Source organism: Pseudophryne corroboree, chromosome 10 (genome assembly GCF_028390025.1).
Source record: "Pseudophryne corroboree isolate aPseCor3 chromosome 10, aPseCor3.hap2, whole genome shotgun sequence".
In the NCBI taxonomy this organism is placed as follows: Eukaryota; Metazoa; Chordata; class Amphibia; order Anura; family Myobatrachidae; genus Pseudophryne; species Pseudophryne corroboree.
In genome coordinates, this window is record NC_086453.1 from 36,674,933 (window position 1) to 36,819,111 (window position 144,179).

General features: G+C 46.8%; 1 protein-coding gene across 1 annotated transcript; it reads left to right on the plus strand.

Moving 5' to 3' along the window:
• Positions 1-6,426: 6,426 nt before the first annotated feature.
• Positions 6,427-115,223, plus strand: LOC134965907 (phospholipase A2 inhibitor and Ly6/PLAUR domain-containing protein-like). Its single transcript, XM_063942303.1, has 5 exons — positions 6,427-7,130; positions 67,263-67,394; positions 73,848-73,994; positions 76,995-77,138; positions 112,811-115,223. Exons 1-5 carry the CDS (start codon positions 7,088-7,090, stop codon positions 112,996-112,998), a joined length of 654 nt encoding a protein of 217 aa, XP_063798373.1. The 5' UTR covers positions 6,427-7,087; the 3' UTR covers positions 112,999-115,223.
• Positions 115,224-144,179: the final 28,956 nt, after the last annotated feature.

A 144,179-nucleotide genomic window follows, 5' to 3' on the forward strand; every position in this document is an offset into this window, starting at 1 on the left:
CCTCACAGCTCCGTTGGAGGGAAGCTCCCTGGCTCTCCCCTGCAGTCACTACACTACAGAAAGGGTTAAAAAAGAGAGGGGGGGCACTAATTACGCGCAGTATTAAAGATACAGCAGCTATAAGGGGAAAAACACTTATATAAGGTTATCACTGTATATATATAGCGCTCTGGTGTGTGCTGGCAAACTCTCCCTCTGTCTCCCCAAAGGGCTAGTGGGGTCCTGTCCTCTATCAGAGCATTCCCTGTGTGTGTGCTGTATGTCGGTACGTTTGTGTCGACATGTATGAGGAGAAAAATGATGTGGAGACGGAGCAGATAGCCTGTAATAGTGATGTCACCCCCTAGGGGGTCGACACCTGAGTGGATGAACTGTTGGAAGGAATTACGTGACAGTGTCAGCTCTGTATAAAAGACAGTGGTTGACATGAGACAGCCGGCTACTCAGCTTGTGCCTGTCCAGACGTCTCATAGGCCGTCAGGGGCTCTAAAGCGCCCGTTACCTCAGATGGCAGATATAGACGCCGACACGGATACTGACTCCAGTGTCGACGGTGAAGAGACAAATGTGACTTCCAGTAGGGCCACACGTTACATGATGGAGGCAATGAAAAATGTTTTACACATTTCTGATAATACGAGTACCACCAAAAAGGGGTATTATGTTCGGTGAGGAAAAACTACCTGTAGTTTTCCTGAATCTGAGAAATTAAATGAGGTGTGTGATGATGCGTGGGTTTCCCCCGATAACAACTGATAATTTCTAAAATGTTATTGGCATTATATCCTTTCCCGCCAGAGGTTAGGGTGCGTTGGGAAACACCCCCTAGGGTGGATAAAGCGCTCACACGCTTGTAAGGGCTCTACCCTCTCCTGAGATGGCCGCCCTTAAGGATCCTGCTGATAGAAAGCAGGAGGGTATCCTAAAATGTATTTACACACATACTGGTGTTATACTGCGACCAGCAATCGCCTCAGCCTGGATGTGCAGTGCTGGGTTGGCGTGGTCGGATTCCCTGACTGAAAATATTGATACCCTAGATAGGGAGAGTATATTTTTGCCTATAGAGCATTTAAAAGATGCATTTCTATATATGCGTGATGCACAGCGGAATATTTGCCGACTGGCATCAAGTCTAAGTGCGTTGTCCATTTCTACCAGTAGAGGGTTATGGACACGACAGTGGTCAGGTGATGCGGATCTCAAACGGCATTTGGAAGTATTGCCTTATTAAGGGGAGGAGTTATTTGGGGTCGGTCTTTCAGACCTGGTGGCCACGGCAACAGCTGGGAAATCCACGTTTGTACCCCAGGTCGCCTCTCAACATGAGAAGACGCCGTATTATCAGGCGCAGTCTTTTCGTGGACAAGCGGGCAAAAGGTTCCTCATTTCTGCCCCGTGACAGAGGGAGAGGAAAAAGGCTGCAGAAATCAGCCAGTTCCCAGGAACAGAAACCCTCTCCCGCCTCTGCCAAGCCCTCAGTATGACGCTAGGGCTTTACAAGCAGAATCAGGCACGGTGGGGGGCCCGTCTCAATGAATTTCAGCGCGCAGTGGGCTCACTCGCAAGTAGACCCCTGGATCCTTCAGGTGATATCTCAGGGGTACAAATTGGAATTCGAGACGTCTCCCCCTCGCCGTTTCCTAAAGTCGGCTTTACCGATGTCTCCTTCTGACAGGGAGACAGTTTTGGAAGCCATTCACAAGCTGTATTCCCAGCAGGTGATAATCAAGGTACCCCTCCTGCAACAGGGAACGGGGTATTATTCCACACTGTTGTGGTACCGAAGCCGGACGGCTCGGTGAGACCGATTCTAAATCTAAAATCTTTGAACACTTACATACAGAGTTTCAAATTTAAGATTGAGTCACTCAGAGCAGTGATTGCGAACCTGGAAGAAGGGGACTACATGATGTCTCGGGACATCAAGGATGCTTACCTTCATGTCCAAATTTACCCTTCTCACCAAGGGTACCTCAGGTTTATGGTACAGAACTGTCACTATCAGTTCAGACGCTGCCGTATGGATGGTCCACGGCACCCCGGGTCTTTACCAAGGTAATGGCCGAAATGATGATATTCCTTCGAAGGAAGGGAATTTTAGTTATCCCTTACTGGGACGATTCCCTGATAAGGGTAAGATCCAGGGAACAGTTGGAGGTCGGTGTAGCACTATCTCAGGTAGTGTTGCGGCAGCACGATTGGATTCTCAATATTCCAAAATCGCAGCTGGTTCCGATGACTCGTCTTCTGTTCCTAGGGATGATCCTGGACACAGTCCAGAAAAAGGTGTTTCTCCCGGAGGAGAAAGCCAGGGAGTTATCCGAGCTAGTCAGGAACCTCCTAAAACCGAGCCAAGTCTCAGTGCATCAATGCACAAGGGTTCTGGGTAAAATGGTGGCTTCCTACGAAGCAATCCCATTCGGCAGATTCCACGCAAGAACTTTCCAGTGGGACCTGCTGGACAAATGGTCCGGGTCGCATCTTCAGATGCATCAGCGGATAACCCTGTCACCAAGAACAAGGGTGTCCCTCCTGTGTTGGTTGCAGAGTGCTCATCTTCTAGAGGGCCGCAGATTCGGCATTCAGGACTGGGTCCTGGTGACCACGGATGCCAGCCTGCGAGGCTGGGGAGCAGTCACACAGGGAAGGAATTTCCAGGGCTTATGGTCAAGCCTGGAGACATCACTTCACATAAATATCCTGAAGCTAAGGGCCATTTGCAATGCTCTAAGCTTAGCAAGACCTCTGCTTCAAGGTCAGCCGGTGTTGATCCAGACGGACAACATCACGGCAGTCACCCACGTAAACAGACAGGGTGGCACAAGAAGCAGGAGGGCAATGGCAGAAGCTGCAAGGATTCTTCGCTGGGCGGAAAATCATGTGATAGCACTGTCAGCAATTCCGGGAGTGGACAACTGGGAAGCAGACTTCCTCAGCAGACACGACCTCCACCCGGGAGAGTGGGGACTTCACCCAGAAGTCTTCCACATGATTATAAACCGTTGGGAAAAACTCGACAGGTATTGCGCCAGGTCAAGGGACCCTCAGGCAATAGCTGTAGACGCTCTGGTAACACCGTGGGTGTACCAGTCAGTGTATGTGTTCCCTCATCTGCCTCTCATACCCAAGGTACTGAGATTGATAAGATGGAGAGGAGTAAGCACTATATTCGTGGCTCCGGATTGGCCAAGAAGGACTTGGTAACCGGAACTTCAAGAGATGCTCACGGAGGATCCGTGGCCTCTACCTCTAAGAAGGGACCTGCTCCAGCAAGGACCCTGTCTGTTCCAAGACTTACCGCTGCTGCGTTTGACGGCATGGCGGTTGAACGCCGGATCCTGAAGGAAAAAAGGCATTCCGGATGAAGTCATCCCTATCCAGATCAAAGCCAGGAAGGATGTAACCGCAAAACATTATCACCGCATTTGGCGAAAATATGTTGCGTGGTGCGAGGCCAGTAAGGCCCGACGGAGGAAATTCAACTGGGTCGATTCCTACATTTCCTGCAAACAGGAGTGTCTATGGGCCGGAAATTGGGGTCCATTAAGGTTCAAATTTCGGCCCTGTCAATTTTCTTCCAAAAAGAACTAGCTTCAGTCCCTGAAGTTCAGACGTTGTAAAAGGGGTACTGCATATACAGCCTCCTTTTGTGCCTCCAGTGGCACCTTGGGATCTCAATGTAGTTTTTGGGTTCCAAAAGTCACATTGGTTTGAACCACTTAAATCTGTGGAGTTAAAATATCTCACATGGAAAGTGGTCATGCTGTTGGCCCTTGCCTGGGCCAGGCGCGTGTCAGAATTGGCGGCTTTATCCTGTAAAAGCCCTTATCTGATTTTCCATTCGGACAGGGCGGAATTGAGGACTCGTCCTCAGTTTCTCCCTAAGGTGGTTTCAGCGTTTCACCTGAACCAACCTATTGTGGTGCCTGCGGCTACTAGGGACTTGGAGGACTCCAAGTTGCTAGACGTTGTCAGGGCCCTGAAAATATATGTTTCCAGGACGGCTGGAGTCAGAAAATCTGACTCGCTGTTTATCCTGTATGCACCCAACAAGCTGGGTGCTCCTGTTTCTAAGCAGACTATTGCTCGTTGGATTTGTAGTACAATTCAGCTTGCACATTCTGTGGCAGGCCTGCCACAGCCAAAAATCTGTAAATGCCCACTCCACAAGGAAGATGGGCTCATCTTGGGCGGCTGCCCGAGGGGTCTCGGCTTTACAACTTTGCCGAGCAGCTACTTGGTCAGGAGCAAATACGTTTGTAAAATTCTACAAAATTGATACCCTGGCTGAGGAGGACCTGGAGTTCTCTCATTTGGTGCTGCAGAGTCATCCGCACTCTCCCGCCCGTTTGGGAGCTTTGGTATAATCCCCATGGTCCTGACGGAGTCCCCAGCATCCACTTAGGACGTTAGAGAAAATAAGAATTTACTTACCGATAATTCTATTTCTCGTAGTCCGTAGTGGATGCTGGGCGCCCATCCCAAGTGCGGATTGTCTGCAATACTGGTACATAATTATTGTTACCAAAAAATCGGGTTATTGCTGTAGTGAGCCATCTTTTCTAGAGGCTCCTCTGTTATCATGCTGTTAACTGGGTTTAGATCACGAGTTGTACGGTGTGATTGGTGTGGCTGGTATGAGTCTTACCCGGGATTCAAAATCCTTCCTTATTGTGTACGCTCGTCCGGGCACAGTATCCTAACTGAGGCTTGGAGGAGGGTCATAGGGGGAGGAGCCAGTGCACACCAGGTAGTTCTAAAGCTTTACTTTTGTGCCCAGTCTCCTGCGGAGCCGCTATTCCCCATGGTCCTTACGGAGTCCCCAGCATCCACTACGGACTACGAGAAATAGAATTATCGGTAAGTAAATTCTTATTTTTTAAGTGTACCAGCCCTCTTCTTAAATCAATACTTCTCCAACCCTCCACCACTTATCTTTCCCTGTTAATCTTGAAATGTTATTACCTTTCCCTTAGTGTGCAAGCTCTCACACTCCATCACAGGAACAAGAGAACAGGTGCACCATACAACCATTAGAATGATAAAAATTTAATAATTATACATCATATCTGAGGTTTTTGGCATAAAATTGGCCAATATTATGAGCCACCAATCATCAAGCTAACCTCAGGACAGGTCCATAAAATTATAGGGGTTTGCCTCATGGGAGTAGGGCACCCACAAACCACCCCAGCCAAACAACCCCAGGGCACCACACAAATAAAGGATAGCAAAGTGTTAGGTAAGTCAACGTAGCTGCTCAGTGTTAGGGAGGACAGCAGTGAAATATCAGAGTGCTAAAAAAGTGAAGGCAGCTGATCAGTGTCAGAAGTATTGTGTGGTGCCCTAGAGTGGTTTGGCTGGGGTGGTTTGGGGGTGCTTTGTGTCGCAGAGGTAAACCCCTATAATTTTAGGGACCTGCCCAATGAGGTTACCTTGACAATTGGTGGGCAGGCTCATAATATTGGCCAATTTTTGTCCAAAAACCTGAGATATGATGTAGAATTATTAAATTTATGTCTTGTTTCTATGTTGTAGTGCTAAGTCTCAGCTTAGTATTAAGTCTCAGCTAGGTAGCACACCCTATTATAAGTAGCAAGGGTGTGCAGTCCAGGCCCCATCTCCCTAATACTATCACACTCCATGTCACCAGTGATCTGCTGCATTGTCTTCTTCTCCTCTTCAGCTGCTGTCTGCTCTCTCATATGTTGGGTACAGAATAACTGATTCCCACCAATGGCTCCTGCTATCTTCAGTGAGGTGCCCAATCCATCCAGTTATCTGCTCTACCCAGTATACTGTAGTGTGATATTAATATTTGGTACTTAATACTACGGTATTCCTTTATTTATTGATTTTAAGATCTAATACTATGTTAATGTGAAATGTTTTGTATGTTTACCTTTGTAAGGCACTGTGTAGATTTTGTGGTGTTTTGTAGATAAACAATATAATGACAATAAGAAAAAGAAAAAGAAGTAGAAGAAGAAGAAGAAGAAATCTACATGTAAAATAAAACATGTAAGGAATTAAGACGCATTCTAAACTATAGCAAAGGTTGTTTTCTATAAGTATAGATAAAAAATATAATAATGATAATAAGAAGAAGAAAAAGAAGAAAAAGCAGAAGAAGAAGCAGCAGAAGAAATCTACATGTAAAATAAAACATGTAAGTAACTAAGAAGCATTCGAAACTACAGGATAGCAATTTTTTTTCTCTAAGTATAAAAAGAGCATTTGAGAATGTGATAGCTAACCTGTAAACTTTAAATTGAATTTGTTTCATGGTCCACTTATTTTCTATAGGGTTTTAGAAACCACAGGTAAGACCTCCTGTGTGCTTACTGCTTAGTCATTGCAAAAGGTTAAACTAAGCAACATAATATAGTAGCTTGCCCAGACGTGCATTTCTGGCACATGAAAACTTCCTCTGTGAGACAGGGGTGTGTGTGTGTGCTTCCTAAAGCAGAGACCAGAATTGCACAGTTATTATCTCCTACGCAGACAGACAATCTTCTGAAAAGTTTGGAGTCTCCTTCCATTCTTCTTTCATCTTTGTACACTTGTTCTGAAGGACTACTGTGGTGTCATTTATTTTGGGGGCTGGAAAATGTGATGCAAATCTACTTACTGGCTCTTGCACATTGAATCTTGGCTGAGAAGGGGTGTGAGCTTGGATTTCTGACTGTGACTCACTTTTCAGGTTTCAAAACTGAAGTGTAACCTACAGTGGGATTCGGAGTGCTTGCTACACCTGCCAACTGAATGTATGCATGATACAAAAATTGCTCTTTAAAGTCAAATCTTTCTTACCTTAAGCCTACTGGGAAAGGTTACAATTACAAGAGATTTTTCCAGCAGAACAAGGACGAGTATCAGTGTCACCAGTGAGATTGAGCAAGGAAAAAGGAAAATTGTGGTTGAAGAGACTGGTTTGTTGTGGGAATATCAAAGAGAAGCGGATGATGTATAGGTTGGCACGTGGAAACTTTGTATAAGGATCTGTGAAGGCTTCCTAGGACTCACTCAGACCCTGCTGCAGTCTGTGCTCTTACAGGACCAACTTTGGAGAGAAGACAAAAGTATGATGTTCCTTCTCACGCTGTGTTCTGCTCTGCTTACAGCAGGTAATGAGATATAAGTTGTCTGAATTAGTCATCTTCTATCACTTGGCATGTAACGCATTATAGTGTGTCTACTATATTGTCCCCAACACAGGTACAGTAGGCAGTTTTCAGTTTACAATTTTGCAATGATATGGGGGAAAAACAGAACAAAACAAATATCAAAAAACATAAATGTAAAGTAAAACAGTTCAAAGTTAATATTTAAGTTGTCAATATTACTTATTGATAATATTTATCACTTTGGTTGTATATCAGTAGCAATTGATAGTCAATTCATAAATGGAGTAAAGATGAGTCTTATCTGATAGAGGAACTGTTAAGTGTTAATTGAAGTGGTTAAAGTTCTTTGTATGGTCTTTGTCTGTGACATTTACATGGTAACTATAAATACAGCAGCTTATTGGCAGGATTTTGATTTGAGGGGATGCCAAAACGTAGGCTCTGACTATTACTATATGTGTGTGTGTGTCTATATATATATATATATATATATATATATATATGCAATTTATATATTTATATATATATATATATATATATATATATATATATATATATATATATATTTTATTTTTTTACAAGATAGATAGATAGATAGATAGATAGACAGATATGAATAGATAGATAGATAGATGAATTATTTATACAAATATAGAGCTGTGTCCACAGTCACGCACAGATACACACCTATATCTTACAGCCATCTTGTCACATTATACACTAGAACACAACACTGCATTTACAGTCCTATGGGGGGTCATTCCGAGTTGATCGCTCGCTAGCTAGTTTTAGCAGCCATGCAATTGCTATGCCGCCGCCCACTGGGGAGTGTATTTTAGCTTAGCAGAAGTGCGAATGCCTGTGCAGCCGAGCTCTGCAAAAAAACAGTTTGTGCAGTTTCTGAGTAGCTCTGAACCTACTCAGCGCTTGCGATCACTTCAGCCTATTCGTGTCCGGATTTGACGTCATACACCCGCCCAGCGAACGTGCAGCCACGCCTGCATTTTTTCAGACACACCTGCGTTTTTGCAAACACTCCCTGAAAACGGTCAGTTGACACCCAGAAACGCCCCCTTCCTTTCAATCTTCTTGCGGCCGTCAATGCGACTGAAAACTTCGCTAGAACCTGTGCAAAACAACAAATGCCTTTGTACCCGTACGGCACGCGTGCACATTGCGGTGCATACGCATGCGCAGAAATGCTGAATTTTAGACTGAACGCTGCGCTGTGAACAACGGCAGGTAGCGATCAACTCGGAATGACCCCCTATATGAGGGATTTATGTTAATGCTTTAGAATCTTCACGGACCGCAGACTTGGGGTTCTGTATTTCCTGCGGTATATATGACAGTTGCACTCCTGTCTGCTAATACTGAATGTGTATTTGATCAATGTAAAAGCCAGCCTTTCTTGTACAAATTATACACCGGCCTTTAGTTTGCTACATTAACGGACAGTGACTGACATAATGAGAGGAGTAGAGACAGTGGAAGGAGATTAGATAGGGATTACTCCTTGTTCTGACTAGAGATGAGCAGGTTCGGTTCCTCGGAATCCGAACCCCCCGAACTTCAGCCTTTTTACACGGGTCCGAGGCAGACTCGGATTTTCCCGCCTTGCTCGGTTAACCCGAGCGCGCCCGAACGTCATCATCCCGCTGTCGGATTCTCGCGAGGCTCGTATTCTATCGCGAGACTCGGATTCTATATAAGGAGCCGCGCGTCGCCGCCATTTTCACACGTGCATTGAGATTGATAGGGAGAGGACGTGGCTGGCGTCCTCTCCGTTAGAATAGATAGAGACACTTGAGTTGATTTACTACTAACTTAGTAATTTTGGGGAGCATTAGGAGTACTCAGAGTGCAGAGTTTTGCTGATAGTTACTAGTGACCACCACCAGTTTTATTTATTATTTAATATAATCCGTTCTCTGCCTGAAAAAAAACGATACACAGTCACATACCATATCTGTGCTCAGCCTCAGTGTGCTGCATGATAATATCATCTATGTATATCTGACTGTGCTGAGTGCTCACTGCTCACACAGCTGAATTGTGGGGGAGACTGGGGTGCAGTTATAGCAGGAGTACAGTGCACACTTTTGCTGCCAGTGTGACTGACCAGTGACCACCAGTATATTGTCTGCCTGAAAAAGTTAAACACTCCTGTGGTGTTTTTTTTTTTTATTCTATAAACGCATTTTGCTGACAGTGTCCAGCAGGTCCATCATTCATTATATTATATAAATATTTACCTGCAGTAGTGTTATATTTTTTTTGTTCATCTCTATCATCTTTATCATCTCTATATTAGCAGACGCAGTACGGTAGTCCACGGCTGTGGCTACCTCTGTGTCGTCAGTGCTCGTCCATAATTGTATACCTACCTGTGGTGGGGTTTTTTTTTCTATCTTCTTCATACTAGTAGTTTAGGAGTCTGCTGACAGTGTCCAGCAGGTCCGTCATTATATTATATATACCTGCAGTAGTGATATATATATTTTTTTTATATCATTATCATCTCTATACTAGCAGACGCAGTACGGTAGTCCACGGCTGTAGCTACCTCTGTGTCGTCAGTGCTCGTCCATAATTGTATACCTACCTGTGGTGGGGTTTTTTTTTATATCTTCTTCATACTAGTAGTTTAGGAGTCTGCTGACAGTGTCCAGCAGGTCCGTCATTATATTATATATACCTGCAGTAGTGATATATATATATTTTTTATATCATTATCATCTCTATACTAGCAGACGCAGTACGGTAGTCCACGGCTGTAGCTACCTCTGTGTCGTCAGTGCTCGTCCATAATTGTATACCTACCTGTGGTGGGTTTTTTTTTCTATCTTCTTCATACTAGTAGTTTAGGAGTCTGCTGACAGTGTCCAGCAGGTCCTTCATTATATTATATATACCTGCAGTAGTGATATATATATATTTTTTATATCATTATCATCTCTATACTAGCAGACACAGTACGGTAGTCCACGGCTGTAGCCACCTCTGTGTCGTCAGTGCTCGTCCATAATTGTATACCTACCTGTGGTGGGGTTTTTTTTTCTATCTTCTTCATACTAGTAGTTTAGGAGTCTGCTGACAGTGTCCAGCAGGTCCGTCATTATATTATATATACCTGCAGTAGTGATATATATATTTTTTTTATATCATTATCATCTCTATACTAGCAGACGCAGTACGGTAGTCCACGGCTGTAGCTACCTCTGTGTCGTCAGTGCTCGTCCATAATTGTATACCTACCTGTGGTGGGGGTTTTTTTTCTATCTTCTTCATACTAGTAGTTTAGGAGTCTGCTGACAGTGTCCAGCAGGTCCGTAATTATATTATATATACCTGCAGTAGTGATATATATATATTTTTTATATCATTATCATCTCTATACTAGCAGACGCAGTACGGTAGTCCACGGCTGTAGCTACCTCTGTGTCGTCAGTGCTCGTCCATAATTGTATACCTACCTGTGGTGGGTTTTTTTTTCTATCTTCTTCATACTAGTAGTTTAGGAGTCTGCTGACAGTGTCCAGCAGGTCCTTCATTATATTATATATACCTGCAGTAGTGATATATATATATTTTTTATATCATTATCATCTCTATACTAGCAGACACAGTACGGTAGTCCACGGCTGTAGCCACCTCTGTGTCGTCAGTGCTCGTCCATAATTGTATACCTACCTGTGGTGGGGTTTTTTTTTCTATCTTCTTCATACTAGTAGTTTAGGAGTCTGCTGACAGTGTCCAGCAGGTCCGTCATTATATTATATATACCTGCAGTAGTGATATATATATTTTTTTTATATCATTATCATCTCTATACTAGCAGACGCAGTACGGTAGTCCACGGCTGTAGCTACCTCTGTGTCGTCAGTGCTCGTCCATAATTGTATACCTACCTGTGGTGGGGGTTTTTTTTCTATCTTCTTCATACTAGTAGTTTAGGAGTCTGCTGACAGTGTCCAGCAGGTCCGTCATTATATTATATATACCTGCAGTAGTGATAATAAGAATTTACTTACCGATAATTCTATTTCTCGTAGTCCGTAGTGGATGCTGGGGACTCCGTCAGGACCATGGGGTTTAGCGGCTCCGCAGGAGACAGGGCACAATAATAAAAGCTTTAGGATCAGGTGGTGTGCACTGGCTCCTCCCCCTATGACCCTCCTCCAAGCCTCAGTTAGGATACTGTGCCCGGACGAGCGTGCATAATAAGGAAGGATATTGAATCCCGGGTAAGACTCATACCAGCCACACCAATCACACCGTACAACCTGTGATCTGAACCCAGTTAACAGTATGATAACAACGAAGGAGCCTCTGAAAAGATGGCTCACAACAAGAATAACCCGATTTTTGTAACAATAACTATGTACAAGTATTGCAGACAATCCGCACTTGGGATGGGCGCCCAGCATCCACTACGGACTACGAGAAATAGAATTATCGGTAAGTAAATTCTTATTTTCTCGAACGTCCTAAGTGGATGCTGGGGACTCCGTCAGGACCATGGGGATTATACCAAAGCTCCCAAACGGGCGGGAGAGTGCGGATGACTCTGCAGCACCGAATGAGAGAACTCCAGGTCCTCCTCAGTCAGGGTGTGCCCCTGACCAAGTAGCAGCTCGGCAAAGTTGTAAAGCCGAGACCCCTCGGGCAGCCGCCCAAGATGAGCCCACTTCCTTGTGGAATGGGCTTTTACTGATTTTGGCTGTGGAATTGTACTACAAATCCAGCGAGCAATCGTCTGCTTAGAAGCAGGAACACCCATCTTGTTGGGTGCATACAGGCTAAACAGCGAGTCAGATTTTCTGACTCCAGTCGTCCTGGAAACATATATTTTCAGGGCCCTGACAACGTCAAGTAACTTGGAGTCCTCCAAGTCCCTAGTAGCCGCAGGTACCACAATAGGTTGGTTCATGTGAAAAACAGAAAACACCTTAAGGAGAAATTGAGGACGAGTCCTCAATTCTGCCCTGTCAGAATAAAATTAAGTAAGGGCTTTTATATGATAAAGCCGCCCATTCTGACACACGCCTGGCTGAAGCCAGGGCTAATAGAATCTTCACCTTCCATGTGAAATATTTTAATTCCACAGTGGTGAGTGGATCCAACCAATGTGACTTTAGGAAACTCAAAACAACATTGAGATCCCAAGGTGCCACTGGGGGCACAAAAGGAGGCTGTATATGCAGTACCCCTTTTACAAACGTCTGAACTTCAGGCACTGAAGCCAGTTCTTTCTGGAAGAAATTCGACAGGGTCGAAATTTGAACCTTAATGGACCCTAATTTTAGTCCCATAGACAGTTCTGTTTTCAGGAAATGTAGGAAACGACCCAGTTGGAATTCCTCTGTAGGGACCTTCTTGGCCTCACACCACGCAACCTATTTTCGCCCAATGCGGTGAAAATGTTTTGCGATTACATCCTTCCTGGCTTCGACCAGGGTAGGGATGACTTCATCTGGAATGCCCTTTCAGGATCCGGCGTTCAACTGCCATGCCGTCAAACGCAGCCGCGGTAAGTCTTGGAACAGACAAGGCCCCTGCTGGAGCAGGTCCTCTCTTAAAGGTAGAGGCCACGGTTCTTCCGTGAGCATCTCTTGAAGTTCCGGGTACCAAGTCCTTCTTGACCCATCCGGAACCACGAGTATCGTTCTTACTCATCTCCTTCTTATGATTCTCAGTACTTTTGGTATGAGATGCATAGGAGGGAACACATACCCTGACTGGTACACCCACAGTGTTACCAGAGCGTCCACCGCTATTGCCTGAGGGTCCCTTGACCTGGCGCAATATCTGTCTAGTTTTTTGTTCAGGCGGGACGCCATCATGTCCACCTTTGGTTTTTCCCAACGGTTTACAATCATGTGGAAGACTTCCCGCTGAAGTCCCCACTCTCCCGGGTGGAGGTTATGCCTGCTGAGGAAGTCTGCTTCCCAGTTTTCCACTCCCGGAATTAACACTGCTGAGAGTGTTATCACATGATTTTTCGCCCAGCGAAGAATCCTTGCAGTTTCTGCCATTTCCCTCCTGCTTCATGTGCCGCCCTGTCTGTTTACGTGGGCGACTGCCGTGATGTTGTCCCACTGGATCAATACCGGCTGACCTTGAAGCAGAGGTCTTGCTAAGCTTAGAGCCTTGTAAATTGCCCTTAGCTCCAGTATATTTATGTGGAGAGAAGTCTCCAGACTTGATCACACTACCTGGACATTTTTTCCTTGTGTGACTGCTCCCCAGCCACTCAGGCTGGCATCCGTGGTCACCAGGACCCAGTCCTGAATGTCGAATCTGCGGCCCTTTCATAGATGAGCACTCTGCAGCCACCGCAGAAGAAAACACCCTTGTCCTTGGAGACAGGGTTATCCGCTGATGCATCTGAAGATGCGATCCGGACCATTTTCCCAGCAGATTCCACTGAAAGGTTCTTGCGTGAAATCTACCGAATGGGATCGCTTTATAAGAAACCACCATTTTTCACAGGACCCTTGTGCAATGATGCACTGATACTTTTCCTGGTTTTAGGAGGTTCCTGACTAGCTCGGATAACTCCCTGGTCTTCTTCTCCGGGAGAAAACATCCTTTTCTGGACTGTGTCCAGAATCATTCCTAGGAACATTAGACGTGTCGTCGGAAAAAGCTGCGATTTTGGAATATTTAGAATCCACTCGTGCTGTCGTAGAACTACTTGAGATAGTGCTACTCCGACCGCCAACTGTTCTCTGGACCTTGCCCTTATCAGGAAAGCGTCCATATTTCTTTTAGGAAGAATCATCATTTCGGCCATTACCATGGTAAAGACCCGGGGTGCCGTGGACAATCCAAACGGCAGCGTCTGAACTGATAGTGACAGTTCTGTACCACGAACCTGATGAGATACCCTTGGTGAGAAGGGCAAAATTTGGACATGTAGGTAAGCGTCCCTGATATCCAGTGACACCATATCGTCCTGGTTCGCTATCACTGCTCTGAGTGACTCCATCTTGATTTGAACCCTTGTATGTAATTGTTCAAATCTTTTAGATCTCACCGAGCCGTTTGGCTTCAGTACCACAATATAGTGTGGAATAATACCCCTTTCCTTGTTGTAGGAGGGGTACTTTGATTATCACCTGCTGGGAATACAGCCTGTGAATTTTTTTCCAATACCGCCTCCCTGTCGGAGGGAGACGTTGGTAAAGCAGACTTCAGGAACTTGTGAGGGGAAGACGTCTCGAATTTCCAATGTACACCTGGGATACTACGTGTAGGATCCAGGAGTCCACTTGCGAGTGAGCCCACTGCGTGCTGAAACTCTTGAGATGACCCCCCACCGCACCTGAGTCCGCTTGTATGGCCCCAGCGTCATGCTGCGGACTTGGCAGAAGCTGTGGAGGACTTCTGTTCCTGGGAATGGGCTGCCTGCTGCAGTCTTCTTCCCTTTCCTCTAACCCTGGGCAGATATGACTGGCCTTTTGCCCGCCTGCCTTTATGGGTATGAAAGGACTGAGACTGAAAAGACTGTGTCCTTTTCTGCTGAGATGTGACTTGGGGTAACAAAAGTGGATTTTCCAGCTGTTGCCATGGCCACCAGGTCCGATGGACCGCCCCTTTATACGGCAATACTTCCATGTGCCGTCTGGAATCTGCATCACCTGACCACTGTCGTGTCTATAAACATCGTCTGGCAGATATGGACATCACATCTACTCTTGATGCCAGAATGCAAATATCCCTCTGCGCATCTCGCATATATAGAAATGCATCCTTAAAATGCTCTATAGTCAATAAAATATTGTTCCTGTCAAGGGTATCAATATTTTCAGTCAGGAAATCCGACCAATCCCCCCCAGCACTGCACATCCAGGCTGAGGCGATTGCTGGTCGTAGTATAACACCAGTATGTGTGTATATACTTTTTAGGATATTTTTCAGCTTCCTATCAGCTGGCTCTTTGAGGGCGGCCGTATCTGGAGACGGTAACGCCACTTGTTTTTATAAGCGTGTGAGCGCCTTATCCACCCTAAGGTGTGTTTCCCAACTCGCCCTCACTTCTGGCGGGAAAGGGTATACCTCCAATAATTTTCTATCGGAGGAAACCCACGTATCATCACACACTTTAATTTATCTGATTCAGGAAAAACTACAAGTAGATTATTCCCACCCTACATAATACCCTTATTTGTGGTACTTGTAGTATCAGAAATATGTAACACCTCCTTCATTGCCCTTAACATGTAACGTGTGGCCCTAAAGGAAAATACGTTTGTTTCTTCACCGTCGACACTGAAGTCAGTGTCCGTGTCTGTGTCTGTGTCGACCAACTGAGGTAAATGGGCGTTTTTACAAGCCCCTGACGGTGTCTGAGACGCCTGGACAGGTACTAATTTGTTTGCCGGCCGTCTCATGTCGTCAACCGACCTTGCATCGTGTTGACATTATCACGTAATTCCTAAATAAGCCATCCATTCCGGTGTCGACTCCCGAGAGAGTGACATCACCAATACAGGCAATTTGCTCCGCCTCCTCACCAACATCGTCCTCCTACATGTCGACACACACGTACCGACACACAGCACACACACAGGGAATGCTCTGATAGAGGACAGGACCCCACTAGCCCTTTGGGGAGACAGAGGGAGAGTTTGCCAGCACACACCAAAAACGCTATAATTATACAGGGACAACCCCTTATACAAGTGTTTTCCCTTATAGCATTTTCACATATGTAATCATATCGCCAAATAAGTGCCCCCCCTCTCTGTTTTAACCCTGTTTCTGTAGTGCAGTGCAGGGGAGAGCCTGGGAGCCTTCCTCACAGCAGAGCTGAGCAGGAAAATGGCGCCGTGTGCTGAGGAGAATAGGCCCCGCCCCCTAAAACGGCGGGCTCTTCTCCCGGAGTTTGTGAGATCTGGCAGGGGTTAAATACATCCATATAGCCTCAAGGGCTATATGTGATGTATTTTAGCCATAAAAAAGGTATAATACATTGCTGCCCAGGGCGCCCCCCCCAGCGCCCTGCACCCTCAGTGACCGCTGGTATGAAGTGTGCTGACAACAATGGCGCACAGCTGCAGTGCTGTGCGCTACCTTATGAAGACTGAAAGTCTTCTGCCGCCTGTTTCTGGACCTCTGGACCTCTTCAACTTCGGCATCTGCAAGGGGGGTCGGCGGCACGGCTCCGGGACGAACCCCAGGGTGAGACCTGTGTTCCGACTCCCTCTGGAGCTAATGGTGTCCAGTAGCCTAAGAAGCAAATCCATCTTGCACGCAGGTGAGTTTACTTCTCTCCCCTAAGTCCCTCGTAGCAGTGAGCCTGTTGCCAGCAGGACTCACTGAAAATAAAAAAACCTAACTTAAACTTTTATTCTAAGCAGCTCAGGAGAGCCACCTAGATTGCACCCTTCTCGGCCGGGCACAAAAATCTAACTGAGGCTTGGAGGAGGGTCATAGGGGGAGGAGCCAGTGCACACCACCTGATCCTAAAGCTTTTATTATTGTGCCCTGTCTCCTGCGGAGCCGCTAAACCCCATGGTCCTGACGGAGTCCCCAGCATCCACTTAGGACGTTAGAGAAATATATATATTTTTTATATCATTATCATCTCTATACTAGCAAACGCAGTGCGGTAGTCCACGGCTGTAGCTACCTCTGTGTCGTCAGTGCTCGTCCATAATTGTATACCTACCTGTGGTGGGGTTTTTTTTTCTATCTTCTTCATACTAGTAGTTTAGGAGTCTGCTGACAGTGTCCAGCAGGTCCGTCATTATATTATATATACCTGCAGTAGTGATATATATATATTTTTTATATCATTATCATCTCTATACTAGCAGACGCAGTACGGTAGTCCACGGCTGTAGCTACCTCTGTGTCGTCAGTGCTCGTCCATAATTGTATACCTACCTGTGGTGGGTTTTTTTTTTCTATCTTCTTCATACTAGTAGTTTAGGAGTCTGCTGACAGTGTCCAGCAGGTCCGTCATTATATTATATATACCTGCAGTAGTGATATATATATATATGTTTTATATCATTATCATCTCTATACTAGAAGACGCAGTACGGTAGTCCACGGCTGTAGCTACCTCTGTGTCGTCAGTGCTCGTCCATAATTGTATACCTACCTGTGGTGGGGTTTTTTTTCTATCTTCTTCATACTAGTAGTTTAGGAGTCTGCTGACAGTGTCCAGCAGGTCCTTCATTATATTATATATACCTGCAGTAGTGATATATATATATTTTTTATATCATTATCATCTCTATACTAGCAGACGCAGTACGGTAGTCCACGGCTGTAGCTACCTCTGTGTCGTCAGTGCTCGTCCATAATTGTATACCTACCTGTGGTGGGTTTTTTTTTTCTATCTTCTTCATACTAGTAGTTTAGGAGTCTGCTGACAGTGTCCAGCAGGTCCGTCATTATATTATATATACCTGCAGTAGTGATATATATATTTTTTTTATATCATTATCATCTCTATACTAGCAGACGCAGTACGGTAGTCCACGGCTGTAGCTACCTCTGTGTCGTCAGTGCTCGTCCATAATTGTATACCTACCTGTGGGGGTTTTTTTTTTTCTATCTTCTTCATACTAGTAGTTTAGGAGTCTGCTGACAGTGTCCAGCAGGTCCGTCATTATATTATATATACCTGCAGTAGTGATATATATATATTTTTTATATCATTATCATCTCTATACTAGCAGACGCAGTACGGTAGTCCACGGCTGTAGCTACCTCTGTGTCGTCAGTGCTCGTCCATAATTGTATACCTACCTGTGGTGGGTTTTTTTTTCCTATCTTCTTCATACTAGTAGTTTAGGAGTCTGCTGACAGTGTCCAGCAGGTCCGTCATTATATTATATATACCTGCAGTAGTGATATATATATATTTTTTATATCATTATCATCTCTATACTAGCAGACGCAGTACAGTAGTCCACGGCTGTAGCTACCTCTGTGTCGTCAGTGCTCGTCCATAATTGTATACCTACCTGTGGTGGGGGGGGGGGGTTTCTATCTTTTTCATACTAGTAGTTTAGGAGTCTGCTGACAGTGTCCAGCAGGTCCGTCATTATATTATATATACCTGCAGTAGTGATATATATATATTTTTTATATCATTATCATCTCTATACTAGCAGACGCAGTACGGTAGTCCACGGCTGTAGCTACCTCTGTGTCGTCAGTGCTCGTCCATAATTGTATACCTACCTGTGGTGGGGTTTTTTTTTCTATCTTCTTCATACTAGTAGTTTAGGAGTCTGCTGACAGTGTCCAGCAGGTCCGTCATTATATTATATATACCTGCAGTAGTGATATATATATATTTTTTATATCATTATCATCTCTATATTAGCAGATGCAGTACGGTAGTCCACGGCTGTAGCTACCTCTGTGTTGTCAGTCACTCGTCGTCCATAAGTATACTAGTATCCATCCATCTCCATTGTTTACCTGAGGTGCCTTTTAGTTGTGCCTATTAAAATATGGAGAACAAAAATGTTGAGGTTCCAAAAATAGGGAAAGATCAAAATCCACTTCCACCTCGTGCTGAAGCTGCTGCCACTAGTCATGGCCGAGACGATGAAATTCCATCAACGTCGTCTGCCAAGGCCGATGCCCAATGTCATAGTACAGAGCATGTAAAATCCAAAACACAAAATATCAGTAAAAAAAGGACTCAAAAATCTAAAATAAAATCGTCGGAGGAGAAGCGTAAACTTGCCAATATGCCATTTACCACACGGAGTGGCAAGGAACGGCTGAGGCCCTGGCCTATGTTCATGGCTAGTGGTTCAGCTTCACATGAGGATGGAAGCACTCAGCCTCTCGCTAGAAAAATGAAAAGACTTAAGCTGGCAAAAGCACAGCAAAGAACTGTGCGTTCTTCGAAATCACAAATCCACAAGGAGAGTCCAATTGTGTCGGTTGCGATGCCTGACCTTCCCAACACTGGATGTGAAGAGCATGCGCCTTCCACCATTTGCACGCCCCCTGCAAGTGCTGGAAGGGGCACCCGCAGTCCAGTTCCTGATAGTCAGATTGAAGATGTCAGTGTTGAAGTACACCAGGATGAGGAGGATATGGGTGTTGCTGGCGCTGGCGAGAAAATTGACAAGGAGGATTCTGATGGTGAGGTGGTTTGTTTAAGTCAGGCACCCGGGGAGACACCTGTTGTCCGTGGGAGGAATATGGCCATTGACATGCCTGGTGAAAATACCAAAAAAATCAGCTCTTCGGTGTGGAAGTATTTCACCAGAAATGCGGACAACAGGTGTCAAGCCGTGTGTTGCCTTTGTCAAGCTGTAATAAGTAGGGGTAAGGACGTTAACCACCTCGGAACATCCTCCCTTATACGTCACCTGCAGCGCATTCATCATAAGTCAGTGACAAGTTCAAAAACTTTGGGCGACAGCGGAAGCAGTCCACTGACCAGTAAATCCCTTCCTCTTGTAACCAAGCTCACGCAAACCACCCCACCAACTCCCTCAGTGTCAATTTCCTCCTTCCCCAGGAATGCCAATAGTCCTGCTGGCCATGTCACTGGCAATTCTGACGAGTCCTCTCCTGCCTGGGATTCCTCCGATGCATCCTTGAGTGTAACGCCTACTGCTGCTGGCGCTGCTGTTGTTGCTGCTGGGAGTCGATGGTCATCCCAGAGGGGAAGTCGTAAGACCACTTTTACTACTTCCACCAAGCAATTGAATGTCCAACAGTCCTTTGCGAGGAAGATGAAATATCACAGCAGTCATCCTGCTGCAAAGCGGATAACTGAGGCCTTGGCATCCTGGGCGGTGAGAAACGTGGTTCCGGTATCCATCATTACTGCAGAGCCAACTATAGACTTGTTTGAGGTACTGTGTCCCCGGTACCAAATACCATCTAGGTTCCATTTCTCTAGGCAGGCGATACCGAAAATGTACACAGACCTCAGAAAAAGACTCACCAGTGTCCTAAAAAATGCAGTTGTACCCAATGTCCACTTAACCACGGACATGTGGACAAGTGGAGCAGGGCAGACTCAGGACTATATGACTGTGACAGCCCACTGGGTAGATGTATTGACTCCCGCCGCAAGAACAGCAGCGGCGGCACCAGTAGCAGCATCTCGCAAACGCCAACTCTTTCCTAGGCAGGCTACACTTTGTATCACCGCTTTCCAGAATACGCACACAGCTGAAAACCTCTTACGGCAACTGAGGAAGATCATCGCAGAATGGCTTACCCCAATTGGACTCTCCTGTGGATTTGTGGCATCAGACAACGCCAGCAATATTGTGTGTGCATTAAATCTGGGCAAATTCCAGCACGTCCCATGTTTTGCACATACCTTGAATTTGGTGGTGCAGAATTATTTAAAAAACGACAGGGGCGTGCAAGAGATGCTGTCGGTGGCCAGAAGAATTGCGGGACACTTTCGGCGTACAGGCACCACGTACAGAAGACTGGAGCAACACCAAAAACGCCTGAACCTGCCCTGCCATCATCTGAAGCAAGAAGTGGTAACGAGGTGGAATTCAACCCTCTATATGCTTCAGAGGTTGGAGGTGCAGCAAAAGGCCATTCAAGCCTATACAACTGAGCACGATATAGGAGGTGGAATGCACCTGTCTCAAGAGCAGTGGAGAATGATTTCAACGTTGTGCAAGGTTCTGCAACCTTTTGAACTTGCCACACGTGAAGTCAGTTCAGACACTGCCAGCCTGAGTCAGGTCATTCCCCTCATCAGGCTTTTGCAGAAGAAGCTGGAGACATTGAAGGAGGAGCTAACACTGAGCGATTCCGCTAGGCATGTGGGACTTGTGGATGGAGCCCTTAATTCGCTTAACAAGGATTCACGGGTGGTCAATCTGTTGAAATCAGAGCACTACATTTTGGCCACCGTGCTCGATCCTAGATTTAAAACCTACGTTGTATCTCTCTTTCCGGCAGACACAAGTCTTCAGGGGTTCAAAGAACTGCTGGTGAGAAAATTGTCAAGTCAAGCGGAACGCGACCTGTCAACATCTCCTCCTTCACATTCTCCCGCAACTGGGGGTGCGAGGAAAAGGCTCAGAATTCCGAGCCCACCCGCTGGCGGTGATGCAGGACAGTCTGGAGCGACTGCTGATGCTGACATCTGGTCCGGACTGAAGGACCTGCCAACGATTACGGACATGCCGTCTACTGTCACTGCATATGATTCTCTCACCATTGAAAGAATGGTGGAGGATTATATGAGTGACCGCATCCAAGTAGGCACGTCAGACAGTCCGTACGTATACTGGCAGGAAAAAGAGGCAATTTGGAGGCCCTTGCACAAACTGGCTTTATTCTACCTAAGTTGCCCTCCCACAAGTGTGTACTCCGAAAGAGTGTTTAGTGCCGCCGCTCACCTTGTCAGCAATCGGCGTACGAGGTTACTTCCAGAAAATGTGGAGAAGATGATGTTCATTAAAATGAATTATAATCAATTCCTCCATGGAGACATTCACCAGCAGCAATTGCCTCCACAAAGTACACAGGGAGCTGTGATGGTGGATTCCAGTGGGGACGAATTGATAATCTGTGAGGAGGGGGATGTACACGGTGATGAATCGGAGGATGATGATGAGGTGGACATCTTGCCCCTGTAGAGCCAGTTTGTGCAAGGAGAGATTAATTGCTTCTTTTTTGGTGGGGGTCCAAACCAACCCGTCATTTCAGTCACAGTCGTGTGGCAGACCCTGTCACTGAAATGATGGGTTGGTTAAAGTGTGCATGTCCTGTTTATACAACATAAGGGTGGGTGGGAGGGCCCAAGGACAATTCCATCTTGCACCTCTTTTTTTCTTTCATTTTTCTTTGCGTCATGTGCTGTTTGGGGAGTGTTTTTCGGAAGGACCATCCTGCGTGACACTGCAGTGCCACTCCTAGATGGGCCAGGTGTTTGTGTCGGCCACTAGGGTCGCTTATCTTAGTCACACAGCTACCTCATTGCGCCTCTTTTTTTTCTTCTTTGCGTCATGTGCTGTTTGGGGAGTATTTTTTGGAAGGGCCATCCTGCGTGACACTGCAGTGCCACTCCTAGATGGGCCAGGTGTTTGTGTCGGCCACTAGGGTCACTTATCTTAGTCACACAGCTACCTCATTGCGCCTCTTTTTTTTCTTCTTTGCGTCATATGCTGTTTGGGGAGTATTTTTTGGAAGGGCCATCCGGCCTGACACTGCAGTGCCACTCCTAGATGGGCCAGGTGTTTGTGTCGGCCACTAGGGTCGCTTAGCTTACTCACACAGCTACCTCATTGCGCCTCTTTTTTTCTTTGCGTCATGTGCAGTTTGGGGAGTGTTTTTTGGAAGGGCCATCCTGCGTGACACTGCAGTGCCACTCCTAGATGGGCCAGGTGTTTGTGTCGGCCACTTGGGTCGCTGAGCTTAGTCATCCAGCGACCTCGGTGCAAATTTTAGGACTAAAAATAATATTGTGAGGTGTGAGGTGTTCAGAATAGACTGAAAATGAGTGGAAATTATGGTTATTGAGGTTAATAATACTTTGGGATCAAAATGACCCCCAAATTCTATGATTTAAGCTGTTTTTTTAGGGTTTTTTGAAAAAAACACCCGAATCCAAAACACACCCGAATCCGACAAAAAAAATTCGGTGAGGTTTTGCCAAAACGCGTTCGAACCCAAAACACTGCCACGGAACCGAACCCAAAACCAAAACACAAAACCCGAAAAATTTCCGGTGCACATCACTAGTTCTGACATAAATTTCCAAGCATTCTGTATGTAGGAAAACCAGTTATAGTAACAGGTAGCACACACCCTTTAAATCAAACCTAATTTGATTTTATTGATGGAAAAGCACCAGAGCAGCAAGCAAATTAAAGGAAAGTACAGGTTGAGTCTCCCTTATCCAAAATGCTTGGGACCAGAGGTATTTTGGATATGGGATTATTCCGTATTTTGGAATAATTGCATACCATAATGAGATATCATGGCGATGGGACCTAAATCTAAGCACAGAATGCATTTATGTTTTATATACACCTTATACACACAGCCTGAAGGTCATTTTAGCCAATATTTTTTATAACTTTGTGCATTAAACAAAGTGTGTGTACATTCACACAATTCATTTCTGTTTCATATACAACTTATACACACAGTCTGAAGGTCATTTAATACAATATTTTTAATAACTTTGTGTATTAAACAAAGCGTGTGTACATTGAGCCATCAGAAAACAAAGGTTTCACTATCTCACTCTCACTCAAAAAAGTCCGTATTTCGGAATATTCCGTATATCGGAATATTTGGATATGGGATGCTTAACCTGTATAAATACAGAGACATGAATAGGCTTCTATAAAAATAAAACAGTCACTATGCCTGGGACCGGAGACCAAGCACTAGGACCTAGCAGGAGCCTCATAAATCTTATTTAGGGTCCAATATTTTTGGAACCCAGAAAATCCATGTCACATTTAAGTCTGAAAGCCTTGAAACAACTAATAATTTTGTGCATGAAACGTTAGTGTACACACATTAAATTAATTTTATGTTTTATATGCACCTTCTACACATACAGTAGCCTGAAGGTAATTGTATACAATTGTTTTATTAATTGTATAAAACTAAGTTTGTGTACATTGAACCATCAGAAGCAAAAGTGTCACTATGTCGGTATGCTCAAAAAATTCAGTATTTCAGAATATTCCATATTTCGGAATTTTGGATATAGGAGACTCAACCTGTAATTGGTATCTGGCCTTTCCCAGGTGGGCTTTTGGCAGTGGTCCCTTGACTGCAGACGGTGCCATCATTGTGAGAGAGTGGGGGTACGGCTCAGCCTGCAGACATGAGACAATAGAGAATGTGATCCGTTGAGCCTGAGAGGGACAAACAGGTTTGACTAGAGTTGCTACAGTGCAACAATACCAATGAAACTTGTGTCTACAGCTGAGGAATTGGACTGGAGAGTATTAGGATTAAAATTGCAATCACTTTACTGAAACTTTGTAACCAAGGTGTGTGCTGGAGCGAAAACAAATCATTGTGGGCTGATGTGGAATTGGATGCATTTTATTTACTTATATAGAGTACAATACACAAATCTGTACTGCACAAGCCCACACAAAGAAATGTATCCATATGCAGATATGAAAAGTGCACCTTCTTTCCCTTGGAGCGATAAACTGGGGTAAGGAGAGGGTGAAGGGTATGTAAAGACAGTCCAGCTACAGTAAGGGTGTTTACACGCAATTGCGGAATGCGGCAGAGTAGCATAGAGACATGAATTGCATACCTCCCAACTGTCTCCATTTTCGCGGGACAGTCTCGTTTTTTTGGGACTTTCATGCTGTCCCACCCATGGGCCGCAGTGTCCCCCAGTGGGGGAGGGTGGCAATTGGGAGGCTCCTGTCACTGCTGTTCTGCTTAGCAGAGCAGCGGTGAATAGACGCTATGCGCATGCCCACAGCGTCTATTCCCAGGTTACAGAGGGAGAGGAGACATGCCAGCAGCTCAGAGAGTGCTGAGCATGCCCCCTCAGTGACGGTAAAAGGGGGGCGTGACTCGTGATCGTGGCTCTGCCATGAGATCACGCCCCCTTTGTATAGGCTCTTCAAAAGTTGGGAGGTATAGAATTTCATGCACCTGCGGACTGGTGCAGATTCACCCTAATAATGATCACAGAACTGGGAAGACGGTAATGATTGGCCAATTGCAGATTCAACTAAAAAGCTGATTGGTGCTCTTGTCATTAATCATATCTATAATATACTGTAGGACTGTGTCGACAGGTTTATTTTTTGCTACTCTCATTCAAACAGATGGATAATTTTACCAGCTGTATCATAGAGGGATATATATGGAAATAAAACAAATAGTCAATGCATTCTTCATCATCACATTTTTTTTTAGAATCTTTCTATTACAAGCAGATGCCTCCTGCTGCAGTAGTTATCCGTCCTGCATCCCAGGATGCAGTATCAAGTCACAGCAACACCATCGGGCTGCCTACGGCACCTGTGGAGTCATGCAAGCTGCCCATCGCAGATCCTTGTAAGAGGCCAGGAAACCAGGAAATCTTCATCCAGTGACTGAGATCCTGGCCTCTTCCCTCTCCTAAATGGTGGCGACACGTCTCCGTTTTGACACACCGGGGCTTTCGCCACTCCCTCCCTGGCCCAAAACAGCATCAGACGGTCAATCACTGATGCTCTGATGCCGTCCTGTGATGCAAACCCATTCAACGCACGTGTATCAACCACATTTTAATGAGGAACGCTGTGTGTTCATATAGGACATGGTGCAAAACTTCCAGCTACACAGTAGTGGAAGTCCATGTTTCTTTCTCCATTCCATGGATAACTATTCTGCCCTGCATTTATAAATTCACATTTCACCGGATTTATAGTCTATATACAATAAACATAGAGATGGGCATGATACCATCATTTCATTCTGCTGTGTGGTGGGGGTGGTCTTCTGTATGCCGACTGACGGGATCCCGGCGCACAGTATTCCGGCGCCGGGATCTCGACAGCCGGCATACCGACACTTATTCTCCCTCGTGGGGGTCCGCGACCCCCCTGGAGAGAGAATAAAATAGTGTGGCACGCGGAGCGCGCCACCGTGCCCGTAGCGTGGCGAGCGCAGCGAGCCCGCAAGGGGCTCATTTGCGCTCGCCACACTGTCGGTAAGCCGGCGGTCGGGCTCCCGGCACCGGTATGCTGGTCGCCGGGAGCCCGACCGCCGGCATATCGTAGTGAACCCGTGTGGTGGTGTTGTGGTGAGACTAGGAACGTGGAGAGGAATGGGCTAGCACCGCATTGCTTTAGCATTCTCAGGATGTTAATGTGACACTACTGAATCAATGTGAGTTTGTTACATCTGTACCTGTTCCAGAATTTATATTATTATTATTATTATTATTATTATTATCTCTCTCTATTCATTTCTGTTTTGTTTATTTGTCCACTGACTAATGTGGCTTCTCACCTACTAATCACTGTGCATTGCTCTGTCCTGTTATATCTAGCAACTGTCTTCCCCAGGCTTATAAAGATGTGCCTGTCCTATGTTCAGAGCCGGCCCTAGCCAATTTGATGCCCTAGGCAAAATTTTGTCTGGTGCCCCCTAGTTCCGCCGCTAGTTCTGTATCTGTACCTGCAACGCTCAGGTAGTGGGGCCCACCGGGGGGTTACCCTGTGGGCCAGTTCAACTCTGCACAATGCCACACAGTAATGACCATAATACATATAATTCCACACAGTAAAGGAACCTTACACATATGCCCCACATTAGTAATGCCCATAATATAAATAATGCCACACAGTAATGCACCTTACACATATGCCCCACATTAGTAATGCCCATAATACACATATACTGCCACAGATACTGCCACACTTGCTGGTTATACAAAAAGATCAGTATCAAACATGTAGAAACTGTCCATTCTCTTTACTATTCAGTGTGTTTGCTGGTGTCTGTTACTCCCGTTAACTGCATGCACTTTACTTTATACTGTGGGAGCTAAATGCTCTGCCCTCCAGTCTGATGTGTCCAAAAGTCACGCTGCACTGATGTTTCATATAGAAATAGCACAACGCAACTTACTGACCACGTTACAGTGCTAGATGGCAGGGGAATTTTACGGTATGGACTGACTAGGAAATAAAGTGTGGGGAGAACACTGCCCATGTTATGTCCCTGCAGACACCTGGGGTTTGCACAGGGATAAGGGACACACACAGGATGGCAGGGCCCCCCTCCCCCATGTGCACAAGCAGTATAGGTGATGTCAGGTTTCTGTGAAGCAGTCTTCCAAAATACACATGTGTTATCATAAGAAGCCATCCAGTAATAACCTTATATAGTCAGTAAAAATGTCACAGGTCCAGGAATTGCATTTACTGGGCTTCTGCTGTCTGTCTGAGGTCTCACAAGTCAGGGGCATTCAAGCATGTCAGAGGAAGTTTAAGGCACAGTGTGCATTTTTTTTGACAAATGTAAACAGCAGTGTATACAAGTACTGATTGAATACATTTGGAAAGTAACAGTTAGTTTGCGGACTGTCCCTCTCAGCATGAGATGCTGCAGGGACATGCTTGGATGCCCCTAGACATGCTTGAATGCCCTAGGCAAATGCCTAGCCTGCCTATAGCTAAGGCCGGCTCTGCCTATGTTGCATTTGTACATTGCTAGTGGTCAGACACTACATTTATCCCTGTCTCATTGTCAGACTGTGCGTGGAGGATAGTGGTTTTTTTTCAGAGTTGTTAGCAAACCAAAAAAGTTAGCCGTTGGGCAAAACCATGTGCACTGCAGGTGGGGCAGATGTAACATGTGCAGAGAGAGTTATATTTGGGTGGGGTGTGTTCAAACGGAAATCTAAATTGCAGTGTAAAAAAAAGAGCAGTCAGTATTTACCCTGTACAGAAACAAAATAACCCACCCAAATATAGCTCTCTCTGCACGTGTTATATCTGTCCCCCCTCTGCAGTGCACATGGGGGGTCATTCCGAGTTGATCGCACGTAGCAACTTTTTGCTGCTCGTGTGATCAACTAGACGTCGCCTATGGGGGAGTGTATTTTAGCATAGCAGGGCTGCGATCGCTTGTGCAGCCCTGCTATGCTAAACAAGTTTTGTGCAGAACAAGACTAGCCCTAGACCTACTTACCCAGTGCGACGGATCCAGCAATGAAGGTCCCGGCTGTAACGTCAGACATCCGCCCTCCAAACGCCTGGACACACCTGCGTTCGCCGCACCACTCCCAGGAAACGGTGAGTAGACGCCCCGATCCTCCTTCCCGTTGTCAATCTTCTTGCGATCGGGCCTGCGATTGCTTTCTTCGGTCCTGGCATCGTTGCCCGGCGAGCAACGACGCACGTGCGCAGCGAATCCGTAGTTCCAAGTCGTTCACACCGCAGCAAAGAACCGCTGCGTGCGAACGGGTCGGAATGACCCCCATGGTTTTGCCAACTGCTTACAAATTTCCTGCTGCGATAACCTCTGAATTACCCCCATGGTTTTGCCCAATGGCTAACTATGAATAACTCCCATGGGTAAATTTGCTAAGATGGGAGTTCTATCTAAGATGGAATGTTGCCCATAGCAACCAATCAGATTCTACTTCTCATTTATCTAACACCTTCTAGAAGATAAAACCTGGAATCTGATTGGTTGCTATGGGCAACATTCCATCTTAAATAGAACTCCCATCTTAGTAAATTTACCCCCCAGTGTCTGGTGAAGAACGTACTATAATACAGCACAGCACCACTGCAGGACAGTATACTAGGTACTGTACATCAGCAGCTCAGTTAAATTGCAATTGAGATTATATAACATGTATGTGTCACAGTTAATAATACCACTACCACAGGTGATTATTTTGTGTTGCCCAGGGGCTAGTGACACACCTACTGGGATCTCTGTGCAATGTGCTGCTGCTTTTGGTAATTGCCTTTCACACACATATAAAGACTCTGTTGTTTTGTACGCCCACTTTCATCATCACAGCAAATATAAAAGAACACCCTCTAGCGCTGAGTATAATATGAGCATAAGCAACTTCTGCTAATGAACCCTGCTACTACGGCGACGGCGCCTCTGAAACAACACAGCTACATAAAATGCAATATACTTCATCAGCGCTTTCATATCATCAATAACACACATAAGGCCTATGGATGAAATGTAATTACATTTATAGTGTATTTACTCAGTTGTAATATGTCTGTTGCTGCTGGCAGTATACAGGTATAAAGCAGAACAAATTAACAATACAAAGACTGATATACTAAACAGTGCTTCTTAATCTCAGACCACAAGACACACCAACAGTACAGGGTTTAAGGATATCCATGACTGTGCAAAGATGGTTAATCAAAACAATTGAGGTATTAAGTCACCTGTCCTCAAGCCATACTTATCGACTTTTTGGCTGCTCTGTTCGGGAGAGAGCAGCCAGGTCGGCTCAGCAGGGGGGCAGGCCACGACGTGCCATGCAGAGGGGGCGGACCAGAGGCGGAACGGAGGCATGGCGGAAATGGAACGGGGCGTGGCTGCGGGATCGCGCCAATGTGTAATGCCGCTATTACCGGCATTATACAGCAGGGGGTGTGGCTATGATGACGCGATTCAACAAGAATCGTGTCATCGCCTGCCCGGACCGCCCACTTTACTCGCTAAGTGGGCGGCCGGGCAGGGGGGGACCCCTGAAATCGGGAAACTTGCCTGCTCTTCCAGGGGTCCCGGGAGGGTCACCCGATTTTCGGGAGCCTCCCAGCCATTCTGGGAGACTAGGCAAATATGCCTCAAGCATGGTTAGCCTTAAAACTAGGGGACTGTTTCAAAGTAGTTTGTATATCTTCGATGATGTGAAATCTATGTATGTGCAGATGCTAGAGCTCAATCACCAAGATCAATGCAGTGCAGTTTCTGAGTAGGTCTGAACTTACTGAGCCCTTGCGATCACTTCAGCCTGTCTGATCCCGGAATTGACGTCAGACACCCGCCCTGCAAACGCATGGACACGCCTGCACTTTCCCAAACACTCCCAGAAAATGGTCAGTTGACACCCATAAACGCCCTCTTCCTGTCAATCTCCTTGCGATCTGCAGTGCGAATGGATTCTTCGTTAAATTCATCACTCAGCAACGATCTACTTTGTACCCGTGTGACGTGCCTGCGCATTGCGGTACATGCGTATGTGCAGTAGTGACCTGATCACTGTGCTGCGAAAAACGGCAATGTGCGAACAGGTCTGAATGACCCCATTGTCCACTCAGTGGCAGCAGCCTACCTGGACTCACCACAGCCCAGCACACAGCCGGACAGGTAAGAAGGAGGGGGGCATGCTGACCCCTCTAACAGGTCCGGGCCCCAGTAGTTAGTACCCCCCCCCCCCCCACACACACACACACACACACACACACCTCGGCACCACTGTTAGTACTGCATTAGGTTCAGAAAATGTTCAGTTTTCGGATGCTGATTAATAGTCATCCCCATTCAAGTTTATAGGGGCGCAAAGCACATCAGGATTTCAGTGCATGCAGGAAATCTCCCGATATCTGAGCACCGCGACTTTAGTGAATTGGCCAGTTACAAAAAATCTGAAAAACGTTTGGGAATTATTGTTTCTGCATGTTTAAGGAACCCATCTAAATTGATGACTAGTGGCCTAATTCACACCTGATCGCAAAAGCTTTCTCTAATGGACAAAACCATGTGCACTGCGGTTGGGGCAGATGTAACTTGTGCAGAGAGTTAGATTTAGGTGGGTTATATTGTTTCTGTGCAGGGTAAATACTGGCTGCTTTAATTTTACACTGCAATTTAGATTTCAATTTGAAAACATCCCACCCAAATCTAACTCTCTCTGCACATGTTACATCTGCCGCCCCTGCAGTGCACATGGTTTTGCCCATTAGAGAAAATGTTTGCTGTTGCTATCAGGTCTGAATTAGGCCCTCCTCCAACAGTCCAGAACTCTGTGTCAGGTGAAGATAGGGAACTTAGACAGGGGGCCTGATTCTGTATCACTGGCAAATCCAACTGAGGACACATTTTTGGCAAAGTGCGCATGTGTCGTGGGCTGCATGCACATATATTGGCACCGATGAGCGATTGTGACTTGTAAGGCAATATATTCTCTGCGATGACTGAATGGACATTGCTGGGTGACAACTGGGTGGCAATGGGGTAAAATCGTTCAAACATTGGAGGTCATTCCGAGTCGTTCGCTCGGAAAATTTCTTCGCATCGCAGCGTTTTTCCGCTTAGTGCGCATGCGCAATGTCCGCACTGCGACTGCGCCAAGTAAATTTGCTATGAAGTTTGGATTTTTACTCACGGCTTTTTCTTCGCTCAGGCGATCGTAATGTGATTGACAGGAAATGGGTGTTACTGGGCGGAAACAGGCCGTTTTATGGGCGTGTGGGGAAAAACGCTACCGTTTCCGGAAAAAACGCAGGAGTGGCCGGAGAAACGGAGGAGTGTCTGGGCGAACGCTGGGTGTGTTTGTGACGTCAAACCAGGAACGACAAGCACTGAACTGATCGCAGATGCCGAGTAAGTGTGGAGCTACTCAGAAACTGCTACGAGGTGTGTAATCGCAATATTGCGAATACATCGTTCGCAATTTTAAGATGCTAAGATTCACTCCCAGTAGGCGGCGGCTTAGCGTGTGCAATACTGCTAAAATCGCCTTGCGAGCGAACAACTCGGAATGAGGGCCATTATGTAGGTGTGTAGACATAGTTGCAGAGTACACACCATTTCCAGCTGTATCTTCTACACCAAGCATGTACCCTAGTCTAAGTGCTAGTGTGGTCTGCTCATGCGTCTGGAGGACTGGGTGAGTTGCAATTGCAAAAATGCCTTACAGCTCACATATAATTGCAAGCACTGTAGGTGCTCCGAATATGTAACTACATTATGTGTGACCCATTGCCAGGCTGAAAGTCTAAATAGTAGAAGTCGGGTGTATTTAACACAGCTGCTGTGGAACTGCACGTCCCAGCATGTCCTACCACCGTTTTAGCATTCCCTAACAGCAAAACTGTGGCATTGCATCCTGAGAAGTGTAGTTCCACAGCAGCCGGAGGGCCGTATGTTGAATTGGTATAGATGGAGTAAGCCACTTGCAAGCGTGTTTGCCGATGGATTTCTGGGTTCCAATAAAAACTTCCTTGCAGTACTAAAAGTCCCAGGTGCTCTGCAGTGATCAGCATATATCGTCCTTTGATGCTAAGAGTGTTGCGTGTCATGTCTGCTCAGGCGATCATCACATCGTTCAGTATAAACACCTTTAACAATGTGCCAGCACGAAAAGTTGACTACTAGCAGAAACCTGGACGCATTTCTCCGCCAGAATGAAAATTTTATCAGAGAAAAAAGGGTCAGCTTCCTTCCCCTAACAGGGTAATATGGGTGGTCTTCAGTATGCCGGTGGTCGGGCTCCCGGCGACCAGCATACCGGCGCCGGGAGCCCGACAGCCGGCATACCGACACTTATTCTCCCTCGTGGGGGCCCACGACCCCCCTGGAGGGAGAATAAAACAGTGTGGCGCGCATAGCGCGCCACCGTGCCCGTAGCGTGGCGAGCGCATCGAGCCCGCAAGGGGCTCATTTGCGCTCGCCACACTGTCGGTAAGCCGGCGGCCGGCCTCCCGGCGCCGGTATGCTGGTCGCCGGGAGGCCGGCCGCCGGCAGATCGTAGTGAACCCGGTAATACACCCCAGGCTGTTAGTGATCATTAAAGAACCCTAAAAATGCACATGTCACATCTTGAATAATAGTAGTATTCAATGTTATAAATGTATAATTGATAATCGGATGAAAGAGCCATAGGCAGAAGTTTGTATTATAGAGATGATAAATGGAAGCACACCCAGCTCCCTACGTCAACCAAGTTAGTAAAACAAAGTCTCCATTTCCAAACAAACTTCTTCAAAGAAGCTCAATAACTGTAAATGCCCATATGTGTAATTATATATTTCCACTTTATACATGCTCAATGAATGTAAATGCATATACTGTACATATGGGGGTTCATTTCCAATCTACACACGTGTGCCGCCACTGGTTCCATCGTAGGCATCAGATCAGTCACAGGTATTCTCAGTCTCTACACGTCATTACAGGTGTTCCAGGATATCAGGCATAGACATTGCTAGAACTTATTTTTGTGTGTGTAATAATTCCAGGAACAGAAAGATTGCTTTAATATACAGTATATACGTTTAATTGACTACATTACTGTAGCATTGCATCTGTAGTTCTGATGTGTGTTTTTACTTTTTAGTGATATTAAGGGGTATATTCAATTGAAGTCGGATCCATTCCGCCATTCATTTGTCGGAATGGATCCGACCAGGGCTATTCAATGCCATTTCAATTCAACTTAAAAAAAAGTCGAATTGAGATGCGGGAGCTGAGACGTGGGGGAGCCGCGGGCAGACGGGGAAGAGCAGCGCTACGGCAGCGGTTACAGCAGCGTAGCCGGAGGATGTGTCACACTGTGTTAAAGTCGAATTGAGATGGTCGAAAAGGGGGCCAAAACAGTTTTCGACAGTAGCATGCGGATCGGCAGCTATTCCACCGATCCACGTGCTTTTCAACAAGTCGGATTCCTTGGCTTGTCGAATAATTTGGGGTTAGATTGAATAGGTCGGAACCCCTTCCGACCTAAAAAAGTCGAAAACTGCCGTCTTTTCGACAGACGGCAGCTTTCGACTTCACTTGAATATACCAATTAGAATTTAGATGCTGCTATATTGTTTTTTATGGGCCTAATTCACTGTGGATCGCTATTGAGACTGAAATAGCAATTTTCTCAAACCTGTTAACGCTAAAAATCGCACTTCCACCGATGCGTTCACAAGTCTGCGTATGTGTTAACAGAATCGCAACACAGGCACAAAAAAACGAGCCCCATTGAGTTGCAGTCACAGCGGGCGCCATGTTTTTCATTGCTACGTTTGCAGATGGTGTTAGATACACCCACCAAATACGACCATAACACGTCTGCGTTTTCCCAACCACTTCCCCCCAAAAAATCCATGTTACCACCCACAAACAGTTACTTCCTTTCAATCAAATTGCGATCGCTTTACACTTAGGCTGCAGACAGAGTCATCGGATTTTGCCCTTCGCGCATGCACAATGAGTTTGCAGCGCATGCGCAGTCTGCCGATAATCGCACGGTGCCTGCGTTGTCATATGAGCAAATGATAGTGAATCAGGCCCTACGGGGGCTATTCAGCAACCAATGCTACTGAGATGCGATCGCATCTCCCCGTTTTCTGCTGCAGAGTGCACGCTTGGACCGGTGAGATGAAATTGCTTCTCAGTGATGCGAATGTCTCAGCCTGATTGACAGTCGGAGACATTCGCGCAGTGGCAACACATGTTGCTGGAGCAGTGCAGTGAAAACAGGGCCGGGGTCGTTTTTGAGGTGGCCGCGTGACGTTGTGCACGGCCGTTGTGACAGAGAAAATGGTGGTGGTCCGATTGTCTTGGGAGCCAGGCTGTGCAGTATATACTGTATTATGGGGGTAATTCCAAGTTGATCGCAGCAGGAATTCTGTTAGCAATTGGGCAAAACCATGTGCACTGCAGGGGAGGCAGATATAACATGTGCAGAGAGAGTTAGATTTGGGTGTGGTGTGTTCAATCTGCAATCTAATTTGCAGTGTAAAAATAAAGCAGCCAGTATTTACCCTGCACAGAAATAAAATAACCCACCCAAATCTAACTCTCTCTGCAAATGTTATATCTGCCTCCCCTGCACTGCACATGGGCCCTCATTCCGAGTTGTTCGCTCGCAAGGCGATTTTAGCAGAGTTACACACGCTAAGCCGCCGCCTACTGGGAGTGAATCTTAGCTTCTTAAAATTGCGAACGATGTATTCGCAATATTGCGATTACAAACTACTTAGCAGTTTCAGAGTAGCTTCAGACTTACTCGGCATCTGCGATCAGTTCAGTGCTTGTCGTTCCTGGTTTGACGTCACAAACACACCCAGCGTTCGCCCAGACACTCCTCCGTTTCTCCAGCCACTCCTGCGTTTTTTCCGGAAACGGTAGCGTTTTCATCCACACGCCCATAAAACGCCGTGTTTCCGCCCAGTAACACCCATTTCCTGTCAATCACATTACGTTCGCCGGAGCGAAGAAAAAGCCGTGAGTAAAAAAACTATCTTCATAGCAAAATTACTTGGCGCAGTCGCAGTGCGAACATTGCGCATGCGTACTAAGCAGAAAAACGCTGCGATGCGAAGAAAATTACCGAGCGAACGACTCGGAATGAGGGCCATGGTTTTACCCAACTGCTAAAAAATTTCCTGCTGCGATCAACTTGGAATTACCCCCTATGTGTTTGCGTGTGTGTGCGTGTGTGTGTGTGTGTGTGAGAGAGAGAGAGAGAGAGAGTGATGTATATATGTCATATGCACAGGTGCAGCTTGCCACTTTGCTTCAACAAGTATACCTGCAGCCACTAATACAATTTACTTTTGATGTGGTGAGAATATAATTATTATAATATTTATATATGATGCACACCCAGTCTGGGCCAGAGAATATTACTTACACTTCAGACTAGGAAAACAATTTGCCAATCCATTTTCCTTTGTTAGTCAGTGACATCATTCGCTTCCCAGTTGGTGGCTAATTTGCGGGTCCTTCTAATACAATCAGATATAGGGGGTCATTCCGAGATGATCGTAGCTGTGGAAAATTTTGCACAGCTACGATCAACTTTCTTGACAAGCGGGGGGATGCCCAGCACGGGGCTAGTCCGCCCCGCATGTCAGTCCGGCCCCACTCGCAGAAGAGCAAAGGCATCACATAGCGGCGATGCCTTTGCACTTCAGGAGTAACTCCCGGCCAGCGCAGCTTTAGCGAGCTGGCCGGGAGCTACTCCTTCGCTCCCTGGCCCGCAGCGGCTGCGTATGACGTCACGCAGCCACTGCGGCCCGCCCCCCATTCGGTCCGACTATGCCTACGAAATGGCGGCCAAACGCCGTCGTTTTGCCCCCTCCCGCCCCTCGATCGCCTCTGCCTGTCAATCAGGCATAAAGGCGCCGGCGCATGCACAGCAGGGACCCGTTCGCTCTGCTGTGTGAAAACGCAGCGAGCGAATGGGTCGGAATGACACCCATTGATACTATAAATGTACTGTGGCAGGAAATGTATTCTGATGCATAGTTTAAATCAGTGGTTCTCAACCTTGGTCCTTAAGTACCCCCCAACAGTTCATGTTTTCCAGGTCTCCTCACAGGATTGCAAGTGAAATAATTTGCTCCACCTGTGGGTCTTTTACAATGTGTCAGTGAGTAATGAATACACCTGTTCAACTGCTAGGTGACCTGGAAAACATGACCTGTTGGGGGTACTTGAGGACCGAGGTTGAGAACCACTGATTAAATGAACTTAAAAGAAATTAATTGGCAATGACCTAATACAGGTTGAGTATCCCTTATCCAAAATGCTTGGGACCAGAGGTATTTTGGATATCGGATTTTTCCGTATTTTGGAATAATTGCATACCATAATGAGATATCATGGTGATGGGACCTAAATCTAAGCACAGAATGCATTTATGTTACATATACACCTTATACACACAGCCGGAAGGTAATTTTAGCCAATATTTTTTGTAACTTTGTGCATTGAACAAAGTGTATCTACATTCACACAATTCATTTATGTTTCATATACACCTTATACACACAGCCTGAAGGTCATTTAATACAATATTTTTAATAACTTTGTGTATTAAACAAAGTTTGTGTACAATGAGCCATCAAAAAACAAAGGTTTCACTATCTCAGTCTCACTCAAAAAAGTCCGTATTTCGGAATATTCCGTATTTCGGAATATTTGGATATGGGATACTCAACCTGTACATAGGTTCTCAAACTCGGTCCTCAGGACCCCACACGGTGCATGTTTTGCAGGTCTCCTCACAGAATCACAAGTGACATAATTAACTCCACCTGTGGACCTTTTAAAATGTGTCAGTGTTTGATTAATTAATACACCTGTGCACCTGCTGGGTTACCTGCAAAACATGCACTGTGTGGGCAGTGGCGTAACTAGAAATTTTTCTCCCCCAAGCCAAAAAATTCTTCGGCGACCCCCCCATGCCCCATAATTGGGAGCAAGAAAGGGCTAAATATGCGCGCGCCGAAGCAAAAAAGGGGCGTGGTTTCGTTGGAATGGGCGTGGTTTCTCATAAAGGGGCGTGGCATTGCAGGAAAAGACTACCTTATACCCCAGTTTTGCAACCTGCACGCCCAGACATTAGCCACCACAGGAAAGAAAAATAATCCTGATTCATGCCCCTAACATTATTTGTCATTTTTCCTCCTTATAGTAATGCCCAGTATACATTATGCCACATACTGCAATGGCCCTTAGACATTATGCCGCACACAATAATGCACATGACACAATATGCACACACTGTAATGCCCCCGACACATTATGCCACACACCGTAATGCCTGTGACACATTATGCCACACACCGTAATGCCTGTGACACATTATGCCACACACCGTAATGCCTGTGACACATTATGACAGGAATCGCAATGCCCGTTATACATTATGCTACACACTGCAATGCCCCTGATACATTATAGCACATACAATGTCTGTGACACATTATGACACACCGCAATGTCCGTGATACATTATGCCACACACTGCAATGCCCGATACATTATAGCACATACAATGCCTGTGACACATTATGCCACACACTGCAATGACCTTGAGACATTATACCACAATGCCCGTGATATAGTATACCATACACCGTAATGTCTGTGACACATACCGCAATGCCCTGCCCGTTATACCCTATGCCACACACCGCAATGCCCGTTATGTATTATGCCACACTGCAATGACCCTGAGACATTATACCACATACCACAATGCCCGTGATATAGTATACCACACACCGTAATGCCTGACACATTATGACACACACCGCAATGTCCGTGATACATTATGCCACACACTGCAATGACCCTGAGACATTATACCACATATCACAATGCCAGCGATATAGTATACCATACACCGCAATGCCTGTGACACATTATGACACACACCGCAATGTCCGTGATACATTATGCCACACACCGTAATGCCCATTACACATTAAGTCCTACAGTAAGGCTTCTAATTACTTTTCAATTACCTGCTCGTTGTCAGGGGTTTCATGCACTGGGTGTCATGCTCGTTGCCAGGGCTTTCATGCTCTTGGTTCCATGCACGGTGCCAGGGGTTTTCATGCTCAGGGTGTCATGCTCGTTGCCAGGGGTTTCATGCACTGGGTGTCATGCTCGTTGCCAGGTGTTTCATGCACTGGGTGTCATGCTCGTTGTCAGGTGTTTCATGCACTGGGTGTCATGCTCGTTGCTAGGAGGTAGTCCTTGTTGCTAGGGCTGTGCTCCCAGTGCCACATATGTCCCCAGTGCCAGATATTCCCCCACGGTGCCAGGTACTCACATGCCCCCAGTGTCAAATATAGCCCCCCCCCATGTGCCAGGTACACATATACCCCCCCCCAGTGCCACATATGCCCCCAGTGCCAGATATTCCCCCCCAGTGCCATATATGCCCCACGTGCCATATATGCCCCCAGTGCCAGATATTCCCCCTCAGTGCGATATTCCCCCCCAGTGCCAGATATTCCCCCCCAGTGCCATATATGCCCCCAGTGCCAGATATTCCCCCCCGTGCCATATATGCCCCCAGTGCCAGATATTCCCCCCAAGTGCCAGATATTCCGCCCCAGTGCCAGATATTCCCCCCCAGTGCCATATATGCCCCCAGTGCCAGATATCCCCCCCAGTGATATATATGCCCCCAGTGCCAGATATTCCCCCCCAGTGCCATATATGCCCCCAGTGCCAGATATTCTCCCCCAGTGCCATATATGCCCCCAGTGCCAGATATTCTCCCCCAGTGCCAGATATCCCCCCCCAGTGCCATATATGCCCCAGTGCCAGACATCCCCCCCAGTGCCAGATACCCCCCCCAGTGCCATATATGCCCCAGTGCCAGATATCCCCCCCCCAGTCCCATATATGCCCCAGTGCCAGATATCCCCTCCCCCAGTGCCATATATGCCCCAGTGCCAGATATCCCCCCCCCAGTGCCATATATGCCCCAGTGCCAGATATCCCCTCCCCCAGTGCCATATATGCCCCAGTGCCATATATGCCCCAGTGCCAGATATCCCCCCCAGTGCCAGATATCCCCCCCCCCAGTGCCATATATGCCCCAGTGCCAGATATCCCCCCCAGTGCCAGATGTCCCCCCCCCAGTGCCATATATGCCCCAGTGCCAGATATCCCCCCCCCAGTGCCATATATGCCCCAGTGCCAGATATCCCCCCCAGTGCCAGATATCCCCCCCCCAGTGCCATATATGCCCCAGTGCCAGATATCCCCCCACAGTGCCAGATATCCGCCCCCCCAGTGCCAGATACCCCTCCCCCCCCAGTGCCATATATGCCCCAGTGCCAGATATCCCCCCCAGTGCCAGATATCACCCCCCCCAGTGCCATATATGCCCCAGTGCCAGATATCCCCCCCAGTGCCAGATATCCCCCCCCAGTGCCATATATGCCCCAGTGCCAGATATTACTTCGTCGTCGTCTCCCGCCGCCGCCGCCACCGCCACCGCTTGTTGGAGGGACATGGAGGGCACAGCGTGTGCCTCTCCTGTGTCCCTCCTGCATCATCTCTGGCGGCCGCGGGTCTAATAGGGGGAAGTGCCGTCCGTGAGCCAATTAGAGCTCACGAACGGCACTTCCCCCTATTAGACCCGCGGCCGCCGGAGTTGATGCAGGAGGGACACAGGAGGGGCATACGCTGTGCCCTCCATGTCCCTCCAACAAGCGGCGGAGGGAAGGAGAAAGCAGACTGACATGCGGACGCTCGTACGCATGTCAGTCTGCTGTAAATCAGTGGCGCCCCCGCAGCCCCTCGCCCCCAAGCCACCGCGAGGACTGCGGGGGCAGTAGTTACGCCACTGTGTGTGGGGTCCTGAGGACCGAGTTTGAGAACCACTGACCTAATATGACAAATGACAAACTAGTAAGCGTTCTACCATGAGAAAATTCTCTGACCTCAGTACGTTGGGCATAACTGAGGCCAAAAGGAGCAAACATGGCATCTTGTTGCTTAAACTATATAGAACAATAGATTAGATCAGGCATTCCCAACAGGGCCGGTTCTAAGAGTTGTGGCGCCCCGGGCAAAATATGGGGGCGTGGCTTCAATTGGGGGCGTGGTCACGACGCTGCAAGAAAATAAATAAATAAATAAAAAGAATACTTACCATCCCCGTTCCTGATCCAGACCCCCTCCGCCGGCGGCACCGCTCTTCTCCCCTCTCTCTTCTCTTCGATCTATGGGAGAGACGTTATTACATCTCTCCCGTAGAACAGCATAGACACTAGAGGTCAATTATGACCCCTAGTGTCTGTGCCACTATGCTGTGCGGTGCGCGATGACGTCATCGCGCATCGCACAGCAAAGGTCCTCTACACGAAGGGAAACTAGACCGTAGCGTCTAGTTTCCCTTCATGGAGAGGACCTTTGCTGTGCGGTGCGCGATGACGTCATCGCGCACCGCACAACTAAGGTCCTCTCAATGAAGGGAAACTAGACGCTGCGCGTCTGGTTCCCTTCAAAGCGGGGGGGCACAGCAGGGCACTGCGGGGGGCACAGTGGCGGATCTTGCCCTGGTGCGGCGCCCTCCGGATGGCGCCGGCGCCCTCCGGAAGGCGGCGCCCCGGGCAAAAGTAGCAAGAACCGCCACTGATTCCCAACCACGGTCCTCATAGCACACTAACAGTGCAGGTTTTAGTGATATCCAGGCTGCAGCACAGATGGTTAAATCAAAATATCTGAGGTACTAATTAAGTCACCTGTGCTGAAGCCTGGATATCACTAAAACCTGCCCTGTTGGTGTGCCTTGAGGACCGTGGTTGGGAATGCCTGGATTATATGAATCAGTTACAGAAACTGCCACAATGTGGAACTGGTGACAGAAGAAGTAAGGAGCTCTGCAGCATGCACATTGCACTGTAACCATGCAATTCACAGACGAGGTGATTATTTAACAGATGGAGAATTGTGTGATTCCAGGAGCAGTATGGGCAGAGGTGTAGCTACTAGCTAGGTGCCATGGTGCCCAGAGCAAGGGTATGTTTTGGCGCCGCCCCCCCCTCCCCCTCCTGTACTGAATTGGATGCATGTTACATTTGAAAAGAAAAAATATTGAAAAATCATAAATTGGTGTCAGGGCCGTTTCTAGACCATGTGGCTCTCAGGGAGAAAGTTTCCATTGGGTACCTCCATGTTTAAAATAGGGACAGTGCGCGCCACGAAAAATCTAGGGGCGTGGCTTCATGGGGAAGGGGTGTGACCACAGAATAGTACCAATTCAGATTACACCACACAGTATTGTCCGTTATTCACATTACACCGCAGTAGTGTCCAATATTCAAATGACATTACACAGTAGTACTTCTTATACACTTTACACCACACAGTAGAGCCTCTTATATGGAATTGGTATGTTTTACCGGCAGACGGGGTGCCAGCTGTCAGTATACCGACAGCGGCATCCTGTCTGTCAGAATCCCGGCAGCGTGTCCCCTCGCGGGCGCACTGCGCTTGCCACACTTCGGGTCTGGTGGCTCGCTTCGCTCACCATAGGTTATATTCCCACTCGGTTGGTGCCGTGGATTCTGCCCGGTGGTATTTCACCGGCTGTGGGTCTCCTGAACGCCGGGATCCCGACAGCCGGTATTTTAACTGCGTCCCCCTTAAAAACGTTACACAACACAGTAGAGCCGCTAATACATGTTACTCTGCAGCTTCTTATGCAGAGAGAGGTGCTGCAGCAGCAGCAGCTGGGACAGAGAGAGGTGCTGCAGCAGCTGGGGCAGAAAGAGGTGCTGCAGCAGCCAGGGCAGAGAGCAGGACAGAAGTAACCCTGCTGCACAGCTACAAGTAGACAGTGAGACATATAAAGAGGGCGGGCAGAGCTCCGGCATGTGCCGGCTGTCAGTGTCTCCTGTCGCCTCTGGCCTGCCCTGTTCCCTACCTGGTCTCCGAGTCTAGTGTGTCCCCCTCTGCTTCTCCTCCTCCTGCGCTGTGGCTCCATGTGCAGCGGCCCGCAGTATAGTGGGTGGAGGGAGGGGGAGGGCAGGCAGGCGGCGGCGCGCCCTCTAACTTTTCCGGTGCCCGGAGCTCGCGCTCCACCAGAGCCACCCTCGCTACACCCCTGAGTGTGGGCGAATCAGATACGACCACGCTAAGCTGGGCTCTCCCTGGCATGGTGGCATCTGAAGCAACTAGTCAGATATGCCTTGTGTGGGCAGCTGCTGGGACATAGTATTCCAGCAGCTGCCAATCTCAGGGTCCTCAAGGGTCCTCAATGTCCTTGTTCCCTTGCCCAGTGCCTGCCATTCTGCTGATCACTGCTGGGGAAATGTAAATGAAGAAGCCAGTCAGTCTCCCAGTGTATACCCAGTGGCTGCAGAGAAAAGCAGCAACCGGGAAAATGTAAATGAAGCAACCATCACTCTCCCAGTGTATGCCCAGCGCCTGCAGAGAGAAGCAGCAACCGGGAAAATGTAAATGAAGCAACCATCAGTCTCCCAGTGTATGCCAAGCACCTGCAGAGAGAAGCAGCCACTGGGGTAATGTAAATGAAGCAACCATCACTCTCCCAGTGTATGCCCAGCGCCTGCAGAGAGAAGCAGCCACTGGGGTAATGTAAATGAAGCAACCATCACTCTCCCAGTGTATGCCCAGCGCCTGCAGAGAGAAGCAGCTACTGGGGTAATGTAAATGAAGCAGCCATCAGTCTCCTAGTGTATGCCCAGCGCCTGCAGAGAGAAGCAGCTACTGGGGTAATGTAAATGAAGCAGCCATCAGTCTCCCAGTGTATGCCCAGCACCTGCAGAGAGAAGCAGCCACTGGGGTAATGTAAATGAAGCAGCCATCAGTCTCCCAGTGTATGCCCAGCACCTGCAGAGAGAAGCAGCCACTGGGGTAATGTAAATGAAGCAGCCATCAGTCTCCCAGTGTATGCCCAGCGCCTGCAGAGAGAAGCAGCTACTGGGGTAATGTAAATGAAGCAGCCATCAGTCTCCTAGTGTATACCCAGCACCTGCAGAGAGAAGCAGCCACTGGGGTAATGTAAATGAAGCAGCCATCAGTCTCCCAGTGTATGCCCAGCACCTGCAGAGAGAAGCAGCCACTGGGGTAATGTAAATGAAGCAGCCATCAGTCTCCCAGTGTATGCCCAGCACCTGCAGAGAGAAGCAGCCACTGGGGTAATGTAAATGAAGCATCCATCAGTCTCCCAGTGTATGCCCAGCACCTGCAGAGAGAAGCAGCCACTGGGGTAATGTAAATGAAGCAGCCATCAGTCTCTCAGTGTATGCCCAGCACCTGCAGAGAGAAGCAGCCACTGGGGTAATGTAAATGAAGCAGCCATCAGTCTCCCAGTGTATGCCCAGCACCTGCAGAGAGAAGCAGCCACTGGGGTAATGTAAATGAAGCAACCATCAGTCTCTCAGTGTATGCCCAGCACCTGCAGAGAGAAGCAGCCACTGGGGTAATGTAAATGAAGCAGCCATCAGTCTCCCAGTGTATGCCCAGCACCTGCAGAGAGAAGCAGCCACTGGGGTAATGTAAATGAAGCAGCCATCAGTCTCCCAGTGTATGCCCAGCACCTGCAGAGAGAAGCAGCCACTGGGGTAATGTAAAGCTGCGTTGCCACGATGTTCCGATAATCAATGGCCAAGTTTTAAATAGATGTTCTAAACCTAATTCAATCCTAAGAAAATACCTGTCAAGGGGGGTCGCTAGCAACTTTTTGCAGGGCTGCGATCAAGTTAAATCTCGGCAAAACTGTGCATGCGTATGCACCACAATGTGCAGGCGCGTTGTACGGCTGCAAAGAGGATCGTTGCTGGGCGATGGATTTAACAAAGAATCAATTCGCACAGCCGATCGCAAGGAGATTTACATGAAGAGGGCGTTTGTGGGTGTCAACTGACCGTTTTCTGGGAGTGTTTGCAAAAACGCAGGCGTGTCCAAGCGTTTGCAGGGCGGGTGTCTGACGTCAATTCCGGGACCAAAAAGACTGAAGTGATCATAGCGGCTGAGTAAGTACAGAGCTACTCAGAAACTGCGCAAACTATTTTTGTACCGCTCAGCTGCACATGCGATCGCACCCATGCAAAGTGAAAATACACTCCCCCATAGGCAACGACTATCCGATCACAGCGCTGCAAAAAGTTGCTAGCGAGCGATCAACTTGGAACGACCCCCTATGTCTGAGCATTATTAGCCAGTTCATTGGTTAATGACATGCTCTGTCCTGTCTTGTTACAGTAACATAAATGTAAATGCATACGGTGCTATTTAAACGTGCTTTGAACATATCTGGGCTGCGCTACTTTAACAAAGAGAGAATAAAATGGTTTAAATGGGAAATTTTGGCTGCGCTTGTAAACCAGAAACTGGTTTACTCACAGCATGATACCAAACTATGCTGCAACTCATACCAGCCAATCAGCATCACCGCACAAGAATGCATGTACGTGTCTGGCACAAGGGTCTCACTCAGGGGGATTGGGTAGTGCTGCATGGCTAGTGCTTGTACCCAGACAGGATATGTTGTTCATTTCCACAGTGATACACCTCAGTGCTGGCTTTTCAGGCTTCATATGGCTCTAGGGACACATGTGGAATTAATATCCCTCCTGGCAGTAGCAAGCGGCACGATGAACTGCTAGAAGTCAGAGCAGCACACGTCAGCAGCATAGCGTGATTTTATGGCTGGGTGATCATTTACAACCATATTATTATGGGTGTTTTAGGACTCATGCGGTTGCACGGGCTGTCCTGATTACACAAACAGGTCATCTACAAAATAGAAACTTCACATCACATTAACATAGATTTTGATGGCAGATATAGCCACATGGCCCATTTAGTTTTCCCTTTAAATATTGTAATGGATCAAGGTCCTATTACAAAGGTAGGTAATCTGCGGCTTTCCAGCTGCTGTTGAACTACAAGTTCCAGCATTCCCTTAGAGCCTATAGTTGACAAGCATTGTTTATGCTGAAAATACCACAACAGCTGCAGAGCAACAGGTTTCCCTACCCTGTTCTAGTCATAGCAAAGTAACCGAACGTCTGGGGGTAATTCCAAGTTGATCGCAGCAGAATTTTTTTTAGCAGTTGGGCAAAACCATGTGCACTGCGGGGGGGGCAGATATAACATTTGCAGAGAGAGAGTTAGATTTGGGTGGGTTATATTGTTTCTGTGCAGGGTAAATACTGGCTGCTTTATTTTTACACTGCAATTTAGATTGCAGATTGAACTCACCACACCCAAATCTAACTCTCTCTGCACATGTTATATCTGCCTCCCCTGCAGTGCACATGGTTTTGCCCAACTGCTAAAAAATTTCCTGCTGCGATCAACTTGGAATTACCCCCATCTGTCCAGATTCCGTGCTATGTGTTACTGTGTCGTTTCAAACGTTGCACAATAAATGTCATTCAGTAAATCTTCACAGTGAGTTCATGATTTAATGCGTATTTCTTGTATTTGTTTTGTACAAACCGATCTGAGACAATGTATACTGTAAATAAACCACAAACTGATATGTTCCAGCAAACCTGGATTAGGTGTATTTGTTTTGAAACGGATATTAAATTGATGTTAGTAGAGTAATCTGGTGATATCCTTACTTGACCTAAGACATTGATATACAAACCTGCGCTCGTACATCTTACCTGGAGGGTGAGATTTACTGTCCAGGGCTGATGACAAACTTAAACAAGACTATGCAGAAGGTGAAGGTTATATTAATTTATTGCTCATCACAAAAATAAATAAAATAAATGTATTGCCTCAAACCAATATATAATTTAGAAAAGGCTTATCTGTAGTTCTTTATAGATAAACTTGTTCCAATAATCTCAGAAAGGTTCCCAAAACCTGGGGATACCCATACGAATGGATTCCAGTAGCATAATGTGGAGCACAAAACACATAGGGGGCAGGATGTACTAAGCATGAATACTGTATGGGGTATATTCAATTGATGTCGAAAGCTGCCGTCAGTTTTCGACTTTTTTAGGTCAGAAGATGTTCCGGCCTATTCAATCTAACTCCAAATTATTCGACAAGTCGAGGAATTCGACTTGTCGAAAAGCATGTGGATCGGCGGAATAGCTGCCGATCCGCGTGCTTGGCCCCCTTTCGACCATCTCAATTTGACTTTAAAAAAAGTTGAAGTGAGATGCGGGAGAGCAGCGGGCAGACGGGAGAGAGCAGCGCTGGAGGATGTGTCACAGCTGCCGCTCACAGCAGCGTCCACCCGGCTCCAGCAAGTGAGACCTTGCTTGCTGGAGCCGGGTGGACACTGCCGTGAGCGGCGGCTGTGATGCGGGAGCAGAGACAGGGGGGGAGGAGAGGAGGAGATGGGGGGACGGGACGTGGGAGAGCCGTGGGCAAGCGGCGCTACAGCAGCGGGCAGCGTAGCCGGAGGATGTCACAGCCGCCGCTCACGGCAGCGTCCACCCGACTCCAGCAAGCGAGACCTCGCTTGCTGGAGCTGGGAGGTCGCTGCTGTGAGCGGAGGCTGTGAAATCCCCTAGCTACGCTGCTGTAGCGCTTCTCTCCCCCGTCTGCCCGCGGCTCTCCCCCCGTCTCAGCTCCCGCATCTCAATTCGCCTTTTTTAAAGTCAAATTGAGATTGCATTGAATAGCCCGGGTCGGATCCATTCCGACAAATGAATGGCGAATGGATCCTACTTCAATTGAATATACCCCAAAGTGCCCAAAACTCTGAAAATTTCATTTTTGGGGTTTTGGACACATTTCCATATGTATCAAGCTCCGGAATGCAATACATTCCAGAGCTTGGATTTGTTACACAATAAAGCCATATGCCTTCTGGGCAGAAGGTCTCCCAAGTTCTAAACCCAGAAGCCCTTCTATTTCAAAGGAAACCGCTTTTATCAGGAGAATTGTCCTTTCTCTAACGTCCTAGTGGATGCTGGGGACTCCGTAAGGACCATGGGGAATAGACGGGCTCCGCAGGAGACATGGGCACTTTAAGAAAGAATTTGGATTCTGGTGTGCTCTGGCTCCTCCCTCTATGACCCTCCTCCAGACCTCAGTTTGAATCTGTGCCCGGACGAGCTGGGTGCTGTTCAGTGAGCTCTCCTGAGCTTGCTGTAAGAAAGTATTTTGTTAGATTTTTTTATTTTCAGGGAGCTCTGCTGGCAACAGACTCCCTGCATCGTGGGACTGAGGGGAGAGAATCAGCCCTACTCACTGAAGATAGGTCCTGCTTCTTAGGCTACTGGATACCATTAGCTCCAGAGGGATCGTACACAGGATCTCACCCTCGTCGTCCGATCCCGGAGCCGCGCCGCCGTCCCCCACGCTGAGCCGGAAGACAGAAGCCGGGTGAAAGAAGCAAGAAGACTTCGAAATCGGCGGCAGAAGACTTCAGTCTTCACTGAGGTAGCGCACAGCACTGCAGCAGTGCGCCATTGCTCCCACACTACACCCACATACTGCGGTCACTGTAAGGGTGCAGGGCGCAGGGGGGGGGGGGCGCCCTGGGCAGCAATTAGGACCTCTTGGCAAAAGTTGACATATATACAGTTGGGCACTGTATATATGTATGAGCCCCCGCCATAATATTGTACATAAACGCGGGACAGAAGCCCGCCTCTGAGGGGGCAGGGCTTCTTCCTCAGCACTCACCAGCGCCATTTTTTCTCCACAGCTCCGCTGAGAGGAAGCTCCCCAGGCTCTCCCCTGCAGATACACGGTAGAAGAGGGTGCAAAAGAGAGGGGGGGCACATAATTAAGCGCAAAAATCATTATTACAGCGGCTACTGGGTTAACACTAAGTTACTGTGTGATTCCTGGGTTATATAGCGCTGGGGTGTGTGCTGGCATACTCTCTCTGTCTCTCCATAGGGCCTTGTGGGGGAACTGTCTTCAAAAAGAGCATCCCCTGTGTGTGTGGTGTGTCGGTACTCTTGTGTCGACATGTTTGACGAGGAAGGCTATGTGGAAACAGAGAGGGAGCAAATGAATGTGGTGTCTCTGCCGACGGCGCCGACACCTGATTGGATGGATATGTGGAAGGTTTTAAATGATAATGTTAATTCCTTACATAAAAGGTTGGATACAGCTGAAACCTTAGGACAGTCAGGGTCTCAGCCCGTGCCTGATCCTATGTCGCAGAGGCCGTCAGGGTCTCAGAAGCGCCCACTATCCCAAATTGTTGACACAGATACCGACATGGATTCTGACTCCAGTGTCGATTACGATGATGCAAAGTTACAGCCTAAATTGGCTAAAGCCATCCGCTACATGATTATAGCAATGAAAGATGTGTTGCACATCACAGAGGAAATCCCAGTCCCTGACAAGAGGGTTTATATGTATGGGGAAAAAAGGCAGGTGGTGACCTTTCCCCCTTCACATGAGCTAAATGAGTTATGTGAAAAGGCTTGGGAATCTCCAGATAAAAAACTGCAGATTTCCAAACGGATGCTTATGGCGTATCCCTTCCCGCCAACGGACAGGTTACGCTGGGAATCCTCCCCTAGGGTGGACAAAGCTTTAACACGCTTATCCAAGAGGGTAGCCCTGCTGTCACAGGATACGGCCACCCTAAAAGATGCTGCGGATAGAAAGCAAGAGGGTACCCTGAAGTCCATTTATACACATTCAGGTACCTTACTAAGGCCGGCAATTGCGTCGCCCTGGGTGTGTAGTGCTGTAGCAGCATGGACGGATACCTTATCTGAGGAACTTGATACCTTAGACAAGGATACTATATTAATGAGCCTGGGGCATATAAAAGACGCTGTCCTATATATGAGAGATGCTCAAAGAGACATTAGCCTACTGGGCTCTAGAATATATGCAATGTCGATTTCTGCCAGAAGGGTCCTGTGGACTCAGCAATGGACAGGTGATGCCGATTCAAAAAGGCACATGGAGGTTTTACCTTACAAGGGTGAGGAATTGTTTGGGGAGGGTCTCTCGGACCTGGTCTCCACAGCTACTGCTGGAAAGTCATTTTTTTTGCCATATGTTTCCTCACAGCCTAAGAAAGCACCGTATTACCAAATGCAGTCCTTTCGATCACAAAAAGGCAAGAAAGTCCGAGGTGCGTCCTTTCTTGCCAGAGGCAGGGGCAGAGGAAGGAAGCTGCACAACACAGCTAGTTCCCAGGAACAGAAGTCCTCCCCGGCTGCCACTAAATCCACCGCATGACGCTGGGGCTCCACAGGCGGAGCCAGGCCCGGTGGGGGCGCGTCTCCGAAATTTCAGCCACAAGTGGGTTCAAACTTTACTCACAGGTGGATCCCTGGGCAATAGATATTGTGTCTCAGGGATACAAGCTGGAATTCGAAGAGATGCCCCCTCACCGATACCTCAGATCGGCCCTGCCAGCTTCCCCCTTAGAGAGGGAAATAGTGTTAGCTGCAATTCACAAATTGTATCTTCAACAGGTGGTGGTCAAGGTTCCCCTCCTTTAACGAGGAAAGGGTTATTATTCGACCATGTTTGTGGTACCGAAACCGGACGGTTCGGTCAGACCCATATTGAATTTAAAATCCCTGAACATATACCTGAAAAGGTTCAAGTTCAAGATGGAATCGCTGAGAGCGGTCATCGCAAGCCTGGAAGGGGGGGATTTTATGGTGTCTCTGGACATAAAGGATGCATACCTTCATGTCCCCATTTATCCACCTCATCCGGCGTACCTCAGATTTTTTGGTACAGGATTGCCATTACCAATTTCAGACGTTGCCATTTGGTCTCTCCACGGCACCGAGAATATTTACCAAGGTAATGGCAGAAATGATGGTACTCCTGCGGAAGCAAGGGGTCACAATTATCCCATACTTGGACGATCTCCTCATTAAGGCGAGGTCCAGAGAGCAGTTGCTGATCAGCGTAGCACGCTCTCTGGAAGTGTTACGGCAACACGGCTGGATTCTAAATATTCCAAAGTCGCAGTTGATTCCTACGACTCGTCTGCCCTTCCTGGGCATGATTCTGGACACAGACCAGAAGAGGGTTTATCTCCCGATGGAGAAGGCTCAAGAGCTCATGACACTGGTCAGAAACCAATTGAAACCAAAACAGGTGTCGGTGCATCACTGCACGCGAGTCCTGGGAAACAAGGGTGCTCACCTCCTCGAGGGCCGCAGATTCGGCATTCAGAACTGGGTCCTGGTGACCACGGATGCAAGCCTCAGAGGGTGGGGGGCAGTCACACAGGGAAGAAATTTCCAAGGTCTGTGGTCAAGTCAGGAGACTTGCCTCCACATCAACATCCTGGAACTAAGGGCAATATACAACGCCCTACGCCAAGCGGAGTCCCTACTTCGCGACCACCCGGTTCTGATTCAGTCAGACAACATCACCGCAGTGGCTCATGTAAACCGCCAAAGCGGCACAAGGAGCAGGGTGGCGATGGTAGAAGCCACCAGAATTCTTCGCTGGGCGGAAAATCACGTAAGCGCACTGTCAGCAGTGTTCATTCCGGGAGTGGACAACTAGGAAGCAGACTTCCTCAGCAGGCACGACCTCCACCCGGGAGAATGGGGACTTCATCAAGAAGTCTTCGCGCAGGTTGCAAGTCGGTGGGAACTGCCACAGGTGGACATGATGGCATCCCGCCTCAACAAGAAGCTACAGAAGTATTGCGCCAGGTCAAGAGACCCTCAGGCGATAGCTGTGGACGCACTGGTGACGCCGTGGGTGTTCCAGTCGGTCTATGTATTTCATCCTCTTCCTCTCATACCCAAGGTGCTGAGAATCATAAGAAAAAGAGGAGTGAGAGCAATAATCATTGTTCCGGATTGGCCAAGAAGGACTTGGTATCCAGATCTGCAAGAAATGCTCACAGAGGACCCGTGGCCTCTGCCTCTAAGACAGGACTTGTTGCAACAGGGGCCCTGTCTGTTCCGAGACTTACCGCGGCTGCGTTTGACGGCATGGCGGTTGAACGCCGGATCCTAGCAGAAAAAGGCATTCCGGATGAGGTCATTCCTACGCTGATAAGGGCTAGGAAGGACGTGACGGCTCAACATTATCACCGTATATGGCGAAAATATGTTGCTTGGTGTGAGGCCAGGAATGCCCCTACGGAGGAATTCCAGCTGGGCCGTTTCCTTCACTTCCTACAGTCGGGAGTGACTTTGGGCCTAAAATTGGGTTCCATTAAGGTCCAGATTTCGGCCCTATCCATTTTCTTTCAAAAAGAACTGGCTTCTCTGCCTGAAGATCAGACGTTTGTAAAGGGAGTGCTGCATATTCAGCCCCCTTTTGTGCCTCCAGTGGCACCTTGGGATCTTAACGTGGTGTTGAGTTTCCTGAAATCACACTGGTTTGAACCACTCAAGACGGTGGAATTGAAATATCTCACCTGGAAGGTGGTCATGCTACTAGCCTTGGCTTCAGCTAGGCGTGTGTCAGAATTGGCGGCTTTGTCACATCAAAGCCATTATCTGGTTTTCCATGCGGATAGAGCAGAATTGCGGACCCGCCCACAATTTCTGCCAAAGGTGGTTTCATCCTTTCATATAAACCAACCTATTGTGGTGCCTGTGGCTACTAATGACTTGGAGGATTCCGAGTTACTAGATGTGGTCAGGGCTTTGAAGGTTTATGTAGCCAGAACGGCTAGGGTCAGGAAAACAGAATCTTTGTTTATCCTGTATGCTTCCAACAAGCTTGGGGCGCCTGCTTCAAAGCAGACTATTGCTCGCTGGATCTGTAACACGATTCAGCAGGCTCATTCTGCGGCTGGATTGCCACTGCCTAAATCAGTTAAGGCCCATTCCACAAGGAAGGTGGGCTCTTCTTGGGCGGCTGCCCGAGGGGTCTCGGCATTACAGCTTTGCCGAGCGGCTACTTGGTCAGGTTCAAACACCTTTGCAAAGTTCTACAAGTTTGATACCCTGGCTGAGGAGGACCTTGTGTTTGCTCATTCGGTGCTGCAGAGTCATCCGCACTCTCCCGCCCGTTTGGGAGCTTTGGTATAATCCCCATGGTCCTTACGGAGTCCCCAGCATCCACTAGGACGTTAGAGAAAATAAGATTTTACTTACCGGTAAATCTATTTCTCGTAGTCCGTAGTGGATGCTGGGCGCCCGTCCCAAGTGCGGACTTCTTCTGCAATGCTTGTATATAGTTATTGCTTCAACAAGGGTTATATTATAGTTGCATCAGCGTTGATCTGATGCTCTGTTGTTGTTCATACTGTTAACTGGGTAAGTTTATCACAAGTTATACGGTGTGATTGGTATGGCTGGTATATATCTTGCCCTGGATTACCAAAATCCTTTCCTTGTACTGTCAGCTCTTCCGGGCACAGTTTCTCTAACTGAGGTCTGGAGGAGGGTCATAGAGGGAGGAGCCAGAGCACACCAGAATCCAAATTCTTTCTTAAAGTGCCCATGTCTCCTGCGGAGCCCGTCTATTCCCCATGGTCCTTACGGAGTCCCCAGCATCCACTACGGACTACGAGAAATAGATTTACCGGTAAGTAAAATCTTATTTTATGATATTAATTGCATTTCTAGTTACATACTGGCGTTATTAATGACTGTATTTACCCAATACAGTAGGTGATGGGATGTATTATATCATGTATGAGATGCATAGTACATCCCATCCATAGAATCAATTAACGGTGGTCTGTACTATCTCCACCATTATCAGTGAGAGTGGGGAACCCCAACCATAGGGACGGAGATGGAACAGTCTACCAAGATAGTAGAAGAGGACCATTGGCCCTGCCACATGTGTAAGTATAGTGTGGTGGGGGGCAGGGATTGGGGCACGTGTCTGGTCAGTATTAGTTTAGTAATACTGATCTGAAATATTCTTAGTTGGGGTAGATTTACTAAAGCTTACTAAAACAGGCAAGTGGATGTGTTGCTCATAGCAACCAATCAGATTCTCTCTATCAGTTTCTAGAGTGCAATAGAGAATGATGGATAACATCTATTGGTTGCTATGGGCAACGTCTCCACTTTTCATTTTTAGAAGTTTAAGTAAATCTACCGCCAATTAACAAAATGAGTGTCCCTGAAAGTACAGGTGATGTCACGTATGGCTATGATGTAACATACTGTAAGTTGTACTGGGCTATGGTGTACTGCCAGATTTAATGATAGTGGGCCAGATGTACTAAGCCTTGAAAAGTGATAAAGTACCAGCCAATCAGCTCCTGACTGACATGTTACAGGCTTTGCTTGAAAAATGACAGGAGCTGGTTGGTTGGTACGTTATCACTTTTAAAGGATTAATACATTGGCCCATCTGGTGCAGATGTACTAAGTATCTGAGAGAGAGCTAAACCGGAGAGAGGAACACAGCCTGTAACATGTCAGTTAGGAGCTGATTAGCTGGTACTTTGTCTCTCTCCACTTTATCTCTCTTGAAGGCTTAGTACATCTCCCCCAAGATCTTCTGCCTTGCCAGGCTAGACTCTACCCCATCCTACAATCTGTAAAGTGCTCCCTCAGCACCCACCTCTATCGTTCACGTTTCTATAATGGATGCATTGTGTACGGTGCACACGCACCCCTCAGTCCACGGGGTCCCACAACGCACACACTGCACCCACGTTTGAATACTTACCTTTCCGGAGTCCATCGTCGGGTGCTGCAATTGTGGAGAAAATCGCAGCCAAAATGTCCAATGCGCATGTGCAGTAGTTAAATTGGTCCCCAGAACATGGCGGGCGCCATGTTTCCAGAGACATGAGCAGGAAACTACAGCAAGTGCCGGAGACTACTGCACTGTGCAGAGGAGGGAGCCCACCCGGGGGTGCACACGGGCCCCCTCTTCTGTTAAAACTCCCCTGACCTCTATCTATAGTCAGGCCCAGGGCTACCCGCTCAGCAAAGGGATGCAGTGCAGGTAGGCGCCAGGGAGGAGCGGCGCTCTCCCTGCTCTGCATCCCCGCTGCTGCGCCTGGGCCCCCTGCTGCTGACGACCGCTGTGCCTGTCACTGCATGACAGGCAGCGGCGCCGGCAGCTGAAAGCCTCCTCTCCTCTCCCCCACCCCTCCTGTGACAGTGACTGATCGGATGAAGGGGGCGGAGCTACACAGATGGAGGGGGTGTGGCAAAATGTGCAGAGGGCGTGGGGCTACATGGGACCATCAGACTGCAGTGCCATAGAGGAGGACATGCTGCTCCAGATCCTGCCAGCCAAAGAGAGTAAGTGAGAAAGTGTGTGTGTGGGGGGGGAGGGGGGAATGTAAATAAACTGCACATCTGTGGGCATTACGTGTAAGCTGCGATACTACTGGGGCGTTATGTGTAAGCTGTGCTACTACTGGGGCGTTACGTGTAAGCTGTGCTACTACTGGGGTGTTACGTGTAAGCGGCGCTACTACTGGGGCGTTATGTGTAAGCTGCGCTACTACTGGGGCATTACGTGTAAGCTGCGCTACTACTGGGGCATTACATTTAAGCTGCGCTACTACTTGGGCGTTATGTGTAAGCGCCGCTACTACTAGAGTCATTATGTGTAAGTGGCGCTACTACTGGGGCGTTATGTGTAAGCTGTGCTACTACTGGGGCGTTATGTGTAAGCTGTGCTACTACTGGGGCGTTACGTGTAAGCTGCGCTACTACTGGGGCATTACGTGTAAGCTGCGATACTACTGGGCCGTTACGTGTAAGCTGCGCTACTACTGGGGCATTACGTGTAAGCTGCGCTACTACTTGGGCGTTATGTGTAAGCACCGCTACTACTAGAGTCATTATGTGTAAGTGGCGCTACTACTGGGCCGTTACGTGTAAGCTGCGCTACTACTGGGCCGTTACGTGTAAGCTGCGCTACTACTGGGGCATTACATGTAAGCTGTGCTACTACTGGGGCATTACGTGTAAGCTGCGCTACTACTGGGGCATTACGGGTAAGCTGCGCTACTACTTGGGCGTTATGTGTAAGTGCCGCTACTACTTTGGCATTATGTGTAAGCGCCGCTACTACTGGGCCGTTACGTGTAAGCGGCGCTACTACTGGGGTGTTACGTGTAAGCTACGCTACTACTGAGGTGTTACGTGTAAGCTGCGCTACTACTGGGGCATTATGTGCAAGCTGCGATACTACTGGGCCGTTACGTGTAAGCTGCGCTACTACTGGGGCATTACGTGTAAGCTGCGATACTACTGGGCCATTACGTGTAAGCGGCGCTACTACTGGGGCGTTACGTGTAAGCTGCGCTACTACTGGGGCGTTACGTGTAAGCTGCGCTACTACTGGGGCGTTACGTGTAAGCTGCGCTACTACTGGGGCATTACGTGTAAGCTGCGCTACTACTGGGGCGTTACGTGTAAGCTGCGCTACTACTGGGGCGTTACGTGTAAGCTGCGCTACTACTGGGGCATTACGTGTAAGCTGCGATACTACTGGGCCATTACGTGTAAGCGGCGCTACTACTGGGGCGTTACGTGTAAGCTGCGCTACTACTGGGGCGTTACGTGTAAGCTGCGCTACTACTGGGGCGTTACGTGTAAGCTGCGCTACTACTGGGGCGTTACGTGTAAGCTGCGATACTACTGGGCCATTACGTGTAAGCGGCGCTACTACTGGGGCGTTACGTGTAAGCTGCGCTACTACTGGGGCGTTACGTGTAAGCTGCGCTACTACTGGGGCGTTACGTGTAAGCTGCGCTACTACTGGGGCATTACGTGTAAGCTGTGATACTACTGGGGCGTTACGTGTAAGCTGCACTACTACTGGGGCGTTACGTGTAAGCTGCGCTACTACTGGGACGTTACGTGTAAGCTGCGCTACTACTGGGGGCATTACGTGTAAGCTGTGATACTACTGGGCCGTTATGTGTAAGCTGCGCTACTACTGGGCCGTTATGTGTAAGCTGCGCTACTACTGGGGCGTTACGTGTAAGCTGCGCTACTACTGGGCCGTTACGTGTAAGCTGCGCTACTACTGGGCCGTTACGTGTAAGCTGCGCTACTACTGGGCCGTTACGTGTAAGCTGCGCTACTACTGGGCCGTTACGTGTAAGCTGCGCTACTACTGGGGCGTTATGTGTAAGCTGCGCTACTACTGGGCCGTTACGTGTAAGCTGCGCTACTACTGGGCCGTTACGTGTAAGCTGCGCTACTACTGTGGCGTTACGTGTAAGCTGCGCTACTACTGGGCCGTTACGTGTAAGCTGCGCTACTACTGTGGCGTTACGTGTAAGCTGCGCTACTACTGGGCCGTTACGTGTAAGCTGCGCTACTACTGGGCCGTTACGTGTAAGCTGCGCTACTACTGTGGCGTTACGTGTAAGCTGCGCTACTACTGGGCCGTTACGTGTAAGCTGCGCTACTACTGGGCCGTTACGTGTAAGCTGCGCTACTACTGGGACGTTACGTGTAAGCTGCGCTACTACTGGGACGTTACGTGTAAGCTGCGCTACTACTGGGACGTTACGTGTAAGCTGCGCTACTACTAGAGTCATTATGTGTAAGCTGCGCTACTACTGGAGGTGTTATGTGTAAGGTGTGCTACAACTGCAGTGGTATGTGTAAGCAGCGCCACTACTGGGGGCGTTTTAAATGGGGGTACAATTGTGTGGCCATGCCCCTTCCTTGTGGAACCACATACCTTTTTCGCTGTGCGCTTGTGACACCCAAAACATTGAAAATATCCTACTTCTCCATCACAGAGTCACGCATACAAATAGTAGGAAATTGTGTCACATACGCTAGTAACCACAAAAAAAACAACAGTTTTTTTAGGACAGACAATTAGGAAATTTGGCAACTTGTACCGGCACTTATGTTCTCGTCCTGTCTTCAGTCAGTGTATATAAATATTCGTCTCCTTCCAAGGTGGTAGGTCCCAAAACAGAGATGAGAAGGAAGGGATAGTGGCCCTCATTCTGAGTTGTTCGCTCGTTATCTGCTTTTAGCAGCATTGCACACGCTAAGCCGCTGCCTACTGGGGCCCTCATTCCGAGTCGTTCGCTCGGTAATTTTCTTCGCATCGCAGTGAAATTCCGCTTAGTACGCATGCGCAATATTCGCACTGCGACTGCGCCAAGTAATTTTACAATGAAGATAGTATTTTTACTCACGGCTTTTTCTTCGCTCTGGCGAACGTAGTGTGATTGACAGGAAATGGGTGTTACTGGGCGGAAACACGGCGTTTTCGGGGCGTGTGGATAAAAACGCTACCGTTTCCGGAAAAAACGCAGGAGTGGCCGGAGAAACGGGGGAGTGTCTGGGCGAACGCTGGGTGTGTTTATGACGTCAAACCAGGAACGACAAGCACTGAACTGAACGCAGATGCCGAGTAAGTCTGAAGCTACTCTGAAACTGCTAAGTAGTTTGTAATCGCAATATTGCGAATACATCGGTCGCAATTTTAAGAAGCTAAGATACACTCCCAGTAGGCGTAGGCTTAGCGTGAGCAACTCTGCTAAATTCGCCTTGCGAGCGATTAACTCGGAATGAGGGCCCGGGAGTGAATCTTAGCTTTGCAGAATTGCGAACGAAAGATTAGCAGAATTGCGAATAGAAATTTCTTTGCAGTTTCTGAGTAGCTCGAGACTTACTCCTATACTGCGATCAGTTCAGTCCTTTTCGTTCCTGGTTTGACGTCACAAACACACCCAGCGTTCGTCCAGACACTACCCCGTTTCTCCAGACACTCCCGCGTTTTTCCCTGAAACGCCTGCGTTTTTCCGCACACTCCCACAAAACGGCCAGTTTCCGCCCAGAAACACCCACTTCCTGTCAATCACACTACGATCACCAGAACGATGAAAAAACCTTGTTAGGCCGTGAGTAAAATACCAAACTTTTGTGCAAATTTACTTGGCGCAGCCGCACTGCGAACATTGCGCATGCGCAGTTTGTGACTAATCGCTCCGTAGCGGAAAAAAATAACGAGCAAACTACTCGGAATGAGGGCCAGTGACGGTAATTCCAAGTTGATCGCAGCAGGAAATTTTTTAGCAGTTGGGCAAAATCATGTGCACTGCAGGTGGGGCAGATATAACATTTGCAGAGATAGTTAGATTTGGTGGGTTATTTTGTTTCTGTGCAGGGTAAATACTGGCTGCTTTACTTTTACACTGCAATTTAGATTGCAGATTTAACTCACCACACCCAAATCTAACTATCTCTGCACATGTTACATCTGCCTCCCCTGTAGTGCATATGGGCCCTCATTCCGAGTTGTTCGCTCGCAAGCTGCTTTTAGCAGCATTGCACATGCTAAGCCGCCGCCTACTGGGAGTGAATCTTAGCTTAGCAAAATTGCGAACGAAAGATTCGCAATATTGCGAAAAGACTACTCTGTGCAGTTTCTGAGTAGCTCGACACTTACTCTTCCAGTGCGATCAGTTCAGTGCTTGTCGTTCCTGGTTTGACGTCACAAACACACCCAGCGTTCGCCCAGACACTCCTCCGTTTCTCCAGCCACTCCCGCGTTTTTCCCAGAAACTGTAGCGTTTTTTCTAGAGATGAGCGGGTTCGGTTTCTCTGAAACCGAACCCGCACGAACTTCATGTTTTTTTCACGGGTCCGAGCAGACTCGGATCCTCCCGCCTTGCTCGGTTAACCCGAGCGCGCCCGAACGTCATCATGACGCTGTCGGATTCTCGCGAGACTCGGATTCTATATAAGGAGCCGCGCGTCACCGCCATTTTCACACGTGCATTGAGATTGATAGGGAGAGGACGTGGCTGGCGTCCTCTCCATTAGAAATTAGATTAGAAGAGAGAGAGAGATTGTGCAGAGTCAGACAGAGTTTACCACAGTGACCAGTGCAGTTGTTGTTAGTTAACTTTTATTTATTTTAATATATATCCGTTCTCTGCTATATCCGTTCTCTGCCTGAAAAAAAACGATACACAGCAGCAGCCAGTCACACAGTGTGACTCAGTCTGTGTGCACTCAGCTCAGCCCAGTGTGCTGCACATCAATGTATAAAAGGCAAAGCTTATAATAATTGTGGGGGAGACTGGGGAGCACTGCAGGTTGTTATAGCAGGAGCCCCCAGGAGTACATAATATTATATTAATTTAAAATTAAACAGTGCACACTTTTGCTGCAGGAGTGCCACTGCCAGTGTGACTAGTGGTGACCAGTGCCTGACCACCAGTATAGTAGTATATTGTTGTATGTATTGTATACTATCTCTTTATCAACCAGTCTATATTAGCAGCAGACACAGTACAGTGCGGTAGTTCACGGCTGTGGCTACCTCTGTGTCGGCAGTCGGAACTCGGCAGGCAGTCCGTCCATCCATAATTGTATTACAATATATACCACCTAACCGTGGTATTTTTTTTTCTTTCTTTATACCGTCATCATAGTGTCATACTAGTTGTTACGAGTATACTACTATCTCTTTATCAACCAGTGTACAGTGCGGTAGTTCACGGCTGTGGCTACCTCTGTGTCGGCAGTCGGCAGGCAGTCCGTCCATCCATAATTGTATTATTATTATAATATATACCACCTAACCGTGGTTTTTTTTTCATTCTTTATACCGTCATAGTGTCATACTAGTTGTTACGAGTATACTACTATCTCTTTATCAACCAGTGTACAGTGCGGTAGTTCACGGCTGTGGCTACCTCTGTGTCGGCAGTCGGCAGGCAGTCCGTCCATCCATAATTGTATTATTATTATAATATATACCACCTAACCGTGGTTTTTTTTTCATTCTTTATACCGTCGTCATAGTGTCATACTAGTTGTTACGAGTATACTACTATCTCTTTATCAACCAGTGTACAGTGCGGTAGTTCACGGCTGTGGCTACCTCTGTGTCGGCAGTCGGCAGGCAGTCCGTCCATCCATAATTGTATTATTATTATAATATATACCACCTAACCGTGGTTTTTTTTTCATTCTTTATACCGTCGTCATAGTGTCATACTAGTTGTTACGAGTATACTACTATCTCTTTATCAACCAGTGTACAGTGCGGTAGTTCACGGCTGTGGCTACCTCTGTGTCGGCAGTCGGCAGGCAGTCCGTCCATCCATAATTGTATTATTATTATAATATATACCACCTAACCGTGGTTTTTTTTTCATTCTTTATACCGTCGTCATAGTGTCATACTAGTTGTTACGAGTATACTACTATCTCTTTATCAACCAGTGTACAGTGCGGTAGTTCACGGCTGTGGCTACCTCTGTGTCGGCAGTCGGCAGGCAGTCCGTCCATCCATAATTGTATTATTATTATAATATATACCACCTAACCGTGGTTTTTTTTTCATTCTTTATACCGTCGTCATAGTGTCATACTAGTTGTTACGAGTATACTACTATCTCTTTATCAACCAGTGTACAGTGCGGTAGTTCACGGCTGTGGCTACCTCTGTGTCGGCAGTCGGCAGGCAGTCCGTCCATCCATAATTGTATTATTATTATAATATATACCACCTAACCGTGGTTTTTTTTTCATTCTTTATACCGTCGTCATAGTGTCATACTAGTTGTTACGAGTATACTACTATCTCTTTATCAACCAGTGTACAGTGCGGTAGTTCACGGCTGTGGCTACCTCTGTGTCGGCAGTCGGCAGGTATCCAATACTAGTATCCAATCCATCCATCTCCATTGTTTACCTGAGGTGCCTTTTAGTTCTGCCTATAAAATATGGAGAACAAAAAAGTTGAGGTTCCAAAATTAGGGAAAGATCAAGATCCACTTCCACCTCGTGCTGAAGCTGCTGCCACTAGTCATGGCCGAGACGATGAAATGCCAGCAACGTCGTCTGCCAAGGCCGATGCCCAATGTCATAGTACAGAGCATGTCAAATCCAAAACACCAAATATCAGAAAAAAAAGGACTCCAAAACCTAAAATAAAATTGTCGGAGGAGAAGCGTAAACTTGCCAATATGCCATTTACCACACGGAGTGGCAAGGAACGGCTGAGGCCCTGGCCTATGTTCATGGCTAGTGGTTCAGCTTCACATGAGGATGGAAGCACTCAGCCTCTCGCTAGAAAACTGAAAAGACTCAAGCTGGCAAAAGCACCGCAAAGAACTGTGCGTTCTTCGAAATCCCAAATCCACAAGGAGAGTCCAATTGTGTCGGTTGCGATGCCTGACCTTCCCAACACTGGAGGTGAAGAGCATGCGCCTTCCACCATTTGCACGCCCCCTGCAAGTGCTGGAAGGAGCACCCGCAGTCCAGTTCCTGATAGTCAGATTGAAGATGTCAGTGTTGAAGTACACCAGGATGAGGAGGATATGGGTGTTGCTGGCGCTGGGGAGGAAATTGACCAGGAGGATTCTGATGGTGAGGTGGTTTGTTTAAGTCAGGCACCCGGGGAGACACCTGTTGTCCGTGGGAGGAATATGGCCGTTGACATGCCAGGTGAAAATACCAAAAAAATCAGCTCTTCGGTGTGGAGGTATTTCACCAGAAATGCGGACAACAGGTGTCAAGCCGTGTGTTCCCTTTGTCAAGCTGTAATAAGTAGGGGTAAGGACGTTAACCACCTCGGAACATCCTCCCTTATACGTCACCTGCAGCGCATTCATAATAAGTCAGTGACAAGTTCAAAAACTTTGGGTGACAGCGGAAGCAGTCCACTGACCAGTAAATCCCTTCCTCTTGTAACCAAGCTCACGCAAACCACCCCACCAACTCCCTCAGTGTCAATTTCCTCCTTCCCCAGGAATGCCAATAGTCCTGCAGGCCATGTCACTGGCAAGTCTGACGAGTCCTCTCCTGCCTGGGATTCCTCCGATGCATCCTTGCGTGTAACGCCTACTGCTGCTGGCGCTGCTGTTGTTGCCGCTGGGAGTCGATGGTCATCCCAGAGGGGAAGTCGTAAGCCCACTTGTACTACTTCCAGTAAGCAATTGACTGTTCAACAGTCCTTTGCGAGGAAGATGAAATATCACAGCAGTCATCCTACTGCAAAGCGGATAACTGAGGCCTTGGCATCCTGGGTGGTGAGAAACGTGGTTCCGGTATCCATCATTACTGCAGAGCCAACTAGAGACTTGTTGGAGGTACTGTGTCCCCGGTACCAAATACCATCTAGGTTCCATTTCTCTAGGCAGGCGATACCGAAAATGTACACAGACCTCAGAAAAAGAGTCACCAGTGTCCTAAAAAATGCAGCTGTACCCAATGTCCACTTAACCACGGACATGTGGACAAGTGGAGCAGGGCAGGGTCAGGACTATATGACTGTGACAGCCCACTGGGTAGATGTATGGACTCCCGCCGCAAGAACAGCAGCGGCGGCACCAGTAGCAGCATCTCGCAAACGCCAACTCTTTCCTAGGCAGGCTACGCTTTGTATCACCGCTTTCCAGAATACGCACACAGCTGAAAACCTCTTACGGCAACTGAGGAAGATCATCGCGGAATGGCTTACCCCAATTGGACTCTCCTGTGGATTTGTGGCATCGGACAACGCCAGCAATATTGTGTGTGCATTAAATCTGGGCCAATTCCAGCACGTCCCATGTTTTGCACATACCTTGAATTTGGTGGTGCAGAATTTTTTAAAAAACGACAGGGGCGTGCAAGAGATGCTGTCGGTGGCCAGAAGAATTGCGGGACACTTTCGGCGTACAGGCACCACGTACAGAAAACTGGAGCACCACCAAAAACTACTGAACCTGCCCTGCCATCATCTGAAGCAAGAAGTGGTAACGAGGTGGAATTCAACCCTCTATATGCTTCAGAGGTTGGAGGAGCAGCAAAAGGCCATTCAAGCCTATACAATTGAGCACGATATAGTAGGTGGAATGCACCTGTCTCAAGTGCAGTGGAGAATGATTTCAACGTTGTGCAAGGTTCTGATGCCCTTTGAACTTGCCACACGTGAAGTCAGTTCAGACACTGCCAGCCTGAGTCAGGTCATTCCCCTCATCAGGCTTTTGCAGAAGAAGCTGGAGGCATTGAAGAAGGAGCTAACACGGAGCGATTCCGCTAGGCATGTGGGACTTGTGGATGCAGCCCTTAATTCGCTTAACAAGGATTCACGGGTGGTCAATCTGTTGAAATCAGAGCACTACATTTTGGCCACCGTGCTCGATCCTAGATTTAAAGCCTACCTTGGATCTCTCTTTCCGGCAGACACAGGTCTGCTGGGGTTGAAAGACCTGCTGGTGACAAAATTGTCAAGTCAAGCGGAACGCGACCTGTCAACATCTCCTCCTTCACATTCTCCCGCAACTGGGGGTGCGAGGAAAAGGCTCAGAATTCCGAGCCCACCCGCTGGCGGTGATGCAGGGCAGTCTGGAGCGACTGCTGATGCTGACATCTGGTCCGGACTGAAGGACCTGACAACGATTACGGACATGTCGTCTACTGTCACTGCATATGATTCTCTCAACATTGATAGAATGGTGGAGGATTATATGAGTGACCGCATCCAAGTAGGCACGTCACACAGTCCGTACTTATACTGGCAGGAAAAAGAGGCAATTTGGAGGCCCTTGCACAAACTGGCTTTATTCTACCTAAGTTGCCCTCCCACAAGTGTGTACTCCGAAAGAGTGTTTAGTGCCGCCGCTCACCTTGTCAGCAATCGGCGTACGAGGTTACATCCAGAAAATGTGGAGAAGATGATGTTCATTAAAATGAATTATAATCAATTCCTCCGCGGAGACATTGACCAGCAGCAATTGCCTCCACAAAGTACACAGGGAGCTGAGATGGTGGATTCCAGTGGGGACGAATTGATAATCTGTGAGGAGGGGGATGTACACGGTGATATATCGGAGGGTGAAGATGAGGTGGACATCTTGCCTCTGTAGAGCCAGTTTGTGCAAGGAGAGATTAATTGCTTCTTTTTTGGGGGGGGTCCAAACCAACCCGTCATATCAGTCACAGTCGTGTGGCAGACCCTGTCACTGAAATGATGGGTTGGTTAAAGTGTGCATGTCCTGTTTTGTTTATACAACATAAGGGTGGGTGGGAGGGCCCAAGGATAATTCCATCTTGCACCTCTTTTTTCTTTTCTTTTTCTTTGCATCATGTGCTGATTGGGGAGGGTTTTTTGGAAGGGACATCCTGCGTGACACTGCAGTGCCACTCCTAGATGGGCCCGGTGTTTGTGTCGGCCACTAGGGTCGCTAATCTTACTCACACAGCTACCTCATTGCGCCTCTTTTTTTCTTTGCGTCATGTGCTGTTTGGGGAGGGTTTTTTGGAAGGGACATCCTGCGTGACACTGCAGTGCCACTCCTAGATGTGCCCGGTGTTTGTGTCGGCCACTAGGGTCGCTAATCTTACTCACACAGTCAGCTACCTCATTGTGCCTCTTTTTTTCTTTGCGTCATGTGCTGTTTGGGGAGGGTTTTTTGGAAGGGCCATCCTGCGTGACACTGCAGTGCCACTCCTAGATGGGCCCGGTGTTTGTGTCGGCCACTAGGGTCGCTTATCTTTCTCACACAGTCAGCTACCTCATTGCGCCTCTTTTTTTCTTTGCGTCATGTGCTGTTTGGGGAGGGTTTTTTGGAAGGGACATCCTGCGTGACACTGCAGTGCCACTCCTAGATGGGCCCGGTGTTTGTGTCGGCCACTAGGGTCGCTAATCTTACTCACACAGCTACCTCATTGCGCCTCTTTTTTTCTTTGCGTCATGTGCTGTTTGGGGAGGGTTTTTTGGAAGGGACATCCTGCGTGACACTGCAGTGCCACTCCTAGATGGGCCCGGTGTTTGTGTCGGCCACTAGGGTCGCTTATCTTACTCACACAGCGACCTCGGTGCAAATTTTAGGACTAAAAATAATATTGTGAGGTGTGATGTGTTCAGAATAGGCTGAAAATGAGTGTAAATTATGTTTTTTGAGGTTAATAATACTTTGGGATCAAAATTACCCCCAAATTCTATGATTTAAGCTGTTTTTTAGGGTTTTTTGAAAAAAACACCCGAATCCAAAACACACCCGAATCCGACAAAAATAATTCGGTGAGGTTTTGCCAAAACGCGTTCGAACCCAAAACACGGCCGCGGAACCGAACCCAAAACCAAAACACAAAACCCGAAAAATTTCAGGCGCTCATCTCTAGTTTTTTCACACACTCCCATAAAACGGCCTGTTTCCGCCCAGAAACACCCACTTCCTGTCAATCACACTCCGATCTCCAGAACGAAGAAAAAACCTCGTAATGCCGTGAGTAAAATACCAAACTTCTTAGCAAATTTACTTGGCGCAGTCGCAGTGCGAACATTGCGCATGCGCAATTAGCGGAAAATCGCTGCGATGCAGAGAAAATTACCGAGCGAACAACTCGGAATGACCACCATGGTTTTGCCCAACTGCTAACAAAAATCCTGCTGCGATCAACTTGGAATTACCCCCAAAGTTCCTGCTGCGATCAACTCAGAATTACCCCCAGTGTAAGATCATTTAATACAATCACCATACTAAATATTTAAAACATGAAAGCAGATTTAAAGAAGCAGATTTAAAAGACAAGGCATTGATCCACATGGAAATTCTGAAACGGCTGAAAGATTGGCAATTTAATACTTGCCGACATTCTGGCTGCTCTCTGCGGGAGAGAGCAGCCAGGTCGGCTCAGCAAGGGGGCAGGGGAGGGCTGTGACGTGGGCAGGAGGTGGACGGGGGTGGAGCAGGGGCGGGATGGGGGCGGAGTTAAGTGGCACATCCTTTAAGCCACTCCCCCCGCTCTGTAATGCCGCGATCCCCAGCATTACACTGCAGGGGGCGTGGCTATGATGATGCGATTCAGCAAGAATCGCGTCATCAACTGCCCGGACCGCCCTCTTTACACACTAAGTGGGCGGACGGGCAGGGGGACCCCTGATTCCGGGAGACTTGCCTGCTCTTCCGGGGGGCCGGGAGGGTCACCTGATTTTCGGGAGCCTCCCGGCCATTCCGGGAGAGTAGGCAAGTATGATTACCAGCTGTTGGGGAGAACTGGCAATGGACAGTTCTTAAGAGACAAGAGTAGAGAGAAAATTCCAGGCTGCAGCTTTGGGCTTCAGTGCAGTTCTAAGCCACGTTTATGGCACTTGCCTTCAGTCCAGCAATTAGAATACTCTGTTGGCACCCATGCAATATGACGCTCCTTGGATAGTTTTCAAGGCACCCCAAACTTCAGAAATCTTTCCTATAGCCTGTCTTACCCCCACTCCCACTACATGTTTTAACAGTCCCCATCCCATCTGTGTCCTACTAGCTTCTGTTGTCTCATCATTCCCCAAACCGCCCCCCTCGGGGTGCTAGATCCTGAGCAGCGCACACGCCAAGCATCTTTTCTGTTCAAAAATGTCTTACTTGCAAAAAAACAAATCTGAAATTATCAATGTGAATCTTTTAGCATAGGGGTGCTGTGAAACAAATTCTGAAAGTTTATGAACCACTGGTACATAGGGGGTCATTCCGAGTTGATCGCTCGTTGCCGATTTTTGCAACGGAGCGATTAAGGCAAAAATGCGCATACGCATGGTTCGCAGTGCGCATGCGGTTAGTATTTTAGCTCAAAACTTAGTAGATTTACTCACGTCCGAATGAAGATTTTTCATCGTTGAAGTGATCGTAGTGTGATTGACAGGAAGTGGGTGTTTTTTGGGCGGAAACTGGCCGTTTTCTGTGAGTGTGCGGAAAAACGCAGGCGTGCCAGGATAAAACGCGGGAGTATCTGGTGAAACGGGGGAGTGGCTGACCGAACGCTGGGCGGTTGTGTGACGTCAAACCAGGAACGAAACGGCCTGAGCTGATCGCTATTTGTGAGTAGGTCTGGAGCTACTCAGAAATTGCTAAGAATTTTCTATTCGCTATTCTGCGAACCTTTCATTCGCTATTCTGCTAAGCGAAGATACACTCCCAGAGGGCGGCGGCTTAGCGTGTGCAATGCTGCTAAAAGCAGCTAACGAGCGAGCAACTCGGAATGAGGGCCATAGTATGTAGGATTTTCAGGAGTATCTGGGTAGGATCCCAACGTGCATTCAGGATGCCAGCAATCGGAATACCGATGGCAGAATCTTGAATACCGGCATGGATTGCAGTTCCAGAGGCTTCTGGGGGAAGTTTAGGTTTAGGTTGCAGGGAGGGGGGGGGGGTTTAGAATTAGGCTGTGGGGAGGGAGGAATAGGTTTAAGCACCACTGGGGAGGGTTAGGTTTAGGCTGCGGGGGGTGAGGGGGTGCTGTTAGGGTTACGCACCAACGGGAAGGGTTTAGGGTTAGGCTACAGGAAGGGGGGGGGGGGTCAGGCTGCATGGAGGGGGGGTTAGGAATAAGGGTTGGCATACTTACCTAATAGCTTCGGGATCTTGAGCGCTGGAATGCCGCTATTGATATTCGGACCGGCGGAATTCCAAGTGCTGGATTCCCGATACCGTCCCTTTTCAGCCATCCATGGGACTTACTATTTAAATGAAATTCTGAGGATACATACTGCAGACATCTGAGATAATAAAATGCTACATAGCACACAGAAATAGATGTCTGTGCTACGCAGCTCTTGCTGGTGTAAAGTGAATTTGTGTCCTGAAATCTGCTACTTAGTGACATGTTTTCTCCTCTTTGTCCCCAGGAGCTGCTCTGAAATGTGAAGTGTGTTCGGCTACAAATGCAAACAGCTGTTCGGGCTCCTATGAGACCTGCCAGGCCCCAGAGAGCCGCTGCATGCTGACCCTCACCGAGACGTCTCTAGGACATGACAATGGTAATCGCTTATTTTGTTAGATTGGAAGCTACTCCCTGTAATAGGGGTTATATGGGAGACTATGTACAAATCTTCCAGCGTTCTATAGTCACAACAAGAGCCTGGACACAGTATAGTGGTGTACCCAGCATGTTACATGCTAAGTATACACTCTTCATGTGCTGGATAAACCTAAGATCAGGCGTCCCCTGGCACATTAATGTTTCTTTAACAATTTTGCAACTTTGATATCTTATATTTGACTGACAGTAAGCAGCCTTTAGTCTAAGTCTTTTGACCTTGAAGAATTCCCAGTACCCAGATTCCCCTCAGAAAGCACTGGCAGGCGTCCCGCTAACTGAGAGTATCCAGATTTACTGTCAGTCATGATATCAGTTCATAGGAATATGAATAGGTATGGTGGAATGTTTGAAATGTTTCATTACAATTTACAGTATATATATATATATATATATATATATATATATATATCATTTTTATTATTTATTATTTTTTTTTATTTTTTTTACACTGTACTGTATATTAATTTGGTGGTGTGCAGCCAAGTTTAAACCCTCACATTTAGTTTTGGGTGCAGTTTTCTCTAAGAAATGTATGCACCCTGAAGCCTAGTACAAATTAGGCGATCCTCGCCGCCGCCAATATTGGGGGGGGCCTACATCGGCAAGTGCATACACACTTGCCGATGCGGCTGGGACAGCGAGCAATGGCGGGGGGGGGGGAGGCGGGGGGGGTAATGACAGCCATGCTGCATCTGCAGTATGGCTGTCGTTAAAGAGGACCTCCCCTGTCTGTACACGTTCAGACGAGGGAGGGGGTCATTAACGATGTGCGGGAGCGCGCATCGTTAACGACATTTAAGGGCCCCATACACTACTGCGACATATCGGACCCTCATGTCGCAGGCGATCACCCTTGAAATCACCCTTGAACCACCCGGGCGGCAGGATCGCATAAGATACATCGTATGCGGTCGCTTACAATGTATTTTATGCAATCCCAGCCATGCCTGCGAGGTCCGACACATCACTAGCACAACACAGTCAATCTAACAGATCCGATGCGATGCTCACGGGACCGCACATTGGAACACATCCAAAATGCCCGATTTCATCCGATATATCGGCCCGAATGTCCGAAATCGGATGAAATCGGGCATTATCGTCAGAGGCGTCACCAGGTGTGGTGACACCCGGTGTGCACCCCTGATCTCCTGCCGTGATCGCGGCAAAAAAGGGGCGTGCTCTTAGACTAAGGGGGCGTGGCTTGGTGGGGAACCCGGAATCATCACTCCGGGGGTGTGCCCAGCATCTCCGGAGCCGGGTGCTGTAGGAGACAGTAGGAGACTTTCTCACTGCAGCACCTGGCTACTGTCACTGCGGAGGGGCTGACATTTGGTGTCACCCCCCTCCAGGTGTCACACCCGAGTGCGGGCCGCACCCCCCGCACCCGCCTTGTGACGCTGCTGATTATCATTCTAGTGTATGAGGCCTGGTGCGATGCGATGGGTGTAATGCGAGACACGGTGCGATGCTCCATACAGCCCGGCCCCGTCAATATAGTCAATGTTGGACTGCCTGCACAGTCTATTTTTCCTTGCGATGCCGATCCCGCTGGACCGCACATCGGCATTGCAAGGACATACACATGGGGGGTCATTCCGAGTTGATCGCTCGCTAGCTAGTTTTAGCAGCCGTGCAAACGCTATGCCGCCTCCCACTGGGGGGAGTATTTTAGCTTAGCAGAAGTGCAAACGCATGTGCAGCCGAGCTCTGAACCTACTCAGCGCTTGCGATCACTTCAGCCTATTCCTGTCCGGATTTGACGTCATACACCCGCCCAGCGAACGCCCAGCCACACCTGTATTTTTTCTGCCACGCCTGTGTTTTTGCAAACACTCCCTGAAAACGGTCAGTTGACACCCAGAAACACCCCTTACTGTCAATCTTCTTGCTGCCGTCAGTGCGACTGAAAACTTCGCTACAACCTGTGCACAACCACAATGGGCTTTGTACCCGTACGACGCACGTGCGCATTGCGGCCCATATGCATGCGCAGAAATGCCGATTTTTAGCCTGATCGCTGCGCTGCGAACAACGGCAGCTAGCGATCAACTCGGAATGACCCCCATGGTGCGATATGCACTATGGCCCTCATTCCGAGTTGTTCGCTCGGTATTTTTCATCGCATCGCAGTGAAAATCCGCTTAGTACGCATGCGCAATGTTCGCACTGCGACTGCGCCAAGTAACTTTACTATGAAGAAAGTATTTTTACTCACGGCTTTTTCATCGCTCCGGCGATCGTAATGTGATTGACAGGAAATGGGTGTTACTGGGCGGAAACACGGCGTTTCAGGGGCGTGTGGCTGAAAACGCTACCGTTTCCGGAAAAAACGCAGGAGTGGCCGGGGAAACGGTGGGAGTGCCTGGGCGAACGCTGGGTGTGTTTGTGACGTCAACCAGGAACGACAAGCACTGAACTGATCGCACAGGCAGAGTAAGTCTGGAGCTACTCTGAAACTGCTAAGTAGTTAGTAATCGCAATATTGCGAATACATCGGTCGCAATTTTAAGAAGCTAAGATTCACTCCCAGTAGGCGGCGGCTTAGCGTGTGTAACTCTGCTAAATTCGCCTTGCGACCGATCAACTCGGAATGAGGGCCTATATTTTCTTACGATTCTGACTATATCGTCAAAATCGAAAGAAATATCGCACCGTGTGTACCCCCCTTTAGTGTACACACTGGACGAGATTGTGAAAGATCTCGCTTAGATCGGCCATTCTGAGCGAGATCTTTCAAAATCTCATCTAGTGTGTATGGGGCTTTATTTATTTTATGAAAGATTTCCCCCCCCCAAATACCCAAACTCTTTATATTTCTTCAATGCTGTTATGATATGCATAATCTCCTGAAAACAACATTTATAAAGGAGGAGTTCTGATGCCTTCACTTATAATCAGTGAGTTTGCTTTTCAGTGTTCATTGAGAAAATGTATTATTATTCTATTATCTGTTATATTATACAGTAAGTTGCCATAGTGATGTGCACCGGATATTTTTCGGGTTTTGTGTTTTGGTTTTGGATTCGGTTCCGCGGCCGTGTTTTGGATTCGGACGCGTTTTGGCAAAACCTCACCGAAATTTTTTTGTCGGATTCGGGTGTGTTTTGGATTCGGGTGTTTTTTTCAAAAAACGCTAAAAATCAGCTTAAATCATAGAATGTGGGGGTCATTTTGATCCCATAGTATTATTAACCTCAATAACCATAATTTCCACTCATTTCCAGTCTATTCTGAACACCTCACACCTCACAATATTATTTTTAGTCCTAAAATTTGCACCGAGGTCGCTGGATGGCTAAGCTAAGCGACACAAGTGGCCGACACAAACACCTGGCCCATCTAGGAGTGGCACTGCAGTGTCAGGCAGGATGGCACTTCAAAAAAATAGTCCCCAAACAGCACATGATGCAAAGAAAAAAAGAGGCGCACCAAGGTCGCTGTGTGACTAAGATAAGCGACACAAGTGGCCGACACAAACACCTGGCCCATCTAGGAGTGGCACTGCAGTGTCAGACAGGATGGCACTTCAAAAAAATTGTCCCCAAACAGCACATGATGCAAAGAAAAAAAGAGGCGCACCAAGGTCGCTGTGTGACTAAGCTAAGCGACACAAGTGGCCGACACAAACACCTGGCCCATCTAGGAGTGGCACTGCAGTGTCAGACAGGATGGCACTTCAAAAAAATTGTCCCCAAACAGCACATGATGCAAAGAAAAAAAGAGGCGCACCAAGGTCACTGTGTGACTAAGCTAAGCGACACAAGTGGCCGACACAAACACCTGGCCCATCTAGGAGTGGCACTGCAGTGTCAGACAGGATGGCACTTCAAAAAAATTGTCCCCAAGAAAAAAAAGAGGTGCACCACAGGTATAGAATGTAGATGGATAGTATACTTAATGACGACACAAAGGTAGGTACAGCAGTGGCCTTCCGTACCGTACTGCTATATGTAGTATACTGGTGGTCACTGTGTCAGCAAACTGCAAAACTAAAATGCACCACAGGTATAGAATGTAGATGGATAGTATACTTAATGACGACACAGAGGTAGGTACAGCAGTGGCCTTCCGTACCGTACTGCTATATATAGTATACTGGTGGTCACTGTGTCAGCAAACTGCAAAACTAAAATGCACCACAGGTATAGAATGTAGATGGATAGTAAACTTAATGACGACACAGAGGTAGGTACAGCAGTGGCCTTCCGTACCGTACTGCTATATATACTGGTGGTCACTGTGTCAGCAAACTGCAAAACTAAAATGCACCACAGGTATAGAATGTAGATGGATAGTATATTTAATGACGACACAGAGGTAGGTACAGCAGTGGCCTTCCGTACCGTACTGCTATATATAGTATACTGGTGGTCACTGTGTCAGCAAACTGCAAAACTAAAATGCACCACAGGTATAGAATGTAGATGGATAGCATACTTAATGACGACACAGAGGTAGGTACAGCAGTGGCCTTCCGTACCGTACTGCTATATATACTGGTGGTCACTGTGTCAGCAAACTGCAAAACTAAAATGCACCACAGGTATAGAATGTAGATGGATAGTATACTTAATGACAACACAGAGGTAGGTACAGCAGTGGCCTTCCGTACCGTACTGCTATATATACTGGTGGTCACTGTGTCAGCAAACTGCAAAACTAAAATGCACCACAGGTATAGAATGTAGATGGATAGTATACTTAATGACGACACAGAGGTAGGTACAGCAGTGGCCTTCCGTACCGTACTGCTATATATAGTATACTGGTGGTCACTGTGTCAGCAAACTGCACAACTGAAATGCACCACAGGTATAGAATCTAGATGGAAATTATACTTAATGACGACACAGAGGTAGGTACAGCAGTGGCCTACTGTACCGTAATGCTATATATTATATACTGGTGGTCACTGGTCAGCAAAACTCTGCACTGTACTCCTCCTATATAATATTATACTGGTGGTCCCCAGTCCCCACAATAAAGCAGCACACTGAGCACAGATATGGAGTGTTTTTCAGGCAGACAACGTATACTGGTGGTCACTGTCAGCAAAACTCTGCACTGTACTCCTGCTATATAATACAGCTGCTCCCCAGTCCCCACAATTAAGCAGTGTGAGCACAGATATATGCAGCACACTGAGCACAGATATGGAGCGTTTTTTTTCAGGCAGAGAACGGATAACTGGTGGTCACTGATCAGCAAAAGTCTGCACTGTACTCCTCCTATATTATACAGCTGCTCCCCAGTCCTCCCCACAATTAAGCAATAATGCACAATCAAGTTCAACAATAACGGAGAGGACGCCAGCCACGTCCTCTCCCTAACATTTCCAATGCACGAGTGAAAATGGCGGCGATGCTTGGCTGCTTATATAGAATCCGAATCTCGCGAGAATCCGACAGCGGGATGATGACGTTCGGGCGCGCTCGGGTTAACTGAGCCATACGGGAGAATCCGAGTATGGCTCGGACCCGTGTAAAATGGGTGAAGTTCGGGGGGGTTCGGTTTCCGAGAAACCGAACCCGCTCATCACTAAGTTGCCTTCATCCTGTATAAGAGTACTCATCATTATGCTCCTATATGGACACAGGGGATGTACAGCAGTTGGCATCCATTTGTATGGGGTGCCGACGGTCAGGAGCCCGGCACCGGAATTTTGACAAATGTCAGAATGCCGACGCAGCAATCCTGACCACCGGAATCCTGACTGTAAGTTTCTGGGGGAGGTTAGAGTTAGGCTGCGGTGAGGGAGGTTAGAGTTAGGCTGCGGTGAGGGAGGTTAGGGTTAGGCTGCAGGGAGGGAGGGTTAGGGGGATGGTTAGCTTCCATTCTCACACTTGTCGGGATTTGGAAGTCGGAATGCGGAGTCGGTATTCTGACCGCAGGCATCCTGACTGCCGGTCTTCCAAACCCATCCCGGACACAGAAACCTCTTATTGATTATAATTTACTGTAGGAAGTACAATAAATTACATTCCGCTAATAGTAGGTTCCCTACTTCCGTACATTTATTTCCACTGTAGTGACCTATAAAACAGCACCAGATTTATAAGGAACAAGCACCCAGCGTTGCACGGGTCCGATTTGTAATGTATAGCAGTTTTTATATATTAGCAAATTATTTGTTAAATAGACCAAAAAATGCTATTTAGAAAATATACAAAAGCTGTAATTAGAGATTTACTTCCATCAGTCAAACAATTGTTTGCAACCAAAAAATTATGTTTTAAATATTGTTGCATTGTTACGTTGTCGCTATGTGATCTAATAGCTTCATTTTTCGATACTAGATTACTGTAAGATTTGGCAGCCTCACCTTGAGGGCTGTGGAAGATATTCACGCAAAGGTTTGATACATCTCCCCCTTTTATCTTTTGTTTAGTGGACATGAGGAATGCAATACTTGATAAACACTGTGGAAGTGTGTACGACTGCAGTCATCCAGCAACCCTATCCACACCGGACTACCGGGTGAGAGTCACCACAAAGTGTTGCAACACGGACTTCTGCAACAACAGCACTATGAACTGTATGTACTAACAGGAGTTTTGCCACTTTTAAAAATTGTAGTAAACAAAAATCCTTTCGGTAGAGATTTATTTGAGTTTCGGAATTGACATATTCCTATTTGTATTTGGAAGACTGTAACAAATCAGAGGAGAGCATACAAAAATCTGACAGTTCAGGGTAAGATGGAAGCGAGGTAAGGCGTTAGTGTTTCCACGCTGTCGCAATGGCACTTTGCCTTGCTCGTATCTAATTGAATCGACCATTAGTTCCATTTTTGTCTCTCTCTTCCCCATAAACCCTTTATCATTTCTCAGAGCTCTCCTGTCAAACAAGGGGGGTATGCAATTAGCCGGGATCACGCAATCCATGATCACAGCAAAATTTATTGCACCTATCTCCCGATTTTTAACTTTACACTTTTGGCACCGATTTTCACGGTAATTCCGTTTTTGCAATTTTGTAATTTAATACGCAAATCGCGGGAGCGAGCATATGCTACGTTCGTGTCAAAAAAAGATGCAAATTAGGTGAAAAAGGCAATCGCAGTAAATTACCAGGATTTTGACGCTAATTAAATTTGCCCCTTTGTCCTTATGATTCAGCAAAAACTGTATTTGCTTCTCAGAAATACTGGAACTCACATATTGAGTTGAGAAAAAATAAGTTTCATCTCCTCCCTGCCAAACGTTTTCTCAAGAACCGAAGATCAACGTGGGCTACATATGAACCTCATTTACTTTTGGACTTTGATTTCCAAATTTGGTGCTTGTGAGCCGTTGCCTTAGAACAGTTTGTGCTTCAAAGTAATTCTAATTCCAGTGCAAAAATGTTGTTTATATTCATTTGTGACATATTTATAAGTTATTAACAATTTAGACTGTACTGAACAAATGCGTATTCTGATTACGAAAAAGAAAAATTGACGTCTGCATTAGAATATTTTTTTATGCCCAGCACAATTATACAGTAACCACTACAATATGACGTATGCTTTTCCCTAGTGATGTACAAGTTAGTAACTTGATAAACTACTGTACTGTAGTGTAGGTGACATGATTGGTTATAAATGTAATGTGTCTAACATGCTACAGATGAGTTAAATCGCTAATTAATTAACATTTGCATATTTCTGCAATGTTAGTGTGTAACCCTCACTGAACTGTTATAAGTGTCATTTAAAAGTTTAACATAAAAGCAACCCTATATAATATACATAATATAAGAGGTCCTAACCGTGAAGGGTATCTAGGCTCAACCGTTTAGCCTGCGGGGGAGAGGTTAGAGATAGGCTGTGGGAGGGTTATGGTTAGGCTGACGCAGGGCTTAAAGTGGTCCTGGAGAGGTGGTGGAACTCATTTCCTCTGCCCCCCCCCCAACCCCCCTCCCATTAGGCATAGCCAGGACCAGTGCTAGAGTTTTCGGCACCCCCCTGCAAACTATAAATTTGTGCCTTACCTCCCATATTTATAAAGAAGAAAGGGGTGTCGTCACACAATAGTACCCCAATTCAAATTATATTACACAGAAGCACAATCGTATTCCCATTACACTGCATGTAGTGCCCCTTATACATATTACACCACATAGTAATGCTCCTTATTCACGTTACGTCACTCAGTAGTGCCCCTATTCACGTTACACTTAGTAGTGCCCCTTATTTACGTTACTCTACACAGTGGTTCCCCTTATACACGTTATGCCACACAGTAGTGCCCCTTATACACAATGCCCAAAGTAGTGCCTCTTATACACATAATTCCCACCGTAGTGCCACTTATACACATAATGCCCATAGTAGTAGTGCCCCTTATACACATAAAGGAGGATCATGGACCTGAGGAAGGGGGAGGTGGCTGCAGCTCGTCAGTAACCCTAGTGCCACCTGCATCATCTATTGACATGGGTGGCAGGGCAGGCTTTACTGTTGGAATTACTGTGCAGGGCATGGAGGAGGTGGATCTAGTTCCACCTACCATTGCAGGTAGTGAAGCTCATTCCACTCCACCCCCCCTCCCCACACACACACACACACACTTTAACCCCTGGGCTGAGCGGGGGAGTTTAGGGTCAGTCTGTGTAAGGCGTTGGTTAGGGATAGGCTGTGGGTAGGAGGGTACAATGAGGCTGCGGGGTGAGAGGTTAGAGTTTGGCTTCAGGAGCATTAAGCTTCGGCACTAAATAAAGGATTATTAATAGGGGAAAAATACCCACCTGAACACGAGGATCAGAGGTCTGACCTGGAAGTCACAATTACATGACCACTGGGACCCAGGAGATGCCACTTTAGCCACTGGAGCCACTGCTGGTAAGTGTCCACTGGGCCACCATTCTGACATGTCAATACTTCATCACTGTCTACATTATTAATGTTGACATGGTCACGTCGACATAATGACCATGTCAACATTTTCATGTTGACATGATGAATATCAACATTATGACTGTCAGTATCAACAAATCATACCACACACCTTAAAATGGCAGCAGAGTGGGTCGGTGAGCAGTAGGACCAACCAAAAGCAGAAAACGCTTGGTTTGTGATTAGGGATAGCAAACCATGTGAGAGAAATGGAGAAACCCTGAGGGCTCTTATTGGCAGAAGGAAATAAATATATTTTTTGGTGATGAAACTTATTTGATATATATTAATATGTTGGAGATTAGTACAAAGGTTTGTCAATCTTTTGCTAAGGACCAAAGAGAAGACAAAGTCATCAGTAATGAATGGAAGATGGTTCCACCATGAGCACACAAAGTGGTCCTTCACTGTGATGTTGTCTACGCTGAGGAACCCCTTATGAAGGGATGACAGCAAACTCTGACATTATTGTAAAATGGATTGGTTGATATTTTCTGTAACAATTACTAGTAGAGGACATTGTGGGTGACTGATCCAGGGATTTGCCATTTTTGCACTTTGTGTGTTTAAAAACAAAAACCAACAAGAAATCCCTGATTTTGATGCTGCTTAGGCATTTTTAAAAATCACTTTAAAATATGTTTTGCTTTTTTATTTCAGGGACGCCACCAAATTCCACGTTAAACGGTGTGACCTGTGAATCCTGTTTCGCTAGAAATTCTAAAACATGTAACGTGATGACTCCCATGAACTGCACAGGAGATGAGACCTACTGTGTACAATATTCAGCATCAAGGGAAGGAGGTATGATTGTTTTGGGGAGGAGGGAGGTGGCTGGCCGGGACTTACACCCACTGCATTCCTGCATCCCCTTTTCTTACGCACACATCAAAAGAGCAAGGAAGTCCTCCTACAATGTTGCCCCCATTTTGAAGGCATGATGAGTCATGGTCTGCGGCGCTAGATGCAGATATCTTGGACCCGGGTGTCCATATCCGATGACCAGCCCGAGTAGGCTTCAGTTTATGCAGGTGCCTAAAACCATCAGCAATTAAGACCGATGGTTGCAATGGCCGCGATGGTGATCCGGGGCTGCGTCCTTAGATGCAGCACTCAGATCCCTGCTAATGATAACAGGAGGCATCTATCTCCTACAGATGCCTCCTGCTGCATTTCCATTCTAATGACACGGAATTGCACAGCCGCTTCCATGCGGCTGAACAATTCCTTATAATCGTGAATCAGGTCCTCTATCTATACTTTATCACTCTGAAAGATTTGATAAATCTCAACCAATGAAAGATCGGTCTACGGATGGATCTCTCCATCTGCTCTGTAATCCGTGGGTGTATGCGTTGTCAGGCACGTGTGCAGGCTGCAGTGTCGGACTGGGGCATGAAGGGCCCACCGGGGGAATGCAGTGATAGGGGCCCATACTAAGGGGTGTGGCTAGTCTACAAAGGAGGTGTGGCCAGACTCCACAGAGGCTTGAAATGCACAATAGTCTTGAGCAGTGTAATGCAACATATCTACCATGTATAATACAAGTGCTTAGTCTGGAACCTGATCCCTAGAGGAAGGAGTGGGCCGTCAGGCAGTGGGAGCCAGAGGCAGAACTCTGGGAGGCAACGGGGTCAACTGCCGCCGGGCTCCTGCTCTGAAGGGGACACCTCTCCCCATTCTGTGACACCATTGAATTAAATTAATTGATAGCTGTCGCTGTCTTTTCAGTGGCCGACTTCCTCACTGCTCCCTGCACCTTACACCTCACACCCGCTTTATTATACTGAATATTAGTGATGAGCGGATTCGGTTTTACTCGGTTCTCAAAACCGAATCTTATTGGCTCACTGATGTCACGTGTTTTGGATAGCCAATAAGATTCGGTTTTGAGAACCGAGTAAAACCGAGTAAAACCGAATCCGCTCATCACTACTGAATATACACATATTACAAATATCACACCCAGGATTAGAAACCACAACCTAATACACTGGAAGCAGACACCTTACTGATGAAGCTGTTGCTCCTGTACAGGAAACATGACAATTCTAACCATATGAAGATACTTCTCTGACAATTACACGTAACTTCATATAGTTAGAATTCTCATGCTTCCTCTACAGGAGCAAATAGCTCCATCAGTAAAGTGTCTGCTGTTGGTATAACAGGTCATGGGTTCTAATCCTGGGTATGACTGCTAAGAAATGTGTGAGTTAAAATACAAGACAATGAAATGTAAATACATTTTTAATACACTGTATATAAATTATTTGTATTTTTTGTACATTAATAATATACATTTTTAATACACCGTGTCAAAGTCAAAAATATTACATAGAGAGAACATACAAAACACACACACATTTAAGTCGCTATACTTGCAAATATGCGCAGCGAGCACAGCAATATATGGAAACACACGCATTTGCTCGGACATGGCACAGAGATGGATTCGGCACTTGTTTCATACAGTACATGGTTATAATAATGAACAGCACCAGACATCATGGAGATTTAGAATTGGCTAATGAATTAATGTCATGGATGTGTATCATTCGAACCGAACCAGATAAACACATCATGTTTGGTATTGAAGCAAGCAGAATGAGGTGTGGGTTAGTTTGAGGCCTGTTGTGTTGTTGTGGGACATTGCAGCGGATAGATATGATTATATGTATAAAAGCTAAGATCACATTGTTAGAACAATGGATGCTCAAGACAACCTTTTACTAAGTTTTCAGGGCTGAACCTGATTAGCATATACAAAGAGAATGGTGACTCAGTACAAAGGAGAAAGAAAGACCCCTCCCCCAGGTACTGGTCAAACAGGAAGGTAGTGGTCAGGTGTGGCCTCAGAGAACAGATGTAATGTAGCTACACTCACAGACACACACACAGCTACCTGGCACCAAGCAGCATGGCAGCTAAATCCCCAGGACATCTTCCAAACTAAAGGCTAAGTATTGAACTTCACATGGCTAGATAAGGAAACAGACAGATTGCTTTCTGGTTTAAATAGGATATTGTAACTTGGTTGTGTGATTGTTGGGTGTTTGTGGATACTCTGTGAAGTCTGTGATAAATTGGAACAGTATACAATCTGTAGCATAGTATTTGTGGTATTTGTTTGCCTATGGAGATTTAAAATAGATTGTGCTGGTTAGTTATAATATATATCCTGTTAATCATAAATACCACCATGCAGTTACGTTTGTGTTAATTACATTGTGATCTGGTCTTGTGATGAATATGCTCTGGTTATTGAGATACTGAAGTTGTTTGGGATGTGAAATTATGAGATGGTTCTAGGAAGTTGGATTACATTGTGAAAGGTGATTTAGATGGTTTGGAATTGTAAAATCAGAACATATGCATTGTTTTGAGGCTTGGACATTTTGGAATAAAGTGCCATGTGTTTGGACCTGCAAATCTAAAATGGCTGCTGCTGGATGTCTTCCCCTCCCCCTTTCAGCCATGTGGTGTGGTCTTTGGAATCAAGTGGAGGTTTCTCAAAATGGAGTCTAGCTTCCATCCCATGCTGTATTCAGCATTGACTAACTGCGCAGCGATTGTCTCTCACATGTGTAGTTTTATCTGCAACCATGTTGTCTCTTATTTAATGTTATCATGAGCCATTTCTCTCTATCTCTCTCTTCTTCTCTTCCCCTTCCATTTTCCCATAAATAGTAATTGTATTGTATTGTATTTCTAGTGTAGCTATTTTGGTTAGGAAGTCTTTGTTATATTGTAGTGTATCATTTGTACTGTTATCCCCTTTTTACCAGTATATTAGATATAATACAGTTAATAGGCTTTGGACCCTAAACCAGTATCTGTGTATTTCCTATAGTGTTAAGTGTTCACTTGAGCGTCGGTGACGCACAAGCAGCTTTGTAGTTAGTCAGGTTACACAAGGTTGCACTTACACCCTGTATTCACATTAAGGTATTCTGTGTATTTCATTGTTAAAAGGTTTAGACATAAAGGTATAGCGTTGTGAGCGTCTGCGCCGCTGGTGATCTCCTCGTGGTCTCGAGCGTCTCCTACGCCATAGCGAATCATTACGTTAGTCAACAGCCAATAGCGTGCCTGCCTGTGATCTCTGGGCCGTGAGCGAACGTGACGCTTGAGCGTCTCGCCTACGGCTGAGCGATCGTTACGCAACTAGTGTACCCTTACGGTACTTCTTAAGTAAACAGCGTACAGTGTTCTTAGACCTCATAAAGGGTTGTTTATACGACAAAGGAATTTAGCATTGTCAATTGGGGGACTCGTCCTATCCTTCACATATCTCTGCTAGGTAATATCAGCAGACATTATCCATCAGCAAAGGGCGGGATCATATTCCTTGCAGTGCTGATTGGATAAGCGTCTGTTTCGCTTAGTAAAGGGTGCTGAGGGAATCCGGGACCGGAGGTAAGAACAGTACGCTATTGTCTTTGAAAATCTGGTTTTTATTTCAATTTGGTGCCAACTACACACTCAGGCCTAGAATAACTTTAGGAGTTTTGAATGATGACTTTCTTTGTGACAAGAGGCCGCATGGTCTGTCCACCATTTTGTGTGACCCTCATGGAGGTGGAAGGGGGAGGAGCAGCGGCCATTTTGGGAAGGTCAATTTTTTTTTTTTTCTGAGCGGCTGGTTTTCAGTTGACTCAGGAAACAATCAGCCATCCACTGTCAAAAAGAAATCATCATTTAATGAGTTTTTTTTTTTTATGCATTTATTTAATCTATATCATAGTCAATCATAAGTAATAGTGATTGGTACTTATATGTAATTTCATATGCGTGTGCTTACATCAATGTATGTTATTAGATTAAATTTAGAATTGCATTTTCATCTGTGTAAGTTTCACATCTCACCTTCCTGTTTGCCATTTGCATTGATAACGTGCTGAGAAAAAAAAAACAAGCACACAGCATAGAAGATACTGTGTGGTGTTTGGTAAGCGTTTATATAGTGAAATATCGCTTATAGTAAGGCGATACAGAAGCCACAAGACAATAGCACACATTTGTTCAGTTTCCAAAATTTAGTTTAAATACCTTACTTTACTGTAACGCCTCTGGGGAGAGCTATCAGACTACGGGAAATGATTTTTCTGATCAGAAAACTATAAGAATGATAGTGGGTTGAAAACGGTATGAGTGTATTGAATCCCGCTTTGTGGACTTTGTGATCTATGTGATAAAACGGTATTGAATTCCGCTTTGTGGACTTTGTGATCTGTGTGATCTATGTGGAACGTGATGAGCACGATCTGAGTGAAAACGTGCAACAGAGTGTGATAAAGTTTTCGTTGTATTACGCTCTGGCTGTTTTGGAGCACAGTAGGGAGACTCCAATGATCCTACCATTTATGGGCAACAAGTGTCTATAAGTGGTACGATTGGACCGCACGGTTGTATGTGTGACCAATAACGCAACGTGATATGAGGTCGTATATCCATGCGTAAATCTTGCCCTCATACGTGTTGTAGGGAGCACATGCAAGCGTGATTTGTGTAAAAGAAAAAGGAAGGGAATTTTCTCAGGAGAATCTCTAGAGATAGGGCCTGCAACGGCTACACGTGTCTGCTAGAAGGCGGACCGGAGATACCCGGAGCAGAAGAAGTTCAGTGGAAGAGCTTTAAGGATTTCCAACGAAGTTCTGTGTTTGGTGCATTTTAGGAAGTTTTTCTGTGTTAAAAAGGTCCACAATGGCAGCCAAGTGCACAACACAGAGACGGTCGGAGGTCAGGATTCAGACTCCAGAGGCTTGCAGACCCCGAGGGTCTGCTCGGTTAGTAATGTGGGGGAAATATGGTCCCCACTCTGAGACCTTTTGTGATGAATGGACACGAATGACTGCGGGGGATAAGGCACCATTTCCCGGGATAGGTAGTTTTGACTCAGAGGTGTTGCATAATTTAAGGCAAAGGATCAGTCTCATAAAATCCTGGAAACAACGAGTTAAACATGATGATTGTTTGCAGTTATGGCAACAGGAAAGTGAAATGCAAAGAAATGTAACTTACATATCTAACTTTCATCTTGAGAGGAGAGACATGGCATTGAAGAGGATTATGGTTGCAGAGAAATGGCACAATGTTGTACGATAAAAATGCACTTAGTAACTGTATTAAGAATGAAAGTGTTAAATGTAATAATGTTTATGAAAATGAAAGTGTAAAAAAATTACAAATGTTAACCTGTGCAAGTCGCACCCCATGTTAAACTTCCCTCAGGATTACCAACAAGAAAGTGAGCCCAGAACGATGTCGGCACCTCTTAAAGAAGCCATCCTACAAGACATCCAGGTGGACGCGACCAAATTGGTAAAGGCAATAATCAAACCCCCTAACGGAGGGTCAGGTGAGGTCGTGTCCACAGGTACGTACAATGTTTTATATCACGCACAAACAAATGTACCCCATATTATAAGACCAAAACAAGGTGATGTAATTGAGTTTAGTCCTGTCAGGGTGATCACAGTCCCCAATGGGAAGACTGACGATCAGGGAACCATTCCCGTCAAGGACAGTGCAATGCGCCATCCCTGGTCCCGGACAGAATTGAGATCAATCATGTCTGATTACCCAGATCCTAGGAAAGATCTAACTGTATGATCAAAGATTCACAGAAGGCATATCAACTCCCTAGACAACGACATAATCATGGTATCCAAGGAATCAGGGAGGTACAGGGAAAGCGGTTGATGGTGATGAGCATCCAAGCGTTTGAGGAGGCATCAAATCAACCAAAACCCCAGGCCATTGGCACATGGAGGAACTTAAGGATTTGTGATCTGTGCAAAAGAGAAGGGCATTATGCCAGCAACTGCAACAGCCCACATAAAATCAGACCCCCTAGACATGAAAATGAGCAAAAGTTAGGACACACCAAATTATAATCAGGGATCATATAGGAAGAATTTTGGGCCACACCCATAATATATAGTCAGGAAAGGTGATCATTAGGACTGATGGTAAGCCTGAGGTAACGGTTAATAAATTGGGAGGTCATTCCCTGAAGACACAGGAATGACCAGGTGAAACGTTGTAAATGTATCTGTGAAATGTTTTTTTTCTCTCTCTCTCTCTATCCCCATCTCTGACGAGTATTGGTAAGAATTCACACATTGCATATCCGCTTGGTCCTTGCAGAAGTCTACCAAACCCCAGCATGACCTCCGCCACAATGTATTTCTGGCCAGATACAGACAGTGGAGTAATGCAGGTGCTGGTGGGGAGGGACTGCTCAAGGAGACCAGTAGACACATAGATATGACAGCCTAATAAGTCTGACAATGATTTTCTAATGCTAACAATGTTTTCTTAATGTTGACAATGTTTAAAAATGTTTTGTTTCTCTTTTCTCATTGGTGGTTATTGTCGAGTTATGTAATGTATATATGCACATGAATTGTTCTCTATCTCTTTTGTTTTTTTGTTGTCTCTCTCTTCCCACTCATGTTTTCATGGTTTAAAGATGGTATGTCACCCCTCAGTTGGACCAATGGTAATGCCAGATTTTTGCTCCTTACAGAAAGATCGCCGGTTAGGAAGGAATATTGCATCACCAGAATGTTCGTTTGGAAGACTGAGAGACAGCACCTTTGAGAGGACAGCAGAACAAGAAGAACAACAAGACGAGAGAACTTATTATCGTAACAAGTTCTCTCCCCCTCAAACTGTTTTCTTATACCCCCTTTACAAATTTCTTCTTTTCTCCTCCTGTAAGATGGACTTGCCCCAAGAGACTGTGATATGGATTTTCCTGTTGACCATGATGTTGACCAGAGCAGTCTGTTTCGATACAAAGACCCCTTGGACGAGGAAGTTAACGAGACGCTATACAGACAACAGACAAGCACCAAAGATGAAGTTTTGACCACTTGAGAAATGGACACTTGATGAACTTTGCCATGGATCCCCAGTTTCCCTAGTATTTTAAACTCACGCTAGCCCAACATTTTTTGTAAATCTGATGGCACTGACAAAGCTATTTGCTCATGCCCAAAGAGCAATACAGCGCAAAGAAGACGACTCTCAACAGATACCGAACACAACTTCAACGACAGATGTACATTTCCCTGACATAGAATATCATTGCATTTTCCATAAGTGTTCTTTATCTTCATCTCTACAACCCTCAGGTAATGACACACATAGTCGATAGGGAATACAGGCACAGATATCAGCAACCACATACCTCCCCCATTCATGTATCATCAACTAAAATGTGCTCCCCCATTTTGTTACAACCACAGCCGAAATGAGCTCGGTAAAGTTTGACAGCCCATCCACAGACCCTTAGTACGGGATAAGAAGGAATTCAAATGTATACTTCGCAATACCTCGAAGCTTGATGTACAACACGTACGGCACGATGATACATGACCCCCCAAACATGGATTCATACACACATGCTTCTGCTATCTCACTAGGTCATACCCTCTTCACACCTTCTCCTCTCTCCTCCCTTACCCAACCATGGAAATGTATTAACCCCTGACATATATTTTTCTCTTTTTGAAATGTTTTAGGAAGTGGCAGTTATTGGTGACTGCCAAAGGGTGGACTGTCAAAGTCAAAAATATTACATAGAGAGAACATACAAAACACACACACATTTAAGTCGCTATACTTGCAAATATGCGCAGCGAGCACAGCAATATATGGAAACACACGCATTTGCTCGGACATGGCACAGAGATGGATTCGGCACTTGTTTCATACAGTACATGGTTATAATAATGAACAGCACCAGACATCATGGAGATTTAGAATTGGCTAATGAATTAATGTCATGGATGTGTATCATTCGAACCGAACCAGATAAACACATCATGTTTGGTATTGAAGCAAGCAGAATGAGGTGTGGGTTAGTTTGAGGCCTGTTGTGTTGTTGTGGGACATTGCAGCGGATAGATATGATTATATGTATAAAAGCTAAGATCACATTGTTAGAACAATGGATGCTCAAGACAACCTTTTACTAAGTTTTCAGGGCTGAACCTGATTAGCATATACAAAGAGAATGGTGACTCAGTACAAAGGAGAAAGAAAGACCCCTCCCCCAGGTACTGGTCAAACAGGAAGGTAGTGGTCAGGTGTGGCCTCAGAGAACAGATGTAATGTAGCTACACTCACAGACACACACACAGCTACCTGGCACCAAGCAGCATGGCAGCTAAATCCCCAGGACATCTTCCAAACTAAAGGCTAAGTATTGAACTTCACATGGCTAGATAAGGAAACAGACAGATTGCTTTCTGGTTTAAATAGGATATTGTAACTTGGTTGTGTGATTGTTGGGTGTTTGTGGATACTCTGTGAAGTCTGTGATAAATTGGAACAGTATACAATCTGTAGCATAGTATTTGTGGTATTTGTTTGCCTATGGAGATTTAAAATAGATTGTGCTGGTTAGTTATAATATATATCCTGTTAATCATAAATACCACCATGCAGTTACGTTTGTGTTAATTACATTGTGATCTGGTCTTGTGATGAATATGCTCTGGTTATTGAGATACTGAAGTTGTTTGGGATGTGAAATTATGAGATGGTTCTAGGAAGTTGGATTACATTGTGAAAGGTGATTTAGATGGTTTGGAATTGTAAAATCAGAACATATGCATTGTTTTGAGGCTTGGACATTTTGGAATAAAGTGCCATGTGTTTGGACCTGCAAATCTAAAATGGCTGCTGCTGGATGTCTTCCCCTCCCCCTTTCAGCCATGTGGTGTGGTCTTTGGAATCAAGTGGAGGTTTCTCAAAATGGAGTCTAGCTTCCATCCCATGCTGTATTCAGCATTGACTAACTGCGCAGCGATTGTCTCTCACATGTGTAGTTTTATCTGCAACCATGTTGTCTCTTATTTAATGTTATCATGAGCCATTTCTCTCTATCTCTCTCTTCTTCTCTTCCCCTTCCATTTTCCCATAAATAGTAATTGTATTGTATTGTATTTCTAGTGTAGCTATTTTGGTTAGGAAGTCTTTGTTATATTGTAGTGTATCATTTGTACTGTTATCCCCTTTTTACCAGTATATTAGATATAATACAGTTAATAGGCTTTGGACCCTAAACCAGTATCTGTGTATTTCCTATAGTGTTAAGTGTTCACTTGAGCGTCGGTGACGCACAAGCAGCTTTGTAGTTAGTCAGGTTACACAAGGTTGCACTTACACCCTGTATTCACATTAAGGTATTCTGTGTATTTCATTGTTAAAAGGTTTAGACATAAAGGTATAGCGTTGTGAGCGTCTGCGCCGCTGGTGATCTCCTCGTGGTCTCGAGCGTCTCCTACGCCATAGCGAATCATTACGTTAGTCAACAGCCAATAGCGTGCCTGCCTGTGATCTCTGGGCCGTGAGCGAACGTGACGCTTGAGCGTCTCGCCTACGGCTGAGCGATCGTTACGCAACTAGTGTACCCTTACGGTACTTCTTAAGTAAACAGCGTACAGTGTTCTTAGACCTCATAAAGGGTTGTTTATACGACAAAGGAATTTAGCATTGTCAACCGCAAATACACAGTATATACTTTTTTTTCAGAGCACTTCACACACACACACACACACACACACACACACACACACACACACATAGAGAGAGAATGGATATATAATTTATATATATATATATATATAGACACAAATGTATGTATATAACATATGTATATATATATACACACATACACACATACATACATGTATTTATCTAAATATAGGGGGGGCACCAATATTTATCTTGCCTCCGGGCGACTGGGACAAATTTACGCCACTGGTGGGAGCCACCGGTGGTTTCCCCTGTACCCCTGTGGGCCAGTCCGAATTTGGCAGGCTGTCCTTGCAGTCTGCATAGTTGGCAGATATCTGCGACATCCTCCTAGAGACTGCGGCCCATGGCACAGATTCCTGGAAAAAAATTGTGATCTGTGATTCACACATCATGTGTGGGTCCATATATCAAATTCGCCAATACAACTATACAGATAACCTGAAGGATTTTCTAATCTGTAATCTGTCAGGACACATTTTTTATAATATTATGCTATTTTCTCACATTTGTAATTTATATGTTTTTACATAGAGCTGCATCTAGCAAATTCTGGTGGTTTTTTAGTTTTTTTGTTGTTATTTATTTCAAGTATTCCCCAAAGTGTTTAGAGCTTTTATGTTGCTGTACTCACATTTTTATTAAACGCCTAATCTGTCCTGTGCAATTAAGCTTCGGTTTCAAATATTGCCAAGTAGGAAATGTTTTTAGGCACAAAATTGGTCCTGTTGATGATGTCTTATAGGAAAAGGCGGACACACTGGCGGCTTCATTTAATTTGAAGGCATCTCCAGTTTGTTTTAACAAAAGGTTTACCAATCTTCACATACAATTAAATTGAAGGCCACTGACAAAACTTGTAAAGAGCGTCCGCCCGGATTTCTGGCACATGATGAAAGCTATGCTTCAGAACGTTATCTAAAAGGCCAAGTGGTCTACTTAGTAAATTAAATAATCACAATTCTCCAGAACACAGTATTAGCTGGAGAATGCATTATTTAACCCTTTATGACCATTTGCATGTTTCCGGTGTATCCCAGTGATGACACTGTTAAAGTAAATGAATGAGGCCCTAAGTGACCCAATTTTTTTCTATTGTTTAATAAGTATGTATTCAATTATTATAAATTATTGTTAAATGATTATTTAATTTTTACATAAAATTTTAATTAAAATATTATTAAATAATAATAATAATAATAATAAGTTGTAGCAGTAGTAGTAGTAGTAGTAGTAGTAGTAATAAATATGTATAAAAAAAACTTTAGGAATTACACATTTAAAAAACACCTAAATTGCCTAAAACCCAACAGCAAAAGTGTAGTATTTATGTAAAAAAAAAAAAAAAATACATAGAGGTGTATATATATGTATATATATATATATATATAATCAGCAACTGGACCCCGGCACTCCGGACTGACGCAAATCCTGCTCCGGTGCCTTCCCTTCAGGGCTTGTCACCTCTGTTTAGCATATAATACCTTGGAGAGGGCAGCACTCAAAGACTTGGCAAAATGATGTAGGTGAAAAGAAAACCCCGCAGGGCAACCTTTATTGTGACGTTTCGGGGACTAGCCCCTTCCACGTGTGTTGTCTGAGGAAGGGGCTAGTCCCCGAAACGTCACAATAAATGTTGCCCTGCGGGGTTTTCTTTTCACCTACATCATTTTGCCAAGTCTTTGAGTGCCGCCCTCTCCAAGGTATTATATATATATATATATATATATATATATATATAGAGGTAGGTTTGGATGGTCGTGCAATCAATGCTCAGTGTCCTTATATGAATATAGTCCGTGATTTCCAAATGATGCGAATGCTGGCACCTCTAATTGAACAATGTTACCACCATTGTTCATCCATAGACAATTGCACTGAAAGAAACCAGGGCGCACTCAGTGAGATAAAAATGTCAGATCATTTTACTACACATAACATATGCTCACATACATCTTAGTTTAAAGGCACCAGTGTGAAGAAGAATCGCTGCCGTCTCCGGATCACAGCCGTAAATTATATATTTATATACAAGAACAAATGAGAACATATATATACAAGAACAAACTTGCTCACTGTTACCAAGCTGGGAGTGCAGCCTAGTTTGTTCTTGAATCTACATGGGGCTTGCAAATCCCCGGGAAGGCACACCAGTAGTACCCCTTTCGGGCATGCTCTATATTCCCAGGATTTTGCACATGAACGTGCATCAACCCGGGAATTTGGTATGTCTGAAAGGCACTGACCCAGGAACGTGATCCGGGTCGCCAACCCTGCAATTGACTTGGGATTTTACCGGGTCTTTCTTCCCGGGTTGGCTTCCCGGGTTAAGTCTGAAAGGCGCAACCAGGGAATTTGCTCTCTGGCTCCGTGAAAAAGGTTTTCATTGGTCAAGAAAAAACCACCTGATGCCTGCTGATGACCTCATCAGCGGCAACCGGAGAGGGAGAGACGCCACAGCCGCATCAGAGGAAAGAGGGAGCATTGCTGTATGGTGTGTCAGTGCCACGGGGTGCCAGAGGAACACAGACATGTGCAGGGAAGTGTGCATAAGTGTGCCAGTGCCAGAGGAACACAGACCTGTGCAGGGACGTGTGCAGAAGTGTGCCAGTGGAACACAGACCTGTGCAGGGAAGTGAGCAGAAGTGTGCCAGAGGAACACAGACCTGTGCAGGGAAGTGTGCAGAAGTGTGCCAGTGCCAGAGGAACACAGACCTGTGCATGGAAGTGTGCAGAAGTGTGCCAGTGCCAGAGGAACACAGACCTGTGCAGGGAAGTGTGCAGAAGTGTGCCAGTGCCAGAGGAGCACAGACCTGTGCATGGAAGTGTGCAGAAGTGTGCCAGTGCCAGAGGAACACAAACCTGTGCAGGGAAGTGTGCAGAAGTGTGCCAGTGCCAGAGGAACACAGACCTGTGCAGGGAAGTGTGCAGAAGTGTGCCAGTGCCAGAGGAACACAGACCTGTGCAGGGAAGTGAGCAGAAGTGTGCCAGTGCCAGAGGAACACAGACCTGTGCATGGAAGTGTGCAGAAGTGTGCCAGTGCCAGAGGAACACAGACCTGTGCAGGGAAGTGTGCAGAAGTGTGCCAGTGCCAGAGGAACACAGACCTGTGCAGGGAAGTGTGCAGAAGTGTGCCAGTGCCAGAGGAACACAGACCTGTGCAGGGAAGTGTGCAGAAGTATGCCAGTGCCAGAGGAACACAGACCTGTGCAGAGAAGTGTGCAGAAGTGTGCCAGTGCCAGAGGAACACAGACCTGTGCAGGGAAGTGTGCAGAAGTGTGCCAGTGCCAGAGGAACACAGGCCTGTGCATGGAAGTGTGCAGAAGTGTGCCAGTGCCAGAGGAACACAGACCTGTGCTGGGAAGTGTGCAGAAGTGTGCCAGTGCCAGAGGAACACAGGCCTGTGCATGGAAGTGTGCAGAAGTGTGCCAGTGCCAGAGGAACACAGACCTGTGCAGGGAAGTGAGCAGAAGTGTGCCAGTGCCAGAGGAACACAGACCTGTGCAGGGAAGTGTGCAGAAGTGTGCCAGTGCCAGAGGAACACAGACCTGTGCAGGGAAGTGTGCAGAAGTGTGCCAGTGCCAGAGTTACACAGACCTGTGCAGGGAAGTGTGCAGAAGTGTGCCAGTGCCAGAGGAACACAGACCTGTGCAGGGAAGTGTGCAGAAGTGTGCCAGTGCCAGAGGAACACAGACCTGTACAGGGAAGTGTGCAGAAGTGTGCCAGTGCCAGAGGAACACAGACCTGTGCAGGGAAGTGTGCAGAAGTGTGCCAGTGCAAGAGGAACACAGACCTGTGCAGGGAAGTGTGCAGAAGTGTGCCAGTGCCAGAGGAACACAGACCTGTGCTGGGAAGTGTGCAGAAGTGTGCCAGTGCCAGAGGAACACAGACCTGTGCAGGGAAGTGTGCAGAAGTGTGCCAGTGCCAGAGGAACACAGACCTGTGCAGGGAAGTGTGCAGAAGTGTGCCAGTGCCAGAGGAACACAGACCTGTGCTGGGAAGTGTGCAGAAGTGTGCCAGTGCCTGAGGAACACAGACCTGTGCAGGGAAGTGTGCAGAAGTGTGCCAGTGCCAGAGGAACACAGACCTGTGCTGGGAAGTGTGCAGAAGTGTGCAAGTGCCTGAGGAACACAGACCTGTGCAGGGAAGTGTGCAGAAGTGTGCCAGTGCCTGAGGAACACAGACCTGTGCAGGGAAGTGTGCAGAAGTGTGCCAGTGCCAGAGAAACACAGACCTGTGCAGGGAAGTGTGCAGAAGTGTGCCAGTGCCAGAGGAACACAGACCTGTGCAGGGAAGTGTGCAGAAGTGTGCCAGTGCCTGAGGAACACAGACCTGTGCAGGGAAGTGTGCAGAAGTGTGCCAGTGCCAGAGGAACACAGACCTGTGCAGGGAAGTGTGCAGAAGTGTGCCAGTGCCTGAGGAACACAGACCTGTGCAGGGAAGAGTGCAGAAGTGTGCCAGTGCCAGAGAAACACAGACCTGGGCAGGGAAGTGTGCAGAAGTGTGCCAGAGGAACACAGACCTGTGCAGGGAAGTGTGCAGAAGTGTGCCAGTGCCAGAGGAACACAGACCTGTGCATGGAAGTGTGCAGAAGTGTGCCAGTGCCAGAGAAACACAGACCTGTGCAGGGAAATGTGCAGAAGTGTGCCAGTGCCAGAGAAACACAGACCTGTGCAGGGAAGTGTGCAGAAGTGTGCCAGTGCCAGAGAACACAGACCTGTGCAGGGAAGTGTGCAGAAGTGTGCCAGTGCCAGAGAAACACAGACCTGTGCAGGGAAGTGTGCAGAAGTGTGCCAGTGCCAGAGGAACACAGACCTGTGCATGGGAAGTGTGCAGAAGTGTGCCAGTGCCAGAGGAACACAGACCTGTGCATGGGAGTGTGCAGAAGTGTGCCAGTGCCAGAGGAACACAGACCTGTGCAGGGAAGTGTGCAGAAGTGTGCCAGTGCCAGAGTTACACAGACCTGTGCAGAGGAAGTGTGCAGAAGTGTGCCAGTGCCAGAGGAACGCAGACCTGTGCATGGGAAGTGTGCAGAAGTGTGCCAGTGCCAGAGGAACACAGACCTGTGCATGGGAGTTTGCAGAAGTGTGCCAGTGCCAGAGGAACACAGACCTGTGCAGGGAAGTGTGAAGAAGTGTGCCAGTGCCAGAGTTACACAGACCTGTGCAGGAGAAGTGTGCAGAAGTGTGCCAGTGCCAGAGGAACACAGACCTGTGCAGGGAAGTGTGCAGAAGTGTGCCAGTGCCAGAGGAACACAGACCTGTGCAGGGAAGTGTGCAGAAGTGTGCCAGTGCCAGGGGAACACAGACCTGTGCAGGGAAGTGTGCAGAAGTGTGCCAGTGCCAGAGGAACACAGACCTGTGCAGGAGAAGTGTGCAGAAGTGTGCCAGTGCCAGAGGAACACAGACCTGTGCAGGGAAGTGTGCAGAAGTGTGCCAGTGCCAGAGGAACACAGACCTGTGCAGGGAAGTGTGCAGAAGTGTGCCAGTGCCAGGGGAACACAGACCTGTGCAGGGAAGTGTGCAGAAGTGTGCCAGTGCCAGGGGAACACAGACCTGTGCAGGGAAGTGTGCAGAAGTGTGCCAGTGCCTGAGGAACACAGACCTGTGCAGGGAAGTGTGCAGAAGTGTGACAGTGCCAGAGTTACACAGACCTGTGCAGGGAAGTGTGCAGAAGTGTGCCAGTGCCAGAGTTACACAGACCTGTGCAGGGAAGTGTGCAGAAGTGTGCCAGTGCCAGAGGAACACAAACCTGTGCAGGGAAGTGTGCAGAAGTGTGCCAGTGCCAGAGGAACACAGACCTGTGCTGGGAAGTGTGCAGAAGTGTGCCAGTGCCAGAGGAGCACAGACCTGTGCAGGGAAGTGTGCAGAAGTGTGCCAGTGCCAGAGGAACACAGACCTGTGCAGGGAAGTGTGCTGAAGTGTGCCAGTGCCAGAGGAGCACAGACCTGTGCAGGGAAGTGTGCAGAAGTGTGCCAGTCCCAGAGGAACACAGACCTGTGCAGGGAAGTGTGCAGAAGTGTGCCAGTGCCAGAGAATCACAGACCTGTGCAGGGAAGTGTGCAGAAGTGTGCCAGTGCCAGAGGAACACAGACCTGTGCATGGGAAGTGTGCAGAAGTGTGCCAGTGCCAGATGAACACAGACCTGTGCATGGGAGTGTGCAGAAGTGTGCCAGTGCCAGAGGAACACAGACCTGTGCAGGGAAGTGTGCAGAAGTGTGCCAGTGCCAGAGGAACACAGACCTGTGCATGGGAAGTGTGCAGAAGTGTGCCAGTGCCAGAGGAACACAGACCTGTGCATGGGAGTGTGCAGAAGTGTGCCAGTGCCAGAGGAACACAGACCTGTGCAGGGAAGTGTGCAGAAGTGTGCCAGTGCCAGAGTTACACAGACCTGTGCATGAGAAGTGTGCAGAAGTGTGCCAGTGCCAGAGGAACACAGACCTGTGCATGGGAAGTGTGCAGAAGTGTGCCAGTGCCAGAGGAACACAGACCTGTGCATGGGAGTGTGCAGAAGTGTGCCAGTGCCAGAGGAACACAGACCTGTGCAGGGAAGTGTGAAGAAGTGTGCCAGTGCCAGAGTTACACAGACCTGTGCAGGAGAAGTGTGCAGAAGTGTGCCAGTGCCAGAGGAACACAGACCTGTGCAGGGAAGTGTGCAGAAGTGTGCCAGTGCCAAAGGAACACAGACCTGTGCAGGGAAGTGTGCAGAAGTGTGCCAGTGCCAGGGGAACACAGACCTGTGCAGGGAAGTGTGCAGAAGTGTGCCAGTGCCAGAGGAACACAGACCTGTGCAGGGAAGTGTGCAGAAGTGTGCCAGTGCCAGAGGAACACAGACCTGTGCAGGGAAGTGTGCAGAAGTGTGCCAGTGCCTGAGGAACACAGACCTGTGCAGGGAAGTGTGCAGAAGTGTGACAGTGCCAGAGTTACACAGACCTGTGCAGGGAAGTGTGCAGAAGTATGCCAGTGCCAGAGGAACACAGACCTGTGCAGGGAAGTGTGCAGAAGTGTGCCAGTGCCAGAGGAACACAGACCTGTACAGGGAAGTGTGCAGAAGTGTGCCAGTGCCAGAGGAACACAGACCTGTGCAGGGAAGTGTGCCAGTGCCAGAGGAACACAGACCTGTACAGGGAAGTGTGCAGAAGTGTGCCAGTGCCAGAGGAACACAGACCTGTGCAGGGAAGTGTGCAGGGAAGTGTGCCAGTGCCAGAGGAACACAGACCTGTGCAGGGAAGTGAGCAGAAGTGTGCCAGTGCCAGAGGAACACAGACCTGTGCAGGGAAGTGTGCAGAAGTGTGCCAGTGCCAGAGGAACACAGACCTGTGCAGGGAAGTGAGCAGAAGTGTGCCAGTGCCAGAGGAACACAGACCTGTGCAGGGAAGTGTGCAGAAGTGTGCCAGTGCCAGAGGAACACAGACCTGTGCAGGGAAGTGTGCATGGAAGTGTGCCAGTGCAAGAGGAACACAGACCTGTGCAGGGAAGTGTGCAGAAGTGTGCCAGTGCCAGAGAAACACAGACCTGTGCAGGGAAGTGAGCAGAAGTGTGCCAGAGGAACACAGACCTGTGCAGGGAAGTGTGCAGAAGTGTGCCAGTGCCAGAGGAACACAGACCTGTGCAGGGAAGTGTGCAGAAGTGTGCCAGTGCCAGAGGAACACAAACCTGTGCAGGGAAGTGTGCAGAAGTGTGCCAGTGCCAGAGGAACACATACCTGTGCAGGGAAGTGTGCAGGGAAGTGTGCCAGTGCCAGAGGAACACAGACCTGTGCAGGGAAGTGAGCAGAAGTGCATAGCTCCCAACATGACCCCCTCCAGGAGGAACACAATGCTCTGCTCCTGGACTTTTCTCTCAATCTATGATTAATGGCACCTGTTTGGAACAGGTTAGTGAATAAGAAAGGCGTTTCAGTACAGGTGATGACAATCCTATATTAGGAGGGAAGTCCAGTAGCAGAGCATTTTGTCCCTCCTGGAATGGGTCATGTTGGGAGGTATGCAAGTGTGCCAGTGCCAGAGGGTGCCTTTCTTTTCATTATGTCTCACTGGAAGGAGGAGGAGGTGGTCCCCTTTCCATGACCTAATTATTGTGTGCCTGCAAACCGTCCCCTTAAAATGATGACTGCCTTCAAAACTGGAAAATCCAGCTTATGTCTGAAAGGGGCCAACCCGGGATTTTCCCAAGTCTGTGGTGAAGTGTGAAAGGGGGTCTGAAGAAAACCCGGGTTTTTGCTGAAGAGAAAATATCGGGTCTTGAGCAGGGAACTTCCTGTGTCGTATGCTTGAAAGGGGTAGGAGTTACACTTAAGGGATCACGCTGCCCTGGTGAGTGCCGGGTTGGGACATTTGTGTGTGTATGTATGTATCATACTTGCCTACTCTCCCGGAATGGCCAGGAGGCTCCCGAAAATCGTGTGACCCTCACGGCCCCACGGAAGAGCAGACAAGTCTCCCGGTTTTTCAGCTACCCCCCCTGCACGGACGCCCACTTTGAGAGTAAAGTGGGCGGTCCGGACAGTAGATGACGCGATTCTTGTTGAATCGCGTCATCATAGTCACGCCCCCTTCTGTAAAATGCCGGTTATAGCGGCATTACAGAGCGGGGGGCGTGATTTAGACGTTGTGACACTGTAACCCCGCCCTTGTACTGCCTCTGCTCCTCCTCCACCACGCCCCATTCTGCCCCCTCCCCGCCCCCTCCTCTCGTCATTGTTCAGCCCAGCCCCTCCACTGAGCCGTCCTGGCAGCTCTCTCCCGGAGAGAGCTGTCAGAAAGTAGGCAAGTATGCTATGTATGTATATATATATATATATATATATATATATATATATATATATCTATCTATCTATCTATCTATCTATCTATCATGAACAAGCAAAAATATATTTTTCCAGTTAGATTTATTGCTATTTCTGCTGTCTTTAACCTTTAACAACAATACATTCAGGTGATAAAGTAGCAATGGCAGGGATTATGGTGGAAGGTACTGTATATTAGTGCAAGCTATCTACTAAAAGCATTAGGATCCTAGATATAGTTAGTATTGGCCAAGGGTTGGGGGACTTTTCATGCTAGAGGTTTTCCATGATCAGAAGTATTTGCGCTAATTTTTACAGTGTTCTTAATGCAGCTGGCGATTTTACTGCACAGTCCACAGCTGGTCATAAGCGTTTACGATTTCCGTGTTACTATCTCACTAGGCAAGGGTTGGAGGGGAGCTACAGTATATCAAGCCTTGGAGATAGATAGAGTGGAGCAGTTGCACGCAGCAACAAACCAGCTTCTGTCATTCCAAAGACTGTGCAAGATAAATGACTGATGCTGACGCTGATCTTATCCACATTATCTCTCTCTAAGGGGTACATTTACTAAGAGGTGATAAGAGCGGAGAAGTGAGCCAGTGGAGAAGTTGCCCATGGCAACCAATCAGCACTGAAGTAACATCTATAATTTGCATACTATAAAATGATACAGAGCTGCTGATTGGTTGATGGGGAAATATCTCCACTGGCTCACTTCTCCGCTCTTATCACTGCTTAGTAAATGTACCCCTATGGCTTGATGCATCTCCCCCTCAGAGTCTGTTTGACTGTTTCACTTTAGTTGCCCATACAGAGATGCAATCAGAGGCTAGGTGTAAAATGTAGGTCACATTTCAAAGAACAATTTGTCAAAAGTGAATATGTGTACATAACAAATCTTTGAAGCATTACAATACATCACAGGTCACGTAATATAATAGGCTCTTTTTACATAAGGCGAATACTCCCATTATATGAAAGGAGAAGGTAAGAAGAAAGCAAAGGCCAAATGTAGGTTTAGTATGGCTCAGATCCGCACTAACCATTGCTAAGACGCTGAGTGTGGCCCAGTGACGTTCGGTGGGGTGAGCACGGCCCTTGATCTTTCCCCAAAACTGTTTATAATGCCAATAAAAGTGTTTGAAGTGAAAATTAAAGGAACAATGGGGGTAATTCCAAGTTGATCGCAGCAGGATTTTTGTTAGCAATTGGGCAAAACCATGTGCACTGCAGGGGAGGCAGATATAACATGTGCAGAGAGAGCTAGATTTGGGTGTGGTGTGTTCAATCTGCAATCTAATTTGCAGTGTAAAAATAAAGCAGCCAGTATTTACCCTGCACAGAAACAAAATAACCCACCCAAATCTAACTCTTTCTGCACATGTTATATCTGCCTCCCCTGCAGTGCACATGGTTTTGCCCAATTGCTCTCAAAAATCTTGCTGCGATCAACTTGGAATTACCCCCAATGATTTTTTTACATTTTTAATGAACATGGGCCCTCATTCCGAGTTGATCGGTCGCAAGGCGAATTTAGCAGAGTTACACACGCTAAGCCTACGCCTACTGGGAGTGTATCTTAGCTTCTTAAAATTGCGACCGATGTATTCGCAATATTGCGATTACAAACTACTTTGCAGTTTCTGAGTAACTTCAACCTTACTCTGCCTGTGCGATCAGTTCAGTGCTTGTCGTTCCTGGTTTGACGTCACAAACACACCCAGCGTTCGCCCAGCCACTCCTCCGTTTCTCCAGCCACTCCTGCGTTTTTTCCGGAAACGGTAGCGTTTTCATCCACACGCCCATAAAACGCCGTGTTTCCGCCCAGTAACACCCATTTCCTGTCAATCACATTACGATCGCCGGAGCGATGAAAAAGCCGTGAGTAAAAATACTATCTTCATTGTTAAATTACTTGGCGCAGTCGCAGTGCGAATATTGCGCATGCGTACTAAGCGGATTTTCATTGCGATGCGATGAAAAATACCGACAGATCAACTCGGAATGAGGGCCATATTTAACATTCTTGCAGTGGGAATGTTCTCTCGTCACATGCTATGTACAAACATGTTCAGGTGTCCAGGTTTAAACTTGCAGCATCACATAATAGGGAATATAAACTGTTAGCCCTTTATAAACAGAAACACCTGCTTTGTAATTCTCGGTTAAACATTACATGACGTATTGTCTTAACTGTTCCCTCCCCCCACCACATAAAATGTAAATTTCATTACAGTAAATTCAATGTATATTATAATTTGAAATATTTATTTATGCCAGAAATGCAGATATAGGGGGTACATATAATAATCCACACCGTGCAGGCATCTGCGAATTCCCGGCAAGTCTGCCTGATGTTTTAAAGGAGCAATATTTTAAAAGGCAAAACCAGGGCCGTAACTAGGGGTGTGTGAGCAGTGTGGTGCCCCACAGAGCAAAGGGCACTGTGGAAGGCACCGTCACTGCCCCACGGTCCCTGCATTTGGCTAACTAGGTGCCTAGAACGGTACTATTAGATACTATGGGGTACATTTACTAAGTAGGGATAAGAGTGGAGAAGTGAGCCAGTGGAGATATTTCCCCATCAACCAATCAGCAGCTCTGTATCATTTTATAGTATGCAAATTATAGATGTTACTTCAGTGCTGAATGGTTGCCATGGGCAGCTTCTCCACTGGCTCACTTCTCCGCTCTTATCACTGCTTAGTAAATGTCCCCCTATATGCCGCTCCGCTTTAGAAGTCTAATACTTTTTATAGGCCACCCTACTGAGCTTGTGACAGCAGGGAATACATATGCACAGACAGCCATTTTTGTAAGCCATGGGTGGTTGTCACAAACAATGTCAGGGGCTTTGGATAATTTCCAAAAGTAGAATGGCCCCATTGTTCCGTAATCTCCAGAGCTGTAAGGCTCCGAATGCGGAAATGGCTTTCAGTTCCACTTGGTCTCTTTCCCCCAAAAGTTGATTAAAGCCCCCCTTGAGTAATGGAGCCTTCAGCTTCCTCCCAAAGTATCAAGCCTCCAAAACATTTGGGGCACAGGTGGCCCAAAGTGGTCTCAACACAACCCTTCAAAAACATATCAAACTTATAAAAATTGGATAAACCCCTTAACAGCCTGAAGGTGCTAGACTTACAGTAGATGTTAGGAAAATGTTTGCATTGTCACAAGATCCTGTAGGACAAATAAAGTGTTCCTTGTAAAAAACAACGGGCTGTGCTAGGGGGCTCTTTTAAGGGGTCATTCCGAGTTGATCGATAGCTGCTTTCGTTCGCTGTGCAGCGTTGAGGCCAAAAAATGGCACTTCTGCGCATGGGTATGCGGTACAATGCGAACGCGCAATGTAATATTACAACGAACGGGGCGTGGCTTGGCCGGCATCAGGGAAAGCTGGGAATATGTGGAGCTCCAGCTTGGCCATCCCTATTAAAGTGCCTGGGCCCACGATATTTAGTGCCAACCGACTGCACTGGACCTATCTGAGCCTGCCAATCGACCTGGTGCTGGGAGGTGAGAGCTGCGGAGTCGGGGGGGCCCTGTGTTGCCCCCTGCGGATTGCGGCCTACCTCCAGTGCTGAGGCGGGGACCTCGATTTGGAGTGCGAGCCGCCGGAGGGAACACCTTGCTGGATCCGGAGCGCTCAGCCCGCTCGGCGGATTTGCTCCCCTGCTCTGGGAGCACGCCCCACCGCTGGACGCTCTGCAGGATACACGGAGGCCCCAGCTGGAGACCACGGACTGCCGGAGACGCCCGAGGTAAGGGCCGCGGCTGGCGGTGGCGGCGGCCATCTTGTGGTTGGCGCCGCTGACCACTCGGCCGTAGCGGCTGCTGCAGGGGACCTCCTGTGGGGCCAATACCCCAGGCTCCAACCCCCAATACCCCCACTGACCCGGCCCTTGCATTTGGGAGACAGAGGGAGAGACAGTGGGCTGCTGCAGCCTTGGGGACCAGCCGGCGGCCATCTTGGGACTGGCAGCACCACTGCAACTCATAAGCAGTGACATTATATAGTGCCTCACAGGCTCCTGTCACCCCTATTCTAGCCAGCTCACTGCTCCCACTCCACACGCATGCTCCCTGCCCCCTCGGGCCCCTGTGATGTGACACCTGAAACGTGGAGGGCATACTGGCAGTCATCCGTGCCATTCCTGCGCCCGGCCCCCACTGTGTCACTCAGCTGCTATCGCTTTGCCGTAGAGGACCCGGAATATCTCTCAACCCATGGCCCTGCGGCCGGTCTGTTTCTTTTTTGCAAGTTTACTTCTATACTGATGGCCGGCTAGCCACCTAGACTCTGAGGTGGCGTGCCGGTGCTGACCCCGACGGGAGGATGCTCTAATCACACAACGTCACTTCTGATGTTCTACTGACGTACCCAAAGTGCCACATGGTGAGAGGAAAGAAAGGATCGCAAGGGAGAGGAAGGAAGCCACATACACTCACCCCGACGCGTGCAATGGATACCCCGACCTCGGTAGATATGCGGCAATTTTTTCTCCCCCAGGGCTCCGCCCCTACGGTGGCTGCCTCCCTACCCTCGACCCCACGTTTCTCGCCTGACTCGGACTCGGCTTCCCAGGTGGGATCACAGACGGCAGCCCCACACGCCACGACGGACCCGGGAAGTCTCGCCCAGATTCTGACCCTGCTGCAGGCCCTACCAACTAAGCAGGACTTTGAGCACTTGGAAGGAAGAGTCCGGGAAACGGTACGCTCAGAGATCGCTGCGGTTCAGGTAGAAATAACACACATCGGCTCCCGCCTGTCTACGCTGGAAGGCTTCTCCTCAGACACAGCAGCTGCACATAACGCCCTCAGGGCCACCGTTATCAAACAGGCGTCCTGCCTTCAACAGCTCCAAGACCGTGTAGAAGATTTGGATAACCGCGGAAGGAGAAATAACCTGAGGGTCAGGGGAGTTTCGGAGGATATTGCCCCTGCCTGCCTCACTGACTTCCTCACGACGGTTTTCAATGAAATTTTGGGCCATGATCCCGCTTCCATAATCAAATTCGACAGGGCCCACCGAGCTTTGAGACCCAGGGGCGCACCGTCTGATCGCCCTCGCGACATTATCTGTCGTCTTCATTACTACACGGAAAAAGAAGAGATCCTTCGCAAAACCCGCCGCATGGACGTGATAGAGATTGCCTCTCATAAACTCCAGATCTTCCAGGACCTATCTTGGACGACCCTTCAGAAGCGCAGAGCCTTACACCCGCTCACTGCAGAACTTCGGAAGCTGGGCATCAAATATCGATGGAGCTTCCCTTTTGGCCTACAGACCTCGCACAATGGGACTCTATATACCTTTAAGGACCCCTCCGATTTGCCCCTTTTCTGCCAAGCGCTGGGAATACCACAGGTCTCTCTTCCAGAATGGCAGGAGCCTCTGACCGACGGCGCCCCACCTGAACTCACCCACCCTGACAACTACTGGCACCTGGTCCACCGCAACCCGAGACCCCCCAGGGAGCTGCGTTCCTCCACGCAATCGGCAAAGAGGTGAAAATCGCAGCCTGGTTCGGGACTTTCACTGGAGCAATTTCGGGTGATCCTTCCTTAGCTTAAAGGAATTATCGCTGACTCGGGGGTTCTCCTTGCTGTGCGGCACACTCTCCCAGTTGGGAGGTGGTCGGGGTACCGAGAACGTACTCGACTTAACGAATGTCCACCAGACCTGCACGGGTCGGAGTCACCTGTTCCTGGTTAAAATCCATTTATTTTCAGTAGTTGTTTCTTCTTAGTTGTGTGATCAAACTGTTCAGATGTATTATTGATTGTGATGTTATATTCCCTGTTGGGGCTGGGGCTGGCACTGACCCCCCCCAGTTCGCCCCTACACCGCCCGAGTATTCTTGGTCTCCGACGCGAATAGCGCGTCCGAGCTCCCAGGAGGCGGTAGAGTTGCCATTTAATCAGTTTATTTTTTCAGCTGATATCTGCATATGTTAGGTCTGTCGACCTACCTTCTCTATGTTCTCTTTGTTTCTGTTTCTTTTTCTACCTCTCCTCCCCCCCCCTCCCCCTACTATGTATCTCTCCACTGTGCGAGAAGTCGTGTCTTCTGGGTCGGACTAAGCATTCCATATATGTTCCCAGACGATGGCGGTAGATCCTAAACTGACACATATAAAATTGGTTTCTCTTAACGTGAAGGGCCTCAATGTCCCGGAGAAACGCTCGAGGCTGCTTAGGGACCTCTTTGCATTCAGAGCTGATGTGGCGTTTTTACAGGAAACCCACTTCAAAGTGGGAGTGGCCCCGGGTCTCAAAGACCGTAACTACCCACATTCTTTCTACAACAACAACAGCCAGAGTAAATCTCTAGGAGTAGCTATTTTGCTATCTAAACGTTTGCCTTTTCAAGATATAACGTCCGAATCCTTGGGGGAGGGCAGGATACTCCTAGTGAAATGTACACTGTTCGATCAGTCATATACATTTATCAACCTATACGCTCCCAACCAATCACAACCTAGATTCTTGGCGAAGGCTCTGAATCGTGTAGCCCCCTTAATAGCGGGTATTCCAGTTATTGGAGGCGATCTTAATTGGACCCTCCAACCAGAGGTGGACATCTCTGGGGCGCCGGCGAGGCCCTCCCTAGCATCGCACCGTGGGGTGCGGCGGTCTCTCCACGACCACCAGCTGATCGACACCTGGCGGCTTCAACACCCCGGGGACAGGGACTATACGTTCTACTCCAGACCCCACGACATTTACTCCAGACTAGACTATTTCCTCCTACCTCACAGATTCCTACATTTAGTTAGGGAAACAGCTATTGGACTAATCACTTGGTCGGACCACGCTCCTGTCTACCTGACCCTGGAGACATCCCATCCACACTCCAAGCAATGTACCTGGCGGTTGAATGAACAACTTCTGATGGATACGAGGTTCCAACCCCAGCTGCTTGAGACTTTGGAGAACTATTTCCTAGATAATGAGACGCCAGATGTCTCCCGGGTCACGGTGTGGGAAGCCCACAAGTGTGTTCTACGAGGAAAGCTCATACAGCTAGGCTCCATGCTGAAAAAAGAGAGACTCGGGGAAAAGACTACCTTACTCCAGCGACTTAAGGACTTAGAGACATCACACAAAACGAACCCCTCCCCATCGGTACTGACCGCCCTGACTAAGACAAGATCTGCTCTCAACAAACTGTTGTTCGCGGACATTAAGAGGGACTACAGGCTCTGTAGAAACCGCTTCTATCAATGGGGCAACAGACCGGGGAAGCTATTGGCTAGGGCGCTCCGCGCGCAGAGGGCCGCGCTATTTATACAATCGGTACAGGATGCGGCGGGGACTCGCCGCACCCTTACAAAGGACATCGCCGAAACCTTCCACGCTTACTACTCCAAATTATATAATCTTCGGACGCTAGGAACCCCGACATCCCTGTCGACAACTCGAGACCTGGTGGAGGGATACCTTGGTGACGCAGGACTCCCTAAAATATCAGCGGATGAGAGTGCCTGGCTAGACTCCCCCTTTACCCTCCCGGAATTGTAACAAGCCCTTAAGGAAGCTCCTTCCGGAAAGAGCCCAGGCCCAGATGGCTATACAGTTTCTTATTACAAACTCTTTAAGAGCGCTCTCCTGCCCAAAATGCTACTGGCATTCAATGAGATATCTGACGACCGAGGTTTCTCCCCTCAATCATTAGAGGCATTCATTACAGTTATACCAAAGGAAGGGAAAGACCCGGCACAATGCGCTAGTTACCGACCCATATCCCTCCTCAACACAGACGTCAAGCTGTTTGCTAAACTTATAGCAAACAGATTGAAGCTGCTACTCCCCAATATTGTGCACTCGGATCAGGTGGGTTTCATACCAGGAAGAGAGGCCCGCGATAACACCACCAAGATCATTGATTTGATACACTTGGCCTCGAGCAAAAGTGAACCGGTGGTGGTGCTTTCTACCGATGCCGAGAAGGCTTTTGACAGAGTAGATTGGACGTTCATGGAGGGGGTCCTGTGTCACCTGGGGTTGGGACCGATCAGTTTGGGGCGCATTTTAGCACTTTATAACTCCCCCTCTGCAAGGATTAAAATTAATGGAGACTTGTCCCGCCCGGTTCCGATAAGGAATGGCACTAGACAAGGATGCCCCCTCTCGCCACTAATTTTTGTCCTCTGTATGGAGGCCTTGGCGGGAGCCATTAGATTAAATCCAAACATCTCGGGACTCACGGCTGGGGGTAGAGAATTCAAACTCGCACTGTTCGCAGATGACCTGTTAGCTATCCTGTCGAACCCGGTGGTGTCCGTCCCCAACCTGATGACCGAGCTAGATAGGTACGGTTCTATGTCAAACTTCAAGATTAATCTCTCCAAGTCAGTGGCAGTGAATGTGTCACTGGCCTCCCAAGCTCTTGATAATCTTAAACAATCCTTCCCCTTCCACTGGCATCCCTCTAGCTTCAAATACTTGGGGATCACACTCCATAAAGACTTATCACGCCTTTTTGACGAAAATTTCAAAAAACTACTGACCTCACTCCGTTCTGAGTTCCGGGATTGGGGCAACAAAAGACTGTCCTGGTTGGGGAGGCTTAGTGTCATCAAAATGAATGTTCTGCCGAGGGTCCTTTATCTCCTCCAGGCGCTCCCGATATCCATTCCCAAAGCATGGTTCAGAGACTTACATAATTCGGTGAGGGACTTCGTCTGGGGAGATAAACGACCTCGTTTCCGGCACAACATCCTTTTTCGCCCTAAACACAGGGGGGGTCTTCAGTTGCCGCACTTTACTCTGTACTATGAGGCCATTATTCTCCACCGAATCATGGAATGGTCGCGCCCACATGACATAAAACAGTGGGTTCATATCGAGGGAACGGTGATGCCTGCCCCCATTGCATACTACCCCTGGCACTCAAGGCTGCCACGTGTGGATCACCCTACTATTGGCCCTACACTTACACGCTGGGGAAGACTTAGGGTACTACCACACATATCTTCTAAATATTCCCCTCTGACTCCATTGTTCAACAACCCAGATTTCCCACCGGCTGCCTCAGGCCTGGGATTCGACTCTTGGAAAAGGGCGGGGGTGACACGTGTCGGCGGGCTGGTGGAAGGTGGAGAGATGGTCCCTTTCCCCTTACTGCAATCCAAGTGGAACCTATCGCCTTCAGAGATCTGGAAATATCTCCATTTAAAACATTTTGCCATGGGGAGCGCTATACGCCCGAGCCTGAGTAGATCATTAACAGCTTTTGAGAGCCTCTGCCTGGAGCCTTCTCGCCCACCACACTTCCTCTCAAGGTGCAATCGAATACTGCTTGAGAATAAATTCCCAGATCTACCCAAATATGCTAGAGACTGGGGCCATGACGTGCAGATAGACTTGTCGGAGGAGGACTGGGAGAAGAGCTTTCAAGCCACCTTCGCCAGCTCCTCTAGTTATTCGGTCCTTGAGACGCACTTTAAAGTCCTGTCTCGCTGGTATAGGTGCCCCCAAACATTAGCTAAAATGTTTCCCAATGTAACAGATGCGTGTTGGAGATGTAGCAATCATCAGGGCTCCCCGATGCACATCTGGTGGAGCTGCCCCGAGCTTCGTCCCTTCTGGGATAAGGTTATAGCAATTTCGAAATTGATAGTGGATCCGGGGGTTCCTTCGGAGCCTACTTTCTGGCTTCTCAACTGTACTTCATGGCCCCTGTCAACATATAAAAAATCTATATTCAAATTTCTCAATAGCGCAGCCAAAGCGGTCATTCCGGTTCACTGGCGATCGACTACTCCTCCTACCGTGAAGGAGTGGATCGCCAGAGTAGATTGGTATATGACTATGGAGGAATTGCGGGTGACACCGGAGACGAACCAGAGATTCACGACTACTTGGTCCCCTTGGCTCGAATTTAAGGCCTCACAAGCTTACTCGACATTGCTGTAGCGACCTAGACCATTTACTTTGATCCCCTACCCGGGCTCCCCCGCTGTCCTCCTGGGAACGATTGGAGCTAGAAACGTATACCTCAGACCCCCGACCAGACTAGACACAGAAGATTCGCTGTGTCCTCCCCTCCCCCCTTCTTCCCCCCGTCTTCTCAGACTCTCTAACCCCCCCCCTTTTTTCTTTTTTCCTTTTTCTTTTCTCTTCTTCCTCTCCACTCTGTACTCTTCTGTAAAGTTTTCTGGAACTGTTTTAAAAATTGGAAATGCTTTATTGAGGCAGCAAGCATCTAGAACAGCCTGAAGCGACTTTAAATTTCAGATAAGGCCCTAGCTGGGGTGTTCCCCAACAGCAGGCCATGTTAAGTTCATAAACAGTCATTGCTTATATCAATTGGATTTATTGACATTTGAATTGTATATGCTGTCTTCTATTACTCGCTGTAATATGTTCTTACCCTTAACCAATAAACATTTATTGAGAAAAAAAAAAAAATATTACAACGAACAATGTAGTTTCACACAGGGTCTAGCGAAGCTTTTCAGTCGCACTGCTGGCCGCAGAGTGATTGACATGAAGTGGGCGTTTCTGGGTGGCAACTGACCGTTTTCAGGGAGTGTTCGTAAAAACGCAGGCAAGCCAGGAAAAACGCAGGCGTGGCTGGGTGAACGCAGGGCGTGTTTGTGACATCAAAACAGGAACTGAACAGTCTGAAGTGATCGCAAGCGCTGAGTAGGTTTTGAGCTACTCTAAAACTGCACAAAAAAAATATTTTTTCAGCTGCTCTGCGATTCTTTCATTCGCACTTCTGCTAAGCTAAAATACACTCCCAGTGGGAGGCGGCATAGCATTTGCACAGCTGCTAAAAACTGTTAGCAGCGATCAGCTCGGAATGACCCCCTTAGTGCAGTAGTTGCCTCTTCAATCATCGCCCCCCTAACATAGGAGTAACCAAAGACAGCCATTATTAATATTTTTATTAGTGCTCCATATGCTATAATAGTTTTTGTTTCCTTCTGTTCAGCAGACAGTGGGCCTAATTCAGACCTGATTGCTCGCTAGGGTTTTTTTGCACTGCTGTGAACAGATAGTCGCCGCCCATAGGGGAGTGTATTTTTGCTTTTCAAATGTGCAAACCCATGTGTAGCCGAGCGGTACAAACAGATCTTGGTGGTCATTCCGAGTTGTTCGCTCTGTAATTTTCTTCGCATCACAGCGATTTTCCGCGAACTGCGCATGCGCAATGTTCGCACTGCGACTGCGCCAAGTACATTTGCTATGCAGTTAGGTATTTTACTCACGGCATTACGAGGTTTTTTCTTCGTTCTGGTGATCGGAATGTGATTGACAGGAAGTGGGTGTTTCTGGGCGGAAACTGGCCGTTTTATGGGAGTGTTTGAAAAAACGCTACCGTTTCTGGGAAAAACGCGGGAGTGGCTGGAGAAACGGAGGAGTGTCTGGGCGAACGCTGGGTGTGTTTGTGACGTCAAACCAGGAACGACAAGCACTGAACTGATCGCACTGGCAGAGTAAGTCTCGAGCTACTCAGAAACTGCACAGAGAAGTCTTTTCGCAATATTGCGAATCTTTCGTTCGCAATTTTGCTTAGCTAAGATTCACCCCCAGTAGGCGGCGGCTTAGCGTGTGCAAAGCTGCTAAAAGCAGCTTGCGAGCGAACAACTCGGAATGAGGGCCCTTGTGCAGTCTCTGCACAGCCCAGGACTTACTCAGCCACTGAGTTGATGTCAGGAACCCTCCCTGCAAATGCATGGACACGCCTGCGTTTATTCAACCACTCCCTGAAAACGGTCAGTTGCCACCCACAAACGGGTGTGATATGGAAGGTCGACAGTAACTAGGTCGACAATGTCTAGGTCGACCACTATTGGTCAACAGTAACTAGGTCGACAGGGTGTATAGGTCGACAGGGTCTTTAGGTCGACATGTTCTAGGTCGACAGGCAAAAGGTTGACATGAGTTTTTAATGTTTTTTTGGTGTCGTTTTCTTCGTAGAGTGACCGGGAACCCCAATTAGTGCACCGCGTTCGCTCGCCATGCTTCGGGCATCGTTCCAATCGTAGTCCACGTGGATCGTTAAGTATGAAAAGGTTAAAAAAAACGAAAAAAATTGTGAAAAACTCATGTCGACCTTTTGACCTGTCGAACTAGAACATGTCGATCTAAAGACCCTGTCGACCTAGTTACTGTGGACCAATAGTGGTCGACCCAGAGCCAGCCATAGGCATAGGCAAACTAGGCAATTGCGTAGGGCATTTGATATGCCTAGGGGCATCAGCAGCTTCTGCTGATTAAAATGATATGCGGCATGCCTATATTCTGTGTGTAGCATTTCTTATGCAGATACAGCCACAGTCTCCCACAATATATAGGCATGCTGCATATCATTTTAATCAGCAGAAGCTGCTTGTGCATGCTAGCCACATAACAATGCAAATAAGATGCATTTTCAGAAAAAAAGGTGCCCGACGTTAGCATTGAGGCAAGATTTATGAGGACACATCTGTATCCAAGCAGAGGCAGAGGTCACAGTGTTAGTGGCAGTGTGAGTGCTGTGTGCATGTGAGTGGGTTGGTTGTGCAGTAGTGTTCGGAATATGTGTAAGGAGCATTATGTGTGTCATGTAAAAATGCATTAATAATGTGCAACATATGTGTAAGGGGCAATATGTGTGTCATTATGTGTATAAGGGCATTAATAATGTGCGGCATATGTGTAACAGGGTACTACTGTATGTGTGTCATTATGTGTATAGGGGCACTAATAATATGCAGCAAATGTGTAGGGGGCACTATGTGTGTCATATATGTAAAGGACATTATGTGTAAAAGGGCATTAATAAAGGTTGTCATAATGTGTAAGGCGCATTATGTTTATAAGGACATTAATAATGTGTAAGGGGCATTACTGTGTGGAATTATGTGTATAAATGCATTACTAATGTGTGGCATTATGTGTATAAGGTGCTCTACTATGTGGTGGTGCGTATAGAAAGGGCACTACTGTGTCGTTTAATATGAATAAAGGGCAATAGGGTGTGGTGTAATGTGAATAAGGAGCAATTCAGTGTGATGTAATGTGAATAAGGGGCTCTACTGTGAGTAATGTTTATAAGGTAAAGTAATACTACTGTGGGATGTAATATGAATTATGGACACTATCGCATGATCAAATGTGAATAAAGTTGCAGTACTGTGTGGCGTAATTGGAATTTGGGTTACTATTGTGTGGCCATGACCCTTGCTAGCAAAAACACACCCCTTTTTGGTCTGTGCGCCAAATGTGCAAACTGTTCCTATTTAAAATATAGGGGGTGCAAACACCAAAATAAGGACTGCTATAGGTGAGGGGTGATGGTGTTGGGAAAGAGGTGCAAGGTCAGAGGCGGAACCAGCGGTGGTGCTAGGGGGCACCAGCCAAAATCTTGCCTAGGGCATCATATTGGTTAGGGCCGGCTCTGGGTCGACCTAGACATTGTCGAGCTAGTTACTGTCGACTTATAGACCGGATCCCCCACAAACGGCTTCTTCCTGTCAATCTCCTTGCGATCGCCCGTGCGAATGGATTCTTTGCACAAACCCATTGCTGAGCAGCGATCTGCTTTGTACCTGTGTGACGCGCCTGTGCATTGCGGTGCATACGCATGTGCAGTTCTGACCTGATCGCAGTGCTGCAAACACGGAACACTGAATCTGAGATCTTTAAGATACCACTGATTATCAGCATAGCCTTCAGAGACATGACATTTGCTTGGCAGTCCTGTTATTGAACGCATGCCTTATTAAGCTACGTCTGATCCTCATCTTCTGTCTCCGCTAGATTTTCCTTAATAAACACACCACAGGCCCAGCCTGTTAACACTAACATCCCCTCTGTAGACTTGAGTGCATACTGTGATTGTTCAGGGGAAAGCTGCAGAGAGATATGTGATGGGGAGGAAGTTTGTGTTGATATTTGGAGGGGAGAGGGACTGACTCTCTTTCCTGCATTTATATTCTATTTTCAATTTGTAAGTCTCTTCTAAGCACGAGTATTTGTATGTTGAGCCAAGAAAGCAAATAAGAGGTACAGTAAACTATTTCCAGAGACCTAAAATATATTGTTTGTGAAAATAAAAAATTTGTTACATAATGTCTGGTTTTAAATGTAGGCCATATCTAAACAATACATTTTAGGTCTGATTCTGCGTTATGCACTGCTGCTGTGCAAGGACAAGTACGCCCACTGTCAGCATGCATAGATGCTTTGGATGGACCATCTTAATATGTCTAAATCAGTGGTCTGCAACCTTAACTGGGGTGTGAGCTACTCGAGAAAAATGAAACCTCCTGAGGAGCAACCTAAGTTTTTGAATTTTTTTTTTGCTATACTTGTATGGTTGCTGGCATGCTCTTACAGTGTTAAGACTGGATTCATGGGCAGTGGCGTAGCTATACATTTTGCACCCTCCTGCCAAAAAAGTTTCTGGCGCCGCTTCCATTGCTATATTAAAAGTAAAGAATTAGCGTACGCGGTGGGCGCACATGCTCCAGAAAGAGGGTGTGGCTGCTCTGCAAGGGGCATGGTAATGCAGGAAAAGACTACCTTAACCCCAGTTTTGCAACCCTCCAGACATTGGCCACCACAGGAAAAAAAATCCAGATTCATGCCCCTTACATTATTTGTCATATTTCCTCCTTATAGTAATGCCCCTTACTCATTATGCCACACATCGTAATGCCCGTGACGCATTATACCACACACAGTAATGCCACTTACACAATATGCCACACCGTAATGCCCGTTACACATTATGCCATACACCGCAGTGCTCCTGGCACATTATTCCACACCCCGTAATGCCTGTGACATATTATGCCACACAACGCAATGCCCCTGACACATTATGCCTCACATCGTAATGCCTGACACATTATGCCACCTACTGCAATGCCTGCCAGTGATACATTATGCCACACACTGTAATGCCCATTACACATTATGCCCCACAGTAAGGCTTCTAATTCATTTTAAATTACCTTCTCATTGTCAGGGGTCTCATGCTCTGTGTGTCATGCTTGTTGCCAGGGTTGTAATGCTTGTTGCCAGGAGTGTAATGGTCGTTGCCAGGGGTTTCATGCTCTGGGTTCCATGCTTGTTGCCAGGGGTGTCATGCTTATTAACAGGGGTGTTGTTGCCAGTGGTGTAATGTTCGTTGCCAGGGGTGTAATACTCTGTGTGTCATGCTCATTGCCAGGGGTCTTGTTGCCAGGGGCGTTATGCTCTGTATGTCATGCTCGTTGCCAGGGGTCTTGTTGCCAGGGTTGTAATGCTCTGCGTGTCATGCTCGCTGTCAGGGGTCTTGTTGCCAGGGGTGTAATGCTCTGCATGTCATGCTCGTTGCCAGGGGACTTGTTGCCAGGGTTGTAATGCTCTGCGTGTCATGCTCGCTGTCAGGGGTCTAGTATGACCTCTAGCATCTGTCTCTTCCACGGAGGAGTGCTAGGGACAGTCCATGGGGGAGTCAATTGCGGACTCCCACCCGAAGTTGGGCAGCGGCAGCACCCAACACGGGTCGATTGTGGCTGCGAGCTACCTGTCGCTCGCGATCGATGGGTTGGCGACCGCTGGTCTTAATGGTCACCTCCCAGTCACTGTCCAGGAATGCCCAGCAAATTTCCAGTATATTTCTGATACCATGCGTCTCAATAACTGTACTTCAGTTCGGCCTTTCCACAGGATGTGACACAATTGACCTAAGATTTGTAAGATGTGATTGAAGTGTCAGGATGGAGATTCCAGGCTAATGTAATGATATGCCTGGTTCAGTCTTTTTAGGCATATAAGGAAAGTACTGTATAACTATGTAGGTAATGTATAGAACTATGTAGACTTGCAGTTTACTCATGTATATAATAAATACAAGTCATAACAGATCTTGACCTTTCTGAATCTTCTTCTGTGAGTAATAAAATCAGGATTGTGCCCCGGGAGATCTATGTGGACTTGCGTGACCATTCCCCAACTTACAATATCCGCGAGAAAGCCAATACAGGAACAGGGTATAACAACACTCTGGTTGTCAGAAATTATTCATTTCTTAATACAAATATATACATTTATATAATATACTAATTTATGATCGCAATCAACAAACACGCAGCCGGAGAATTATGTTTATTACTGGGTTTTATGAAGCTTCTAATTACTGCAAATTAGTCTATAATGAAAACATTTATCCATGTACTGTTGTACAGAGTGTTAGTTATGAAAACTTTGTTAATATTGGTTAGTAGACCAGTTAGTTATTCCGCATGCTGTTAATTTGTAACTTGGTAACATTATTTATAAAAAAGTTTCAATTCACAGCAACTTTAAGATGGTAGGATGATTTAGGGACTTTTCTTAACAAGTTTTGTTAGTCCGTCACTTGTGACAATTGTCCTTAGGACCCACTTTTTATCAGGCTGGTTTGCAGCAGAAGCGTGTTTCACTTCCCGACTGCTGATAGATTTCCTATATCTCCATCTTGAAAGAAGCGTGTGGTATTGTCACGCTGGAACTGCCCACAGACCCACACAGACAAAACCCCCAGCTTGTTGTTTGGAACATACTCCTTTAAGCGTTTCCCCACCTCTTTGAATGATCAGTAGCTTCCTAAGGTGGGGAAACGCATAAAGAGGCATGTTTCAATCAATAAGCCGGGAGCTTTGCCTGTGGTGGGTGGTGGACCAGCACCAAGGAGGAGTGTGTCCAGAATTATGTAGTCAATGACCAGGGGAGTTTTCAACTGATCTGTGTCAAGCGATGTTTGGGAAGGTTGTTTTGATCTGGCGCTGTTCTGAGCTCTCAAAGTAAATTAGCTTTGGTAGAAAATTAAAAGAGAGGATACATTGTGTATACCAGACATGAACTGTTAGTATGGATTAGACTCAAAGGTTTTATGCTCACCTATATCAAGTAGTAAGTAAGCTTTGGACAATCATGCACCATTGCTACGCGTTTCTAGGAAGAACTGTCTTCTTCCTCGGCCAAGTGCAGACTCCGCTCCCATCCTTCCTCTTCCATGTAGTCCCTCAAAGTTTCTCTTTTCACAGACCCCCAGTTACCACTCAGTTGCTATGATAGCCCATCCTAGATCATCTCTATACCCCTATCCAACTCTTATAAAGTCTGAATAATTTTCTAATATGGTATTGTATTTTGCCTTGCAGGATCTTCCATCGCAGTAGCTGGCTGTGCCTCAGGAAGCATGAAGAAGTCACAAGGGAAAGCTGCGTTTCAGGGATCCACTATTGCCGTGAGAGGGATGCAAAACGGAAACGGTGCAGAGTCACTGAGACACTACCCACTACTGCTGCCGTCGCTGGCTGTGACAATCATCTGGATGGTTTCACAGTGAAAAAATTGTCCACAGACATGGACTTGTCTGCATGGTATCCGGTTGACAGATTTACAGTAAAAAGATAGACAGTCAATAGGGTCGACCCCAAATGGTTGAAATGCAAAGGTCAACAGGGTCAAAAGGTCAACGGGTAAAAGATAGATAGTGCTTAAGGTCAATCGGTTCAAAACAACAGCCGACACATACAATATGGTCAATGTATGATTTTTTACATTATATTTGTCAACTTTTTCACCATTTACCATCCATGTGGACTAAGATCGGGAACAGTAACCTCGCCTGAAGCGTGGCCAGTGAAGAGAGCCTGTGAGGGTACACATTTACACTCATTTGGCTTAGATATGGGGAAACATACAAAATAACAAAAAACAAAAACAAAAATTTGTGTTGACCATTTTCATGTCGACCTTTTGACCCTCTTGACCTTTTAACCATGTTGACCTTTTGAATGTCAACCATTTGGGGTTGACCTATTGACTGTCTATCTTTTTACTGTAGATATATTGAACCAAACCCATCTGCATACCCAATGTCTGTCCAAGTTGCACTATATTTCTCTGTCCTTACATACTTCACCCATATAGTTTCAGACAGAGAGATTTGGTGCACAGAAACACATAAGCGCAATGAGTAAAGCTACTGTATATTAAATGTCTCAGTTAAATGCACCATCATATTCTTTTCATAAAGGTTGTTACAGGCTTGTTCTTCCCACGTCATCATACAGTAATCCTAGATATGACAAAGAGAAGGTCCTCACATCACCTCCTCTATCCTAACTTGCCTTCCTGGATAAGGATACAGGAGTCTACTGGTACTCCTTCCTCCAGCACTGGAGAGTGAAAGGAGTAAGAATTCTCCATCTCTGACCACTACTTAACTTACCATGGTCAACGTGCTAGAGCAGAAATTGGCCGGTTACATGAGTGTTGGGAGAGCTCCACAAGTGCCAACTATGGACAGTAGGAAGGGTCAGTGCAGCAGATTAATCCATTAGATGGTGATACATTCTACTGAAGTCACCAGCTTGTCATACCTGAGGTTCTGCTCAGGACATGTCTTGCCTGTTGCAGAGTTAAATGCTCAGAGTCACAGTGGGCACAATTTGAAACTGGACTTTACATGCTAACATCTCTTTTTATGTAATGCCTTAATTTCACTGAAAAACAAAAATAATTTGGCCTCGCACACCACCTTGTCTTAACCTCACCAGCTCTTTGCAGATCATGCCCATTTTGACCACCGTAACAACCAAGGCTGTGTCACAGCAAACTAGCCTGCTAATCTCATGTTACTGATACATCATTTCAGAGGCTAAGAGCCCATTTCTGAAAAACTGAGTGTTGTGCAGTCTAATGAATAACATATAGTTTTATATTTATTTAAAAAAAAATCAATATGAGATTGAAAGCAGGCATGAAAATATTAATCCCTAAACATGCTTTATTCAGAATAAATAATTCTGTAGATATTTGTGTAATGGAATCGATGGTAGACATTTCATGTGTGTTCAGCTTTGCCACTATATATATATATATATATATATATATATTTAGATATAGATATACAGTAAAGATATAGATATAGATATACAGTAGAGATTTATACAGTATATACTGTATGTTTGTATATATATATATATATATATATATATATATACATAGCATTGTGACATTTATCAATACCATAACAATGTCCTTTCTATCTAATGAAAGTGCTCTTTTGAATAACACTTTTCCTACCAGAATTGTCTATAAAGGGTCTGTAAAAGTCACATATCATTTTTGAGATTCTATCTTATCATATTCTTTACACATTATTCATATGTGTGTGATAGCATTACAAATGTGTTATATCACTCTCACTAGTCAAACCCGTTCATCATTCTATGGAACCAGCAGTGACACTTTTAGATCCAACTTCTTGCAATTATAAGGGGATCTCAGGAGGGTCACCTGGCATTGTTAGACACACCCTTCCCTACACCCGAAAACAGTGGCGCTTACACCCCCTGCAGTGGTCGCTGTAGTTCCACAAGTGTGGGTCATTGTAAAGCCTATGCCAAATAATCAATGTCTGTACTATCTGTACTATATAAATGAGCTGATATTTATAATGTTCATATCCAGTCTATGTAGAACATTGACATTATGTGATGACTTTATATGTAATATACTATTTTTTTCTGCTGTTTATTTTCAATAAAATACTAAGATTTGTTATCGTGTTTCTGTAATCTATTGTGATCAATATTACAAGGTGATAATTATGCGGGTGTGCTATATGGGGACATAGGTAATAGAGTGCGAACCTCCCGGATGCGTGGGAGGCCGGCCGATCTGGGATGTTTTTTTTAAACGCCATCCATTTACTATTCAAGGCAAAACCAGATAGGCCGTCATTAGGTCAACCGTAAAATGTGGACATCATTGTAATATCAACAATGAACATGTCAACACTTTCATAATGTCAAAATAAATGGATGAGAAATAAGTCAAAGACAATATACAACACAAATCGCTTAACTGCCAACTGTCAACTGGCAGCGGCCAATCACTTATATACAGAGAGGAATATTCTAGAATGATAGTAGTGAACACCTAGAATATTTGCGTGTCGCACCTTCTAGAATGTTCCGGTAGGTTCCCATATCCATTATCTCAAAAACTAGAGACAATTATAAAAAAAAACTTAAATTTTTGAATTCAGCAACTCCAAAACACCCCAAATTTTTATTGAGCTGTGTTATGAAAGGGGAAAATGTGACTTTGAGAGACATGTACTAAGCAGTGATAAAAGTGGAAAGGTGAGCCAGTGGAGAAATTGCCCATGGCAACCAATCAGCATTGACATAACATTTATAATTTGCATACTATAAAAATTGTCAAAGTCAGAAAAATGTCTCAATGCACGTTGCCATATTTGCACCGCACACTGGTCCGTGCTGCGCATGCGTACGCTCTCCCGTGGAAGCGCATACCCGCAATAGCGTGCACTCGCACGCGCAGTATGCGCATTTACGGTAGAGTTTATGTGATCGTAGCGTGCGACTCATTAGTTACAAATGTTCACAATTAATGTAGTTTATAGATCATGATCCCTTTGATAGTTTCTGTAAGTTTGGTTAAAGTATAATGTCCCAGAGCTGAGGAATCCCTCTTTGCATCGTACGAAGGGTTTAACAGGAATCATACAGCAGTGTTTGGTACCCATCGGAAGAGTATTTGATTAGCAATATTCCGGTGTTGGTTTGGAGCGTATTAATCGCTCTTGCGAATAGTTATGGACATAAGAAGTTTATGTCCATTTCTATGATTTGCACATACTCAGGTATGCGGCGGGAAACCCAGTTTCCCACCCACCTGAGCTGTTGGAAATCGTCACAGCCCACCTGTATGAATCACCCTATGACCTTTTGTTATGATGCAGGGCCGAATTCCTTCGGCCAATGGACAATGGGATTGTAGGACCAGGAGATTGCATTGTGTGTGGAGCATAAATAGGCAGGCCGACCGCATCCAGCTCACTCTCTCATCAACGGTTATCTGCTGATAATCGGGAGCTGGATATCGAGGCGCTGGCGATCATACCCTTTGTGCGTAAGTTCTCTCCATAATCATTGTCTTTCTGCGAGCCAATCTCTCTCTCTCTCTCTCTCTCTCTCTCTCTCTCTCTCTCTCTCCTCTTTTTCTCTTAAATACCTTATAGTATTATAGTATTGTATCGTATTGCATTTAGGTCAGTGTAGTATTGTCTTTTTGTATTTATTGTTTAGTTCTGTGGTTAGGAAGTCTCTGTTATATTGTAGTGTATCATATGTACTGTTATCCCCTTTTACAAGTATTCTAGATATAATACAGTTAATTAGGCCTTGGAAACCTAAACCAGTATCTGTGTATTTACTATAGTGTTAAGTGTTCACTTGAGCGTCGGTGACGCTCAAATAGCTTCGTAGATAGTCAGGTTACACAAGGTTGCATTTACACCCTGTATTCACATTAAGGTATTCTGTGTGTTTCGTCGGTATAAGGTTTAACATAAAGGTATAGTGTTGTGAGCGTCTGCACCGCTGGTGACCTCCTCGTGGTCTCTAGCGTATGCTACGTTACAGCGAATCTTTCCCCTAGACATAACCAATAACGTGTCCTGTGATCACTGGGCCGTGAGCGAACGTGACGCTTGAGCGTCTCGCCTACGGCTGAGCGATCGTTACGCAAATAGCGTATCATTACGGTATTTCTTAAGTAAACAGCGTACAGTGTTCTTAGCTTCATAAGGGTTGTTTATATGACAAAGGAATTTAGCATTGTCAATTGCGGGCTCGTCCGGTCCTTTTCACATCTGCACTAGGTAGATCAGCAGACGTTATCCCCCAGCAAAAGGGTGGGAGGTTGTCTCGCAGTTGCTGACGGGATAAGCGTCTGCTTCGCTTAGGTAAAGAGTGCTGAAGGAATCCGGTAACCGGAAGTAAGAACAAAACGCTTGTGTCTTTTAAAACTGTTTATTTTTCTTTTGTCTTGCGTACGCATACATTTATCTGCATTTCTTTTTCAAATTTCGTATATCACTATTCCTGTTTGCCAATTTTTTTATAGTTGATAGAAAGTGCTAAAAAGAGATTTGCTGTTATTTAAAAGTAGAGGTAATAGTTAAAGTATAGAACAAACACACGGTTTGTCTGAGATACAAGGCAGTCAGTGTGGATTGCGGTAGATGATCAGGGATCATCTACATTGATAAATAAATATATTGTGTTACGGTGGATCCTTTGCATTGCGTACACGTGTCGCTAACAAAGACTAGCGCACGCAATCCAAAAGGCAGACGCACGCAGCGTTCATTACGCAACGTAGCGTCTGGTTACGCCCACGTAGCCCAAGTCAGCGAAAAGCGATAATTAGCGCAAAGCGATAATTAGCGCAAAAGCGATAAGTAACGCACAGCGGTAGATAACGCGACGCGGTAAATAACGCAAATCTATTTTTTGGAAAATCTGAAATTTAGTTTAACAGATCCTGCTCCTAATTGGTAACACTTTTGGCCTGAAGACAATTTCTGCGCAGAAATAGATATAGAAACAAAGTGTACATGTGTTGAGTGAGTGTGTTTTGTATACAAAAGTTTATATAACTTTAAGGTGGAACCAAAAGGAAAGTCGGGTACTCGTTAAGGAACATACGTGTAAGTGACATATACGGTGGCCAGGGAGGCATCTCTGGTTAAATAATATTTGAGCATTAGAGTATAGCGGACCATAAAGTAACAAGACCAGGAGGTCATAAGGAACAAGACCAGGAGGTCGTAAGGTAAAAGGTCCGCTATAAAAGTCCAGTGGCACAACGCCTGGGGTGTTGGTGCAGAACCCATATAGGCCATAAGCTCTTGCTGAAGGAATCGCGGCCGGAAACATCGATTCCATTGATCTTTCAGTACATGACAAGTAGTGCTCGTGTACCGAACGATTGGACCACACGTAATTGTGTGCAGTAGTTAGTAATCTGACCTAAATACCATTAGAGTAAAGTGGTCACAAACGCTATTTGTACATTCTGACGTGATTTGTGTAATTTTTTATTTTTGGAAGGGAAGTTCGCTGGTCACTCAGGAACTATCTAACAACCCCAACTTTACTGGAAAGAGTAAGTGTCCTGCGGGTAACCCTCATATGTTCCAGTAAACTGAAGGTTCCATAGGGGCCCTGTATCGAGTACGCTGGCATCATAACGGTGTTTACAGGTCGTATTGGTCGAGGTGGGCGAGTGAGTGGGGTACTCGGTAAACCGCCACCGCCGGCCTACTGTGGAGTAATTTGGTTGTCTGTAAAGGCTTGCTGAAAACCTTGATACAGAAAATCCAAGGAGGACTAAGCAACACCTACAGACTATGGGGGCCAGTTGCTCAGGTAGGGGGCGATCAACCCTGGTTCAGGTTGATTCTGTGAACCGACCAGTTGGGTCGGCACGATATGTAATGTGTGAAAAATATGGAATTCACACCGAATCTTTATGTGATGAATGGGAGAGAATGACTGTACAAGACAGGGACAAGTTCCCAAGAATAGGTAGCTTCAGTCCAGAGGTGTTACAAAATTTAAGGAGGAGGATATGTCTCGTAAAATCAGCAAAGAGACGAATTCAGCATCATGATTATTTACAGTTATGGCACCAGGAAGGTGAGATACAGAGAGGTTTGGCTCTGGCGGCGGGATCTGGGGCAGTCAGGAAGTTGATTGCCACAGCTCCTCCTCCACCATACATTGCAGGAGAGAAGTTGATTGCGGAGAGAAACGCACTGGGTTGTAAAACACAAACTCTTAGTAACACTGTAAATGTTAATGATGTTAACCAAATAACTCATGCAAGTATTAACCCGTGCAAGATGTACCCTGTTTTGAACCTTCCTCAGGAGTGTGATCAAGAAGACGATTCAGCAACAATTTCAGCTCTCTCTCTTGCAGCCACCATAGCAGAGACCACAGTAGGCACAGCGACACCCACGAGATTAGTGAAAGCCCCTAGCGGAGGGATAGGTGAGGTCGTGTCAACGGGTAAGTACGGCACCATGCACTACACTGAAACAATTGTACCACAACAAGCTGTAGAATCTACACAGGAAGAGGCTGTTAGAATTGCTCCTGTAAGGGTAATAGCAGTTCCCAATGGAAAAACAGATGTGTCTGGAGCCACTCCCATAAGGAACATTGCCATGTACACTCCATTTTCCAGAATGGAATTAAGAACAATAGTGTCCGAATTTCCTGACCCCAGGAAGGATTTAGTTGCTAGCCAAAAATACATCAGGGATTTAGGTAACACGGTAGAACCCAACAACAAGGATTGGCAGATACTGCTAAGAGCTTGTTTACCTTCCAATGTTGATGCAACTCAGTTTTTAGCTGATTGTGCATTGGATAAAGATGTACCGCTTACAGACGTGTACAATAAGGATAATGTAAAAAGGATAAATTTACAGCTAAAGGAGTATTTCCCAGCCGTTGTTAAATGGAATAAAATATTTTCCATTAAGCAAAAGGAGTCCGAAACGGCAATAGAATATTTTCACCGGGCACTATTAGAAATGGCAAAGTACACTGGTATAGAAGACATAAAGACCAACCCAAACCATCGAGAAGTAGCAGTATCTGTACTGATGGATGGTTTGAAAGAAACATTAAAAGCTAGGGTACAGACCACGCAGCCATGTTGGCGAGGTCTGTCAGTGTCCACCTTGAGAGAGGCTGCTATTGATCACGACAGAAATATCACTAGGCACAGGGAGTCGCAAAGTGATAAGTTGATGTCCGTAAGTATACAGGCGCTGACCACAAGGCAGCCTGCGTATGTACCACCGAATCCTGTGGGTAAGGCAAGTGTAATAACATGTTTTTCTTGTAACAAACCAGGACATTTTGCACGAGACTGTAGAGTAAGAAATGTACAAAGATCTTTTCAACCCCCTAGACAACAACACCACACACGACATTGGGAGCAGGGTCCACAGAGGCGGAGTTTTGAGCCACATACAGGGGAAACAAAAAGATATCCCCCAAACAGAGATTGGCATGCCTCTGGTAGTTCCCAGCTAACTCCCTCACAAGTAGTTGCTGCCAGCGGGATTCAGGGAGGTCAGCATACCCAATAGGGGTGTGGCCATACCTGTAATCTGCAACCAGTTAAATTGATTGCCAGTCTTGGAAGCGAACCAGAGATTGCAATCAATGTAGCCGGTAAAACTTTAAACTTTCTTGTAGACACAGGGGCGGCCAAGTCAGTGATCAATTCGACAGTGGGCATGAGAACCACTGGTAGGACAGTTCCAGCCATAGGAGTAACAGGAGTAGTCCAGCACTACCCTGTTAGCAAACCAGCCGAGATTACAATAGGGCCTTTGCATACCAAGCATTCCTTTTTGCTGGCTGCATCGGCACCGACCAATCTCCTGGGAAGAGACTTACTATGTAAAATGGGTTGCGTCATTTATTGTACTCCTGAAGGTGTATTCTTGGACATCCCTGAGAATCACGCTCAGGAAGTACGAGACATGTTAGACTCCCCATCAAAATTAATGTCACATTCCATTATGACAAATAGGAATCCATCCCAAGTAGAAGAGATGACATCTCAGATACCAGAGTCGCTTTGGACAAAAGATGGACAGGACACTGGATTAATGGCAAATGTAGCTCCAGTAGTTGTACAAGTAAAAGATGGTAGGATAGCTCCAAAAATCCCACAGTATCCTCTGAAGCCAGAGGTGGAGTTAGGAGTTTTCCCGGTAATAGAGCGCTTGCTACAACAGGGCATTCTAGTAAGAACGTCCAGCACAGCAAATAGTCCCATCTTCCCTGTTAAAAAGAGTGGGGGGAGGGGTTACAGGCTAGTGCAGGATCTAAGGGGGATTAACAAAATAGTTGAGAGTCAGTTCCCCGTAGTGCCTAATCCAGCTGTCATCCTAATGCAAATTCCTCCCACTGCCAAATTTTTCACTGTTATTGACCTCTGCTCCGCTTTCTTTTCGGTACCTCTGCACCCTGACAGCCAATATTTGTTTGCATTCACATACAGAGGAGTCCAATATACGTGGACTCGGTTACCCCAAGGTTTCATAGATAGTCCAAGTATATTTTCTCAGGCTTTGCATGATTGTTTACAGTCTTTCCAACCGGAAAGTGGATCAGTGTTGATACAGTACGTGGATGATCTACTACTGTGTTCTGATTCATTGGAGGCATCCCTGAAGGATACGAAACAGCTCCTGTTTCATCTTTCAGACACAGGTCACAAGGTCTCCAAAGACAAGTTGCAATTATGCCAAGCTAAGGTAAAATACTTGGGACACTGTCTAACACAAGGACTGAGACACCTGACCGCTGATAGAATCCAAGCCATTAGAGACATGACACTGCCACAAACCCAGCAACAGATCAGGACGTTTTTAGGAATGTGTGGGTATTGCCGTAATTGGATCCCAGGGTTTTCCATATTGGCGCTACCTTTGCAGGAAATGGTCTCTTCAAACAAACCTGATCGGATTTCGCATACAGACGAATCTGAAACAGCATTTGAGAGACTCAAACAGTGCCTAACGCAGGCACCAGCACTAGGTATGCCAGACTATGGGAAACCCTTTGAACTATACGGAACAGAAAGTGCTGGGTGCGCAGCAGGTGTACTAACACAAAAACACGGTGATGCCAGCAGGCCAATTGCATACTACAGCGCTCAGCTAGACACGGTAGCGCGATCCCTCCCCACATGCTTGCGTAGCGTTGCGGCAATAGCATTGCTAGTGACGAAAAGCGAAGATGTCGTGCTAGGCCACAACCTCACAATCCATACACCACATGCGGTATCGGCCTTATTGAATTCTGCCCAAACCAGACATGTCTCATCAGCAAGGTTTACGAGATGGGAATTGGCATTAATGGCCCCAGTAAACATCACCATAAGGAGATGCAGCGCATTAAACCCTGCAACATTTCTCCCAGGTGTGCCTGGACAGGCACAAAGGGTGGGAGGTGAGAGTGATGGGGAAGGAGGATTTAATGCAAAGGAAGATACACATGATTGTATGGAATATTTGACCCAAAATTTTACCGCAAGGCCTGACATCAGTGACAATCCACTAGAAGATGCAGAACTCACGTTCTACACGGACGGTAGTTGTCACAGACAGTCAGACTCGGGAGACTTGTGTACTGGATACGCAGTCGTAGATGACCAAGACACCATAGAAGCGGAACCGCTAGGCCCACCTCACTCAGCCCAGGTTGCTGAACTGGTCGCCCTAACCAGAGCATGTGAATTGGCTAAGGGTAAGTCTGCCAATATCTACACCGATTCTAGATACGCGTTCGGGGTAGTCCATGATTTCGGAGCGCTATGGCGTCTCAGAAATTTCATGACGGCAGCTGGTACACCGATAGCGCATGCAGCTCACATAAAAAGGCTTCTAACAGCGATACAGGAACCCGACAGAGTGGCTGTTATCAAATGTAAAGCACATACATATAGCCAAGACCCAGTATCCCTTGGTAACAGCCGAGCAGACGAAGCTGCAAAGCTTGCAGCTGCTACCCCCATACGGACAGACACCACACAACTGATGGTATTTAATACCATCAACACACGAAAGTTGTGTGAAATGCAGAATTTGTGTTCCACTCAGGAGAGAGCAGTCTGGAAGGCAAAGGGATATGGCCAAGAGTCCTCAGGGCTCTGGACGGATGGACATGGTAAACCAGTGGCCCCCAGGGCATACCTTCCGTGTCTGGCTGAAGCAGCTCACGGGCTGACTCATCTAGGCAAGGAGGGGATGTGCAAATTGGTAAGAGCATACTGGTGCGCCCCAGGATTCTCCTCTCATGCTAGTAAAAGAGCAATGTCATGCCTTACCTGTCTGAGAAAGAATATTGGAAAAGCAATACCAACAGAACCATCCCATATCCCACCTGCCGGCGGCCCTTTCCAAGTAATACAAATTGACTTCATTCAATTACCCCCATGTAGAAATTTGAAATATGTACTTGTTTGTATAGATGTTTTCTCGAATTGGGTCGAAGCTTTTCCAACAGCTACAAATACCGCTATGTTTACAGCTAAGAAAATTGTGCAGGAATTTGTATGTAGATATGGTATCCCTAGAATCATTGAAAGTGATAGGGGTACCCATTTTACAGGTGATGTCTTTCAAGGAATGTGTAAGTTGATGGGAATTGATAGTAAGCTGCACACTCCGTACCGTCCACAGGCGAGTGCGAAGGTCGAAAGAGTGAACAGCACTATTAAAAATAAATTGAGTAAAGTAATGGCAGAGACAGGATTGACGTGGCCAGAAGCTTTACCCATTGTTTTGTATAGTATCAGAACCACTCCCAGGTCCCCTCTTAATCTGTCTCCTTTTGAAATCTTGTTTGGTCGACAACCGCATGTCATGATTAACCCTCAGGATGATTTGAAATGTAACAATGAAGTAACTGTAAAGTACTTAATTAATATGAGTAAGCAGTTGAGGAATCAAAATGATAATCTGAAGTTGGTGATTCCTGATTTACCAGATAGTAATTGTCATGACATTGAACCTGGGGATTATGTAATGATACGAAATTTTCTACGCTCAGGTTGTCTTATTGATAGATGGGAAGGACCATACCAGGTCTTATTGACTAGCACCACAGCATTGAAGGTTGCTGAGAGAGAGACTTGGGTCCATTCATCCCACTGCAAGAAGGTTGCTGATCCAGAGAAGTCCCGTGATAAGGAACAGACGGTAGAGGTTGTATCACTAGAGTGTCTGTTCCAGGAGGACTGAGGCGGCACCTGAGCCTTGAAGACCGAAAGCAGCTGTCGACTCCCCTCTCCCTTTTATTGTTTTCTCCACTTCCCATCCCCTCTCCTTTAAAATTTCTTTTTCCCCCTTCTCATTCTTCTCTATTTCCTCCTCAAAGATGGACTTGCCCCAAGAGACTGTGATCCGGATTTTGATGTTAACCATGATGTTGACCAGAGCAGTCTGTTCCGGCGAGAGTACCATAGAGGTCGAAAGAGGTTCTGGAATGGGTTCCGATTATGATGATGGAGGTGTAGTTTTCCAAGATCAACCAAGCCAACAAGCAAAGGCGAGTATCAGAAAACGATCCGATAGAAGAAATTGTGATGGATTGTTAGCTGAGGAAAATTGTATCTGTAGGCTCTGTGATAATCTGGTTGAAGATGGATGCATAAAGAAATGTCAATCTAGTTTTAATATCCATATAGACCGGCATCCATTGAGTGACTATCACTCCTTAGTGGGTAACATGTTAAACCAAACAGATTGTTGGGTATGCTCTCAAGTACCTCAGGGTCACAGTAAATCAGGGCTAGTACCATTTCCTTTAACGTTAGGGGAGGTACTTGAGCTAAGTGGTGGGAGACCGGTGGACCGGAGGTTTAACATCTCCAGCCCTCCTAGTTTGAAGCTCCACCAATACCATGTGGATAGGTCCCTCATATGTTTTAACATCTCCAATCCCAGAAAACCGGGAAATTGGGAAGTGTCATGGAGCAACCTTACCATGACCTTTTCACACAGAGCAGATAGAATGCCTACAGATACAGAGCTCGTACGCCACATAGCCAGTAGAGGAAAATCATTCCGGTATCGATATACCTTAGGAAATAGGATTACTAAAGTTGGAGAGGTATCACCAGGATACTGTGCACATATCGTACAAACCGATACGTGCATTAGGCAGATGGAAGAATTAGGGTCAGGAGATTTCACCTGGAAGGTTTGTAACATGGTCATGTCCTTCTCCGTCCCCTATGTTCTCCCCGATGATGCATATTTCATATGTGGGAGAAAGGCGTACAAGTGGCTTGCCCCAAACTCTGAAGGATTGTGTTATATTGGAAAAGTATTGCCTGAAGTAATGACTGTTACACATGACAAAATGAAGGACATACACCGTGGTGCCCAAACTCCTTATACTCACACTCACTACGAGCACCTTGTTAAAAGACAACTGTCAGAAAGGTTAGAGCATCCGGCCTCTGATCTTATCCATGAATCCACCGGGATTCAGGTTCTGGTAGCGTTAGATTTCACTCGCACCGCTCGAGGTGTGATGAATTATAGATACATTTCCGCACTCGCCAATTTGTTAGATAATATCACTGAAATGTATGATGACACGTTTAGATACACTGGAAGGGAACTTCAAGCTTACAAAACAGAACTAGTTCAGCATAGGATGGTTCTTAATTATCTTACAGCAGTAACAGGCGGATATTGTGTTACATTGGCAACACAGTACGGCATAAAGTGTTGCACGTATATCACAAATAGCACCGAGGATCCGATAGAGGTCATAGACCAAAAGATGGACGATATTCTGCAATTAAAGTGGGAATTTCGTCGAAAACACAATCTCACCCTTGCTGCTGTAGGTAATGAGCTGACTGGTTGGGTGTCATGGTTGAACCCGCGAAATTGGTTCTCCGGTTTAGGAGACTGGGCTCAAGGAGTCATAATGGATGTTGGAAAGTTTCTCCTATGTATTTTGGGTGTCGTTATATCGTTTGGATTGATATTTAGATGCGGGCAGGCTTTAATAAGGTGCAAACAAAGTACAAAAGTGATGAGCTTGAGGAGTGAGGAAACTGTAATTAACCTGGATTTGATTTATGACCCAATGCTAGAAACCATGACGTAATGATGTAATGAGTATACGGTCCGTCTTTCACCCATTTCTATGTTTTCCTCCGAGGTACAAAGACCCACGTAGACGAAGGATTTGATGAGCCAAGGGGCCGACAACGGAAAGATGGAAAGAAGAAGAGCAGACGACCTGATAAACAAGATTTTGATGGACAATGCCATGGGTACCCCAGTTTCCCTAGGAACTTTAAAATCACGCTAGCCCAACATTTTTTGTAAATCCATGGACGTTGTATGCTTTACTCACGATTTATGAGCAAAAGCACAAAGAAGAAGACTCCAATCAACCGACACCAATCAAGACCCCAATCGACGAACGTACATTAACCTGACATAGAATATCATTGTATTTTTCGTAAGTGTTCTTTATCTTCATCTCTGCAACCCTCAGGTAATAACACACATAGTCGATAGGGAATACAGGCACAGATAGCAGCAACCACATACCCCCCCCAATTCATGTATCATCAACTAAAATGTGCATCCCCATTGTGTTACAACCACAGCCGAAATGAGCTCGGTAGAGTTTGACAGCCCATCCACAGACCTGTACCACAGGATAAGAAGGAATTCAAATGTATACTTCGCAATACCTCGAAGCTTGATTTACCACACGTACGGCACGATGATACATGACCCTCCAAACATGGACTCATACACACATGCTCCTGCTTTCTCACTAGGTCATACCCTCTTCACACCTTCTCCTCTCTCCTCCCCTACCCAACCATGGAAATCAATTAACCCCTGACTTACATTTTTCTCCTTAAATATTTTGTGGCAGTTATTATTGACTGCCAAAGGGTGGACTGTCAAAGTCAGAAAAATGTCTCAATGCACGTTGCCATATTTGCACCGCACACTGGTCCGTGCTGCGCATGCGTACGCTCTCCCGTGGAAGCGCATACCCGCAATAGCGTGCACTCGCACGCGCAGTATGCGCATTTACGGTAGAGTTTATGTGATCGTAGCGTGCGACTCATTAGTTACAAATGTTCACAATTAATGTAGTTTATAGATCATGATCCCTTTGATAGTTTCTGTAAGTTTGGTTAAAGTATAATGTCCCAGAGCTGAGGAATCCCTCTTTGCATCGTACGAAGGGTTTAACAGGAATCATACAGCAGTGTTTGGTACCCATCGGAAGAGTATTTGATTAGCAATATTCCGGTGTTGGTTTGGAGCGTATTAATCGCTCTTGCGAATAGTTATGGACATAAGAAGTTTATGTCCATTTCTATGATTTGCACATACTCAGGTATGCGGCGGGAAACCCAGTTTCCCACCCACCTGAGCTGTTGGAAATCGTCACAGCCCACCTGTATGAATCACCCTATGACCTTTTGTTATGATGCAGGGCCGAATTCCTTCGGCCAATGGACAATGGGATTGTAGGACCAGGAGATTGCATTGTGTGTGGAGCATAAATAGGCAGGCCGACCGCATCCAGCTCACTCTCTCATCAACGGTTATCTGCTGATAATCGGGAGCTGGATATCGAGGCGCTGGCGATCATACCCTTTGTGCGTAAGTTCTCTCCATAATCATTGTCTTTCTGCGAGCCAATCTCTCTCTCTCTCTCTCTCTCTCTCTCTCTCTCTCTCTCTCTCTCTCTCCTCTTTTTCTCTTAAATACCTTATAGTATTATAGTATTGTATCGTATTGCATTTAGGTCAGTGTAGTATTGTCTTTTTGTATTTATTGTTTAGTTCTGTGGTTAGGAAGTCTCTGTTATATTGTAGTGTATCATATGTACTGTTATCCCCTTTTACAAGTATTCTAGATATAATACAGTTAATTAGGCCTTGGAAACCTAAACCAGTATCTGTGTATTTACTATAGTGTTAAGTGTTCACTTGAGCGTCGGTGACGCTCAAATAGCTTCGTAGATAGTCAGGTTACACAAGGTTGCATTTACACCCTGTATTCACATTAAGGTATTCTGTGTGTTTCGTCGGTATAAGGTTTAACATAAAGGTATAGTGTTGTGAGCGTCTGCACCGCTGGTGACCTCCTCGTGGTCTCTAGCGTATGCTACGTTACAGCGAATCTTTCCCCTAGACATAACCAATAACGTGTCCTGTGATCACTGGGCCGTGAGCGAACGTGACGCTTGAGCGTCTCGCCTACGGCTGAGCGATCGTTACGCAAATAGCGTATCATTACGGTATTTCTTAAGTAAACAGCGTACAGTGTTCTTAGCTTCATAAGGGTTGTTTATATGACAAAGGAATTTAGCATTGTCAAAATATACAGAGCAGCTGATTGGTTGCCATGAGCATCTTCTCCACTGGCTCACCTCTCCACTTTTATCACTGTTTAGTACATGTCCCCCTTAATCTTGGGGACCCAAAGCAGATCAGTTTGTGGCTCAGAGCAGAAGTCTTTCTCATTAAAAGACCATGGGGGTATATTTACAAAGATTCGTGTTTTTGCCGTTTTGAAGGGTGTTTGATCTCGAATGGTATCGGGTGCATTTTACTGCAACTTTTTGAATCCTGATACGGTCATTCACTAAGCTGCCGACTTTTCCAAATTCGTATATTCTGATGTCGATGTGATTCGGAATGTCAGGCAGTGTTTTACGGGAGTGATGAGTAAAACACTGCCTGACAAAACACAAGGAATCCCGGCCGGATCAGTGAGATCCATGCAGGGCTTCATTGTGTACCTTAAAAAGGTGTTTCAATTGTTTTAAAATCTGAAAAAAATTGTGTGGGGTCCCCCCTCCTAAGCATAACCAGCCTCGGGTTCTTTGAGCCGGTCCTGGTTGAAAAAATATGGGGGGGAAAATGACAGGTGTTCCCCCATATTTGATCAACCAGCACCGGGCTCTGCGCCTGGTCCTGGTGCCAAAAATACGGGGACAAAAAGCGTAGGGGTCCCCCGTATTTTTGGAACCAGCACCAGGCTCCAATAGTCAGAGAGATAATGCCACAGCCGGGGGGACACTTTTATCTTGGTCCCTGCGGCCCTGGCATTAAATCACTAACTAGTCACCCCTGGCCGGGGTACCCTGGAGGAGTGGGAACCCCTTAAATCAAGGGGTCCCCCCCTCCAGCCACCCAAGGGCCAGGGGTGAAGCCCGAGTATATGTGAGTATATTATGTGAGTATAATTTTTTTCTCAGGTACCCCGTGGAGTCTACATGGAGAAGTGGACCGAGCCTCGTGTGAACATAGGTAAGTATGTATGTTTGGAGGTGTGCATGTATGTAATAAAGTTTTACTGTCACGGTGTATGTGTCCTGTTTTTTGTTGGGTATTTTTTTTTTATTAGTACTACAGGTACCAGCGAACCCGTTTTCCCCCCGCATGCTGGTACTTGTGGTTCTCCAAGTACCAGCTTGCGGGGGAGGCTTGCTTGGACTTGTAGTACTGCTACAAAAAACAATATTCTATTTTTTTCACAAGGCTATCAGCCCCCCATCCGCCGCCCTTGGATGGGGGGGACAGCCTCGGGCTTCACCCCTGGCCCTTGGGTGGCTGGGGGGGGACCCCTTGATTTAAGGGGTTCCCACTCCTCCAGGGTACCCCGGCCAGGGGTGACTAGTTAGTGATTTAATGCCAGGGCCGCAGGGACCAAGACAAGAGTGTTCCCCGGCTGTGGCATTATCTCTCTGACTAGTGGAGCCCGGTGCTGGTTCCAAAAATACGGGGGACCCCTACGCTTTTTGTCCCCCGTATTTTTGGCACCAGGATCAGGCGCAGAGCCTGGTGCTGGTTGATCAAATATGGGGGAACCCCTGTCATTTTCCCCCCCATATTTTTTCAACCAGGACCGGCTCAAAGAGCCCGAGGCTGGTTATGCTTAGGACGGGGGACCCCACGCAATTTTGCCCCCCAGTTTTTACAGTAAACAGACCCTTTCCCATAGATAACCATGCACAGATCTCACTGATCCGTGAATGGTTATCCAAACTCGACTGGAAAAAGCAGGTCTATTTTTTTGCTGCTTTTTTTAACGATTCGCAAAAAAATACGCCCGCACTTGAGCATTCAGAGACTAACACCCAAATACAAATGAATAGTGAATACCCGTGTTGTATGAAATAACAGGCGCGTTTGACCGATGGTCTATTCATTCGTATTTCTGAACTTTCCCAATCAAACCATTACGAATAGTCCATAAAATGCCGAGATTTGTGCTTCGTGAATTCCCGTGTTGGGATTTAGAAAAAAAAACACAAATCGGACAAACTCGGATTTTTAGTAAATATTGGCCCATGACTGTATCTCTATTTGGGGCATATTTATTAAAGTAATTTTGCTCAAAATCCCCTAAAAATGGATGTTCTCTGGGGATACCCCCAAAATGTAAGCATCCCCAGGATGTATGATGGGGGTTCAGCAGCACCTGTGACAGATATCTGCTGCGGATCCACCATTTACGATTGCGATAGCAGCTCCCTTAAGTTTATATGTGGGATACTAAACTATGAGATTTCCCAGGTTTTGCCCCTGTAGCTAATGGTATTGTAGCCTATAGGCTACTGATCGCACATTTTACTGACATAGTGAACCCCATGAACTCTCCCTGGTAATGTCCGCTTGCACATGCGTGGTCTGCCAGTGGCAAACGCAGGATTTCTCGAGGGGGGTTTCCAAATGCAATCCACAATCTCCCACTCTGCGGCACATGGAATACAGGATTAATATATAACACTATAGATGGTCTATAGCACAGGTCCTCAAACTCAGTCCTCAGGACCCCACTCAGTGCATGTTTTACAGGTCTCCTAACAGAATCGCACGTGAAATAATTAGCTCCGCCTGTGGACCTTTTCAAATGTGTCAGTGAGTAATTAATTCACCTGTGCACTTGCTGGGTTACCTGCAAACATGCACTGTGTGATTAAACATTCTATAATTAATAAATAAATAAATAAATAAATACGCAAACATAATATAACCAGTACTGTACTTTCTAAGCACACATTCTCCCACCTCATGGTAAGGCTCCTGTCTCTTCTTCCTGGTAGCTAGTGTAATACCCTGAAGCTATTGCACCATGGAGATCCCCTTGTGATTATTTTTTTTTGTTTACATTGTGGAACTACAAGTCCCAGAGTAGATTGTGGGCTGAACTTTATGTGACCCTGTCAGCTTGGGACAGGGATTTTGCCGCCAATTCTCTGGTCCTGTCACTTCTTACCCAGCAACATAAAAAGTCTGGGAAACATGTCCCCAGCTGATTGGGTCCCCTGGGTTGTAGGGCAGAGTGACCAGGAGGTAGTCTGTTGCTGGGGCCCCGGGAGCCATTCATCATAGAGGAGAGGGGAGGTGGAGGAGCACCAGGACCCTTAAAAGAAGCCTCACAGCACAGGAGAAAGAGACCTGGAGGAATGGGAATATGTACCTGGGGAAGTGGAGCCATGTAGTGTCCAGAGCCTGAAGACTGGAGTATGCAGCGCTGGGAGGATCGCTGCCAGAGGAGCCCTGGAGGAATGGGAAGATTACCTGGGGAAGGTGTCGCCATGTAGCCCCAGGAGCCGCCTGCCAGTGTGTGAGGACCGTCTGCGCAGAGAAGAAGCCGAGGGGAGAACCAGCGACCGGAGCACCAGTGCCAGAAGAATGCCGGAGACCCTGCCTGAGGAGAAGAGCTGGCCGCGTCAGTGCCAGCGGGGATGGAGTGCGGAGAAGAGCCGCCGCTGCTGAGAGACTGGAGCGCTGGGCCGGAGGAACCGCAGCCCGTCCAGCAGAGCAGTGATGACATCCGTCCCCTGGATTCCAAGGAGCGGCAGATGAGAAGCGCGCAGGCACCGCGAAGGACGACCCCGGGAAGAAGACCCCAGCGAGGACCCCTGGCGGCTGGAGTACGGCGAGGACCCGAGAAGACCCCAGCGTAGAGATGACGGCGCGGACCGGAGTCTGCTGCACAAGAGGAGTGAAGACCCGGAGACGGCGCGGCGGCAGCTGAAGAGGAGTAGACCGGACCGGAGACTGAGGAGGGAGACTCCAGACAGCCACGCTGAAGATGCGGAGGATCGGAGGTGGCAGAAGCGCCGCAGCGATGGGTGAGAACTTGCAAACAACCCTTCCGCTGCCAGAAACTCTGCCCCTGTTGTGCCCTCCACTGCAAAAACTCTGCTAATAGGGGACATAGTATTTAAAAAAGGGTGTAGACACCCCTAAGATCCCCTGTGTCCGATATTTAACCCCTTCCGCTGCATAAACTCTGCAATTGGGAACATCTTATGTAATAAAAGGGGTGTGCTCCCCTCATCACAGTACCCCCGCAAGTTTAGATAATTAGGAGTTGCGCTCCCCTCATTTGTATGTGCCCGGCTTAACCCCTTCTGCTGCAAAGACTCTGTAATCTGGGGGCAATATATTGTATTCCAGGGGAAGAGGCTCCCCACTAGTGCTGTGCCCCGCATATTTGTTTTGGAATGTTGTAAAAGGGGGTAGACTGCCCTTATATATTTGTGAATGTATTTATCTGCTATTAAGGAATGCTGGTACTGATAGTTCTTTTTATGCAAGCTCCGCCCAGCAGTGTGAAAGCTAATGTTAATGCATTTATCTGCTATTAAGGAATGCTGGTACTGATAGTTCTTTTATTGCAAGCTCCGCCCAGCAGTGTGAAAGCTAATGTTAATGCATTTATCTGCTATTAAGGAATGCTGGTACTGATAGTTCTTTTTATGCAAGCTCCGCCCAGCAGTATGAAAGCTAATGTTAATGCATTTGTCTGCTATTAAGGAATGCTGGTACTGATAGTTCTTTTTTATGCAAGCTCCGCCCAGCAGTGTGAAAGCTAATGTTAATGCATTTATCTGCTATTAAGGAATGCTGGTACTGATAGTTCTTTTATTGCAAGTTCCGCCCAGCAGTGTGAAAGCTAATGTTAATGCATTTATCTGCTATTAAGGAATGCTGGTACTGATAGTTCTTTTTATGCAAGCTCCGCCCAGCAGTGTGAAAGCTAATGTTAATGCATTTATCTGCTATTAAGGAATGCTGGTACTGATAGTTCTTTTTTATGCAAGCTCCGCCCAGCAGTGTGAAAGCTAATGTTAATGCATTTATCCGCTACTAAGGAACGCTGGTTACCTGAGACTGTTGTTTACAAGCCATAACCAGCCTGCTTTAATTGTGCACAAGTTACCTGCTTACCTGCTACTTGTATTGATAACGCTGGTTACCTGAGACTGTCGTTTAATAGCCATAACCAGCCTGCTTTAATCGTGCACAAGTTCCTGCTTACCTGCTACCTGTATTGCTGACGCTGGTTACCTGAGACTGTCGTTTAATAGCCATAACCAGCCTGCTTTAATCGTGCACAAGTTCCTGCTTACCTGCTACTTGTATTGCTAACGCTGGTTACCTGAGATTGTCGTTTAATAGCCATAACCAGCCTGCTTTAATCGTGCACAAGTTCCTGCTTACCTGCTACTTGTATTGCTGACGCTGGTTACCTGAGACTGTCGTTTAATAGCCATAACCAGCCTGCTTTAATCGTGCACAAGTTCCTGCTTACCTGCTACCTGTATTGCTGACGCTGGTTACCTGAGACTGTTGTTTAATAGCCATAACCAGCCTGCTTTAATTGTGCACAAGTTACCTGCTGACCTGCTACTTGTATTGCTAACGCTGGTTACCTGAGACTGTCGTTTAATAGCCATAACCAGCCGGCTTTAATCGTGCACAAGTTCCTGCTTACCTGCTACCTGTATTGCTGACGCTGGTTACCTGAGACTGTTGTTTAGTAGCCATAACCAGCCTGCTTTAATTGTGCACAAGTTCCTGCTTACCTGCTATCTGTATTGCTAACGCTGGTTTCCTGAGACTGTCGTTTAATAGCCATAACCAGCCTGCTTTAATCGTGCACAAGTTCCTGCTTACCTGCTACTTGTATTAATAGAGATGAGCGCCTGAAATTTTTCGGGTTTTGTGTTTTGGTTTTGGGTTCGGTTCCGCGGCCGTGTTTTGGGTTCGAACGCGTTTTGGCAAAACCTCACCGAATTTTTTTTGTCGGATTCGGGTGTGTTTTGGATTCGGGTGTTTTTTTCCAAAAACACTAAAAAACAGCTTAAATCATAGAATTTGGGGGTCATTTTGATCCCAAAGTATTATTAACCTCAAAAACCATAATTTACACTCATTTTCAGTCTATTCTGAATACCTCACACCTCACAATATTATTTTTAGTCCTAAAATTTGCACCGAGGTCGCTGTGTGAGTAAGATAAGCGACCCTAGTGGCCGACACAAACACCGGGCCCATCTAGGAGTGGCACTGCAGTGTCACGCAGGATGTCCCTTCCAAAAAACCCTCCCCAAACAGCACATGACGCAAAGAAAAAAAGAGGCGCAATGAGGTAGCTGTGTGAGTAAGATTAGCGACCCTAGTGGCCGACACAAACACCGGGCCCATCTAGGAGTGGCACTGCAGTGTCACGCAGGATGGCCCTTCCAAAAAACCCTCCCCAAACAGCACATGACGCAAAGAAAAAAAGAGGCGCAATGAGGTAGCTGTGTGAGTAAGATTAGCGACCCTAGTGGCCGACACAAACACCGGGCCCATCTAGGAGTGGCACTGCAGTGTCACGCAGGATGTCCCTTCCAAAAAACCCTCCCCAAACAGCACATGACGCAAAGAAAAAAAGAGGCGCAATGAGGTAGCTGACTGTGTGAGTAAGATTAGCGACCCTAGTGGCCGACACAAACACCGGGCCCATCTAGGAGTGGCACTGCAGTGTCACGCAGGATGTCCCTTCCAAAAAACCCTCCCCAAACAGCACATGACGCAAAGAAAAAAAGAGGCGCAATGAGGTAGCTGTGTGAGTAAGATTAGCGACCCTAGTGGCCGACACAAACACCGGGCCCATCTAGGAGTGGCACTGCAGTGTCACGCAGGATGGCCCTTCCAAAAAACCCTCCCCAAACAGCACATGACGCAAAGAAAAAAAGAGGCGCAATGAGGTAGCTGTGTGAGTAAGATTAGCGACCCTAGTGGCCGACACAAACACCGGGCACATCTAGGAGTGGCACTGCAGTGTCACGCAGGATGTCCCTTCCAAAAAACCCTCCCCAAACAGCACATGACGCAAAGAAAAAAAGAGGCGCAATGAGGTAGCTGACTGTGTGAGTAAGATTAGCGACCCTAGTGGCCGACACAAACACCGGGCCCATCTAGGAGTGGCACTGCAGTGTCACGCAGGATGTCCCTTCCAAAAAACCCTCCCCAAACAGCACATGACGCAAAGAAAAAAAGAGGCGCAATGAGGTAGCTGACTGTGTGAGTAAGATTAGCGACCCTAGTGGCCGACACAAACACCGGGCCCATCTAGGAGTGGCACTGCAGTGTCACGCAGGATGTCCCTTCCAAAAAACCCTCCCCAAACAGCACATGACGCAAAGAAAAAAAGAGGCGCAATGAGGTAGCTGACTGTGTGAGTAAGATTAGCGACCCTAGTGGCCGACACAAACACCGGGCCCATCTAGGAGTGGCACTGCAGTGTCACGCAGGATGTCCCTTCCAAAAAACCCTCCCCAATCAGCACATGATGCAAAGAAAAAGAAAAGAAAAAAGAGGTGCAAGATGGAATTGTCCTTGGGCCCTCCCACCCACCCTTATGTTGTATAAACAAAACAGGACATGCACACTTTAACCAACCCATCATTTCAGTGACAGGGTCTGCCACACGACTGTGACTGATATGACGGGTTGGTTTGGACCCCCCCCAAAAAAGAAGCAATTAATCTCTCCTTGCACAAACTGGCTCTACAGAGGCAAGATGTCCACCTCATCTTCACCCTCCGATATATCACCGTGTACATCCCCCTCCTCACAGATTATCAATTCGTCCCCACTGGAATCCACCATCTCAGCTCCCTGTGTACTTTGTGGAGGCAATTGCTGCTGGTCAATGTCTCCGCGGAGGAATTGATTATAATTCATTTTAATGAACATCATCTTCTCCACATTTTCTGGATGTAACCTCGTACGCCGATTGCTGACAAGGTGAGCGGCGGCACTAAACACTCTTTCGGAGTACACACTTGTGGGAGGGCAACTTAGGTAGAATAAAGCCAGTTTGTGCAAGGGCCTCCAAATTGCCTCTTTTTCCTGCCAGTATAAGTACGGACTGTGTGACGTGCCTACTTGGATGCGGTCACTCATATAATCCTCCACCATTCTATCAATGTTGAGAGAATCATATGCAGTGACAGTAGACGACATGTCCGTAATCGTTGTCAGGTCCTTCAGTCCGGACCAGATGTCAGCATCAGCAGTCGCTCCAGACTGCCCTGCATCACCGCCAGCGGGTGGGCTCGGAATTCTGAGCCTTTTCCTCGCACCCCCAGTTGCGGGAGAATGTGAAGGAGGAGATGTTGACAGGTCGCGTTCTGCTTGACTTGACAATTTTGTCACCAGCAGGTCTTTCAACCCCAGCAGACCTGTGTCTGCCGGAAAGAGAGATCCAAGGTAGGCTTTAAATCTAGGATCGAGCACGGTGGCCAAAATGTAGTGCTCTGATTTCAACAGATTGACCACCCGTGAATCCTTGTTAAGCGAATTAAGGGCTGCATCCACAAGTCCCACATGCCTAGCGGAATCGCTCCGTGTTAGCTCCTCCTTCAATGCCTCCAGCTTCTTCTGCAAAAGCCTGATGAGGGGAATGACCTGACTCAGGCTGGCAGTGTCTGAACTGACTTCACGTGTGGCAAGTTCAAAGGGCATCAGAACCTTGCACAACGTTGAAATCATTCTCCACTGCACTTGAGACAGGTGCATTCCACCTACTATATCGTGCTCAATTGTATAGGCTTGAATGGCCTTTTGCTGCTCCTCCAACCTCTGAAGCATATAGAGGGTTGAATTCCACCTCGTTACCACTTCTTGCTTCAGATGATGGCAGGGCAGGTTCAGTAGTTTTTGGTGGTGCTCCAGTTTTCTGTACGTGGTGCCTGTACGCCGAAAGTGTCCCGCAATTCTTCTGGCCACCGACAGCATCTCTTGCACGCCCCTGTCGTTTTTTAAAAAATTCTGCACCACCAAATTCAAGGTATGTGCAAAACATGGGACGTGCTGGAATTGGCCCAGATTTAATGCACACACAATATTGCTGGCGTTGTCCGATGCCACAAATCCACAGGAGAGTCCAATTGGGGTAAGCCATTCCGCGATGATCTTCCTCAGTTGCCGTAAGAGGTTTTCAGCTGTGTGCGTATTCTGGAAAGCGGTGATACAAAGCGTAGCCTGCCTAGGAAAGAGTTGGCGTTTGCGAGATGCTGCTACTGGTGCCGCCGCTGCTGTTCTTGCGGCGGGAGTCCATACATCTACCCAGTGGGCTGTCACAGTCATATAGTCCTGACCCTGCCCTGCTCCACTTGTCCACATGTCCGTGGTTCAGTGGACATTGGGTACAGCTGCATTTTTTAGGACACTGGTGACTCTTTTTCTGAGGTCTGTGTACATTTTCGGTATCGCCTGCCTAGAGAAATGGAACCTAGATGGTATTTGGTACAGGGGACACAGTACCTCCAACAAGTCTCTAGTTGGCTCTGCAGTAATGATGGATACCGGAACCACGTTTCTCACCACCCAGGATGCCAAGGCCTCAGTTATCCGCTTTGCAGTAGGATGACTGCTGTGATATTTCATCTTCCTCGCAAAGGACTGTTGAACAGTCAATTGCTTACTGGAAGTAGTACAAGTGGGCTTACGACTTCCCCTCTGGGATGACCATCGACTCCCAGCGGCAACAACAGCAGCGCCAGCAGCAGTAGGCGTTACACGCAAGGATGCATCGGAGGAATCCCAGGCAGGAGAGGACTCGTCAGAATTGCCAGTGACATGGCCTGCAGGACTATTGGCATTCCTGGGGAAGGAGGAAATTGACACTGAGGGAGTTGGTGGGGTGGTTTGCGTGAGCTTGGTTACAAGAGGAAGGGATTTACTGGTCAGTGGACTGCTTCCGCTGTCACCCAAAGTTTTTGAACTTGTCACTGACTTATTATGAATGCGCTGCAGGTGACGTATAAGGGAGGATGTTCCGAGGTGGTTAACGTCCTTACCCCTACTTATTACAGCTTGACAAAGGGAACACACGGCTTGACACCTGTTGTCCGCATTTCTGGTGAAATACCTCCACACCGAAGAGCTGATTTTTTTGGTATTTTCACCTGGCATGTCAACGGCCATATTCCTCCCACGGACAACAGGTGTCTCCCCGGGTGCCTGACTTAAACAAACCACCTCACCATCAGAATCCTCCTGGTCAATTTCCTCCCCAACGCCAGCAACACCCATATCCTCCTCATCCTGGTGTACTTCAACACTGACATCTTCAATCTGACTATCAGGAACTGGACTGCGGGTGCTCCTTCCAGCACTTGCAGGGGGCGTGCAAATGGTGGAAGGCGCATGCTCTTCACGTCCAGTGTTGGGAAGGTCAGGCATCGCAACCGACACAATTGGACTCTCCTTGTGGATTTGGGATTTCAAAGAACGCACAGTTCTTTGCGGTGCTTTGCCTTTTGCCAGCTTGAGTCTTTTCAGTTTTCTAGCGAGAGGCTGAGTGCTTCCATCCTCATGTGAAGCTGAACCACTAGCCATGAACATAGGCCAGGGCCTCAGCCGTTCCTTGCCACTCCGTGTGGTAAATGGCATATTGGCAAGTTTACGCTTCTCCTCCGACAATTTTATTTTAGGTTTTGGAGTCCTTTTTTTTTACTGATATTTGGTGTTTTGGTTTTGACATGCTCTGTACTATGCCATTGGGCATCGGCCTTGGCAGACGACGTTGCTGGCATTTCATCGTCTCGGCCATGACTAGTGGCAGCAGCTTCAGCACGAGGTGGAAGTGGATCTTGATCTTTCCCTAATTTTGGAACCTCAACATTTTTGTTCTCCATATTTTAATAGGCACAACTAAAAGGCACCTCAGGTAAACAATGGAGATGGATGGATTGGATACTAGTATACAATTATGGACGGGCTGCCGAGTGCCGACACAGAGGTAGCCACAGCCGTGAACTACCGCACTGTACTGTGTCTGCTGCTAATATAGACTGGTTGATAAAGAGATAGTATACTCGTAACTAGTATGTATGTATAAAGAAAGAAAAAAAAACCACGGTTAGGTGGTATATACAATTATGGACGGGCTGCCGAGTGCCGACACAGAGGTAGCCACAGCCGTGAACTACCGCACTGTACTGTGTCTGCTGCTAATATATAGACTGGTTGATAAAGAGATAGTATACTCGTAACTAGTATGTATGTATAAAGAAAGAAAAAAAAACCACGGTTAGGTGGTATATACAATTATGGACGGGCTGCCGAGTGCCGACACAGAGGTAGCCACAGCCGTGAACTACCGCACTGTACTGTGTCTGCTGCTAATATATAGACTGGTTGATAAAGAGATAGTATACTCGTAACTAGTATGTATGTATAAAGAAAGAAAAAAAAAACCACGGTTAGGTGGTATATACAATTATGGACGGGCTGCCGAGTGCCGACACAGAGGTAGCCACAGCCGTGAACTACCGCACTGTACTGTGTCTGCTGCTAATATATAGACTGGTTGATAAAGAGATAGTATACTCGTAACTAGTATGTATGTATAAAGAAAGAAAAAAAAAACACGGTTAGGTGGTATATACAATTATGGACGGGCTGCCGAGTGCCGACACAGAGGTAGCCACAGCCGTGAACTACCGCACTGTACTGTGTCTGCTACTAATATATAGACTGGTTGATAAAGAGATAGTATACTCGTAACTAGTATGTATGTATAAAGAAAGAAAAAAAAACCACGGTTAGGTCACTGGTATATACAATTATGGACGGGCTGCCGAGTGCCGACACAGAGGTAGCCACAGCCGTGAACTACCGCACTGTACTGTGTCTGCTGCTAATATAGACTGGTTGATAAAGAGATAGTATACTACTAATATTATATACTGGTGGTCAGGTCACTGGTCACTAGTTACACTGGCAGTGGCACTCCTGCAGCAAAAGTGTGCACTGTTTAATTTTAATATAATATTATGTACTCCTGGCTCCTGCTATAACCTATAACTGGCACTGCAGTAGTGCTCCCCAGTCTCCCCCACAATTATAAGCTGTGTGAGCTGAGCAGTCAGACAGATATATAATATATATAGATGATGCAGCACACTGGCCTGAGCCTGAGCAGTGCACACAGATATGGTATGTGACTGACTGAGTCACTGTGTGTATCGCTTTTTTCAGGCAGAGAACGGATATATTAAATAAACTGCACTGTGTGTCTGGTGGTCACTCACTATATAATATATTATGTACTCCTGGCTCCTGCTATAACCTATAACTGGCACTGCAGTAGTGCTCCCCAGTCTCCCCCACAATTATAAGCTGTGTGAGCTGAGCAGTCAGACAGATATATATAATATTATATATATAGATAATAGATGATGCAGCACACTGGCCTGAGCAGTGCACACAGATATGGTATGTGACTGAGTCACTGTGTGCTGTGTATCGCTTTTTTCAGGCAGAGAACGGATTATATTATGTACTCCTGGCTCCTGCTATAACCTATAACTGGCACTGCAGTAGTGCTCCCCAGTCTCCCCCACAATTATAAGCTGTGTGAGCTGAGCAGTCAGACAGATATATATAATATTATATATAGATAATAGATGATGCAGCACACTGGCCTGAGCCTGAGCAGTGCACACAGATATGGTATGTGACTGAGTCACTGTGTGCTGTGTATCGCTTTTTTCAGGCAGAGAACGGATTATAAATAAAAGTGGTGGTCACTGGTCACTATCAGCAAAACTCTGCACTGTACACTACTGAGTACTCCTAATGCTCCCCAAAATTAGTAAATCAAGTGTCTCTCTAATCTATTCTAATTCTAAACGGAGAGGACGCCAGCCACGTCCTCTCCCTATCAATCTCAATGCACGTGTGAAAATGGCGGCGACGCGCGGCTCCTTATATAGAATCCGAGTCTCGCGATAGAATCCGAGCCTCGCGAGAATCCGACAGCGTCATGATGACGTTCGGGCGCGCTCGGGTTAACCGAGCAAGGCGGGAAGATCCGAGTCGCTCGGACCCGTGAAAAAAAACATGAAGTTCTGGTGGGTTCGGATTCAGAGAAACCGAACCCGCTCATCTCTAATTACTAACGCTGGTTACCTGAGACTGTCGTTTAATAGCCATAACCAGCCTGCTTTAATCGTGCACAAGTTCCTGCTTACCTGCTACCTGTATTGCTGACGCTGGTTACCTGAGACTGTTGTTTAGTAGCCATAACCAGCCTGCTTTAATTGTGCACAAGTTACCTGCTTACCTGCTACTTGTATTGCTAACGCTGGTTACCTGAGACTGTCGTTTAATAGCCATAACCAGCCTGCTTTAATCGTGCACAAGTTCCTGCTTACCTGCTACCTGTATTGCTGACGCTGGTTACCTGAGACTGTTGTTTAGTAGCCATAACCAGCCTGCTTTAATTGTGCACAAGTTACCTGCTGACCTGCTACTTGTATTGCTAACGCTGGTTACCTGAGACTGTCGTTTAATAGCCATAACCAGCCTGCTTTAATCGTGCACAAGTTCCTGCTTACCTGCTACCTGTATTGCTGACGCTGGTTACCTGAGACTGTTGTTTAGTAGCCATAACCAGCCTGCTTTAATTGTGCACAAGTTACCTGCTTACCTGCTACTTGTATTGCTAACGCTGGTTACCTGAGACTGTCGTTTAATAGCCATAACCAGCCTGCTTTAATCGTGCACAAGTTCCTGCTTACCTGCTACCTGTATTGCTGACGCTGGTTACCTGAGACTATTATTTAGAAGCCATAACCAGCCTGCTTCTATTGTGCACCAGTTACTTGCTTACCTGCTACCTGTATTGCTAACGCTGGTTACTTGAGACTGTTATTTAGAAGCCATAACCAGCCTGCTTCAATTGTGCGCCAGTTTCCTGTTTACCTGCCACTTGTAAATTTTGTTTGGATAATAAAATGGAGTTGGATACTATATTATGTTTGTGTTGTCATTGTGTCTGAGAGGTAAAGCAGGTCTGCCGCTCTGATCACCCGAACCTGACTCACACTAGCACCCCACAATTTAGTTCAAGTTTTCGGCACCGTAAATGTCATGTGTTTGTTTGTGGGTGGACATTACATAAGTTTTGGCGTCACGAACAGGATCAGAGAATCGCAGGCGGGCCTGTGCTCCAGACACAATGACTTGTTTGCCAACAGAGCTGTACCCAGTTCAAGGCTTATGTTAACCGATGTATAGTGTTAAGGTGTATACGTGAGGACACGTATAATTTTAGGGGGGAAGAATGTAATACCCTGAAGCTATTGCACCATGGAGATCCCCTTGTGATTTTTTTTTTGTTTACATTGTGGAACTACAAGTCCCAGAGTAGATTGTGGGCTGAACTTTATGTGACCCTGTCAGCTTGGGACAGGGATTTTGCCGCCAATTCTCTGGTCCTGTCACTTCTTACCCAGCAACATAAAAAGTCTGGGAAACATGTCCCCAGCTGATTGGGTCCCCTGGGTTGTAGGGCAGAGTGACCAGGAGGTAGTCTGTTGCTGGGGCCCCGGGAGCCAGTCATCATAGAGGAGAGGGGAGGTGGAGGAGCACCAGGACCCTTAAAAGAAGCCTCACAGCACAGGAGAAAGAGACCTGGAGGAATGGGAATATGTACCTGGGGAAGTGGAGCCATGTAGTGTCCAGAGCCTGAAGACTGGAGTATGCAGCGCTGGGAGGATAGCTGCCAGAGGAGCCCTGGAGGAATGGGAAGATTACCTGGGGAAGGTGTCGCCATGTAGCCCCAGGAGCCGCCTGCCAGTGTGTGAGGACCGTCTGCGCAGAGAAGAAGCCGAGGGGAGAACCAGCGACCGGAGCACCAGTGCCAGAAGAATGCCGGAGACCCTGCCTGAGGAGAAGAGCTGGCCGCGTCAGTGCCAGCGGGGATGGAGTGCGGAGAAGAGCCGCCGCTGCTGAGAGACTGGAGCGCTGGGCCGGAGAAACCGCAGCCCGTCCAGCAGAGCAGTGATGACATCCGTCCCCTGGATTCCAAGGAGCGGCAGATGAGAAGCGCGCAGGCACCGCGAAGGACGACCCCGGGAAGAAGACCCCAGCGAGGACCCCTGGCGGCTGGAGTACGGCGAGGACCCGAGAAGACCCCAGCGTAGAGATGACGGCGCGGACCGGAGTCTGCTGCACAAGAGGAGTGAAGACCCGGAGACGGCGCGGCGGCAGCTGAAGAGGAGTAGACCGGACCGGAGACTGAGGAGGGAGACTCCAGACAGCCACGCTGAAGATGCGGAGGATCGGAGGTGGCAGAAGCGCCGCAGCGATGGGTGAGAACTTGCAAACAACCCTTCCGCTGCCAGAAACTCTTCCCCTGTTGTGCCCTCCGCTGCAAAAACTCTGCTAATAGGGGACATAGTATTTAAAAAAGGGTGTAGACACCCCTAAGATCCCCTGTGTCCGATATTTAACCCCTTCCGCTGCATAAACTCTGCAATTGGGAACATCTTATGTAATAAAAGGGGTGTGCTGCCCTCATCACAGTACCCCCGCAAGTTTAGATAATTAGGAGTTGCGCTCCCCTCATTTGTATGTGCCCGGCTTAACCCCTTCTGCTGCAAAGACTCTGTAATCTGGGGGCAATATATTGTATTCCAGGGGAAGAGGCTCCCCACTAGTGCTGTGCCCCGCATATTTGTTTTGGAATGTTGTAAAAGGGGGTAGACTGCCCTTATATATTTGTGAATGTATTTATCTGCTATTAAGGAATGCTGGTACTGATAGTTCTTTTTATGCAAGCTCCGCCCAGCAGTGTGAAAGCTAATGTTAATGCATTTATCTGCTATTAAGGAATGCTGGTACTGATAGTTCTTTTATTGCAAGCTCCGCCCAGCAGTGTGAAAGCTAATGTTAATGCATTTATCTGCTATTAAGGAATGCTGGTACTGATAGTTCTTTTTATGCAAGCTCCGCCCAGCA

Coding starts and splice junctions, on each gene's coding strand:
- LOC134965907 (XM_063942303.1), top strand. CDS start 7,088: ATGATGTTCCTTCTCACGCTGTGTTCTGCTCTGCTTACAGCAG. Junction 7,131..67,262: donor TTCTGCTCTGCTTACAGCAG/GTAATGAGATAT, acceptor CTTTGTCCCCAG/GAGCTGCTCTGAAATGTGAA. Junction 77,139..112,810: donor TTCAGCATCAAGGGAAGGAG/GTATGATTGTTT, acceptor TTTGCCTTGCAG/GATCTTCCATCGCAGTAGCT.